Here is a 144179-nt window from a genome sequence, read left to right as displayed (position 1 = left end):
AATGTGATGCAACTAAAGCATTTTTTAACACAATCCCTTCATTTCAGGGGCTCAAAAGTAATTGGACAATTGACTCAAAGGTTATTTCATGGGGAGGTGTGGGCAAGACCGTCGTTATGTCATTATCAATTAAGCACATAAAAGGCCTGGAGTTGATTTGAGGTGTGGTGCTTGCATGTGGAAGATTTTGCTGTGAACAGACAACATGCGGTCAAAGGAGCTCTCCATGCAGGTGAAAGAAGCCATCCTTAAGCTGCAAAAACAGAAAAAACCCATCCGAGAAATTGCTACAATATTACGAGTGGCAAAATCTACAGTTTGGTACATCCTGAGAAAGAAAGCAAGCACTGGTGAACTCAGCAACGCAAAAAGACCAGGACGTCCATGGAAGACAACAGTGGTGGATGATCGCAGAATCATTTCCATGGTGAAGAGAAACCCCTTCACACCAGCCAACCAAGTGAACAACACTCTCCAGGGGTAGGCGTATCGATATCCAAGTCTACCATCAAGAGAAGACTGCATGAAAGTAAATACAGAGGGTGCACTGCAAGGTGCAAGCCACTCAAAAGCCTCAAGAATAGAAAGGCTAGATTGGACTTTGCTAAAGAACATCTAAAAAAGCCAGCACAGTTCTGGAAAAACATTCTTTGGACAGATGAAACCAAGATCAACCTCTACCAGAATGATGGCAAGAAAAAAGTATGGAGAAGGTGTGGAACAGCTCATTATCCAAAGCATACCACGTCATCAGTAAAACACAGTGGAGGCAGTGTGATGGTTTGGGCGTGCATGGCTGCCAGTGGCACTGGGACACTAGTGTTTATTGATGATGTGACACAGGACAGAAGCAGCCGAATTAATTCTGAGGTGTTCAGAGACATACTGTCTGCTCAAATGCAGTAAAATTGATTGGGCGGCATTTCATGATACAAATGGACAATGACCCAAAACATACAGCCAAAGCAACCCAGGAGTTTATTAAAGCAAAGAAGTGAAAAATTCTTGAATGGCCAAGTCAGTCACCTGATCTTAACCCAACTGAGCATGCATTTCACTTGTTGAAGACTAAACTTCGGATAGAAAGGCCCACAAACAAACAGCAACAGAAAGCCGCTGCAGTAAAGGCCTGGCAGAGCATTAAAAAGGAGAAAACCCAGCATCTGGTGATGTCCATGAGTTCAAGACTTCAGGCTGTCATTGCCAGCAAAGGGATTTCAACCAAGTATTAGAACTGAACATTTTATTTCCAGTTATTTAATTTGTCCAATTACTTTTGAGCCCCTGAAATGAAGGGATTGTGTTAAAAAAATGCTTTAGTTGCCTCACATTTTTATGCAATCGTTTTGTTCACCCCACTGAATTAAAGCTGAAAGTCTGCACTTCAACTGCATCTGAGATGTTTCATTTAAAATTCATTGTGGTAATGTACAGAACCAAAATTAGAAAAAAGTTGTCTTTGTCCAAATATTTATGGACCTAACTGTAACTCTTAAGTTGACTGCTTTTATAGTTTGCTTCTCAAGTTGCCTTATGCTTTATTAATGACCTACCACTAACTCATGAATAAAACCAAAACATAAGAAAGTAATAATTTAATCTAAACAATAAAATAAATTTGTTATGAAATAGGAATGATGTATTTATTCAAGCTGAAAATCATTCCAATGTATGTACTCTACATTACTCAACATTACTTCAATTTCCTTAAACATATATTATGACAATTATACTAACTAAAGAAACAAATCGCTTTGATGAAGAATTTTGCAGGAAGGTAAAACAATGTAACTAAAAGATGGGACCCTTCTTAACTGAAATTGGTTCCTCTGAATCTATTAATACTCAGACGTTCTTTGCCTTTGGCAGGCATGACATAGTCCAAAAATGCTAAGAGCACTGAACCTTTTGATCAAAAGATTGTACACGTAATCCTACTTTAGGTTTTCAGAATTTTCAAGTGAACAGTTAAATTATTTTAGCATAAATATTTTGGCTAAAGAAAAAAATACCACATTATTAAGTGTAAGCAAAGACTCTGACTATTCTGATTCATGTCTGTTTGGAACATCTGAAAAATTTGCTCTTATGCAAGGAAAAAAGATTTACAGAAACTTATCTTCTCTTATCTGTAAAATGTTTTGTTTCATTGAGCCAAACTGTTATTGTCCTATTCTGTGGTTAAAATGTAGTAAATTATACGCAAGCCTACCAACGCAGAACTATAACTTTAGTCTGGCAGAATGGAATATTCAACAAAAGTGACTTCAGTGCTTCTCTGTGGTTTGGAACTTTAAATTTTCGAATTCTGGAACAGGACAGACACATTTTATGAATGTTCACAATAAATGATATTTACCTCCATTAATGACTTTGTTCTTCTTTATTTACATGCATCTTTTAAATTAATGGATTGCTTTTAGACATCAGTCTTCAGTGTGTTGAAATTTATTACCTACATAATATTTTAAACTACTTCTTACGTTTGCACATTGAATTAATGAATAAATATTATTTCTATATTGCTTCTAAAATGTTCTTATCTTTTAAAAGAGCTCACCTTAAGCAGTTCTCAATCATTGACGTTTGTTTCCAAACATGTCACCATGATTTATAAATCCCTGATTCTAGCACAAATGCTGAAAAGACGCACTGCTGAGCACATTTTGGCATCATCTGGGATCACTGGTCACTAGTATCTGGTTACACTTAATTCCAAAATTACTACCAAAAAATTTCTTCAGCTTTTGAAACTTATAAAGCATGGATACAGATTATGAACCTTGGCTACAATTTATATCTGCAACAAGCTAATCAAAAGGAAGAATTACAGCTGACAATGGCTCCCTGGTACTACTATATGCCTTGATGATCTGAAAAAAAAACTGACAAGTGTACATAACCTAATATGTCACTAAGATTTATCAAGCTGATAGAGAGGTTCTTGAACAAAGACGTGATGAAGACATGTTTTCTCTAGAAAAAAAAGAGTTTGTCACAGACGGAGTAAAGCAATTTGACACATAATTAGACATTTCACTTTGTTTTATTAATTTTGTTATTCTGAAATTCCATTTTACAGAACCTGTTGATCCCAGTTGTAAAGATTATACTGGTAAGAAGCACATTAGTGGATTCTTCTAAGCCATTGGGGCCCCTTTAACTCAAGAGAATTTCAATTAAAGTGTCTAGTGTGTGAGAGTATGGGAATACTTGAATTTCTTTAAAAATGGGTGTCTGATGTAAAAAGGCTCCAATCCTTAAAGAAGATTTGATTCACTGCACTATAATCACTTGGATTATTGCATCGGAGAACCACATCTACACGATACAGGTCAAACTGAGAAAAGTAATGTGTCAGTCTCTTGATTTGCAGTAAAACCTTTGAAGAAAAGGATCTGTTATCCTTTTCTTCACTGCCTGGTTCACTTCAAATCAAATCAATGACTGGGATTTATGTATACTGTATGTATACATTTGAGAAAATGAGAATGTTTCGGGGTACAGTGCCTATAAAGAATACTCAGTCTCTTGGAAAACTTAATTTTCAACATTCAATCAAAACGGATTGAGTTCAGCTTTTTTGACACTGATCGACAGAAAAAGATTTTAATGTCAAAATGAAATCAAATCTCTATAAAGTGGTCTAAATTAATGACAAATAAAAACCTCAAAACAATTGATTTCATAAGTATTCATACTGTTTAACATGAAACGCCAAAAATCATCACTAGTGCAGCCAGTTGGCTTTAGAAGTCAAATACAATACAAGTCAGAAAAGAGGATTTGGTCAATTACATTTTCAGATTTCCTGGAATCAGGACAGTACTTTTAAAATTCAAATTTAAAGAAGAATATAGAAGAAATGAGCAGGAAAATTTTGTTGATTTATTCATTAGCAAATGAAGAATGTTTCGTTTATCAAAATGAGCATACTTATTCATTCATTTACACAACTTCAGTTGCATCTGCTCCACTGCTTGTCAATGGAACACTGGTTTGACTGTCAGAGGCTTATGTTGTTTTCTTTAAATATGTGTGTATAGCATTTTATTTATGAGTCTGTAATTTCTTTGTGTCTGTGGTGTATCTGATTACTGCTTTGTACAGATCATGAGTATGCATGCAAATCACATACAAAATCCTGGAATTCTCAAAAAGTGCAGATATTATTAGGTGGTCCAGATCTCTAGTCTCTGGATTTGGGGACTTTTGCTGAAATTAGTTAAATGGAGATTACTTTTCTGGAGTCAAAGAATTTCAAAGCACATGTGTCTGGAAGGTCCAACTAGTGCTAAAGCAGTAACATGGCCTAACCTACACAATGAAGACAAAAGAACACTTCAAGCAACTCCATGAAAAGGTGATTAAAAAGCACAAGTCAGGGGATGGAGACAAGCAAATATTCAAGTCACTGAATATCGCTTGGAGTGTAGTTAAATCAATCATTAACAAATGGAAACACTATGAGATAGCTATAAATCTTCTTATGAAACCTGTGTGATTGTGCAAAAAGATAAGTAGCGAGGGAGGTCACCAAGAAATATTTGATTACTTTGAAGGAGTTACAAGCTACAGTAGCTTAGATTAGTGAGATTGTGCATGGAACAACTGTTGTCCAGGTGCTTCAACAGTCACGGCATTATGGATGAGTGAGAAAGAGAAAGCAACTCTTAAGAAAAACACATGACATCTCAGCTAAAGTTGGCCAGAAGGCATATGGAAGACTCTAATGAGACTAAAATATAGCTTTTTGGTCAGACTAAATACCATGTTTGTCATAAGCCAGACACTGCACATCATCTAAAACACACCATCCCCATCATAAAGCATGTTGGTCACAGAATAATGCTGTGAGGATGCTTCTCGGCAGCCTTATCGATTATAATCTATGATTGTAAATTATTTGTTATTACCTCTTTACCTAATACCCTAATGGTATTCAATTATTTTTGCCTCTGTTGTAAGTCACTTTGGATAAAAGCATCTGCCAAGCAAATAAATGTAAATATAAATCACATTATATGCTTAAAAATACCAGATTGGAATGCAAACACCAGTCTTTAAATGGTGCAGAGGAACCTAGACAAGAATACAATCAAACAGAAACGGGAAAATAAAAATAAAGTAAAAGAAAGGTGAGGGTCATTTCATTACATAAAGTTTAAGCTGGGTGAAGAGAAAAAATCTTGCCAATACAAAAAATGTTATGCCAGAGTATCAGAAGAAAAATCCAAGTCATCATTAGGAAGGCAAGTGAATTTCATAGGATGAAGTTAGGAAGTAAGGGTCAGAGCTAGCAGCTTCTGGAAATTACAGGCTTTCTTTTCCTGGAATTTCACTGAGCTACTGTAGTGGGAAAGGCTCCTGAAGTCATGAGGCAGCAATTAACTGCACCACTGCGAAACACGTAAATAAACTAATTCATCCATTTTCTGGACCCAGTTTTTCAATGACTGCCACTAAACCTGTGAGATAGAAGTACTAACAGCTAAATTATTATTAACATATAACGGAAAATAACGTATAATGTGTAAATCAATTATTTTTTGCATATGTTCATTAAAGTAATAGGCCAAGCTAACAGTAACTTTAGCAGCATCAGGAAACTACAAGCGTTGTTTTACAAGATATCCAACTACATTAATTCAAAGCGAACTTTTATTGATGCTTATCAACTATAATCCAGGTTACCATTTTATGAAAGGTTCTCGTTCTCTAAATGGTGCTATACATGGGTAATTATAACGACGGAATTGCGCTAGGTATATTAAAACGCATGCTTTAGTCTTTCCATATAATATATGACAACATTTTAATAAATCAAACTGCAATTTTGAAATTATGTTTTTGTTCTCTTTAGTAGATAATGGCATTGCAATAATCACAAACGGCATGTATTGATTAATACGTGAAAACGGGAGAAACATAAACTGACTCACCTCGCTCGGCTCTGCTACAGATCAACGCGTCCGTTGTTGCTATGGGGATGACGGCATTACAATACGCCAATAATATCACTCCAATACGCGGAAGTAGAACTGATTAGAGTAGGAGGAGACATAAACGGGGTGGGGATAGAAAACACAGCCAGCAAGTAGCAGGTCTTTGCTGAACAATCTGCTTGTTGTCAAAACACATTACCTCAGACAGCAGGGGCGGAGGACTGAGTGAGCTTAACTTTATGTTTTAAGTTATAAAATATAAAAATACAGTAGTTACCCAGCAAACAAATAGGCATTGGGTTAGCGTAGGCCAATTGTGGGCAAACATATTGGCCCGATGTGGGCCGCCAACAATGGCACGGATTGGGATTTGCACATCGTTGCGTAATTGGCCCATAAACACTGGCCCAGTGTGGACAAACAGACAGGGTGCACATATTTGGTCATCAATTAGAAAAGAACCCATTACTTTACAGGTGCGTTCCTTGAAGCTTTTTAAAAATTTCTTTAGTGTTTAGTTGTTTTTATGTCAACGATATCACGTGTAATTACGAAGATTTACAATTTATGAATTAATGAGAAAAACAAAACAATGCTAATGTAACTTAAATTATTTATTCTTATAAAACACAAAATGTGTTTTTTTGTGGAGTTACAACACGTAACACAAAACATTACCAAAAACATTCATAAAATAGAAGTCAGTAAATAGTCAACAAGTATTAAATAAGGTTCATTCAGATTGGAAAAGAAAGTCTTGTGTTATCCTTATTTGCTTAGTGAATTACTTCTCTCCAATGCATGGATGAGCCCGTTTCTTTTGTCTAGATCTTTCACTCTCTGACATTACAGAGCCAGAGTTTAGCCACATTTTCAATAGCAGCATCTAGTGGGGAATGATTTGCTTTTTAAACAGCATCTAAAAACACAGCATAAATATGAAAATCTGTATAGAATAAGTGGGATAAAGATTCTAAAAACACTGATTTCTATCTGTGAAAAGCTGCAAGTCAGAAAATTGATCTTACCTTCAAAAATTATGTATCCTGTATGTGGTACACATCATTGCATGTAATGGAATTGGAATAACATTTAGCTAATGTTTTCCTTAAAATGTTGAATAGAAAACAATATCAAAACATGCAAGAAAAATAAATGTCAATTATCCAGTTATTTGCTCATTATTTCTCAAATAGTTTTATCTTTCCTAAAATATTTTTCAGAAAACATTTACGATAATATCCTGTTGTGTGAAAATATGGTAAATGCAAAGTACATTTTTATTTATTTAAACCACTTCCCCCCATATTACTGAATTCAAACCCACTCCTGTGAATAACCATGGTAGACAAAGACTAAGATAGAGCTGGGTAGCAGGGGTTGGTGCGAAACAACTGTATCAGGAATAATCTCAATCATCTATGAAAATTCTTTCCTTGTCCATCATTAAAAAAACAATATATCGCAATATAAAGTAAACTATTCTGCCATATTATGATTTTTGCTCACATGTCATTATCTTTATCTAATTAAATGATAGTAGTTAATTGTTTTGTCTTTGTTTAGAAAAAGACTGAGAACTTGACAATAATGAAAATAGTATTTTCCCTAGGAGTATAAACACTTTATGAAATATGTTTGCCAGGGTATTTCTTAATTTCAGATGAAGCCAGTATTTTTTCTGTTTGATTTAAATATTTTATATTTTTCCTGTATATCAGCAGACAAATAATTACCCACTCTCCTACAGCTACTGCACAAGAGCATGGCAATGACAATTAAAAGGATCATTCAATGAACAGAAAATGTCATATTGGTCAAAAACTCAAAAAGACAAAAAAAATATTTCAATTATGTACCCTTCATTTAAAACCCAGAGAAAGTCTTGCTTACCCCAGATAATTCGGCAGAGTTTCGGCTTTGAAAGCCATTCTTTTCTCCATAGCCCATTCAGTTAAGCTGCATGGCTAGTTCAGTAGTCATTAGAGTGGATGTGATGTGCCCTATTATCCAATGATTCCCAAGAAGACTGCCAACAATGGATGATACATTAAAAAAGTGAATATTTAGTATTATAAATTTTCTGAACATTGTAACCCAGTTAACAACTGTGCTACCAATACTATCAAAAGCATTAAATCTGTGTTACCACAATCTGTTGTATGTTATCAATGAAATGGGAAATGTAAAAGAAAATGTAATAAGTGGCTTAGAGTATAAGATAAACAACATTATGCAATGCAAAAACTAGCCCAAAAATATTAATTTTATTATATTTGTATTAGTCATAAGATCCTGCATCTTGATATTGTCTTCCAGCTCGTTCTCCATGTTATCAATGTCTTCCATGGATCTCGGGGGATAGGTTAATGCCCTCTGGAACAGTCATTGCAATATGGCTGATTCTGGATAAATTCATGACCATCTTTTTCAGTATGACAATTTCGTCCTTAATACTATCTAAGGTGGAGACAATGTACTGATCCTGAGCTGTCGCAGATGAAAATTCAACATCAATGTCAACTTTTTTAAAAGAGAAAATAAATGAAAAACTTAACGATATTACTCACTGTTTAGGAATAGACCAATATTGAATTTCTTATCTCGTCTTTACTGTAGCTGTAGTAGCTATGGTTATATTGCAATTTCACACACATTGATATGGATATGCACAATTGCAGGATAACATGCTAAAGTCTCCATGTTCTCTTTGATTTGTAAAGGACAAAATAATAGGAAACTGTTATTCTATCAGCTAAATATTATTTCTCTAATATCCTTTATGGGGAAAACTGATATATGGTTTATTTATTTTAGTATCTTTGGTACTTTTACTCTGAGCACAATAAAGCTTTTCTGTTAATTATCAAGCCATACCATCATTTCAAACTTCCAAGTTTGATCATTTAGTGTGATTCTTGGTTCAGATTTGGGCCCATTTCTGTCTAATGAACTAGATTATTTCCTTGAATTATGAGTAAGAGCGATGACCTTTCAGTGTAATATAAATGTTGAAATTAATATTGCACAATAAAAATGTTGAGGAAATACTCTGACTTTAATGCAAATACTACATCTGCCATTCTATTATATAAACAAACCTACTAGGCCATTAGACTGGGTTGAAGGTTCCTGAGACCCTGCTGCTACAGTAGTCATTGGCACTTCAGCAACTGCTAGCTGAGGAGAACTTGAATGTGGAGATGAGGAGGAAGGAAGTGAAGATTCAGAGGGGTATGAAGTTTGTTTGAGGGTTGAGGTCACAACTATGGAAGGAGGTGGTTGGGGGAAAGATGGACAATGTCTTTTAGCAGACACATCACTTCAGCAGTGGTCTAGGTCCTCGGACCTTCATGTTTTAAAATAAGTGATGAAATGGACACTTTGTAATTAATATGATAACCTACATTGTAGAATTTCTTTATGGGTTAAATGACAAACTTCAAACTTGCACTGAATTTAGTGCAATGGATATACTTTTACTGAATATCAAGTTCTACTTTAAAAGTAGTTCCATTAGCTTTAATTTTACAGTGATAAAACTTTTTATTGCACCTTCTTAAATGATCACTCCTTTGAAGAGCCCATTCTAGTTCATGAGGAAAGAAAATATCTTCTTCAATTTCCTTGGCTTTCTGTCATCCTTTCTCATAATTGTCTAATTTAAAAAAAACATGCAAAGAAAAATGGTCATCAAACATCAGAGCAGAAAACACAAAAGTATTCCTAAAATCATAAAAACTCTTCCATAATCTACACACTGGACAGCTTGTTGCATAAAATAAAAAGACACAAACAAAACAAATATTCTGACAATTCACCTAACATCAATGTCTTTGGCACAAGGGGCAAAAATATTGCATCCTGAAATAACAGAGCTAGACACTGAGACAATGTGCAAACTTAAAAAATAATGTACCTGAATGGTCAAGAAGTCAGGAAATAATGTGACCTTGTTTTTACTGCATATTAATAAATCAAACACATTCTCACTTTCACATACATATGATGAAAAAAATCATTCAAATACTTGTTGAATAGACTATTAGGACTGCATAGCTCTGCCAAGAATTGTCTGGTTTTTCATGGCTTACGACTGCTTTTCTGATCTTGTCTGAAGATACAAATGGAAAAAAAATTGTTTTCCCCATCCATCCAGTTTTTGCTCACCACTGGTAATTCGTCCTATTCATTTCCCACATGTAACAGAGACATCTTACATGATTAGAACAGATGAAACCAGACTTCAACTGCTTATCAAATAAATAAAAATATAATAAATACACTTAAAATTTAAATGACGCAGAGGTGTGGCAGCCCATGAAAAACCCATTGGCAGGAGAACATATTTTTTTCAAAATCGCTTAATTTTACAGTCCTGTCTAAAGTGCTTTTGTCTTAGACTCCGTATATTCCAATGTCCCTAGAGTCTATGAATTCTGGGTAGAGTGATTCCTGAACTTTGAATCTGGGGAAGATGATGCACACTTCTTGTTTAGAAAAAAAAAATTTTCTGCACGAGACCTATCTCTCCTTTTACTGAAACACAGTTTTACCCTGCACAATTTGATACAGTGTACTCTTTGAAGTAGACTTTCTTTTACTGATCATATTGAATGGGTGTTGTTTCTTCTGTCTCTCTTCAATTATTCCTCTCACACCTTGCTTTAAGGTGAACTGAGGCTTTTTCATAGGTCAGGTCATTTTGGGGAGTATGCACTGGTATAGATTGTTGCCGCACCCGCCACATGATGAAACAGCTTGGGATCCCAGTTGGCAACCCCTTAGGAAGACATGTGGTCCACTCCCACCCTCCCAGTATCTATCTGCTGCAGCCAGGTGTTATGTGGGCGTCTCCTTGGTCTGGTCCAGCCACTCTGGTCCTCAGCAATGAGGATCCTGCAAGCCCTATCACCCTTGGAGAATTGCGCCACATGCCTATAGTAACTTACACTCCCTCACAATGTAGGTAATGTGCCTTAATCGGGATTCCTTGACCAAGCACTCATTCAACACAAAATCAAACCGGCGGTACCCAAAGATTCTCTGAAGAGACACAGTACTGATGGAGTCCAATTTTCGTCTCAGGTCACTGGATAGTGTCCATGTCTCGCAACCATACAGAAAAACAGGGAGCACCAGGTTTCCAAAGTTTGGACCTTCATCCTTTTGCAGAGATATTGGGAGCGCCACACACCCCTTTCCAGTGACCTCATAACACCCCATGCTCTCCAAAACCATCTGCTGACTTAATAAGAAGAGTGAGTATCCAGAGACATGAATGTTGCTGCCAAGGTAAGTAAACCTCTAAACAAGGTTGACATTCCCTGCGCAGACAGACACACTGCTGATGGCTGTGGTTGGGTCCACGAGGTCATTAAAGGCCTGGATCTTTGTTTTTATCCAGGACACTTGCAAGCCCAGACACTCAGATTCCTTGTTCAGTCTCTGTTGAGCCCCAATCACAGCCTCCATTGACTCTGTGAAGATCACAGCATTGTTGGTAAAGTCAAGATCAGTGAACCTCTCTTCACCAACAGATGCAAAGCAGCTTCCAGACCCGACGACCCTGCCCAACATCTAGTCCATGCAAGCATTGAACAGAGTAGAAGCAAGAACACACCCGTGATGAACCCCAGAGTCAACTGGGAAAAATGCAGAGGTTCTGCCTCCACTATGCACAGCACTCACAGTACCAATACAAAGGCTGGCCATGATATCCAGAAACTTTGGGGGGTTCCTGTGAAGTCTCAGAATGTCCTGCAGGGCAGCTCGATCAACTGAGTCGAATGCTTTATAGAAATCAACAAAGGAGGCAAAGAAAGTGTGCCAATATTCATGTTTGCGCTCAATGAGAACCTTCAGTGCCAGGATGCAGTTGATGGTAGGCCTCTTAGGGGTAAAACCAGACTGCTCTGGTCACTGGTAGGTGATCACGGATCCTATCGAGGATGACCCTAGCAAAGGCCTCACCAGACATCGAGAGCAGGGTTATCCCCTGTAGTTGCCGCAATCCAGGCGTTCACCTTTCCCTTTACAGATAGAGACGACAAGTCAATTGGGATGTTGGCCATATCCCAAATGGAAGCAAAGATTGCTTGTCACGTCCTAGCTGGAGGATCAGCTTTAAACAACTGCTCAAAGTAGCCAGCCCAGCAGGTCACAACTGCAGGGTCATCCGTAAGGACCAATCCATCACCTACCTAGACTGTAACTCTCTGAAGAACAGATTCAGATGTGTGTAACAGACACGGTTCACTAGAGCATCTTCTTCACCATTCTCTAATTTCTTCATATAGTTCTAAAATGGGAATGCAGATATCCTGTCTAATGGTCCGAATTTTCTCTCATCATCAGCTAAGTGAGTAAAGTTGGACATTTTGTAAACAATCTCCTCTCTTCCATATAAAGCTTCATTCTGATTTGGAAATATTTCACACATGTTGGGACTGAGCATCAAGTATATAGTAACAGATAAAACCAAGAAATGATTGTAAAATTCAGCAGGCAAACTTCCTTCAAGAACCACAGGACCAGAATAAAGCAGAAATTGACCAAAGTCTGTGGCCTTCCACCAGTTTATCTCCGACAAAGCCCTTGCTTTTCTTACAAACTCCCTCAGAATGTGTTTTGCTAAGTGTTGCCAAGTGCAACACGATTTGCAGAACGTGAGCCAATCCTGCAAACCAGGGACACTTTTAGCCAGATTAAAAGTAGATTCCTTGTGACGCTTAAGCAGACCAGGTGCATGTAGTCTAGCACAAATTGTGCCATCAAGCCTCATCTGCTCAAGGTTTTGCATGTTTTTCAGGGAAAAGCATGCTATTAATATACGCCCCTTTATGCTCACATCAGTCACATCCATTATATGAATTATGAGTTTTAATATTGTTTACGAAATAAAGAGTAGGATCATCACATACAAAGCAGGAAATGACCAAATGATAATTTCTGCCATCAACAGAAAATCCTTGCTGTAGTTCTTTTACTTCAGTAACAAAGTCCAAAAGAAATTCATCTATACTCTCTTGTTTCTTTTTTTCAAAAAAAGGCCAATAGCAAAAGATTCTTACCCACAATCAATTTTCCCTAGGATTGGCCAAAGCTGGTCTGAATAATTCTTGAAAGAAGAAATACCATTAATATTGACTTGAAAAGAAACATCATCTCTAAATTGTGCAACCACTCATTTTTCGTAAGAAGATATGACACGACTACAAGATGACAATACTCCCCTCCAGCTATTTGCCTAATTCCTTTTACCGTCTGACATTTCATTAGAGTGTGGGCACTTTTAGGCAAATTTGCTTAAATATCTGTTCAGCACTTTTAAAAGAGCAGTTAGAGCAGTCTATGTAATGCACTGTTCACCACCCATTTAATGAGGTCCTTTTCTTTTCTGCTTCATTGAGTCTAAGAGGATGTTCTAATATGTCATCTGCCATAGTAAAATCCTGTGGTTGCTGAGTACATTGAAAATTATCCTAGACGTGCTTTGTGCATGTCACCTTTTTTCCAGTAACTTAATGAGCTGAAGTCTGACATTTTCTTATACTAAAAAATAAATATCATAATAAATTACAAAGTGCTACTAGACTATATGTATTACCATTTAAGAAAACACCTAAAAGAAATATTTCTGACATCAAATAAACACTAAACTGCACATACTTTCAGTTTTCCACCGATCCACTATATGACATCTACATGTGCAATATGTTATGACATATTTTGAACATAATTTAAATAATTTGGTAGAAATCACTTAACAATAGTTCATGACTTTAGGTCACAAGACTTCCACCATCAAATAAGCAAAACTGTTTCATTGATTTAAAGAAGCGATTTCAAAGTCATAATAAATTCAATGCAAGTGTCCAACTTTCATAAGGTTTTTATGATGGCTAATTAACATTAAAAAGATGGGATTTACATTTCACAAAATCTTGCCTAGAATCTGTTAACACTCTTGCAGTGATAATCACTGCTACTGGAAATGGCCAAAAGGTCAAAAACAAAATTAAAAAAAACAGTTACAGTGTCACACCCATGAATATGGGAGGCAGTTTACAGGCTCAAATAATGTTATTTCTGACCCAGACCAGGGGCTGGCACTATCATCTGATCCTTTCTCCTCTGTCTTTTTGCAGACCAGCCAAAGATTGTACCTCTCAGTGACATCACCACTGGTCCACTCACTGATAATGTAACATCCAGTACACAGAACCCATCTACCTGACACTTCAGTTCCTGTTCTGGCCTCCTTGACTCCATCTCTTCATCTAATCCACCATATTTAGTGCCCAGATTCATCCTGTTAGTTAGTTCGGTTTTGAAGTCTGCATTGTAGAGACATGTTTCAACTATCTAAACTTTTAACTGAAGATAAAGATTTAATTGCAGTTTTAGCCAATAATCACATTAATGGAATCTGCCATAACAGCTAAGTGGGGAAAACTAACTAGTAACTAGTATAATCCAAGGATTATTTTAATAATCATGTAGGATATGGGGTATTAACAATCTGTAGCTCAATGAACATTATATTATGGTTCAACTCCTTTTTACTACCACTGTATCTTATTACATGTATCATGGCCTCCAATACAGAATTTCTTAATTTTACTATTTAACAAACACTATTTTGCAACTCGTCATAAACAATTAACTGGGGGATCAAAATGGTGAGGTAAGAAATAGACATTCTTTGTAAATATGAAACAAAACTTATTTGTTTTCCTGTCATAATATCTTAAGAATAATGAGTCAATCAAACAAATAACTGTCAGTGGACAAAACTATTTGATTTAGCCTTTTACCCTGAATAATAAAATCCCTTAAAATAAATGAAAAAGATGATGGGAGTAGCAGTGTAGTTTATCTCAAATCACTTGATAATATGTTGCTTTACTTTTGAATTTAAGCATATATTCATCACCAATTTGTTAACATGTTTTCATTCTACTGAAAAAACACCTTAGTGATAAATAAAGTAAATATTTACTGTTTTAATTAAATAACGTTTGAATTTATAATATCAAATGAGTGTAAGTAATCAATGTGCATGCTTTTTGTATTGAAGTTCATTTAACATACAACTTAACTAAGCCATTTTTTTTTAAATAACATGCATTTATAGTTGATTTTTTTCAATTGGTATCAAATAATTTTATCATCTTGTAGCCTCAGTGGGTAAGGATAAAAGAAGATTGTGTGCCTTAATCTCCACAGAATGAGATTAAGAATGAATTCTTTAAAAAATCAGTAGTGGGATGGGTCTGGTCACTGTCGATAAGTGATAAGTACATGATAAGTACATTTTAAATGTGAATATAAAGAGAAACCAACTCACATAAGGTATAAGTACAGAAATTTACTTTCATGTGATAAATTAGAGCTCATGCCCTTATAAACTGAAGATGTATTTTATTGAGTGCATGAAAGTGTTAATAAATATATTGTACCCAATTTAAAAATTATATTTTTTTGAAGTCACTTAAATTGCAATTTATATTTCTTCAATCAATATCTAAAATCCACCGACAACAATAAGTCGAAGGGTATTTGTAATGATGTTAAAAAATGCAAGAAAATATGCAGCGCTTCTTCAGACTACATTTAGCAATAACACAGCAGCCTTTAAGGTGAGGTTTGCTTTTATAAGTTTGAGGAAAAATAATACCGATTTAGATACTAATACCATTTCATTTTATCTACTGTTACTGTTATAAAATCTGGCTGGTGGTATAACCTCTTAACACTGGAAAAACTTACAGTAACTTGTATTTGTTACTCAATGTGCCTACTATTAGTCATAGTGTAAAACACACTGATTTTGATTGAAATACTCTTGACAATAACCAAGGACACTTCTATACATTAGTAAATAAAGTAAAAAGTAAACTTACCTTTTCCCAAAATTTGTTTCAGAATACAACGTTCTTTCTTTTGAGTATACTAAGAGCTTCAAGAAGAACCGTTACTCTTTCCATGATCGGCTGTCTCAGACATAAGTTTGCTCAATGGTCCTTTCATCATTGTAGTGTATTATCATTCACATGCATTTGAGTTAACTGGAGGTGTATTCAGCCACTCCAGGGCCGGTTTTAGAACCCATAAACTGGAGGAGTGGTTAACAGTGCCATCTAAGAGCAGGTTGGTTGGTTTCCCTCTTGGTGATTCAAGTAGCATGAGCAACAAGCTTTTCTCCTTTGTGAATCCAGAGGCACAATCAATAAGGGGTGGGCTGTGGGAGGGTGGGGGTCGATGAATATCCCTATTTGTATTTCGCACAGGGCAAAAACTAAATTGTAGTATTATTATGGCGGACTTGTAAAGGGTTGTCACTAGAGGGCAATTAAGTGTAGGTGTAGTAATAGATCATTATTTGTATTTGCTCTTCATTAATTGGGTGGAAGTTTTTCAGTTTATGGTTTCTGGGCACACTGAGGGACTTCTGGTGTGGCTGGGTATTATTTTATTTTTATTTATATGAGTGAAGCTGCATTATTACAAAATAAAGTAATCTGCTGGCAACCTGCTGGTGTCCCTTCATTGTCTGACTTTCTGGAGATATCCCATTGGCAATGAAGAAACCAGACTTAATGGGAATTCATTTTGAAAAGATAACAGAAGTAATAGGAAAAAAGGGTGTGTCAGTCATCATCAGGATCTATACTCCTTTTGATAGTCAAAGTCAGACTGGGGAGGAATTTTGTGAAGTATTGCCTTGGTTTTTTTTAAGCAGATGAGATAATGGAGCCAACTAAGAAACATGTGATTCTGCTGAGTTCAGTAGGAAGTCAAACATACAGTCTAATGAGTGTGCCCTGAAAAAGCTAAAACCTATGAGGACTTAGTAGAACTATTAAAATATTATTTTAACCCAAAGCCCAGTGAAATTGTGTAGTGGTTAGATTCAATTCTACATTAATACATGTTTTTGACTTTGCCTTTGGATTCTGTATTGGGATTTTGTTTTTAGTGGATCGCCTTGTCTTCTCTGGCGATTCTTTTTCTGCTCTTAGGAGCTTCTTGGATTACTGAGCCTTTGTTAAAATAAACAGATTTTCAAGGGCCCATTAGTTTCTTTTTGGGATTGGGATGGTAATTCCCCACTAGAGAGCATATTTGAAAGTATTTTTGGAACTTGTGTGCTTTTGGGACTCCCAAATTAAGATAATTATTAAGGAGGACTGTAAAGAGTTCTCACTAGGGGGCAATCAAGTGTACTATCAAGCACTATCAAACCCTGAGCACTGCTCTAACCCATGATGATATTGAGGGCAGAGAACTAGTAATTGAAATGCAAAATTTTCCAAATTTGCCTTTAAAAAACATAGTAAATGTGGAACTTTTGAACTTGTGCAAAAAAAAAAAAAAACAGAAATTTCCTCCATTATGTGGGTTGCTGTAAGTACCTACTCCACTCTTCCAGTTACAGTAGCTCCTCTAAGCTCAAATTCATTAAAACATACTTAAGGTCTGCAGTGGCACAAGACTTTCCATCATTAGTATTAATCATGTTATTCACAACAGCTTTCTTATTAATGATGTTATTGATGACTTTGCTGGAAGAAAGGCAAAATGGGAAAAATGATAGAACAATGCTTAGGCTACCTATTAATATTACTCCGTGGTTTGCATTATATAAGTATGTGCAATGCTCGTATTTATGTTACATTTTTGTTCTATTATGTCTGCACTGGCTTTTTTATTATAGTATTTTGTGAACTACCCTATTTATATTTTATTTTACTTGTTTTATGCTGTTTGGCTCTTTAATACAGCTTTTTTGAGTGTGTTTTGTTGTTGTTGTTTTTAAAATAAAAAAAAAAATCAAAAGACAGACCTATGCAGTTTCTATCTGAATGTATGAGTAGCCTACAGTTATTTACGAAGAAACTGACTGCACCTGTTAAAATCTTGCCTAGGGTACCAAATTGATCAGAGCCGACTCTGGCCCACCATATTTCTTCCCTGGCTCTAGCCCTGTCTTACTGTATATGCATTTTTTTTTAATTCATAGAGCTCGATACCAGACTCACATAATATCACATTACATTATAAAACCTCAATGAATTCTTGCAGCCTCTCTGAGATGTTTCTTATCACATAATGTTATATTCATTCAAAAGCAAACAGGATTTGAACAAAGGGAAGAATGACCTGAATAGTTCAATACTTTTGCAACTACCCCAATGCTTCCAAATCCGTTATGGAAGATTTTATCCAATGTATCTTAAAAAATCAGTTAATCGTTATTTTAAATAATTTACTTGTCTAGTAAGGCACAAAAAAGTATTGTACTGGTGCTACAAATCATTTAATGAAGCCTAGAAACTTATTTCTGTACCACCACTAGATTTATCTCACACAGTGCATTGCACTTGATCCTGGTTTGTGAAACTGCTCTGAATAAAGTTTAAGGCAAAGAGGAAGAAACACATGGTCTGTGCAGTGTAGAAGTAACAAACACTACTTTGTTCACAAGTGAGAATGCCAAGCCTTTTAATTAAAAAAAGGAATATTATTGGTGTCTTCTATAGTTCAACTCAGTTGAGCTTACAACAGGTCCTGTACATATACAACTCAGGAAAAACAGCATCTTGGAACTTTGATCCTTTTTATTAAAAAAAAAACATGACCCACATCTATAAAAGGTGGATTTATTTGCATGCCTGTAGGGTCCTCCAGGAGCAGCAGCAGTGTTAGGTGACCACACCCTGTTATGCTCCATGTAAGGAATCCATAGAAACTTACATTAAAACTAGACAAGACAAAACTAACCTTCTATAAACACAAAATAATTGATAAAGAAATTATTCATCAACGGGCGGCACAGTAGCGCAATGGAAGTGCTGCTGCCTCGCAGTAAGTTCGAGTTTGCATGTTCTCCCTGTGTCTGTGTGGGTTTCCTCTGGGTGCTGCGGTTTCCTCCCACAGTCCAAAGACATGCAGGTTGGGTGCATTGGCGATCGTAAATTGTCCCTAGTGTGTGCTTGGTGTGTGGGGGTGTGGGTGTGTGTGCCCTACGGTGGGCTGGCAACCTGCCCGGGGTTTGTTCCTGCCTTGCGCCCTGTGCTGGCTGGGATTGGCTCCAGCAGACACCTGTGTTAAGATATAGCAGATTGGAAAATGACTGACATATTCATCAACACATAGCACATCCAGTAGACATCTAAAAATAAGTACTGTTTAAAAATAATTCATAGAAATTAACAAGAATTAAACACATTTAAACCAGGAATTAAACACTGGAGTGTCACATAACATAATCCCCTCTTAAATAGTCCAAAACATTGCATTTTGTTTCGAAGTAGAGTTAGCAAGATTAGAAGACCACTGATTGAAGTAGCAAATGGGACAATCTCAGAACACTCAGGTAGTGAGCTCAGCTCAAAGAAAATGCACTGATGCTCACTCTGAGGGGATGACACAATAGTGCCCCCTTCAGGCCACACTTTGGGAGGCACTGTAGTACTCCTTCCTGGGGATATTGCGAAAGGTGCAGAAGGTGGCAGCAGTAATTCTGAAGCTCCCCATTCTTGGGACATGGGCAGCAACAGCAGTTCAGAGGTACCCTTTCCTAGATATGTGGGCAGAAAGAGTAACTCAGAGGAGACTGGATCAGCCTCTCCTGGGGTCTTGACAGGTTCATTCTTTGTGGACAGGGGGTGGAGGCCCAGACTGGGTAAAAACGTCAGGAACTTAAGACCTAGGGTGTGTGGCAAAGGCTTTGGGGAAACAATGGATGGTAGCTGGGTGCGAGAAGAGAGGTATAATTTTGCTGCCAATCACTTGCCCCTTCCCTGCACTAGGGTTGTAATAAACAGGCATAAAGTCATGACATGATAGATTAGTCACAAAAAGTCACATGACAATGATAAATTCCAGCAGTAATTTCCATTGTTGCTTCCCATTTTGTGCTTTCACAACACTGGGAAATGGGTGTGACCAGTCTGAGCAGCATTCAAGAGGAAACTCGTTGGTACAGGTCTGCCTCTTGTATAATCACCTATCAGGGGATAATTCGCATGATCAGGTTGGTGGTTATGTGCAGTCCACCCTACCCTGTAATCCTGGGGTGTGACTGGTTGCAAAGCAGAAGTGGAGAAGCACAAACCACACTAGGAAAAACACTGGGTGTTATTATAGATGGTGAAAATCTGTTTCAAGCTGTCTCCAAACCGTGTTCCCAACCAATTATATAAGGAGACTTGGTTAATATGTATGATGTGGTTAATAAGCAAGGCGTTGACTCATTGTGATGCCTCTATGGAGAAGGAATTCAAGCTGTCATAGTCCGTCACCCTTATCTATTAATGTCACCACTGATCCTCTACCTAATTTACATTTTCAATTTTGGCAAACTCTGGCTTCCTTTAAAAGGGAGCAGTGGAATGATAATTCCCTAAAGTTTACCAATAATTTGGTTGTTCTAGTGGACAGGCAATGCACAGCTAATCTCATGTGACCTGGTCCACACTTTGCATTAAATAATGATTTGTTGTTTCCTATACCTGAAGGAGTGGCGAGGACGCTGCTGCTAGTTTCCCACACCTACCGGCAGCAGTCTGTAAATTAGCTCACACCCATCTCCTAGGCGCCCATTTGGGGGCCCGAGAAAACATTAGAGCAGATCGTTTTGGCCTGGAATAATTGAGGAGGTCTGCAGCTTTTTTGCATTGAATGTCAATTGCGTCAAGATTCCTCAGAAAGATCATGCTCCTCTGATTCCAGTGCATCTTATTGATATTTGCTTTGAGTGTATTGAGTTCAATATTGTAGGACCCCTTGAGCCCTCAGCCCATGGCCATAAATATATACTTGTGCTGGTGAATTATGCTACACAATACATTGAGGTGATCCCCTTGAGAGTTGTGCACCTTTGTGCATCTCATCATTATTAAATTAGTCTTAACAGACTAGGGAATCTCCTTCAACTCTGAGACGTTCAATGAGATTGCCAAATTAACCAACATTAAACACTTAAAGACCTCAGTGTACAATCCTCAAACTGATGGTCTAGTAGTGCAGTTCAACTAAACATTCAGATGCTATGCAAGGTGGTCAGCGAGAATGGGAGGAACTGGGATCAGCTACTCCCCCTCATTCTGTTTCCTTACTGGGAGGTCCCCCAAGCTTCTATGGGGTTTCTTTTCTTTTGAGTTGTTATATAGACAACAACCCAGGGCATTATTGGACGTTCTAAAAGAAGGTTGGGAAGATGAGGCACTCCTTTCTATAAATATTATTGAATATATTGCACAGTTACATGATTTGTTAAAACTTGGCCTATATTAAAGGAAAATTTGGAGCATGCACAATTGGCACAGGCCTGCTGTTATGATCATGGCACAACACTCTATTAGTTCTATCCCATGTCGTGGTACTCATTCTCACTTCCCATTCTAAATTATTGGCCCATTGGCAGGGTCCCTCCAAAATTAAGGAAAGAAAGGGACTGGTGAAAAAGCAAATCTCTGACCTCCAAATCAATTTTACCATATCAATCTGTTGAAACCATAGAAGGATAGTGTTGTGATGTGAAATTTTGCATACAAGTTGATAAATATTTTGTATGTCTTTATTTGTAACTTAGACAAGCAATGGAATATTAGTGTTACATTATTGATAATAACAGCAATGGTTTGATGGTTTAAGAACCCCTTCCCCCCCTTTTAGGACTGAGTCTCTTTGTAATTTTACGACAGGGTTGGGGGAAGTGCCTAACTACCAAGCTTTACCTTAACATCTGGTTTTGGGGGCAGGTGTCAAGATGTTCTATCCCCACATTGGTCTGAAGTATGGCTGCTTGGAACTGGCTTGTATCAAAAGCTTTTAAGTATCATGACACCCTATTGGCTCTAGGGGTTGGACAGAAAACCTATAAATTTGCTTGCTTTACCCCTCTCTCTCTCTCTCTTACCAAACTGATGAAAGAGTATCTCACAGCATGAACTGAAAAGGATAACACAATGAAGAGCACAGCTCAGCAGCCATATTGAGACAGGTACGTGGTCTGTTCTGAAGAAAGCTGACCACAAAATGATGCCTTAACTAGAGACATTTTAAGTAACTAACAAGTCTGTGTGCCACCTGAAACTACACATCACCATTTATCAGGTTGTATGGTTGCCAATATTCAAATGTACTTTGCATATTGTTATTATTTATGAATATTATCAATAATACATTGTTTAAACTTAACTCCTGCTTGTCTTTTACTACACCAAATTGCCTGAGGTTATAGATGTAGAAGGGAAGGTGGGGAGACGTTATATGGTACAATACTTTATAAACAGTGGTGAGTCTGTGAGATTTGAGGCATTCTGACAAAGACTACATATTAATAATACAAAATAATATGTATAATATATTACTCTACCAAGACAAAACAGAAATGAAACTCGATCCCTACCTCTGACAACCTTGTTCTTTCTTTGCGCAAAAAAATATCCTTAATTTAGGAACCAAATTAACACCTAAACGACAACAAGAACTCGAACCAGTCATCTTGTCTATCCCGGAAGTGGTAAATGAGAAACCCAGAAGGACCTCTCTGATTGTTCATGACATCATTACAGAGCTGGCATTAGTCATCCGAGAATGCCCATACTGCCTCCCAGAAGCAAAACATGAATAAGTGGAGCTAGAGATCAAGAGAATGCTAGACCTTGGTGTGACAGAGGAAAGTTTTAGTCCCTGGTCTATTCCCATCGTTCTGGCCCCAAAGCTAAAATGACTTATGGTGACTTACTCAAGTCTCTCAATTTGATGCTTGCCTGATGCCATGCATGGGTGAAATCCTCAAGCTGATTGATAAAGCACAATATTTGACTACACTTGACATGACTAAAGGTTACTGGTAAAATCCTTTAACAGAAACTGCACAGGAAAAACCATGGCCAGCATTCCTAGTAGCCACTGGCAGTATCATTTCCTCCCATTTAGATTATACTGGGCTGTAGGAAAAGCACTATATAAATGTAATGAATTATTATTATTATTAATATCTGGTGGAAACAAGCTTAAATCATCAATTAAAAAATCGAAAGTAAAATAAGGATCATAATGAATCCTATTGAATACCGATTTTTATATTATTTCTATTGTCATTTTTCAAGGGGTGGAGTAGTAGATTGGCCCTGTAGAAAGACACATAATTAACTGAATGCATTTTCTATTATGTACAGCTCACACTTCATATTCAAAGAACAGTGTAGCCAAGAGTGTTGCCTCACAGTGCAGCACAGATAGCAGTTTAGCAAAAGAAGCTGAACAGAACTTGCCTAAATGTTGGTGTGATTCTACCACTTTGTTAGTTTTTTAGGATGAACTGCTTACTCCTCTGTCTACAATCCAATCATTTTGAGTGTTGTGAGTTACCACACCTTCCAAATGTTACAATTTGTTCGCTATTCTTCCTTGACAAGAAGATCAACAGTAAAATAAACAGTCTGAACCAGTGTAAGCTACCCTTATTTGGTGTAGAAATGTAATAATTTACTTGATGAGATACAAGTACATAATAAAATAGTTGCATTAAAAATTTGAAATATTAAAATGTGCTCTTCAATTTAAATGTTTAAAGCCTAAATATTTTCAATTGTAATGGAAAGGTATCATTTTTCACTTTCTGATAGAGGTCCGTAGAGGGCAAGATCTCTAGGAAAGGATCAAAAATCAAAAATAACATCATATTTGTAATTGCTGATTTTGAAATAGTCTCAAATGATATCCCACATGCTTATTTTTGAAATTTCTCATTTTTAACCTTCTGGGAGTGTTTCTTTGAAGGCTAGGACTATTGATAAAGAATCAAATGCCAAAAATATTATCATATTCATGACTGCAAACCTCAAAATAGCATAAAACGACACTCCACATGCCTATATTACTGATCTCAATTTTTTCTAAGTTTTGTGAAAAGTAGTTACCTTGACCCTTTTTATCCGGGGTGGAGTGGGGGGCATGAACACCAGGGGCTGGCTGATGTAGTATGCTTAACATAAAGTCCTTTTGTTATTTTTTGCTGAATAAACCTATTGGTTTATTCTTCATCATAAGGGTGTAATTTCCTTCACAAAACATGGTTCAAAATGGCCTAAAATGAGGGGTTTTCGGGTCTAGATGGCCAAAAATATGGGGGAGCACCAAAAAGCTTGATGTTTTACATAACTAGGAGTCAAGCAATATATCATAAATGGGGGGTTTCTTATACTGGTGACTCATGTGGTGCTTGACAAAGAAACTGAAGTGAATTTAGAATGAAGTGTTCCAATACAACTCGGAGTCCTGCCACGTGCAAAAGTTCGCTGACGACACTGCTATCATGGGCAGCATCAGGAGTGGGCAGGAGGAGGAGTATAGGGACCTAATCAAGGACTTTGTTAAATGGTGTGACTCAAACCACCTACACCTGAACACCAGGAAAACCAAGGAGCTGGTGATGGATTTTAGGAGGCCTAGGCCCCTCATGGACCCCGTGATCATCAGAGGTGACTGTGTGCAGAGGGTGCAGACCTATAAATACCTGGGAGTGCAGCTGGATGATAAATTGGACTGGACTGCCAATACTGATGCTCTGTGTAAGAAAGGACAGAGCCGACTATACTTCCTTAGAAGGCTGGCGTCCTTCAACATCTGCAATAAGATGCTGCAGATGTTCTATCAGACGGTTGTGACAAGCGCCCTCTTCTACGTGGTGGTGTGCTGGGGAGGCAGCATAAAGAAGAGAGACGCCTTACGCCTGGACAAACTGGTGAGGAAGACAGGCTCTATTATAGGCATGGAGCTGAACAGTTTGACATCCGTGGCAGAGCGACGGGCACTGAGCAGGCTCCTGTCAATAATGGAGAATCCACTGCATCCACTAAACAGTATCATCTCCAGGCAGAGGAGTAGCTTCAGCAAAAGACTGCTGTCACTTTCCTGCTCCACTGACAGACTGAGGAGATTGTTCCTCATCCACACTATGCGACTCTTCAGTTCCACCCTAGGGGAGGAAAGTTAACATTATTCAAAGTTATTGACTGTCTGTATACCTGCATTGTTATCACTCTTTAATTTAATATTTTCTTTATCAGTATGCTGCTGCTGGAGTATGTGAATTTCCCCTTGGGATTAATAAAGTATCTATCTATCTATCTATCTATCTATCTATCTATCTATCTATCTATCTATCTATCTATCTATCTATCTATCTATCTATCTATCTATCTATCTATCTATCTATCTATCTATCTATCTATCTATCTATCTATCTTTAAAGCATTCATAAGTAAGTCTTATGATAATAATAAGCAACAACTTCAAATTATATATCACATGGTTGTTTTGGTAGCCATAAAAGTAAATAATTGCAGATAATCTACTGTTACTGGCTCATTTTATTTGAATTTGTTATTTCTTTGGGAGGAGAGAATAAAGACGATAAATTTGAAATGAATGCTCTGGAAAGGAAAACATTTGCCATTTCTCAATAAAGATTAATTCCTTAAAGCAAATATTTATACAACCTGACTCTGCTTTGGAGAAGTCTTTCCACTGCCTATAGTACTTTGGTAAATTGGTAAATATTGGTAAAGATTAGTAAATAAGAAAATATTCCATTTTGTATGGAGTGGAATATGACTGTTGTAGGAGCCACAAAGGAAGGACAGGCAGTCCTGGCCGGGATAAATGAAGGATTCATGCTCAGCCAGGAGGCCACAATGGAAGGAGCAGGCATTCGAGGCCACTGGAAGCAACTCATTCCCCCATACAACATATGGCAGTGTTCCTCAGGGCTGAATCACTTCTAGACACCTGCAGGGTGACATGGGAATTGGAGTCCAGAGATGCAACTTTGTCAGGGTCTTTCAGAACTACCAAAGGGCGCTGTCGAGGAGGACTGCCCTGGTTCATGTACAACCTGGAAATGCTCCAAAGAACTGTGACAGGAAGCTGGAAGCAGTTCCCAGATCGACTTTAAAAGAAAGCTAGCTGCTGCACTTGGACAAGTCAGAGCTGGGAGGCAGCAGGCTACACTAAATTGGAAGAAGAAAGGAATATTTGGGTTGGTTTATTATTATTCTTCATAATCTTTGAGAAGTGTGATTTTGTAGTCTGTGGTATCTGTGGTATGGGCACAGTGATGCCCTCTGGTGGTGGTGTATTAGATGCAGAGCTATGGAGTCAAGGGTAAATGAAGGAGAAGGGGTATCATTAATATCCACATAAAATTGGATTGTATTTATTATGTTGTGACCTGTGGTTATCATGTGTATTATGTGGTATCCCATGAATATGAATATTTTGCATCTTTTTGGGAGATAAGCATTATAAGATTTCTGGCTGTCTAGAATAATGCAATTTTGAGAGCCGCATCCAGACAGATGCATTACCAGTGTGTTGTAGACTTAACACAGAGGTAAATGATTTATCATGATGTATCAGTTTGTACAGATTACTGTCAATTATACAAATTGGTCATTGAAGGCAACTTGATGGGAAATGTTGAAAACAGATGTAGCAAAGGAAGTAAGGGCTATAATTTACTGCAAAGGACTGGGTAATAGAGCAGAGGGTTTGAATTGGATGATGGTATGGGTGAGGTTCTTTGCAAGAGACACAATTCACACAGTCTCAAGAAGATAAAAATGTTCAACAGTGTAAGGAAGTGAACATGTTAAGACATGTTTTTTGGAGTCTGGGCAGGTGCAAGATTTCTAGAAAAACATTGGGGAGTATTTTCATGCAATATGTGACTTGGTACAGTGGTCCTATGATTTCATCCATAAGGACCATTCCATCACCCAACCTGACTACAACTTTCTGAGGAACAGATTCAGAAATGTTTGTGTCAATTCCTCTTGTAAGCAGGTCGTGGGTTCACTAGACCATAGATGGTGTGTCACTTGCTCACAGATTCCTCTAGCAAACGCCTCCTTATCTGCCCTCAGAGGCCTGGCAGCCGTCCTTCTCAAATCTCACTACAAACTTGAATTACCAAGCCATGCACTGTGGCTCCTCTCGATGATATCCAGTTTGCCCTGTGAGATGAAACACCTCCTTCTGGGAACACCAGCAACAACACCACAACCCTCAGCAACTTTCAGGGTTTTGTAACTGAAGGTTTCCCACATCAGCATTAGGATCAGCAGTTGCACCTAAGTCTGCAAGTTCTACACACAAACTGCATGCAAACTGATTAGAAACAGATTGATCTTGGAGTCTGGCCAGGTCCAGCCTCATTTTCCTAGTAGGTGATAGCCTACTGGGCCTAAGCTAGATCTTCAAAGTAGCAACAACAAGTCTGTGGTCGAAATTCACAAACTGGGCACTCTGTAGACCCTGCAGTAAGGTAGGAGCCTCCAGCATCTGCCCACAAGGATGTGATCAATCTCCTTCACCGTACCACTAGTATTGGAGTATCTAGTCCAATGATGCAGCTCAGGGAGTTTGAACCAGGATCCAGCAATCTGCAACCCCTGACCTTTTTCAAAGTCAAGGAACATGGAATCACTTTCACCATGGTCACCAGACCCATGGTGACCAACATAATCCTCATAGCCAGCTCTGTCTGTGCCATTGGTCACATTGAAGTCATCCATGACCAGAGAAGTGTCACCTTGCAGGCATCCATCAACCACGAAGCAAAGTTGCAAATAAAATATCTACCCCACCTAGAAATCACTCACTGGAGTTCACTGAGACAACAGACAAGGCACCCAGATAGTGCCTTAATCTGAGTCTCATAATATGCTTGTTGAAAGGAGTGACATCGGACACCATCAGAAGGAGCCGATTTGCCACAGCAACAGCTACTCCCTGAGAATGACAGCTGTCAGAGCGACCAGACCAATAAAAGGTGGGATAACTACAGGGGATAACACTGCTCTTGGTGCCGAGTAAAATCCTTGATAGGTCATCCTTATTAGGATCCGTGATTACTGCTGACCTACCAGCAACTGAAGAAGTCTGGTTTTACGCCACAGAAGTCTACCATCAATCGCTTCCTGGCACTGAGGGTTCTCATTGAGTGCAAACAAGAACATTGGCAGTTTCTTTACAATTTCTTTGTCAATTTTCGTAAAGCATTCAACTCAATTTATCTAGCTGCCCTGTGGGACATCCTGAGACTTTGTGGGGTCCCCATGAAGTTGTTGGATATCATGGCCACCCTTTACACTGGTATTGTGAGTGCTGTGCAAACTGTAAGCAGAACCTCTGCATTTTTCGCAGTTGATTCTGGAGTTTGTCAGTGATGTGTTCTTAATCCTACTCTGTTCAATGTTTGCATGGACTGGATGTTGGACAAGGTCGTTGGGTCCAGCGACTGTGGGGCATCAGTTGGTGAAGAAAGATTCAATGATCTTGACTTTGCTGTTGATGCTGTGATCTTTTCAGAGTCAATGGAGCCTCTAATGGCTTTAATGACCTCTTGGGCACAGCCATTAGCAGCATGTCTGTTTGCAGAGAGAATGTCAACCTCGTTGAGTTTACTTACCTCGGCAGCAACATTAATTTCTCTTGTGACTCTCCCTACGAAGTCAGTAGATAGATTGGGGATCATGAGGTCGCTAGGAGGGTGTGTGTGGCGCTCCTGATATCTCTGCAAAAGGACAAAGGTCCAAGTCTTTAGAGTCCTGGTGCTCCCCATTTTGCTATATTGTTACGAAACATGGATGCTATCCAGTGACCTGAGATGAATACTTGACCCTTCAGTACTATGACTCTTCAGAGAATCCTTAGGTACAGCTGGTTTGACTTTGTGTCGAATGAGTGGTTGCTCACAGAGTCCTGAATGAAGCACATAATGAGGGAGCGTCAGTTACAGAAATACAGCCATGTGGTGTCATTCTCAGACAGTGATCCAGCTCTCAGGAGCCTTATTGTTTTGAACCCGAGCCGCACAAGCACCCGGAAGCACTCCAGGTGTCCCTGGTATTCCTTCCGCCAGCACCTCCGGGTGTGGCAGAAGTGCTGACGTCCAGGGCATCATAGGCGTCCGGGCGCCCCCTGGAGGCGACCACGGGCCCCTATAGGGTTGAGCTTCCATGCTCCGTTCCCCTGGCCCCCATACAAACCTGGGCAGCTGCCCTCTCGTGGTCTGGAGGAGGCGTAGTCCCTCTCCTGGTCCTTCCAGGCATCCCGGCTGGGTACTGCCCGCAGCCGCCCTTCACAAGCTTTATTTTGCACTGTATTTAGTTTTTTAACTTATTTACTTAATTGACTGTTGCCAACATATAACTAACCTCAAATCATAATTATGTTCAAATTCTTAATTTATTAGTAACAAAAGCAATTGAGGTCATGTTTCTTTAATCATTTCTGATTATATTCATTGCTTATTTGATGGCACTGTTTTGGCAGTTATTAATAATGTGGAACAAATGGTTAAGAAACATTCATTTAATGTCACATGAAACCAGAATTATCTAACATCACCAGTCTGTGTGTCACTTAATAAGATTGGGATTTTAATTGTATGTTCAGAATTGCACTGAATTTAGTGACTCAAGGTAAAGGTAAAATAAATTCTTTACTTTATACTATGCCTTGGGAAGCTGTTACTGACCACCCTTTTAAAAAATAATGTTAAACAGCTGAGGTAGATGTAAAGAAAGTTAAGTTGTTAGTGCACTGTGGTATTTTTAAGCTTTTCACAAAGAGGCAACAAGAACTACATAGAGACCATGTCTTAAGAATTACCACATCTAATGGCCGACAAAAGCTTTTCCTAGACATATGCACCATTCTTATAAAGACACTGTACAGACACCAAACACTTTGCTAGATGTGCCTTTTGTTTCAGGAAGTGTTTGTTTGTGGATCCTAAAGGCAATTATGTATCCTGATTTATTGAAGGACAGAGTTACATGTAATGGATGTTGCTGCCATCAGCTAAGGTGATTTCCATTCTCTTCATCATTGCCCTCTGTTCCATGTACAGGGTGAGTCAAAATTATGTTAACATTTGAACGATGGAAACAATTTATTGACAAAACATACTTCATATGTGCAAGATGATTTACAGGAAAGTCTCAACCACATGTACCATATGTGATGTGGTCTCAACCACATGTACCATATAAAATGTCCACAAAAAGTTTATATAAGTATATACATTGTAGTACCATTAGTGTTAACATAATTTTGACTCACCCTGTATATCAAGTCATTCACACCTACGCTGATAATTTTGGCTGCTGGTTTAGTAAACTGCTGGAGGTTCTTCAAATTTGTCAGACAACTGAGCCAGGCAAAGGAACTGAAAGTGATGACAATCTGAAACATGCAGTAATAGTCTGAGTTAATGTAGGAAAAATAACAGTTGATTGCATCTACTATACAGTGCCCTCCATAACGTTTGGGACAAAGACACATATTTGCTTAATTTACCTCAGTTCTCCACAGTTTAAAATTACAATTCAAACAATTCAGATGTGATTAAAGGGCACATTGAATACTTTAATTTAAGGGTATTTGAATACACTTAGGGTACACTACTGTATGTAGAAGTTACAACACTTTTTATACATAGTCCTTCCCCCTATTTCAGCCTCTAATATGGCCATCTTCAGTTTCTGCTTGTTCCTAGGACTTGTCATGCTCAATTGGATTTAAATTGGGTGACTGGCTTGGCCATTAAAGAAGTTTCAATTTTTGAGCTTTGAAAAATTCCCGTGTTGCCTTAGCAGGATGCTTGGGATCATTATCTTTTTGTAGCATTAAGCTTTGTCCAGTGAGTTTGGAGGTATTTACTGGAAGTTGAACAGATAAAATGTTGTATATGCCTCAGCTTTCATTGTACAGCTGCAGCACTTACATCATAAATTAAGATAAGTGTGCTAGTACCTATGACAACCATACATCCTCAAGCCATAACAACCCCACCACCATGTTTAACAGATGAATTGGTATGCTTTGGATCTTGAGTAGTTTCTTTTTGTCTCCATATTTTGCTCTTGCCATCACTCTCATACAGATTCATCTTTGCTTTCTCTGTCCACATTTTTTTCTAGAATTCTGCAGGTTCCTTTTTCACAAACTGTAATCTGGCCATCCTTTTTTTATGGTTATCTAGTGTCTAACATGCATCTTGCTGTGTGGCCTCTGTATTTTGGTTCTTGAAGACTTCTGTGGATAATTGTCTCTGACACATACATACCTTTCTCCTGAAGACTGTTTCTGATCTGTCAGAAAGGCGTTTGTGTTTCTTTTCCTTTGCCATAGTGAAGATTCTTCTGTCCTCAGCAGTGGAGGTTTTCCTTGGTCTACCAGTCCCTTTGAGATTACTGAGCTCACCAGTGCATTCTTTCAAATGATGTTTCAGACAGTTGATTTAGGTCATTCTAAGGTCTTATTGATTCTTGTTTTTCAGGCTCATACTTGCTTCTTTGACTTTCATTGACACAGCTCTTGTCCTCATGTTGAACTGAAGACAGAACTGAAGACTTCAAAGGTAGTCTGTAGGTAGAAGGAAGCCTGGATATCTTATTACTGCACTAATAAAGCAATGAAACCTGAGATATCACAATCAACTGTGATGCCAATTGCCCTAAACATATGGTGTCCAAAATAGGGGACCGTGTAAGTGTAAAAGTTGTAATTTCTGCTTGCTGTGACCAAAATGTATGCAAATACCCTTAGATTCAAGTCTGCAATGTACCCATTAATCACAGCTAGGTTTTTGATTTGTAATTTTAAACTGTGGAGCAGAGGAGTAAATTAAGGAAAAATATTTCTTTGTCCCAAGCATTATGGAGGACATTGCAGATAATTTTGTATCACCATGGTGTGAGTTCCTAGATATTCAAATTCAGTTAGTCTTTCTAACTTATGTTCTAGGACTATAATTGTTGAATATACAGATTTCTGTTATGAAAACTGAATATTACATCATTAGGTTATTTTATGGTCTGGAAAAGATAGTTATTATTGCACCAACGACACTAAATGATTTACACGATACAAAGTCAGATAAACTATTTTGTTCTCCATGCTATGATCCAAATTCTTTCTATAGAATAATTCACAATGCACTTAATAGTACTGTAATAAACAGAAAACCTAATGTGCCAGTTACAGATCAGTATCAAGTAGATTTTATAATAGTTATAGTTTCTTAAAAAATTAATTTAGACTCCTCTATACTTAGTAACTACAGACCCATTTTGTTTAAAATATTATGATTTTATGAAAGGTTGTTTTTAGATTCCCTATCTGACAATTTTAAAAAATGAAGACTAACAGGCAATGCATTAATTGATTTAAACAATATTTAATTGAGGAAGAAAAGGCTACTTTTCAATTTCAGAAGAATGTGTTTTGAAGAAATAAAAATATTTTTAAGCCATACAGCTCAGAATATATCCAGTAAAGCCTGTGTTAGAAACTTTTTATTTATTTTTTATTTTTATTTATTTTTGCCATTGAAGTCATTCTATTTCACTTATAATACTGCTACCAAAAATGTCTATTTATAGACAATGTGTACAAAATGTCATTTTTAAAATATTGACTTAAGCAGAAAATCAGAACATTCCATTCCTGTTGTAACAACTCTAGGGGGTGTGCCAGCCACCCAACCCAACACAGACAGACGCTAGAGGCAAACTGATAAAAACAAAGACGTTTTTATTTTCTTTTTTCTTCACCTGTGGGCCAAGTCTTCCTCGTTTCCCACAGGCACACAACACAGTCCAGAACACAAGCACAGTCCACACAATACTTTACTTTCTCTTTCTTTTTCCTCCACTCCTCTCCAGCAAGCTTTGTTTCCCTCCTCCCGACTCTGGCTCCCAGAGTGGTGGCTGCTGGCTCCTTTTATAGCCCACCCAGAAGTGCTCCAGGTGTTTGATGACCTATTTCCGGCTGCACTTCTAGGTGTGGCAGAAGAACCGCCCACACGGGCCAGGAACCCCATGGCGGCACCCCCAGATAAGATCTAATAAGATCTTCTCCTTCCTTTTCCTTAAGTCTAATGCTTCCTAGTCAAAGAAGAGACTACTAACAGGGATGTGAGCTATGGATGCCTCATATACTGGCTTCTTCTTATTGCAGGAAGACATGGGAAGTACAAGTACCAAGACATGCCCAAGAAGGGCAGCTGGAAGCAGGTGGTCCATAGTAACACTCAAGATGGTTGGTGGGGGGAACTTTGAGAAGTACCCAATGTGTTTATATCCCAGTGTTGCTAAACTAGCCCAAGTCTGCGTGTGTGTATGTGCGTGTGTGTGTTGGTGTGTGGGTGTGTTTGTGTATACACCCTGGATGGATGGATATAATGTCACTGTGATTTAAGTTTCAATTGATTGTATATACACACACACACACAAATATTTTAGCTTTTATTTGGACTATGAGAAACTATATGGGATGCTTGAAAAGCCCTTAAAATGTAAACATTGTGCCGAGTGGCTGGGGGTGGTACCCAGCCGGGACACCCAGAAGGACCGGAGGAGGGCTTATGCCTCCTCCAGACCATGTGGGGGTGACCACACTGGTGGCTTTGGGGACCATGGGAACAGAGCTTTGAAGCTCAACCCTATAGGGGCCTGTGGTCACCGCCAGGGGGTGCCCCGATGCCTGTGGAGCCCTAGCCCTTAGCACTTCCGCCACACCCGGAAGTGCTGGGGTGAAGAAGAAAAGGGACACCCGGAGTGCTTTCGGGTGTGCAGCCGGTACTTCTGCCACATTGGGGAGTGCCGGCAGAAGCTAATCGGGAGGCACCTGGAGCACGTCCGGGTGGGGATAAAAGGGGCCGCCTCCCTCCATTTGATAGCTTGAGTCGGGAATGGAGAAGATGGAGCTTGGGAGGAGAGGAGTGGAGGCGGACCTAAGAGAAAGAGGCATTGTTCTGATCCCTGGACTTTGGGGGAGTTTTGGGGTTGTGTGTGGCACTTTGTAAATATGGAATTTGTAAATAAACATGTGTTGGGTGAACCATCCGCCTGTCTGTGTCCGGGCTGATTTCCACAACATCAATAGAGACATTAGAAAAGGTGATTACAACTGTAGGTCTAGAAATTGTCCAAATATTATGTGCACTTTGTCAATGGATGGAATGGGGCATATATGGAGTTTTATGGCTTACAGTGTAAATTTAATAAATAATTTTTTGAAAAAGATTAAAATGGGGGTTACTTACTATGTTGTGCTGTTCCTGCTATCTATTGTTTCTTCAGGAACTAACATCAGATTGAAAATCATTAATCCATTCTTTGGACCTGTTCTTGTTAATTATTTTGCTCAAATGAACCAGCTTGAATGGAATTTACAAGACTTTAATTACAGACATTGAAAGCAATCTTGCATATGTACTAGTAATTTATGCATTTCTTCCAATCAGTTTCATTATCAATTGCTAATGATTTGGGCATGGGAAATAAGCACATGCCACAGAACCTGTTTTAATTCATTTATAACCTGCAAACGGATGGATGCCATAGGACTATGAATTACAGAATTAGTTTACAGCCTGAGGAAGGAAGGAGTGCAGTGATAGTTAAAGGATCAGACACTTTGATCAGAGTCATTCATAATCAGGACAAGATAGCTAATGAAATGTGCACAATGTCACATATCCCTAAACCCCATGAGCACATTTTAAAATAAATAAGGCATGTTGTTTTCTTAAGAGGCATTAGCTCTCTGGAAATGTGTTCTTTTCAATTGCGGTTTTTTAATTAACCTGAATTTAAATAATTATAAATTAAAAAGGTATTATCCCCCCCCCCCCCCCCCCCCCCAGCATGCAATATGACGGTTACAAGATTACATGAGAAGTATAAGGATAATTTAGCTCACTTTACTGACGGTTTCACGCAGTATTACAGACGGGAAGCTTATGACAGACTCTATCAAGCATTTGTGGGTCTTGACCTATGCAGTCTGCCATCTTTCGTCGCCACGCTGAAAGGATTTTCCGGACGGATGACATAATCTTCCGTCTATTAGCTTCAAAGTGTATTGGCCGTAGGTCCATCCTTATATTCTGGTTGCTCCACGTGCAGGCTCTTTTTCTGGATCCAAACAAGGACAGGAAAGGACTCAAACCCCACCTTCAAAAATACAGGAATAGCACAATGCCTACATGCAGTTCTCATTCTCCCAACAAGGAAAGAGGATTTTTGTGCTGACAAAAGACAGAAATATACTAGTCTGTCTTTAGACTGACTATTCAATTCTCCAGTTGTCTTTGGCTCTCTAGTCCCGTGCTTGGCTCGGCAATTCTAAATGCTGATGCTGAGCCCCTGCGTACCATACTTGGTCTGCCTGTATGAATGAGTCCATAACAGTGGGCACAGTGAACAGTGACATTAAACTTAATAACAAAACATATTATAACACATGTCTAGTGGACCAAGATTATGAAAAGGAAAGGAAGAAAAACAACAACAGAAGAGCAACATCAGAGATCAAGAAACATGAGATTATCTGATCTGGACATCAGAAAATATGAATTATGAAACTATGAACAACAGTGGTCACTAAACCAAAAACCATCCAGGACAACATCCTCTCCTTGACACTTCTGATTTTCAGTTAGCATAATCCGAATCTAAACAGTCTTGGAAAAGCTATCTACAAGGGGGCTCCGCCCCCTGCTTGCTTCGCTCGCCTACCCCCGGCGTTTTGAACCCGTGCCCGCTGGGCAGCCGTAGTTTCAGATGCGCGTTGTAGGAGCCTGCGTTGTTTTGAACCCGTGCTTGCCCTGCTTCTGCGGTTAGAGACGCGTGTTGTAGGCGTATATCTGTCAGTCGAGCTCGTTCGGTTTGAACCCGTGCACGGTTTGCCGCCGCAGTTTCAGACGCGCGTTGTAGGCGCCTGCGTACATTGATCGTATCCAGGTGGGTCGTGTTCGGTGTTTTGTACGATCCCAAGCAGCACATTATTCCTAACTTCACTCCGCAGTAGTGCCACGCACAATATGGCGGTGACGCCTGCGCCTTCTCTACGCAGTAGTGCCACTCACAATATGGCGGCGACGCCTGCGCCTTCCGTATTATGTCGGGTTTTACCATGCTGTGTAGGCGCCTGCACCTTCCGGGTCTGCCTCCGCTGTGTGGTGTGGACGTTTAACTGTCGTTTTTTTCTGCTTTTATATTCTGTATCTCGCTGTGCATGTGTTTCATGCCTAGGTTTTTTTGAAGTTGTTGCATTCCAGTTTTCATCATCTGTAACCTGCTCTCCATGTGTTTGGCCCCGTTCTTTAACCTCTTTATGACGTTTTACTTTGTTTTCTACTCTGTCTTTTATTTCTGACCTCGCTTTATCCTGCTTTTGTTTCAATGACACCTGGTCCGTGGTGATTATATTCTCCCTTTTTCGAGCACTAATTTCCATTTGTTTGCGATACTGTGATCTTTACTGTACTGTCAATAATGCATCACTGTAATGTGATCCACCTATGCTGTATAGTTTGGACGTGTGAGGATGACGTACGTTTAATACGGAGCGTCTGCCCATGTCACTCTGGGGCCCACCACTGTTAATACGGAGCTCCTTCCGTTCTATCATGCGGTGCATTGTGGACCACTGCGAACTCCGTGGTGTTTCCCGTTTCACTTTGTAGCTCGGTCAGTCGAGCGGTTTCTTTTTGGAGCCGTGCCTGCCTGGTTTGCGGCATGTCAGACGGTTCGTAGTCTCTCCCGTTTCACTCTGGGGAGGGGGACTTTGTGTGGCGCCTGCGCACTATGTCTCCTGCATCCACGGGCATGTCCCTGCGTCCATATCCGGTTTACCATTCTCGGTTAGTAATATGGATTGTGTTTACTATTATATTATCTTCTATTTAATATTGTTATACTTTAATAAATACCATGTTGCTTGTATATTTTCTATATTTTGTCTTTTATCTAGAGTGTTTGAAATAATAAATGGGTACCGATTGTGATTTAGATAGCTTCTGTCCTATTCACAGAGTTTATCAAGGCTATTGAGATCACTCCTCAATAATTTGAACAACTACAGTAAAAGCAAGACATAGTTTTGTTAGTAAGTAGCACATAACCAAAAGGGATGTGCTTTTATGTGTATCACGATGACACCCACATGTTTGTTAGAGTTGGTGATAGTGAATACCTATATAGAGAATCTTATGCAGAATATTGCAGAGTAGCTGGCAATTGGCCCATTCAAGACTTTGCCTGGCTAGGATCTTTATATGCAGGCTTGTGTAGCTATGTCCTATGTGGAATATTGCAGATAGAGTAGCAATTGGCACCACTTGAGACTTTGACTAGTGTCACAAAAACGATCAAAAGACATCAAATAGGTTTGGGGCAGCCACCCGTATAATATGCCCTGGCTGCAAAAGCTAATGGTTGAGAGTTGTTCACAGTTCCGAGTTGAAAACAGAACTGAATTAGGTTGTTAAAGATGGCGGCTTTATATGTTAAGAACAGAAGTGACGTCATCAATGGCACTGGAACTGAAAGTGACAGCATCAGTTCACCAGAACTGGAAGCGACGGAGTCAGTGGTGCCGGAACCCTGCAGGATTTCCCATGGATGGTCTGCAAAGGACTGAGAAAGAAAGTCAGTGCACCTTACTGCCCCCTGATCTGGTGTGGAATTACAATCATTCACGTGTCACGTGTGTAACAAGGCCCCCCTCCCCAAAGCCCAGAACCATCTCGGTTGGGCGGTCCTGACCAAGAGGTTGTGGACTCGAGAGAGAGTATCGGAGTTGGCATGGAGAGAGCCCTTACAATGAACAAGTAAAAATATGGTTGGAGTTCAAGAAACCACCTAGTAACACGTGGATTCAACTCTTTGTGTAGGGCCATTCACTGTAGGAGTGCATGATCGGCCACAAGAGTAAAGTCCAGGCCCAAGAGGTAGTATTTCAACTACATAATCGCCCACTTAATCGCCAAGGGTTTCCCTTTCCACTGCCGCATACCTGGTCTCCCGATCCAACAGCTTCTGCCTCAGGTACATGACTTGGTGTTCAACACCATTGACTTTTTGGCTCAGCACGGCACCCAGGCCTGTGTCCGTAGCATCCGTCTGGAGAATGAAAGGAAGCAAAAAGTTAGGTGCTTTCAATATTGGTGCTGATGTAAGGGCCTGTTTTAGGTCACAAAATGCAGCGTCTGTCTTATCAGTCCATACCATGTTGTTAGGAGACCTCTTCTTTGTTAAATCAGTCAAGGGCGCTGCTCTCTCTGAAAACCAAGGTATAAACCAGCGGTAATACCTGGCTAAACCGAGAAATGCTTGAACTTGCCACTTGGTTTGCGGATGGGGCCACTTCAATATGGCATCTACTTTTGAACAATGTGGCTTTACAGTACCCCACCAGGTAGCCTAAATACTTAGCTTCTTTCAACCCAAAAAATTATTTTTTTGGATTGATCCAAAGCCCAGCTTCATCTAGCATCCGCAATACCACTTGGACCCGCTGTATGTGTTCCTTCCAGGTGCTGGAATAGATGACAGTGTCATCCAAGTAGGTAGCACTATATGTGTCATGAGGGCAGAGCACTTAATCCTCCAGATGCTGGAAAGTCGTAGGAGCCCCATGTAACCCGAATGGAAGGACACGATACTGCCAGTGTCCACTAGTTGTGTTGAATGTGGTCTTAACCTTAGTGGAGTCCGTTAAAGGAACTTGTCAGTATCCCTTTGTCATGTCAAGCGAGGTTGTCCACTCGAGGCATTGGGTAAGCATTGAATTGGGAGACTTGAATAAGGCAACGGAAGTCATTGCAAAACCTCCAACTCCCGTCAGGGGGAGGAGCTGATCCCAGTTCCTTCCGTCCGTGCTGACCACCTTGCGAAGCATTTGCTTGAGAGTCTGATTAAATCTCTCTACTAGACCATCAGTTTGAGAATGATACACTGCAATCTTTAAGTGCTTTATTTTAAGTGACTTGGCAGTCTCCTTGAACGTCTCCGAGGTAAAAGGCGTCCTTTGGTCTGTAAGGACTTCCTTAGGGATGCTGACTTGCACAAAGACCCCTACAAGTTCCTGTGCGATAGCTTTAGACGTGGCTGAGCGCAAGGGAACAGCCTCGGGATATCGAGTAGCATAATCCACAAGGACTAATATATATTTATTTCCTCGGGCTGAGGGTTATAGGGGTCCTACTATATCGACCCCAATTTGTCCAACGGGGACATCAGTTAAGGGAAGGGGAATGAGAGGAGCTTTGTCCTTCCTAGGAATCTGCCGTAATTGGCACTCCGGACAAGAGACACAAAAATGGCGAACCTCCTCATTAATTTTCGGCCAATAAAATCGTAGCTTAATACGCTCTAGAGTTTTTTGGTGCCCAAATGGCCTCCCAGGAGGTGGGAGTGTGCCAGTCCACAGACCTGTAGGTTCGTGGGATTAACAACCGCTTCCACACCTTCCACTCATGCTCCGCTACCCGATATAATTGGTCATTTTCTATCACAAAGTGAAGACCCTGTGGCATGGGCTGATGACTGCGTTGACCATTGACTAGTACCACTGCATTTTTTGCAAATTCCAGGGAGTCATCGTTCCACTGCTCCCTTTTGAAAAAAATTGAAATTTAGAGGGTCCAGACTGACCTCAATGGGCGGGGAATCCTCCCGGCTCGTCAAGTCACGGGGTGATGACCTTTATGCCTGCGACGGTCCAGAAATCTCCCCATCCACCTCTTGGACTTCCATATCTCTCTCCGCCGGCTGATTACCCGGTGTGGAGACAGTTTGAGTCGGGTCATTCCTGTCTATAACTAGGCCTAAATTATGATTGGGAGTAGTCAGTACTACACTGCATTTATTGTTAGACCAGTCCCGCCCTAGAATCACCAGAAAAGGTGGATTGAGGAGGACTGCTACAGGGAGTTTTTTTTGCAAACCTCCATGGCTGATGAAGCATCAGGAGGTTTTATATCTTCAGATTTCTCTGTGTATACATGCTATACTGGTCTTTACTCTAATCCACTGTCACGGTAGTACATATCAGCGATCAACAATGGAAATGTTGCTGCCGGAATCAAGGATTGATTCAACTTTAGATCCATTAACAATCACTACTCCCGTATGTGATATTGTCAGGGGTTTGAAAGTGCATATAACCCTCCCCCCTCTCTCCACCTGCATCACTCCTCATTCCCGAGTAAGTTGTGCACCCATGGGTCCGGGGACTTCAGAACAGGCTCTGGCTCATAAGGAAGAGGCAGATTTTGTGGGACATAATCCCCATAGTGTCCGCTAAAGCACTTCCTCAGAAAAGAAAGCGCTACACAGGGTCGTCAGGATAGCGGAGAGAACAATTGGTTGTACCCTCCCCACTCTGGAACAAATCTACACCTCCCGAAGCCGCAAAAAAGCAATAGACATTTCGCAGGACTCATCACATCCCGGTCATTGCCTCTTCCAGCTTTTGCCATCGGGCAAGAGATACAGAGCTATGAAAACTAGGACAAACCGCCTTAAAAACAGCTTTTATCCGAAAGCAATCATGGCCCTGAACTCAAAATAAAACTGCTCTATATTATTCTTCCAATGTGCAATATATACCTTAGGTCAACAAGTGCAATTTGTATATTTATTACTATTCAGTTTGTTATTATATTCTGTCTTTTTGTCATTTTAACCCTTATTCCTCACACTGAGTTGATTGCACCTTCAATTTCGTTGTTCCTTTGTAAAAGTGACAATGACAATAAAGATCTATCTATCTATCTATCTATCTAAAGGGCCGTTCTGCTCTCTCAGATTGCAAGGCCACCCTAGATGTTTTAACGAGCTGGATTAACTCATCCATGTTTTTAAAGTCTCCCCTGGCTGGCTGGGTGAAATGTTCAGGAGGGGTCTGAATTAGCAGAAAGCAGGCTATCTTCTAAACTATTTGGAAAGTTGTGGATTCACACGACCTTAGCCATAGCGCCACCTGTTCCCAGAGAGGAAAGGCTTGCTCCTGGGTCAGCCTCTCCACCTGCTCATCTGGGGATGCCTCACATTTAGCTAGGGTCTTGACCCTAGTAGAGGGAACAGCTCTCTCCTCTGAGAGTGCATAATAATCCCCCTTCACTTCTCCCATAGGGACCAGCCCACTCCTGTGGGTCTCTCTCACACTTTCTCTTTGTTTTTTTTTCTAGCTCAGTTATGTGTACTGGGAACATAGCCTGCACCGGGTCTTTTCAAACAACAGGACAAGCCCCCCACTCGGAAACTCGGGCCTAGTACTCTTCCACCTGGTTATACTTCAGGTCTGGTCCCAGTTTCTTAAGGGCTTTAAACATCCTGCTATGCACTGTCACAAAAATGACCAAGAGACATCAAAAAGGTTTGGGGCAGCCACCTGTATAATATGCCCTGGCTGCAAAATGTAATGGTTGAGAGCTGTTCACAGGTCAGAGTCCAAAACAAAACTGAATTAGGTTGTTAAAGATTGTTGTTAGGTTGTTATAGTGAGAACGGAAGTGACGTCATGGTCACGTGGTACTGGAACCCTACGGGATTTCCCGTGGATGCTCTGCAAGGGATTGAGAAAGAAAGTCAGTGCACCTCGCCGCCTCCTGGTCCAGTGTGGAATTTCTATCATTCAGGGCTTTTAGTTGTCTCCCAACCGCACATGTGTGACACTGGATAGGCTCGCTATGTTTAAGTATGTGTGCTAATCTTCAACGGTGAGAGTAGATGAACTCAATAAATGTTACTAGTATGTTTCACATATTTCACAATAATAGATAACATCTTGTCTCTGAGTCAGGTTACACAGACACACCTAAAAATCCAAGAAAACTTAGTAACAGGCAAGAAACTTGCCACGCTTTAAGTATGTTTTAAGTTAAAATATTATTAATAGGTAAGTGTGTCATTTTCTGCTTGTTTTGATCTCTGCCTCCTGTAATTTTTTTTTTTTTTGGAATAGCATTAGACTCAAGATAAAATAACTTGTGTGGTCATTAGAAAATGCAGGGAACCTTTTCTGACAGCTGTGAGCACAATGAAACACATAATCCTGGTAAGTAAGGCAATTTATCAGATAGCAAAAGCATGAACACACACATATCCTCTCACACTGGAGTCCATTCTGAGTCACCTTTAACATAACCACCATGTCTTTAAGGTTGTTAGATGAAACCCAGAGTACCAATCATGCCACCTCTGGGTGTGAATTGGTTTAATAGGTTTTGAGAATGTTGCTGATCTAAAATTGCTTTCTGAAAAATGTATTACATCATACAGTGCTGGTTAATTTAATGCTACAGTTACAAAATTTAAAAAAAATTCCTATTCTTTACTTTGACATTCAGAAATAGGAAGTGAAAATTTAGAATGGAGCTGGATGTCACATCTGATATATCTCTCCACTGGTGGGGAAGATGAGAAACAACATTAGGTCAATGGGGGACATGGTCATGGGGACAGAAACACAGCTTTTCTCCAGCAATATGCAGTCTTCTTGTGTTGTTCTCTGGTACAACAGTGAAACAACTCCCTGGGACATGTGCATAGTCATCTGGTCAGAGATGGGTTAAGTCCAGCTATCATTTTCGAAGTGGTAGTCCAAGTAAGATTTAACAGTTCATAACCTTTTCTTCATGAGTCAGATATTGAGGAAGGATGTAGTGGTACAGGTTTATGTGAATTTAGGGCATGTCTTTGAGCAGTAAGGATTTAGGGAATGAGGGAACAGTCATGGAGTTTAGGATAGTTAAGGCTTTAAAGATTAAGTAAGATGAAAGACAGTGACACTGATATAGAAAAAAAAACATAACTTTGAAATTGCCTGCCTACAGGAATAAGCCAACACGTAATATTCTTTTGTAATCAATTCTAATATAATTCTAATACTAATTCTAATAACAATGGCACTTTCTGGAAGTAAATTAGTTAATCCTGGACAGTGTGTTTTATCCTTATTTAGTTAACAGTTTTATTTCATTATTTAATTTAAAATTGGTGTATAGTCAAGATTATACTTTGGGCTTATTTAAGCATTAAGCAATTTTAGTCCAATGAAAACAAAACAAAGACATCCAATGGATAATAGATTTAAAAGGAAAGAATGTATGGCAATGTTCTTTTATAATTATGCTCTTAATGAACAGTTATACTTTTCACCAATGAAGAAGGAATCAGAAATTTTAGAAAGTACATGTTTTGTACAATTTTAGCAACCGCAAAATACGGGATGCGATTACTACACTTCACAACCCAACAGGGGGGTGGACGATGTTTGAAGGCACAATAGCATAACCATATTCGGTCCTCGTCCCCTCTTGCCACTATGCCCTTCTAAATAATTTGCAGAAAATAAAGCGCAACAGGAAATGGGACAGAAAAAATATATTAACAGTTGTTTTTTACATTAACTTGCCCAGTGCCTGTGTGCTCATTAGTGAAACCCTTCCCCAGACGCCCTCCCTAGTGCCCAAATCCTAACCCCCGGTTTGACACAGACAATAAAAAGAAAAAAGTAAATAATAAGAAAACTGTTCTTTGAGAACGCAAAAGAAAGATTTAGCTTAGTCCACCATACAGGAAAACAAGAAACCCTGCAGTTCAGTTCCTCCTGTAAGGCAGGAGGAAGCAAAACAGTCCTTTGGCAAAACGGCTTCTCCGTGGAACTATCACGAAGAATGAAACTCAGGAATCCGACTCACCAGACGGGAGCACCCGGAGAACACCAGTACCTGGCCTCTTCTCGGGGATTCGTCATTTGATTATTTCTTCGGGGTGGCCACCCATGAATAGCACACGTCCCTGGGTGAAGTAAGATCCTGAATAGTTCTTTGAGCGTGGATAGTCAATGCGTTGCCTTCAGCCTTATCCTTCCTTTTTCCTCTCCTCTCCTTGATCCGCCATTCCCCTTAAAAAGAAAAAGTTTCCCGCTGAAAATCCTTGCCCCTCTAGGTTGTCATGGGAACCTCACGCTGGCAACAGGCAGCTGGAAAATTTACTCAGGCGGGATCCTTCCAGACCGGGACGTCACCAAAGGTGTCTGAAGGGCTATTTAAAACACCCTCCCAGCCAACATTATAAAGTGACGGACAATCCAGAAGGCTAACACGACTGTCCGTTATGTAGCCTTGCTACACAATGATGATTTAGATTAAGTCAGAAATGTATGTATTATAAAGTATAGGACAGGAAGATATTTAGTAAAGTGGTGGAGAAGAGAGAGCTTTAACTCCAGAATGTCAGTCAGTCATTGTCCAACCCGCTATATCCTAACACAGGGTCACGGGGGTCTCCTGGAGCCAATCCCAGCCAACACAGGGTGCAAGGCAGGAACAAATCCCAGGGCAGGGAGCCAGCCCACCACAGGGCGCACACACACTAGGGACAATTTAGGATTGCCAACGCACCTAACCTGCATGTCTTTGGACTGTGGGAGGAAACCCACACAGACACAGGAAAAACATGCAAACTCCACGCAAGAAGAACCCGCGAAGCGAACCCAGGTCTCCTTACTGTGAGGCAGCAGTGTTACCACTGTGCCTCCATGCCACCCACACCTCCAGAATATCTATTTTATTTGCTTTTCCAATAAAATAAAAGAATTTGCTGATATCTGTGTCACTTACATGGCCTACAAGTAACACTGAAGCTGGACTACCATATATATATATATATATATATATATATATATATATATATATATATATATATATATATATATATATATGAGCTTTAACTTCAACAGTGTTTTTGAGAAACACCTCCCACCACATACACAGCTACACTTTTGACCACAGCTAAGCTTTAACTTCCTCTTCTGCTTAGATAAAGTTTTGCTAGTTTTTGTCAGCCTCATCTTTCAAACATGGACAACGAATACATAACGCTGCAGAAGCACACTGATTCAATTTACACATCGATAAACATAACCCGTAATTGTCACTCTAAGGATCAGCAAGTAGGTAAGTTCTCAGTATCTGCTTTATGACAATGTTCAGATTAGAGTTAAATTTAAAGTTCATATAAACTAAACTGTAACTACAGTTGGCTTCAAAACATGTTTTGATTTGTATTTTTCTTAAGCAGGAGCACGAAGAAGCGACAATGTCACTATATAATATTCAAAATTTCAAAAACAATATACAGCAAATGAGACAAAAAATGCAAAATGTTGTTTTGAATTGAATGAAATGTTTCAAAGTATTTTGTAAATGGTGAAAACTCTATCTTACACTGTAATGCATTTACTGTACATAATCTCAAAATGCAGTATCTTCTAAGATTATTTGGGTTATTAAGAGTGATAGTTCATTCATTTGTCAGAAGTCAAATTATTAATTTTTAAATATTAAGAAAAATCTTGAAAATGATAATTTATTAATGTTCAGTATTTTAAGCAATTATATATATGTTTCTGTTTTTAATTGTTTTGTAATAAATATCACAAAAAAAAACTATTATATAAAAGGTTTCAGTTTGATACTATTTAATATAGTAAACTCATAATTGTTAAGCTCAGAGTAGTATGTACATTTAAAAGTATATATCTATATGTAAAATGAATACGTGTGTGCATGTATGTTCCAGCATCACTTCCGAACGGCTAGAGCGATTTTCATGAAACTTGGTAGCACGTTTCTCATTGGTCGACTAAAAATACTGTAGGGTGAAATCAACCTTAACCCACCCCCTTCTGGGTAGGGTGGGGGTGATTTTGCGGTCTTGTATGCATGTTATAATCCAGTTGACACTCGGAACGACCACTACAGGGCGAACTGGAAGTGTCTGTCAGCATTCTTTATGTTTGAGCCCCACCGCACCCATGTTGCTTTTGAAATTAGATAGAGTTGGCCGGTTCCGAGCGTTAACTGGATGATAACATATATACAAGACCGCAAGACAAGCACATTAGTGAGTCTTCATTGTTTGTTAATTTATTTTTATTTTTAAAGTTGTGTTTTTCTGATTATATTTTTCTAAAACAATTAAAAAAAAACACTTTATTTTGCACCCAGCAAAAACCAGGTATTTCAGCACACTACTCAATATTTACATACAAATTATGTAAGGTGGTTACAAAATGTGTGGATACATATTAACAATATAAGTAGTAATGTGTAATGTTTTAAGGTAAAACTAGACAGATAGTAGAGAAAATAAAAACAAAACTGAAGTCAATATAGATCTTGGAGAAATTAATCAGTAAATGAAGTCTGTTTGATCTAGACTACCGACTTGTCCATCTCGAATACTCCACATTGTACTATAGTTCAAGGTACTATTGATGATTTTGATGACATACCTTGAACATCTGACACACAGTGTATCAAAGGTTATATTGTCTCCATTTATTGTTCAGTCCAATTGTAAATTGGGAAGAAACAACTGTTTTAAATTAGTGAAAGTTCTCAGTAATGTGGAAATACTTTTTAACAGTTGATATTAATGTTCTAAGAAGTAATTTGATAAACCTCTGCAGCACCTCTTACAGTTGCATACTATGCTAAAAATGAGCCTTCAGTCCTGTTCTAAATGTTGAGGCCTACGGGACAACAGATACAAGTACATTCTCCAGAGTCTGTGTGCTGTGTAATAAAGATGCTGCCTTTCACTGTAGCTCTTTGTATCCTGAGAATTATAAGAAATTTTTATGTTGCAATCATAATGTTCAATCTTTATTTTACTCTGTGTTCTGTATTTTAAAGGAGAGTGGAACTGGGTCTTTAATATCTTTGTATTTTAAAATGGTACTATGATTATGATGACACCTGTAATAACATGTTTTCTAGAACATTTCATCATATGTAAATTTTAAAAGTTTAAATTATTTTATCGCTCTTAAGTACTGGAGAATGCTAAAATGGAGTTTAGTAGTGTTTTGACCTTGAAACCCTTAAAGGGTTAGTTTCCTTCGGTATCCATACTATCTCTGGAGTTTTGCTTTTCATTTTCTCTCTGGCCATCTGATCATTGAATATGTTACCAGTTTAGACATTGATTATTAACCAATAGACTCCTAATCTAAGAATTATTCCATTTTACCTCTTTTTTAATTATAATGCTTACTTTTACTGTTTGAAACAGACTAACAACTAAACATAACATATGAAAATATGCTATTTAAATTAATTGTGTTGTTGAAGTACTAGGGTGTTGTACCATGTTAGCCATTATGAATGTAGTGAAAAGTCAAGCAAAATGACACCTTTAATTGGCTAACTAAAAAGATTACAATATGCAGACTTTCGAGGCAACTCAGGCTCCTTCTTCAGGCAAGATGTAATTGTTGTTGAAGAATATGAAAAACATTTCAGCAGTCAAATCTGCATGATACAAATGAAGAACTGCTATAATTTTGCATTTTTTAAAAAAGAAAATAGCAGACATTAGACAATGTGAAATTTGATGACTATGTGTTAGATAATGTGAAAGATAACAGCTAGGTGTGGGTTCAGCTGAAGTCCAAATGTTTTGAATTAAAAGCTGTTAACATTTCTAGTTGCTTCCTTTTTCTGAAGTTACAGACAAATCATTTTCATGTGTCACTATATTATCTCATGTAAGAAATTAATTAATAATGTAATTGTAGAAATTATTTTCTATGTTTTGATAAATACAGCTGATTCATAGCCAGAAGTTTAAAAACAAACATTGTTTCTGAATTATACTAATGACAGCATTCAGAATAAACAGAAAGCACAACTGGTCTCAGCAGTAAACCGAGACACCATATCTTCCTGCAGACTTGGTAGAGGGCAAATGTATTGTCTATGCCAATTTTCAAGTCAGGGTCTTAGAAAATTGCAGCCTGTCTATCCTGGTTGTAATGGGCAGAAGACAGGAATCAGAACTAGGCAGGGAATTAGTCCGTCATACAGCAAGTCATTCACCCACTGTTCTTCAATTACGCCAAGGAAATTTAGAGTAGCTTACCCGCTCACAGCTAATGTTTACTGGAATTACTTGCAAGGGTGTGACAAGGATGGATAGGATTAGGAACGAGTACATTAGAGGGTCAGCTCAGGTTGGATGGTTTGGAGACAAAGTCAGAGAGGCGAGATTGCGTTGGTTTGGACATGTATAGAGGAGAGATGCTGGATATATTGGGAAAAGGATGTTAACGATAGAGCTGCCAGGCAAGAGGAAAAGAGGAAGGCCTAAGAGAAGGTTTATGGATGTGGCGAGGGAGGACATGCAGGTGATGGTGTAACAGAACAAGATGCAGAGGACAGGAAGATATGGAAGAAGATGATCTGCTGTGGCAACCCCCAGTGGGAGCAGCCGAAAGAAGAAGAAGAAGAAGAAGAAGTCATGAAACAAACAAGAAATGGAGCACCACATTTTAATTTCTTTGTTTAAGGAAATGAAACTGATGAGCAAGCAAAAACATTGTTATCACTAAAATGTTTCAAATGACGCAAACTAATGACCATTAAAATTAACAGTTTAATTTAAACAGAACTGGAAACATCTACATCTGAAATAAAATAACAAGAATGAAATACTGTTTCTCTGACTTCCTAAATATTTACTTCACTTCTATTACTAAACTTTGAGGTAAAAGTTGAATAAGTGATACTTTTGTTAATGCACATGAATTACTGTAGTAAACTTAATTATTGGTAAATGTGGTGTGATTGTTAATTTTAGTTAAACAATAACTATAATTTTACCAGTGGCAAATGCATGCATTCAATTTAAAGTATTTATATTATTTTTTATTGAATTTGAATGTAGGGCTGGATGATATATTGAATTTTTTATTCAATTCAATCTGTAAGAAAAATCAATATATAAAAACCATTACTAATTTACCCAGTACTTGTATGTGATTTTCTATAACTTCTTCTGAATGTTAAATAAAATGTGCAAAATTTCTAGAACTCTTTCTAAGCATGTTTATGTTGGTTCATTCCTTGTTGCCTTGTGGTGGCTCTGAGGCTAGGGATCTGCACTGGTAATCAGAAGGTTGCCAGTTTGAATCCCGTAAATGCCAAAAAGGGACTCTGCTCTGTTGGGCCCTTGAGCATGGCCCTTGACCTGCAATTGCTGAGCGATTTGAGTAGTGCGAAAAGCGCTATATAAATGCAAAGAATTATTATTATGACACAAAAAATGGAGCGAGGGTCAGAAGAGGAAGAGTTTAGAACAGGTAATAGTTTGGTTTACTCAGGATGACAATTCAAGCAGAACAACATCTGAAGATAAAACATATTATTGCATATGTCTGCAACATGGTCTTTCACCATCCCGGCAAAATGGGTTCAGGATAAGCAAAGCTCCATAAGATGTTTACTGGTCCATTACATACTGTATGATAAGTAACTATGGATAAGTAAAGTCAAACTCGAAGTCACAATGCAGCAGGCCTTGTGCATTTGAAGAATGTGTCTTTCAGAGACGGGAGAGCCACCTAAATAATACTTTCTGCTGACCTCATTATTTTCTGCAAACTTTTGGTCAGACACACTGCATTTGCCATATCATGCCATAATGCAGCTGGTCAGAACACTCTCAGTGGTGCCTCTGTAAAACATGGTGAAAATGGAGAGAGGAAGGTACTCACTCACTTCAGTGCACTCATAAAGTGTAGCCTCCCCTAGGCCTTTTAATTTAGGGAATTAATATAGTTAGTCCATGTAAGATCCTTAGTTATTTACACACCAAGGAACTTGGCATTCTTTACAGTCTCCACAGCAGAGCCATTGATGCAGGCTGAGATGTGGTCAGTGCAGGTTTTATCCAGAAGTCAATGTTGAGCATAGTGAGGCATAGATTGTTGTCTGTGCACCAAAAAGGCAGCTGTTCCACCTCCTCTCTATATGCTGACTTGTTATCCTTACTTATCAAACCCAGCACAGCTCTGAATTCAACAAATATGATAATGTAATTAGAGCTGCGTGTGGCTGTGCAGTCACGAGTAAGCAGAGTGAAGATCAGAGAACTGAGCATGCTGCCCTGAGAAGCTTCATTTCTCAGCATGAATTGAAGTGTTGCAGTCAGTTCAAAATGATTGAGGTCTCTATCGAAATGATTGAGGTGTTCAGTCCTAATCCACTTAGTTTCACAATCAGCTTCTGGAGAGCAATTGTGTTAAATGGTTAGCTAAAGAGCATGACCAGCATTCTGATGAATGTATCTCTTTTTCCAAATGTGTAAGGGAGAGGCGGAGAGCAGAAGACATAGCTTTCACAGTGGACCTGTTGGACCAATATACAGATTACAAAGGATCTAAACAACTAGCAAGACTGGACTTTATGTGTGACATGACTAGCCTTTCAAAGCACTTCATGATAGTGGAAGTAAGTGCTATGGGGCGGTAATCAGTCGGACATGTCACTAATTACTTCTTAGGCTTCTTAGGTGGTGGATTTGAAGCACACATATTCAACTAGCTTAAAGATAAATTAAAAATGTGAGGGTACCAGCCTGTTCATCAACATATTTCCTAAGCAAATAACCGGATACATTGTCTGGTCCATGGCCTTGTGTGGTGATGGGATAGAGTCCTCCTCATATCAGCTGTTGTTAGACAAAGTACCTGCTCATTGGAGGGAGGTATGTCATCGTTACTGTAATGTGGTTTGGGCTTGTAGTCTGTAACAGCCTGAATGCCCTGCTATATACACTATGTGTCCCTGGTGTTTTTAAAATTTTCATTTTTATTGCCATTTTCATTTTTATTGCCACTTTACCTTTCTTATAGCACAAGAAAGACTAGTTCTCACCGTCCATGGGGCCATTTTGTTTACTGTTCTGAATGCTACATTCCTGGTTTTTAACATCACCCACACTTCATTAGTCATCCTCAGCTTTTGGTTGGCTTTTGTCCCCTAAGCACTTGTTGATGTTGTAAGTGACGTATTCTGTATGCTCCCTTAGGTTAATGGAGTCACCGTATGTAGCAGCCCCTCTAAAAGTGCCCCAGTCTGTGGATGCAAAGCAGACTTTGAGAGCTGAAGGAGCACAATTCAATCATACTTCCATGTTTTCCTGAACTGGTTTATTAGTTCAGCAGGGACATAAACAGGTATCATAAACACAGAGATGTGGTCTGGGCATCCACGCTGAGGATGGAGTGCAGGCTTGTAAGCCTCACAAATAGTTGTATTCACTTTGTTGAAGTGGTTTACCCCTCATGGGTGCTGGAAAAGTATGGGGAAAAATGAGTGTGATTAATATCTCTCTGCTACAATGAGAAATCTCTTAGGATGTGCTGTTTGAAATTTGTTTATGACTTCATACAGCTCACCTAGCACCTCTTTAGTATTTTTGCTAAGCAGCTTCCACTGGTACAGACTGTAGTGAATGTTTCCTCCTGTAAAAAAGTCAAACAGAGAGAGAGAACTAACAATGATTACTGACTGGAGGACAGAGATACCAGCAAGACATTAAAGGTGTTAAAAGCAATACATACTGTATAATGAAAGCTCAAATATACAGAATACATAAAATGAAAATGTTTGGATAAAACATGTTAATATGAGTTATTTCTTAGAGGCACTGGTATTCGTGAAATTGTAAAATTTTGAAAAACCAAAAAAAAAACACTTTTTAACTAAAACATAATATACAGTATTTTAGTATTCTACCAGAATATGCCAGGTTTTGGACTCTAGTATAGATAAAGTTGATATACTTGTCTATATGGTATGATCTTTAATTTTCAAGGTATTCTGAGCGCATATTGAGAAGAACTGAGTATTGCATTTTAGGTGAAATTAACAACAATATCAATTTAAGTCCTTATTGCCCAGCCCTTTTTTAAAGCCTTCTTATCCTACTCTGACTTACACCAAGTACAGTACAAAGTTGGTTAACCATAACAAAAGTGAGCTTTTTCCAGGTGCCCTGGCTTCCTCCCTGATGTGTGTGTGAGGGTGTGTGTGGACAGGTGTGTGGGGGGGTAAGTGTGTATTCACCCTGAGATGGACTGAATCCCTGTCCAGAGGATTGTTCCTGCCTTGTGCCCAGTGTTTGCCTGGAATAGACACCAGCTTCCCCATGACCCTATTCTGGATAAGAGGTTTTGAAGGTGGATGGATGATTATTCTGTAAATAATAGTGATATTGAAAAAGCATACTTCCAATGTATAATTCTTCTGTGCCAATGAACAGTGTAAACTCCACACATTCCTGTCTTTTTATGTATAATCTCTATATATATAAAATCCAATGTCTGTCTGTATGTCTGTCCACTTTTCACGAGAGAACTACTTTGTTTGAACATTCTGGTTGATTTTGCGACCTCTCTCATCGCTCTAAGTATCATAATTCACTTGAGGTACCGATTTATTTGTGCAAATCCAAGTGAGATGCAGTGGGCCGAGGGGAGGTGGGTGGGGCCCTCCTCACTCATGCGCCTGCCTCGGAGCGCACCTTACATCTGCTTAGCTATTGAATGAGAGAACTACTTAATGGGTTTAGATCTTTTTTTTTCTAGAATTTGCTTGAACATTCCAGTTGATTTTGTGACTTCTCTCATCGTGTTAAGAATCATTGTTCACGTGCAGGAGTGATATATTTATCCGAAACAGTGTCTGCGGGCCAAGGGAAGACTTTGCATTTTGGTGTGTATCTTGTCTCCGCTTAGCTAGCGATACCTTTTTGTTTATTGATTTTTAAAGTTTGTTCCGTTTCACTATTACGCAGGCGTAGCCACAAGGGACGGCTAGTTAATAAATAATTTTACAGAATATTGTTTTCACTTTGGTGTTATAGTTTTTTTTGTGTGTCTTAAACCAGCTACAGTAATCCCTCCTCCATCGCTGGGGTTGCGTTCCAGACCCCCCCCGCGAAAGGTGAAAATCCGCGAAGTAGAAACCATATGTTTATATGGTTATTTTTATATTGTCATGCTTGGGTCACAGATTTGCACAGAAACACAGGAGGTTGTAGAGAGACAGGAACGTTATTCAAACACTGCAAACAAACATTTGTCTCTTTTTCAAAAGTTTAAACTGTGCTCCATGACAAGACAGAGATGACAGTTCCGTCTCACAATTAAAAGAATGCAAACATATCTTCCTCTTCAAAGGAGTGCGCATCAGGAGCACAGAAAGAGAGAGGAAAGCAAACAAATCAATAGGGCTGTTTGGCTTTTAAGTACGCGAAGCACCGCGGCACAAAGCTGTTGAAGGCGGCAGCTCACACCCCCTCCGTCAGGAGCAGAGAAAGAGAGAGAGAGAGAGACAGAGAAAAACAAACAATCAAAAATCAATACGTGCCCTTCGAGCTTTTAAGTATGCGAAGCACCGTGCAGCATGTCGCTTCATGAAGCAGCTGCACAGAGGTATCAATGTGAAGATAATCTTTCAGCATTTTTAGACTAGCGTCCCTATCGTCTAGGTGTGCGAACAGCCCCCCTGCTCAATCCCCCTACGTCAGGATCAGAGAAAGTCAGCGCAAGAGAGAGAGAAAGAAAAGTAAGTTGGGTAGCTTCTCAGCCATGTGCCAATAGCGTCCCTTGTATGAAATCAACTGGGCAAACCAACTGAGGAAGCATGTACCAGAAATTAAAAGACCCATTATCCGCAGAAATCCGCGAACCAGCAAAAAATCTGCGATATATATTTAAATATGCTTACATATAAAATCCGCGATAGAGTGAAGCCACGAAAGGCGAAGCGCGATATAGCGAGGGATTACTGTATATGCATGATTCCACACTCTAGAAAAATAACTTTTAAAAATGTGAAAGCACTGAATAAAATTCTCTCTCTATCTACTGTCAATACAGCATGTCTTCTTAACCTGTGTGGACGCTAGAGGCGCTGTTGCCCTGCTAAACCCACCAGACAGGCATCCAGGACACACGTGTAAAAGCACCAAGAAGATTTCTTTAATATTTTTCTTCAGAACTAGTGCACAAAGCACTGCACACTCCACAATTCACAAATCACAAATCAATAAGCAATAACAATAACTATAATCCTCCTCTCCTCCCAGCAGCTCCGTCACTCTACCACCCAACTCCGGCTCCCTTGCTGGGATTCCCAAAGTTCTTTGAACAGTCCATGATCCAGAAGTGTTCCTTCTCCAGGTCAAACGCCACATCATCCTTTTCAAGTAGCCCGGAAGTACTGCAGGCTTCCATCCTCGTGACTCCAAAGCACTTCTGGGTTGTCGTAAGAGTAATAGTCCCCAGATTCTTTATGAGCTCCCCCTGGCGGCACCCACGGCACCCAACAGGGCTGAGGAAACGGACTCCACTTCCCAGGATGCTTTGAGGGAATCCGGGGAACCGTTGCCGTTCAGGAGAGCTGCCACCTAGCATCCCGGGGGATGCAGTGCCCTAAAAAGGCTGCTTTCCTCCACTCTTTTCTTTCAGGGATGTCCCGGCCGGACTGAACCGCCGGCGGTTCATCACACCTGATATTAATGGAGTTCTATGTATTTACACTAGATATAGTAATTCTGTTAATTTACACTTCCATGAGCTATTCTTCGCCCCCTCTATCAATTCTTCCTGCCTTGCACCCAGTATTTGCTGGCACAGCTTCCAGTTGCCCTGTGACCCCTGATAAGTGGGCTTAGAAAATGAATAAATGGATAAGCTATTCTTGTAAAAACAGAAATCCAATAAAGTGTAACTTAGTGAGCAATGCTTTTCATGAAGTTCCTCAAGCTTAATTATAAAGCAGACAATATAAATATGCTGTGGTGGGCTGGCGCCCTGCCCGGGGTTTGTTTCCTGCCTTGCACCCTGAGTTGGCTGGGATTGACTCCAGCAGACCCCCGTGACCCTGTAGTTAGGATATAGCAGGTTGGACAATGGATGGATGGACAATATAAATATGAGTAAGTCCTCAATTATTTGCTTAGTGGTTTTATATAATACACTGAAAGGATTTTGATTGAAGCAAGCCAGTCTTTAATTTGTTTAAACACATCCTTTAGTGCAGCCTTGCAAAAAGGCAAATGTTTTCTTTGAGATTAGAATATTTATATATTTATAATGCAATGACTCAACTTGTATCTTTATTTATAACTAGGGGGCTTACCCCCAGATGTGGTTGCTCCTCTGAAACCCCCTCTTAAGCGCTGATACAATGGGAAACAAATACAGTTTTTTTTTTACCTCCTCTTTGTTTGATCAGCTGCTGGCTTGCTGCTGTGCCGTGTGATCTGCATCTTGCGTGGCGCTTCAAACATTTGAAAGCCTGTACAGCAGCTGTCTTTGTCATCTACTCTTTGTCTTTTATTTCCAGCCCCGGGTGTGGTTAAATAATAATAATAATAATAATAATAATAATAATAATACATTTTATTTATACAAGGCGCCTTTCAGGGAACTCAAGGACACCGAACAACAATAAATAAATAAATAGATAAATAATTAAATAAAAGACACAATTATAAAAAACTTAAAACATCAGAAAATCTAGAAATTAAAACCAAACAAAACCATTATAATCAGGAGGAAAAAGAAAAAGCCATTTTAAACAGATGCGTTTTAAGTTTACATTTGAAGGATGAATATGATTTGATATTTCGGAGATCCGCAGGCAATGAATTCCAGAGCTTGGGAGCAGAACGGCTGAAAGCTCTGCTCCCCATGGTGATTAGACGGGCGGGAGGAACAGTCAGATGGGTGGAGGAAGAGGATCTAAGGTTACGGGATGGAATGGCAACATGAAGAAGGTCAGACAGATATGGAGGGGCGAGGTTATGGATGGCCTTAAATGTTAATAGTAGAATCTTAAAATCAATACGAAACTTAATCGGGAGCCAATGAAGCTGCTGCAAGACCGGAGTAATATGGTGAATAGATGGGATTTGAGTGATGATACGTGCTGCAGAATTCTGGACTAACTGAAGCTTATGAAGAGATTTATTTGGGAGACCAAAGAGGAGTGAATTGCAGTAGTCCAGCCGAGAAGTGACAAGACTATGAACAAGAATGGCAGTGGTGTGAGGAGTGAGGGAGGGGCGAATACGATTAATATTACGTAGGTGGAAGTAAGCAGACCGGGTGATGTTATTAATGTGAGATTGGAAAGATAGAGTACTGTCGAGGATGACACCCAGACTCTTGACCTGAGATGATGGGGAAACAACAAAGTCATCAATAATAAGAGAAAGATTATTGGTTTTGGATAATGAAGATTTTGAACCAATGAGGAGAACCTCAGTTTTGTCACTGTTTAATTTGAGAAAATTCGAAGAAAACCAGGATTTAATTTAAGCAATGCAGTCAATAAGCGAGGGTTGTGGAAAAGAGGAGGTGGGATTACCAGCAAGGTAGAGCTGGGTGTCATCAGCATAACAGTGAAAATTAATGTTATATTTGCGAAAAATATTGCCAAGGGGAAGAAGGTAAATAATAAAAAGAAGAGGCCCCAGGACAGAGCCCTGGGGCACACCAGAGGTAACAGCGGTGGGTTTGGATGTGAAGGTTTTAAGTTGTATGAACTGAGTGCGGCCTAAGAGGTAGGATCTAAACCAATCAAGTGGAGTGTGAGTAATGCCAATCAGAGATAATCTATTAAGGAGAGTGGTATGACAAATAGTATCAAAGGCCGCACTCAGATCAAGGAGGATGAGAATAGTGATTAGACCGGAGTCAGCAGCCATAAGGAGGTCATTAGTAATTTTAACAAGTGCAGTTTCTGTACTATGAAGGGGGCGAAAACCAGACTGGAACTTTTCATATAGATTATTATGAGATAAATGGGTGTGAAGTTGGATAGCTACTATTTTTTCAAGAATTTTGGAGATAAAGGGCAAGTTAGAAATGGGGCGAAAGTTATTGAAATTAGTAGGATCAGCACCAGGTTTTTTTAATATTGGGGTTATAGCAGCAGTTTTAAAAGATGAGGGAATAATACCAGTAGTGAGAGAAGAGTGAATGATGGCAGAAATGAGAGGGACTAGAGAGGGGAGGCAGGCTTTAACCAGAACTGTAGGCAGGGGGTCCAGCTGACAAGTAGATGACTTGGATTTGCAGATGAGATCTGAAATTTCAGAGGAAGTGGGAAGCTGGAAAGAAGAGAAAAAGTGAATAGACGAGTGTAGTTCAGAAGGAATATAGAGAGGATCTGGACCAAGGTGCTGATGTATCTTTTGGATTTTCTCGTTGAAAAAAGACATAAGAGAATTACAGAAAGCAGTTGAGTAAAGGTGAGATGGTAAAGAGTCTGGAGGTTGTGTAACATTATTAAGTAAAGAAAACAAAGTCTTGGTGTTACCTGTATTACGAGTAATTAACTGAGTGTAATAATTAGACTTGGTTTGAGCTATACAATCCTTATAATAGAGAAGATGATTTTTATACATCTCTTTGTGGACAAACAGTCCGGATTTTTTAAACAACCTTTCAAGTTGCCTGCCCTTAGCTTTCAGAAGCCGAAGTTCAGGCGTAAACCAAGGGGCAGAAAAAGAAAAAGAAACAGAACGGGTTTTTATCGGAGCCAGAGAATTAAGAATATCATTAAGACAGGTGTTATAATATGAGACCAGTTCTATGGGAGTGGATAAATTATAAAAGTCCATTTGGGAATCGATTCTAGAAAACAGCAAATTCAAGTTAATATTCTTAATGTTGCGAAAGGCTATGAGACGTGGAAGCTTAGGAACAGAAAAGGTAAGTTTGGCATTGAATGAAAGAAGAAAATGGTCGGTTATAGTGAGTTCATCTGCTGTGAGATCAAAAGGAACACCAGAGCAGCAGATCAGGTCCAAGATATGTCCTTTACAATGAGTAGGAACATCAGTGTGCTGCTGGTATCCAAAACTCTCCAGGCAAGATAAAAAGTCTCTAGTGAGAGGGATATTGATATTGTCCAGATGTACATTAAAATCCCCCAGCAGAATTATATTTGGGGTAATTACAGATAAATGAGTAAGGAAGGTAACAAGATCGTTCAAAAAATTGTTGTTTGACTTAGGAGGACGGTAGACAGTTGCAATAATGGTAGGAACTGGGCCAGACAGTTGACACACAGTCGATTCAAAAGAGCTAACAGCTCTTGTCTTGGCACAAAGTCTCATTTCGCGGGATGTGAGTTCTTGATATTTTAGTTTATAATTTAAAAACGGAATAAGAATCTGAAAATCTAACAACATCACATTAAAGTTCAATAAATCCTGAAAAGAATGATACCAAACATATATATGTAGGTTTTAAAATAAGCCAGATTTAAAGCGTGACAAAAAAAGTGATGTAAAAACATCTCATAAAATCGTTGCACAAAATCGTTGCACTTTTAGGCTTAGGATTTTATATATATAGAGTAGATTACACCTATGACAAACATTACAGTAAAAATCATAAGGTCAAAAATCATGCAGGATGTAAAAAAACTTTTATAATTTTTATTTTTCTCATTCTAGATCAGATGATTTTTTTAATGGCAGAAGTAAATTATCTGGTAATAGATCAAACTATGGTCAAAACAAAAAATAAAAAAGTAATTCGTATTAAAGGTGAATCTTTTTCTGTAACACAAAACGGAAATGTGCAATTACAACCCTTAGTCAGTGAGAAGATCAAGCAACCATAAGGAGGTAGGGAAATACAGGACATCTAAATTAGGAGACATACTAGGGGCTAAACAAGCAGTTCTTCTATGGACAGTGACAGAGTGTGGATTGACTGGTCACACAAACTGTATCAAAACAAGGCTTCATGTGACCAGTTTAATTTACAGAAGCAGGACATTGATCATTCAAACCAAAACAAAATGTTTTAAACTCTTTCACAAGAGTTTAGTACGTAATCTGGACAGTACAGGTTCCACGCAAAAAAAAAATTGAGATTTCTCCTTGAAACAGAAAAAAAAAATTCAAAATGATACCAAAATGAAACCTTTCTTAATTTGCTACATTCTGAAGGAGCAGCCTCTACTGAAAAAAAACCAGTGCCAGACATCACTCAAAAGATGAAAATTCTGACACCTAAATTTTATTGTACCAAGCATAAAAGCATTATGTACTGTATATAATAAAAGCTTTTGAATTCATTAAGGAATATTCTTTCAACAGATGTTTTTCTTAACTTTACAAGTTACAAAAATATTCCATTTAATGTGTTCATTTAATAGATAGGACCTATTGAAATTTCAGAATAATCCAAAAGTAAATTAACAACAATCGTCCAGTACAGCCTGAGATTAAGGAGAAAGCAAAACATGTAGGGGAGAATGGATACTGCTGGGTGTATCACTTGGATGTTGGAGTTATAAGTAAGTTGTATGATTTTAAGTTATATTAAACCTTGCCTACTACAGATTGAAGGCCAGTTAAGTCATTGCAGATGAGCTTTCCATTTATAGTCGGTGAGTGTAAATGTTGAACTTTTCTCCTAGTATTGCTTTGTTTTATACAATGTAAAGGCAGGTTTCTTAGTATAAACTAATACTATTATGACATAACTTCTGTATCTCTTGAGCGGTTTAATGGCATTTTCTCTATGGCAGACAAAGGAGGTATTCTTCAAACCTAAAGTAAATAACAATAAACAAAAATATTTTTGACAGAGTTATATCCTTTTATACTATGAATATTTCTGAAAATCATTAATGTTTGAAATTTCTTTTGAGGAAATTGCTACTTCACAGACATGATATACAGGAAGTGTTAGTTAAATCTTTGGGCAATGAAAAATTATGCAACACACTCTACTGTGACTCATATAGTATATTTCTCTCAACATATACTGGCATGGAGTAAAAAGGAACAGGGGTGTAGTTCTACATTGTTTTCTCTTTAAAAAAACTTTTAACAAGCCATTTTAGTTTAGTTAATAAAACTCATCGAGAACTTAACAACAGTACAACTGGCATGATTTTGTACACATTGAATTTGAACTAATTCATGTTCTTTCTATATCATTTTTCATTTTGAAAAGTAACATAAATTCCAATAAAAATTCCATTGTATGATATTAACAGTGTAATAAATCCTGATATTACATTTTAGATAACCTTTTTTGACCTGCTTATGCCTTAAACAGTACCTTCTCTTTTGGCAGCAAAAGTCTGTCTTCACCATCTTTAAATATTTTCTTTCATATACTGTAGTTTGGAGTTGTAATGAACAGGTAGTAAATGAGAGAACCAAAACTCTAAAACATGGACTGGCCACAGTCAAAGCCCAATAATCCATCCATTATCCAACCCGCTATATCCTAACTACAGGGTCACGGGAGTCTGCTGGAGCCAATCCCAGCCAACACAGGGCACAAGGCAGGAAACAAACCCCAGACAGGGCACAAACCTACCGCAGGGCACACACACACACGACAATTTAGAATCGCCAATGCACCTAACCTGCATGTCTTTGGACTGTGAGAGGAAACCAGAGTACCCGGAGGAAACCCACACAGACACAGGGAGAACATGTAAACTCCAGGCAGGGAGGACCTGGGAAGTGAAACCGGGTCTCCTAACTGCAAGGCAGCAGCGCTACCCACTGCACCACCCAAGCCCAATAATCATGAATCCTATATAAGTTTTTTATTTAAGCCTACTCAAGCATCACAGAAATAGCATTGCGGGGCCAGATGTGATTCTGGCTCAGCGAGACTACCAGAGAAACGTTTTTTTCCAACTTCATGGCACTCATTGCAAGAAACTTCTTTCTTTCTTATACTTGAAAAACAGGTATTTATTATACCACACTCTATCGCTTTCTCCGTGGAACAAATCTTTCTTTACTTGAGAGGTAAATATTGCGCAGAATAACTTCTACTGTTAACCTCAAAATTCCACACAACCTGTCATCATTGCAGCCTCCTAGCACTCTACCAGGTCTTCCCATCCTAGACATCTCACCTTTGCAAAGAATGTCTTTGCAATTATTAGTTAATGCACATTTAGTTCCATGGATCTTATATTTGAACTAACTGTCTCTCTAGGCTTGTCTATAAACCTGCATCAGGGGTCCATTTCATGTCACCTACTGCAATTTAGATAAGAAAAAAATATGTTTTACAAACAAGAAGATAGCTGGTTTGTCCCAAGATGTCATCCAGACAATTTTTAAAAATTGTCACGAATTCCAGTTTAACAAGAATCTGTAGTATGTTTCATAATCCTATAACTCTTTATATAAAGAAGTACTTCCAGGGTTCAACATTTAACATTTATTTTCCACTACTGACTTTAAGTATGTTATTTACTATAATGTTTAAATAATCCTGCACAGTTCCTTTGAAATTTTTGAAAACCTGAATTAGATCATCCATTCAGCTTTATTTTCTCAAGGTTAAAGGGATTTAATTTACTTAGCTTATAAGAGTAAGGCATGACTTTTTTCCCAGGGTGCACTCGGTTGTTCTTTTTTTTTACAGCTTTCTCTGCTGCTATACCTTTTGCAGTGTAGTGATAAGGATTGCACATAGTAAATCATATGCCATCTCACTAGTATATCATACAGTCTGAGCATAGCATCTCTTAATTTATATTCATTATTTTTTTAAACTGCTGGAGATTAATTTTTTTTTACTTTTGCAATAAATAGAATGGTTTCCACTTTTTCTCTGTTTCAGTATTTTGTCCTTGTGCATCTGAAAGGTGTCTTATATTCTCTTTTACCTTGTTTTTTAATAAATAAAGTATTACTAAATAATGTTTGGTTTTTTTTTGACAATTGATTCAACAGTTTTTCTTTAAAAATTTCTTAAACATTTTTTGATTTCTTGCTGTATAAATATACACACACATGTTTTATATATGTGTATATATTACAATGGACAACATACATGGGCTGGTGACCCTGCCAGGACTGGCACCATTCCTTTAACTGATACCAATACAATGCAGAGATCAAGGGAGGTTCTATATCAAGGTTGTATGTTTCCCTGACCCACTAGATGGCAGCATCCCTGGGCTTCAGTTCTCCATTTGTACACTCTTAGAGAATGCTGGGAACTGTAGTCCAGTGGAGCAGCCCTGTTGAAGTCCATGGGTGCCCCCAGGGATGCTATATATCCTATGTATCCTATACAGTGCATCCGGAAAGTATTCACAGCGCATCACTTTTCCCACATTTTATTATGTTACAGCCTTATTCCAAAATGGATTAAATTATTTTTTTCCTCAGAATTCTACACACAACACCCCATAATGACAACGTGAAAAAAGTTTACTTGAGGTTTTTGCAAATTTATTAAAAATGAAAAAACTGAGAAATCCCATGTACATAAGTATTCACAGCCTTTGCTCAATACTTTGTCGATGCACCTTTGGCAGCAATTACAGCCTCAAGTCTTTTTGAATATGATGCCAAAAGCTTGGCACACCTATCCTTGGCCAGTTTCGCCCATTCCTCTTTGTAGCACCTCTCAAGCTCCATCAGGTTGGATGGGAAGCATCGGTGCACAGCCATTTTAAGATCTCTCCAGAGATGTTCAATCGGATTCAAGTCTGGGCTCTGGCTGGGCCACTCAAGGACATTCACAGAGTTGTCCTGAAGCCACTCCTTTGATATCTTGGCTGTGTGCTTAGGGTCGTTGTCCTGCTGAAAGATGAACCGTCGCCCCAGTCTGAGGTCAAGAGCGCTCTGGAGCAGGTTTACATCCAGGATGTCTCTGTACATTGCTGCAGTCATCTTTCCCTTTATCCTGACTAGTCTCCCAGTTCCTGCCGCTGAAAAACATCCCCACAGCATGATGCTGCCACCACCATGCTTCACTGTAGGGATGGTGCCAGGTTTCCTCCAAACATGAATTTGGGCATTCACACCAAAGAGTTCAATCTTTGTCTCATCAGACCAGAGAATTTTCTTTTTCATGGTCTGAGAGTCCTTCAGGTGCCTTTTGGCAAACTCCAGGCGGGCTGCCATGTGCCTTTTACTAAGGAGTGGCTTCCGTCTGGCAACTCTACCATACAGGCCTGATTGGTGGATTGCTGCAGGGATGGTTGTCCTTCTGGAAGGTTCTCCTCTCTCCACAGAGGACCTCTGGAGCTCTGACAGAGTGACCACCAGGTTCTTGGTCACCTCCCTGACTAAGGCCCTTTTCCCCTGATCGCTCAGTTTAGATGGCCGGCCAGCTCTAGGAAGAGTCCTAGTGGTTTCGAACTTCTTCCACTTACGGATGATGGAGGCCACTGTGCTCATTGGGACCTTCAAAGCAGCAGAAATTTTTCTGTAACCTTCCCCAGATTTGGGCCTCGAGACAATCCTGTCTCGGAGGTCTATAGACAATTCCTTTGACTTCATGCTTGGTTTGTGCTCTGACATGAACTGTCAACTGTGGGACCTTATACAGACAGGTGTGTGCCTTTCCAAATCATGTCCAATCAACTGAATTTACCACAGATGGACTCCAATTAAGCTGCAGAAACATCTCAAGGATGATCAGGGGAAACAGGATGCACCTGAGCTCAATTTTGAGCTTCATGGCAAAGGCTGTGAATACTTATGTACATGTGCTTTCTCATTTTTTTTTATTTTTAATAAACTTGCCAAAATCTCAAGTAAACTTTTTTCACGTTGTCATTATGGGGTGTTGTGTGTAGAATTCTGAGGAAAAAAATGAATTTAATCCATTTTGGAATAAGGCTGTAACATAACAAAATGTGGAAAAAGTGATGCGCTGTGAATACTTTCCGGATGCACTGTATATATAAAGATATATATTCTCAAGCTTGGGTGATAGAGTTGCACAGGAAGCAGGGTTTCCATGGAAGATTAACTTTATTTAACAGGCAGGAATAGACACAACAGTTTATTCAACGGGTTTGGCACAGATAGCAACTGGCAATGGATGTGCTCCTGCTCCACTCTTCAGCTTAAAAGCACACAAAGTATTCTTCATTGAGCAAGTTAACTGTCTCAAAACAGTGGCTGGGGCAGATGTGATCTGGGGAAGAGAGGACAGAAAAGTGAGCAATTAGCTGGCCGGGGCACAGTCTTTTAAATGTGCTAATCATCATAGAGGTCATCACTTATTCCAGACAACACTACATAAATAGCAAGCTTTTCTATCATGTATTCCAAGTTGTCTCCACGTAACCAGCTTTGGATAAGATGCATCAAGTCCTGCAGCTGTTCTTGAATGGGTCAATTAGGATTGATCTGGCAGAGCTGGCACATTCGCCCATTGGCTATGGAGCTCACACCAGTACGAAGAAGCTCCTGCTGCTTCAGGAAAATCATAATCATCAAGTCTCTTATGAGAGGTTTCACATAACCTACAGAGAATCCCCAGTTAAGAAGGGGGTAACGATCACAGCCCATTTACATCTGTCCCAGTGCATCAACGTGGAGGTTCACTCAAAGCAAAAGAGGAAACTCTCAGGATTGCCCGTAGGGACCTTCTTCATGAGGACATCCCTGGGCATATCAGGCACATCCTCGGCGTCAAGTGAAAGGTGTGCAACACCCCACATGGTACCACTTGTCATGCGTGTGTTGTACAGTTGTACTAGAGACAAGGTTTCCAAGGAAGATTAACTTTATTTAACAGACACAAGAGTTTATTCAATAGGAGTTTATTTTTGGCACACAAGCACACAGGTAGCATCTGGCAAAGAATGTACTCTGGCTCCATCTTTTAGCTTAAAGGAACACAAAGTCCTTTTCATCGAGCAGATTCACTGTCTCGAAAGCAGCAGCTGGGGCAGATACTTTCTGGGGAACAGAGGATAGAAAAGTGAGCAATTGGCTGGCCAGGGCTCGGTCTTTTAAATGTTCTAAACATCGTGCAAAAAGCATGTTACACAGTGAGGAAGCAAAGCTGCAGCTGATTTCACAAAAGAGCTGGTTAAGATTGTGTTTGCCTCCCATTGAAACACTATTCAGGTGAGGGTTTTCAAAGGGCTTCTCTGTTTCTTTGGTTTACTGTTTAACAGAAAGCCATCTCACAGCTAAGGGATCATCAGGGCACAGTAGCCAGCATTACATAGTAGGAATAGGGAGCAGAGGAGCTGATGTCTTGAGTGACTGCTATTGAAACCCGTCAAGGACGGTGAATCGGCTTGGGACACCAGTTACAATATATATACAGCAGATGTCCCAGAGGACAGTTGGGTGGCCCACACAGCACAGAGGAAGATTCCTTACCCGGCTGGGATGCCATAATAGAAGGATGGACTAAATGGGGCAATACCTGGCCAAGACACCTTATGATTGCCTGAAGGTTACAGGAACCGGCAAGGGAGGACAGCAAGGACCAGTTCTTCCCCCACTTAATAGGTGTCAGTGTCACTCAAATAGAGTCCCAGTTTGGACAACCACAGGGCTGCATGGAAGTTGGAGTACAGATGTGCAGCCCAGTAGGGGTCCCTGGCAGATGACAGAGGGCACTGCTGGGAGAGGACCTCCCTGGCTTTCTTATGACCCAGAAGTACTTCCAACTGGCCACATTACGACAGCAGAAGTGCTCCCGGGTCCAGCATCAACGGACCCCGTTTCTCTAGCTTGAGGAGTTGGAGCAGGGACCAGAGATAGGCAATACTGGAGAAGTAGGAGTGTGATAGAGAGAGAGAGAGAGAGAGAGAGAGAGAGAGAGAGAGAGAGAGAGAGAGAGAGAGAGAGAGAGAAAAGGAGAAGAGAAGAAACACCCTTATATTTTGTAATAAATACCCCTTTTTTTAAACCTGGGATTGTTTTGTGTGTTTGTGATTTTGGTTTGGGGTACTATGGCTGCCCCTAGCCTTCACAATATACTGTATACACAGTATATATACATAATCTTAGCAAGTCAGAGGGACTTGGTGGCATCCTAAGATGATCTCAGTCGCCTAATAAGATTTCCCTAGTGACACAGTACAACAGTCTCTGAGTCTCTCTGATAAAATCAAGCAGGTTTGGTTTTTTATATATATAAAATATGTGTTTATGTCTTCAAAAACAATTTATCATGTTGTAGTGGATTAAAAAACACAGCAAAGATTCACACCATCAATATGACGGTGATTTATTTATTTTTTTAGGTGGGTATTCCAGGAATGCACCCAGCCTTGGCCCGACTCACACACTCTCCCTCACAGAGACAAAAGAAAAACCTGTAATAAAACAGAAATTAAAGAATGTATTAAACAATAATAAATTAAATATATGCAAACTACAATGATCCCACCCCAGTTCTCCTTACGGCGATATACAATAAACACAAATTTAACAATAACAACCTACTAACAAAAACCACACACTATGAAGTCCATGAAAACTGCAACTGATGAAATTAAATGGTGGAGGTAGATAGTTCAGAGATCAGCATGCTGTATATGAATGTAAAGATAGTCCTACTGGTATTTCCTGATGAGATGGTGACATGTGAATAGGATCAGGAGCACTCCTTTCTTCATGCCGGTCCCAAGCCCGGATAAATGGGGAGGGTTATGTCAGGAAAGGCATCTGGTGTAAAATTTTGCCAAATCAATATGCGGACAACAATACATATTTCTATACTGGATCGGTCGAGCCCTTGGTTAACAACGACCGCCACCAGTACTGTTAGCCAACAGGGTGCTGGCAGAAATTGGGCTACTGTTGGCCGAAGAACAAGAAGGAGAAGAAGAGGGGGGAGACGTATCTGGAAGCAGGAGGAGAGGAGGAAAGTAAAGAGAATGGAACTGAGGGTAGGAATTATGAATGTTGTCAGTATGACTGGTAAGGGGAGAGAGTTAGCAGATATGATGGAGAGAAGGAAGGTTGATAAATTGTGTGTGCAAGAGACTAAATGGAAGGGGAGTAAGGCCAGGTGGATTGGAGGTGGATTCAAATTGTTCTATCATGTGTGGATGGGAGGAGAAATGGGGTAGGAGTTTTTCTGAAGGAACAGTATGTCAAGAGTGTTTTGGAGGTGAAAAGATTGTTAGGCAGAGTAATGATTATGAAGCTGGAAATTGGAGGTGTGATGATGAATGTTGTTAGTGCATATGCACCGCAAGTTGGGTGTGCAATGGGTGAGAAAGAAGATTTTTGGAGTGAGGTGGATGAAGTGATGAACAGTGTACCCAAGGGACAGAAAGTGGTGATTAGAGCAGATTTCAATGGGCATGTTGGTGAAGGGAACAGAGGAGACAAGGAGGCGATGAGTAGGTATGGTGTCAAGGAGAGGAATGAAGAAGGCCAGATGATAGTGGATTTTTCCAAAAGGATGGACATGACTGTGGTGAATACGTATTTTAAGAAGAGGGAGGAACATAGGGTTACGTACAAGAGTGGAGGAAGATGCACACAGTAGATTACATCCTATACAGAAGAGTTGATCTGAAGGAGATTGAAGACTGCAAAGTGGTGGCAGGGGAATGTGTAGTTAAGCAGCATAGGATGGTGGTCCAGGGCCGGATTTTCCTATAGGCTAACTAGGCTTCATCCTAGGGCCTCAAGATCAAGAGGGGCCTACATTCAAATTGTTAGCAAAATTTTATTATCTCTCATGTAATTTACAAACTTAAAAATGGAAGGTGAAAGGGCCTCATAAGTGGAATAGCCTAGGGCGTCTTTTCATATAAATCTGGCCCTGTGGTGGTCTGTAGGATGACGTTGGAGATCAAGAAGAGGAAGAGAGTGAGGGCAGAGCCAAGGATCAAATGGTGGAAGTTGAAAAAGGAAGACTGCAAGGTTGAGTTTAGGGAGGAGGTGAGACAGACACTGGGTGGCAGTGAAGAGTTACCAGACAGCTGGGAAACTACAGCAGATGTAGTAAGGGAGACAGCAAAAAGGGTGCTTGTCGTGACATCTGGAAAGAGGAAGGAGGAAAAGGAAACCTGGTGGTGGAATGAGGAAATACAGGAGAGTATACAGAGGAAGTTTGATAGTCAGAGAGATGCAGAAAGTAGACAAGAGTACAAAAAGATAAGGCGCAAGGTGAAAAGAGAGGTGGCGAAGGCTAAAGAAAAGGCGTATGATGAGTTGTATGAGAGGTTGGACACTAAGGAGGGAGAAAAGGACCTGTACTGATTGGCTAGACAGATGGACCGAGCTGGGAAAGATGTGCAGCAGGTTAGGGTGATAAAGGATAAAGATGGAGACATACTCACAAGCGAGGAGAGTGTGTTGAGCAGATGGAAAGAGTACTTTGAGAGGCTGATGAATGAAGAGAACGAGAGAGAGAAGAGGTTGGATGATGTGGAGATAGTGAATCAGGAAGTGCAACGGATTAACAAGGAGGAAGTAAGGACAGCTATGAAGAGGATGAAAAATGGAAAGGCCGTTGGTCCAGATGACTACGGTGGCCCTGAGGGGCAAAGCGTGAAAAAAACACACACAATAAACATTAACAAAAAACACATAAAACAAATTAATAAAAAAACACATAAAACAAATTACCATGAAACACATAGAACAAATTAACATTAAACACATAGAACAAATTAACATGAAACACATAAAACAAATTCACAAAAAACACATAAAACAAATTAACATGAAACACATAGAACAAATTAGAAAGAAAACGGAAGTGGACTCTCAAAACGGAAATGACGTAATTTTTAATTTACCAGAAAGGAGAAAAAGAAGACGACCTGCACTGGTGGTATTTTTGAAGATACAGAAACAATATCGTTTTTGTCACATCAGTCTCGTTTTTTAGTATAGTTTCAGCGATTGGTTATAAAGCAAGCCTTGCGTTTGTATTTCATAGTTTTAAGGTGTTTTCAGTTCGTTCCAACACTGTTTAAAATAAACATGTTTTGTCCTTTTTGTGGCACAAATCTTCGGTTAAGAACAGCATGTTGCCATAACTGCAGCCGCTCTCTAAGTGTATTGACAAGCGTTTTAGAAAATGATTCAGGTATGTTATGTTTTTAATGGCATACTATATATTAAACTTAAACTGACTGCAAGTAAATGGTAGTGATATATGCATAAGTTAATAACCATTGGGCATATTGTCTAAAGTTGCAAAAATAACATAATATATCGCGCTTATTCAAATTCAGTGACGTAGGGAGCCTCAGTATGTCCCGACAGCACTAGGCTAAAGTACAAAAGTTTTGGACGAGACGCCAGTCCATTTCAGGGCCCATTCAATCAGTTTTAGAAGTACTTCTAACGTTGAAGAGGTAAGCGAGTTATCAGAAATAAATGAAAAACGGGAAACTTTGTAAATTTGTAACTTTGAAACTTTAAAATGAGCAATAATATATGATTATTATATAATGTCGTTTAATTTTTTATGGGTTACTGTGCTCTAAATATCCAGCCACACTAAATAATATACTGTTTTTTAATAGGTGTTGTGAATACCACAGACGTGTCTGATTTAATATATGAATATTTTCGAAAAGGTCACAAGTACGATGTAATTTTAGATTTCCTCAAGACGCATCATGGATTCAGCATAAGTCTCCGGACTCTGAAAACAAAATTAAGACTGCTTGGTCTTTCGAAGCGAGGCAATTTCACTTCTTTACAGGTAGTCCGTTCCACGATTCAAAGGGAACTACGTGGACCTGGACGGCTGTTTGGTTATCGGACAATGTTTCAGATTTTAAAACAAAAGTATCAGTTGCGAGCTAGAAGAAGTGATGTAATGAAGCTTATGTCAGAAATGAATCCCTCTGGAACTCGAGCAAGGAGGATCCGAAGGTTTTTCCGAAGAAGTTATCATTCTTTGGGGCCTAATTATGTTTGGCACGTCGATGGCAATGATAAGTTAAAACCATACGGTTTCGCTATTAGCGGGTGCATTGATGGATTCTCAAGAAAAATATTATGGTTGACATGTGGCCCAACTAATTATAATCCAGCAGTAGTGGCATCTAACTATATGAAGCTCATTTATGACCTTCGAGTTGTTCCGATGCGATTGAGAACTGATTGTGGAACAGAAAATGGAATAATGGCAGCAATGCAATGTGCTCTGAGGTCGCATCACAGTGACCGTTTTTCGGGAGAAGCAAGTCATATTTATGGGACATCTACATCCAATCAAAGAATTTAATCCTGGTGGGCACAGTACAGAAAACAACGGTAAGCGCATTATCTTTATTTTAATTAATGCGCCGCACTTGATATAATTTAAACATTTACGAGTATTTTATTATCATTTTGTTTCGTATGTTTATAACATATGCTTTCTGTTAGTTCACAGTTCTGGATGGACCTTTTCGAAGATCTGAAAGACTTGGGCCATTTCAACGGCAGTCATGAACACAAATGTTTGCTACGCTTCTGTTTCACTGATATCCTGCAGAAAGACCTAGAGGAATGCAAGCAACTATGGAACCAGCATAGAATCAGACCTTCCAGAATGTCTACGTGCCCCCCAGGAATTCCCAACGAATTGTACAGTTTGCCTCACAGTTCTAGTCCCTTTTGAATTATCTTTTATGTAAAGTTATGTAGGTGGCGTAGTGATGATCATCGTTTCCGCATTACAGTTTATGGAGATTTTGCTCCAAATCCATCCTATATGTGCGCGCGAGTGTTGCGTTTGATTGGCTGGCAACAGGTACAGTTGTTATTTGTGCCTTTCCCAGCCTTGACGATCATATTTATTCACAGCAGTCGTCATTTTCAAAAGTTGTGCTTTTTATAGTACAATATTAGTAAAGCCATAACCCAAGCTGTTGCCCATCATATCTAAAATCAAAAACACACTTGTATCATTATAAGAGTCTTAACCAATACGAGATGGTTTTGCCTTAAAAGGAGGCAAGACAAAATCGACTGTTTTGATAACAGTGCAACACAGTTGTTAAAACCGTCACCTTTAGATTCAATGTGAGTGGTTTTAGGTTTCTCAAGCACCAAACACAAGGGTGTACTTGGAACGGTTTCTCGAACACCTTTTATCGGTGAGAAGGCAGTTACACTCGTGAGAATAGCATTTCTAGACTCTCACTGGCTTTCTCGAAATGAGTGACACGCGTGAATGTGTGTGAGAATCGGCCTGTTCGTTTTACAATATTATGAAATTAACTAGGAATGAGACCTTCCTCAGTAAGCCGTTCAGTTACCAGAACTTGCAATGCACTGACAGCCAAATAGACAGCGTATAGAATCATGTAGTGATTACATATTTGCAAGTTTATCGTTTGAATGTCCATCAGGGATGCCGCTTGATTTAACGTTACTTTGGCGCTTTCTGCTGTGGTTAGCTGCTTGAGGGATGTGGGAGAACGGAAGAGAATAAAAATGAAAACTGGAGCTTTTTTTGCGGCTGCAATAATAAACCGCTACAAGCATCTACTCACGCCTGTCTGTTTTCTGTGTCTCTAAAGTGGATCAAACAATGTAGCCTTTCACAGTACTCTATAGCATAGCCCTCGATCAAAGAAGGTCAGTAAAATAGTGGAATACAAACATTTTAGGTTTATTAAGTCTTAAACGGTTACTTAAATAATGTGAGAGTTCATTTGACACTGGCACTTTGCAATATGAGGGGTTTCATATTAAGTCTGATTAGTCTGCTTAACGACACACAGATTTGATTAAACCCCTCACTGACGAACCTCGATTCTGCGTTTGTAGGAAAAGATTTGCTTCCCTGTGATGGTACACGGATTGTTCCTGCCTTATTGTGGTTCTTTAAATTGTATCTATATATTCTGTTTTAAACAAATACACACCTTTTTGGTTTTATATCATAATAATTTATGCTGTTGTTTATACAGACTATGCACATTCAAACTTTGTTTTTTTAACAAGAAAGTTGGCAACATTTGTAGTTATTGCGTCATTTATCAACATTTACCAAACATGTTCTGATCATTTCCATATATTGAGATATTTAGCAACTTTCAGGCTTTCTTGTCCACTGAGCAAATTAAGGTACTGGTCCTAATTTATTATTTTTAGTATCAGTTTAAGTATATATCATATTTTTAAGCAAAGATTTAATTTTGCCTTTGAATGTTTATATTCCTATATTATAGGTTTTGGTAAAGGGATTGTGGTTTTCACATTGCACAGCAGCAGCTTCAGGACCTGAGGGACCAATGTGAAACTGTTGGTCTTTGTGGAGATGAAGATATACAAGATTACCTCACATATATGAAAGAACAATATGACCTACAAACACCACAAGTCTGGGAAGATGCCCTTGATTTATTCTTTAAATTGAAGGAAAAGACAAATGTTTGATAACAGCAATACAGCAGATGCAAGCTTTCAAAAAAAGCAAAACATGTATAAGTTAAAAAAACACTTAGATCAGTTTTGTTAACTTGTGCAAAAAAGTACTATGGCAATCCAAATTAACATTTAGAGATATCTCAAAATGAGTTTCAGATATCTTAAAATGTAATTTACTTTTTAAAATATCTGAAACTCACTTTAAGATATCTTAAAATAATTTCCTTCACATTTTAAGGTATGTGCAATACATTTTCAAATATCTCAAAATAATTGTGTCAGATAATTTTCAGATATCTTAAATTGACCTTTTGTGCATTTTAAGATATTTTAAATGCATTTCAAGATAACTCAAAATCATTTCTTGTAAAACTGCCTATTATTTCAATGGAACTTCTTGTTTATTACAAGATATCTTAAAATGTATTTTCAGATATCTCAACATAACTTCCTGCACATTTTAAGATATCTCAAATACATTTTGAGATATCTTAAAATAGACAGGAAGTCCCATTGAAAGAATAGGCAGTTTTACAAGAAATGATTTTGAGATATCTCGAATTGCATTTAAAATATCTTAAAATGCATTTCACATATTTCAAAATGTACAGCACATCATTTCAAGATATCTTGAAATCTATTTGAAACACCATAAAATGCTTTTTAGATTTCTTAAAATAGATGCATTTTTAGATATCTGTAATTCATTTTGAGATTTCACTAAATGTTAATTTGGCTTGCTATAAAGTACAGAAATTTTGACTGAAGAACTTCAATCTGTAAACCACCAGCAGTAACAATAGCTTTGAAAAATGTATACTTTGTATGTGCAAAATACTTTATTTATATTGTCAACCTTATTAATAAAACAGTCAGCCAACATCAATAAATTGCCTTTCAATTAAACAGCATTTTGCATTTAAAGATAAACAAATTGTTGATCAATAAAGCCCAAAGCCTGGAGAATTCAAAATTTCAAAGCTAATATGAAATTTGAAACTGTCATATGATGAATGTAGTGGCAAGCATAATGTATTGCTGCAAGTGTTGGCAGTTGGAAACGGGGAATTATCATGCAGGAATTTTATTGTTGGCCTTGGCTCAAATCCCAGTGGTGGAATCATCTTCAGTCCTGTTGCAAACATGACAATATCTTCTAAAGTTGGATCTGTAGACAAGATGTTATCTTAGGAGGACAAAGGGAACACAACAGAAATATCTTTTAATGATGTAACATCTGGGTAGGTTAAAGAAATATTCTAACCAAAAATGATAATTTCACAAATAATTTGAGTTTTTATGTTTTGATATTGTTTGCTGTTGGTCAGCATTAATCCATTTGACACCTATTTTAGCAGGAATTTTCTTACCTTTTTTCTCCATAGAAACATAAGATTGAAATTTTTTCTGTGATAACTACATATAACACTGAGTAAAAAGCAGCTTTTTAAAATCACTTTTGATTTAAGTATTTCTTTAAACAGAGAACAAAAACATGCCTAATTATGACTGAACAGTACACTGAACAATACACTAGTTCTGATGTTAAGACAATATATTTACTACTTCTTACACAATTTTTTTGCCAGTTATGATAGTAGTTACTTCTGAAACCATCAAGTACTACAATAATAGATATAATTTTTTTGAAAACATCTAAGAAAAGTTTATTTATGAATTTGTTTGCTCTGTAATCTATAGTGCATAAATTCCTTCAAATTAAAATCTGCACAATTTGAGTTATTAATATTAGATAACTTTAATATGTAGCACAATAAACATATCTTTCTATGCCTTTGTATAAGAATAGAAAATCACTGTTTGGCACCTTCAATATCTAGTAGATAATCTGCCCAATAAGATGCTATCCTTCCTTCTTCGCGTCTCTTGTTGCTACCCGTCACACTAAATTCAACTCTGAAGATGCTTTCAATGAGCTCAGAGCTGAGACTTTGAGTACTGAAGCACAAATAAGGTTCAAACGCTGATGGACTTTCTATAATTTTCTGAAGCACATTGAGGGTTGACAATCCATCTTTGAATCTATTAAAAAAATAGTTGTCACTGTCATGTTTCATACAATATACAGTAAATGTATCTGCCCATTTTAGAGAATCAAAAACTGCTCAGTATATTTGCTTAATTTTATGGTTTATGTACCTTTCAATGCATGCAGCATTTCTTGAAAAGAGGTACCATTTTAAAAAATCTTGCACAACACTTCCTCTCTCTCCGATGTCTTTTATGCTATGAAGACATCCAGCCAAAAGGAGCACTGTGCTGTGCTTTGCCATGATGTCTCTCAGGATTGACAAAGATGTGGATGACACTATCTGTTTTTAAAAAGTACACTCCATTAAACTCCATTTGTAAACAATAGTTTTACAAAATTTCCATTACTGATATAATGACAATTTATTAATCAAATTAAATTAAAACTCTTACCTCCAGAAGCACATTCTGAATGTCTGGATCTGTGACATCTTGAATAGATGGTGAAACATCTGTTTTACCACAGATGTATGCTACAAAATGTCTGGAGAAAAAGTGTGGAGCAGGGCCACCATGGACAAGTGACACAGCAATTATTCTTCCAATGATGTAATACTCATCCTTGGCAAGTCCTAAAAGTAGACAAAATGGTTTTACCATCTATTTTGTAACTACCTTTGAAATTAAACACACACACGCTCAAAGAAAAACCCAATTAATATATAATACAAGAGCAGGTGTCCATCGATTTTTCTTGTGTGGTATATTCCTGCATCCTTCCATTGTCTACTCACGCTCTACTGTATATACAAGGGGTTAGCTGATTTGTGTGTTTTCTGTAAAATGTTGAAGTTATGTAACATTCTTGTTTATCTTAGCACCAGAGAGTGGCAACTTGTTGCATGTTGTGTGGACATGCAAGTAAGAATTTCACTGTACAATTTCACTACAACAATACAGAATTCCTTCATCCTGTCTTTGCCTCATCAGGGCTGACTTAAAAGAATTTATGAGGTTGGAACAATAAGGTGATGAAGAAGTATTTTCATAACCAAGATTGGCCGTGTTAATATGAGGTATACATAAGGTAAATACAAGTTTATATGAGTCTGGTACAACAGGCATGACACTTTCTAGAAAGGGTCAAGAGAAAGATGTAATGCTCCCCTCCATCGCCCTTGTTATTGCATATCATTCTAATATTTGCAGTGCTGTTAAGACCAGAATGTCAGGCATAACTGGGATATTTGTTAATGGAAGACCTAGAAATTGGGGCTTTTGAAAGTCAATAGAATTACTTACATTATTTATGTCTACATTTGTCTCACACTTGCTTGTCAGGCAACTTGCATTGCACCTAAGCCCTATCTGTCATCCCTTACTATCTAGAGGCACTCACCAGCAAACACCACCTCCATATCTTGTTCCTGCAGTGGGTGAAAGTGTCCTCAAGGTTTCAGGGGTATGTTCCATCACATCAAGGTGAGGGTCACCAAGTTGTTTTAAAAGGTCTTGACTCACCTCTGGCTTGCAAATTTTATGGATGGGATTGCACAGTATTGAATTTGGGCACCTGAGTATTGCATCTGCACTGTTTGAAGATCGTGTTGTCTTCTTTACTTTGATCTCTAGCACACGCTACAGTGGTTTATGTCTTAGTGTTACATTGTTGAATTCTAGCATATTGGTGTAGCATCCATTGATGCTATTGTTCTGTATTTTTATTTTTGTTTTGATATTGCCTTTTTTGTTACTTTGTGATGTCAAAATGCTGTCACTTTGTATATTTTTAGATACACAATCTGCCATTTTTAAATTTACCATGTGATTGTGGCTGTATTATCATTTTCACTGTCATACTACCACCATCACAAGTTTGCAGTAGTGCTGATCAGCGAGTGTACAAGTTTCTGCATAGTCAAATGAAAATGTGTGCATGTAAAAAGTTTTTTTTTTGTTATATAAGACTCAGAACCTTTGCTGATTTACTGACTAGTCTTCTGGATTGTGTATTGGGCTTTAGTAATTTGGTTAGTTGCTTTCCTGGCTTTAACCTCAACTCGTTTAAGATTTAGATTATTTAATTTTATATCCTGGTCCTTTTGGAACTCTGTTTCTCAGAATGTGCCCTTCTCTTTTTTGGCATAACATACATAATAACAATTAAGAAATAGAACCTTCTAATCCGAGGCTGTGGTTCATTTTCCTGAATGGAGTGACTTGCTCTCTGCATGACCCAGGTGGAAACGTTTAGACATCCTGGGCTCTGGTTCATATGTAAGGCGAGGTGACTGCATGATTTAGAAATCATTCGTACAAATGATGGTGTTGTAAAAAGGAAGTTAGATCTTTGTGAAATCTTCTAATTGGCCATCTTACCAGTTTACATCTCCATCACTGACCTTTGAGTAGGAGTTATGGGTATTGAATGAAAGTCTAACACTTGACTACGAGGCCTACTGCTTCTCTGGATTGAAAAGGGCCAATTCAGAGTAGTTTGGGAATTAAGTGAAGAGAGAGGGAGTATGTTAGTATGTTACACTTTTTCCTCAGTAAATGGTTATTGCAAGTAATGTATGTAAGTACTGTAGGTGTACAGAGAATCTATATTAAATTAGACATACATTTGAAACAAAACTGTGTTTCACAAAAGTTTCAAACATAGATTGTAGAACTCACTGAATACATTTTAAACAGTAACTGAATAGCCACAAGCAAATGACAAATGATTAATTACATTTTTAAAACTACAATAAATGACTATGACAAATCCTCAAACTGAGTACAGCAGTTTATATTTGGAGTATCATGCTTCATATTTACCCAGTAAATAAATTGTACCTGCCTGTACTGTCACATCGCAAAAATTTCTCATTCTCTTTCCCTTCAACTAAACTGTGTCCTTTTATGTGACACATCAACAACTGTAGAAATTCCCTTTTTGGGCCACCTGCATCAATTCCATCTTCATTTACACCGTAATCATCTGTAAATTTCACCAGCATTGTGTAAGTCGGATCATAGGACTGTCTCTTAAATTCACGCAGGGCTCCTTCCCAAAGATCTCCTCTGTTTATATTGAATCTTGAAACTTTATTAGGTAGTATTTGCATGGCCAGATCAGACAAAATTGCTTTCACATCAACTGATGGATCTTTAATACTTTAATAAAAAAAAAAAAGTACAATTATGGGTTGCATTTACTAATACATTCATCAGCCTAGAACAATCATGCACGTGTGGACAACCGCTTGTGATTAATATTGAAAAATACTATCCAACAAGATGGCGGCACGGTGGCGCAGTGGGTAGCGCTGCTGCCTCACAGTAAGGAGACCTGGGTTTGCTTCCCGGGTCCTCACTACGTGGAGTTTGCATGTTCTTCCCATGTCTGCGTGGGTTTCCTCCCACAGTCCAAAGACATGCAGTTTAGGTGCATTGGTGATCCTAAATTGTCCCTAGTGTGTGCTTGGTGTGTGAGTGTGTTTGTGTGCCCTGCAGTGGGCTGGCACCCCGCCCAAGGTTTGTTTCCTGCCTTGCGCCCTGTGTTGGCTGGGATTGGCTCCAGCAGACCCCCGTGACCCTGTAGTTAGGATCTAGCGGGTTGGATAATGGATGGATGGATGGATATCCAACAAGAAAGAATTTTCATTGTGGTGTCAAATTGCCATTCCCAAATGAAAACCTGTGACGGCTGATTTACACATACTGTACGTCAGTTTACAACAGTTTCATGAAACAAGAAAGGGTGATGGCTTATGGCATTTATAAAGTATCACTGGAAAAAAGAAACAGAAAATAATTTGTGTCCTACCTTACTATGTTTTCAGACTCTTCTTCAGAGGAGCTTTCCTTGTCCTCAATGACAATGGGTGAATAAAAGTCTACGTAGTTGCTGTGTTATGGTAATAATTATGCATTACAAATATTTCAGTTAACACGGAGAAAAATCAATAATGAAACACAAAATTATGAAAGTTTAATTTTTATGGTCTAACCTGTAGCACTGTGACCCAGTCAGGGATGATGAACTTGTGGATGTTTGTGTGGTGCATTTGTCTAATTGCTTTTCACTAATTGGGACTGAAATCTAAAGAGGAAAAATTAATATTTGATTCTCAGAACATAACCATATTTATTTGTAGAATTCAGTGTTTTTGCTGTATTTTGGTAACACATTTACTACTACTGAAATCTGAGGTACAAATACAGTCAAGCTTCAAGAAACATAAGTTTAAAACATTTACTCAAAGTGTTTTACACCTTACCATTGTCTACTGCAACTTAAAAAAAAATTACAAAATATGTGTTTTGGGGGATTTATTAACTGAATGTATGAGAGTGTCATTGGGACCTTTTTCAAGGATGAGCAAAGGCCATACCATTTGTACTTCAGAACAGGTCATCCACTGGAAGCTCAGCATGTTCAGGCCCTGACAGTACTTGGATAGGAGACCACCAGCAAAAAGTTGGAGTTGCTGCTGGAAGAGGTGTTAGTGAGGCCAGCATGGGGCACTTACCCTGTGGTCTGTGTGTGGATCCCAATTCTCCATTGCAATGACAGGGACACTGTGCTGTAAAAATGGCATTGTCCTTTGGATGAGACATAAAACCGAAGTCCTGACTCTGTGCTCAGTCAAGATCTCTGGGCATCTTTCAAAAAAGAGCAGGATGTTCCCTGATGTTCTGGTTAAATTGTCCACCACAGCCCGGCCATTCTGCTCCCCTAATTATCTCTCATCTCTAATTGTCTATCTCTTTCACCCTTTCACTATCTAACAGCTAATGTGTGGTGAGCATGCTGGTGTAAAAATGGCTGCTGTTGCATCATCCAGTGGTTTATGTTAAATGTTTATGTTAAATGCTATATAAATATACAAAATTGATATTATTATTATTATTATTATTATTATTATTATTACTGTGAAGAGGTGTACAAACAATGACAAACAAGTTAAAACACAAGATTCCTATATTACCTTTTGTTGGTCAGGCTTAGATTCCTCTCTTGGTGAACTATGACATAATGGCTACAACAGATAGAAAAAATGCTCTCCATTATTTCTATTTAATGATTTGTACAGACTAAGAATGTGCAGCTTTATGTTTTAGCACCTCATTACCACCTTGCTTCAAATGCTACCCACAACCCTGAAATAGATGAACATGTTGTGTAATGAAGGGAAGGATGGATGAACACACAAGATTAATAAACACGTAGAGAATATTATTACAAAATGTACCAAGGTGTCTTCTAAGTTGTCTCTATTCATGCTCCATCTTGGATGAACAATAACTTCATTGTCAGTCTCATCCCCTTGACCTTCAAAATTAAATAGTTCATAGTCAATGACTAATCAGCAATGTATTAATTACATAAATTGTACTTAATTTGTACAAAGTTAAATTAAATCATCTTTTCTGATATTTCAACTTGATTTTCTGAAATTATGCACATGTATAAAGCCATTAATATTATTTATTTGACTCTTTTATTGGCATTGCACTATTTTTTACTTACGGAGTGTTTTGTAGTCTTTCTCTGCACAGATAAAAAATGTTAACCTGTCGAAGGGCTTTCCAATTGCATCTTTGAATGATTGAATAGTAAAACTCTCTTCAGATCCAGGAACTTTATCCACTTCTAATCCATCAGAATGGAGAATAACATATGAAATATGGGGAAGATGATGAAATGTCTTAAGCTTTGCTTCTGCTGCCTCAAGCAGCTGTTGTGCAGAACTTTCTTATGAAATCACTAATGGCAATGTTTTTCCTCTTTCCTTTTTAAGTATTTTATCATGGACATTCATAATACCCACATTGACCTGAAACAGAATTTTTTTACATATTTATAAAAATATAAGTAAAATATTTAAGCTAAACTTTAATACTTAATTTGTATTAGAATAATGTACATGTGAGAACCAATCTCAGAAAGTTAATATTAAAATTCACACAAATGTTTGCTTAATTTGAATTGAATACAAATTTCACAGTTACTTACAGGATGGTATAATCTTTCACCACCCATAAGCTAAAATGTAATAGACCTTTCTTAGCTATTTCTGTGATTGTTAATTAGGCAGTTAGGAAATAGCTTCTCTGACAGAGGCATGGACTCTCACATTAGCTTACAAAAAACAGGATATGCAAGTCTTAAATGAACTTTATACAAGGGAAGTTCAAAAAGTTTCTGCACTTTTATATTTTCGTTGGTAACGGTGAAGGTGGGAGGAGGAGGAATTGAGCATTAAAAAGTTGGTATGATGCTGGGAAAAGGTGACTGTGTAGAAAAGTGATGTCATTTGTTTTGGAAATTCATAATAAATGGAGATAAAAAAAAAGTGTGGAAACATTTTGTATGTCCCTCATATATATATATATATACACACACACATATATACAGTGGTGTGAAAAACTATTTGCCCCCTTCCTGATTTCTTATTCTTTTGCATGTTTGTCACACAAAATGTTTCTGATCATCAAACACATTTAACCATTAGTCAAATATAACACAAGTAAACACAAAATGCAGTTTGTAAATGGTGGTTTTTATTATTTAGGGAGAAAAAAAAATCCAAACCTACATGGCCCTGTGTGAAAAAGTAATTGCCCCCTGAACCTAATAACTGGTTGGGCCACCCTTAGCAGCAATAACTGCAATCAAGCGTTTGCGATAACTTGCAATGAGTCTTTTACAGCGCTCTGGAGGAATTTTGGCCCACTCATCTTTGCAAAATTGTTGTAATTCAGCTTTATTTGAGGGTTTTCTAGCATGAACCGCCTTTTTAAGGTCATGCCATAGCATCTCAATTGGATTCAGGTCAGGACTTTGACTAGGCCACTCCAAAGTCTTCATTTTGTTTTTCTTCAGCCATTCAGAGGTGGATTTGCTGGTGTGTTGTGGGTCATTGTCCTGTTGCAGCACCCAAGATCGCTTCAGCTTGAGTTGACGAACAGATGGCCGGACATTCTCCTTCAGGATTTTTTGGTAGACAGTAGAATTCATGGTTCCATCTATCACAGCAAGCCTTCCAGGTCCTGAAGCAGCAAAACAACCCCAGACCATCACACTACCACCACCATATTTTACTGTTGGTATGATGTTCTTTTTCTGAAATGCTGTGTTCCTTTTACGCCAGATGTAACGGGACATTTGCCTTCCAAAAAGTTCAACTTTTGTCTCATCAGTCCACAAGGTATTTTCCCAAAAGTCTTGGCAATCATTGAGATGTTTCTTAGCAAAATTGAGACGAGCCCTAATGTTCTTTTTGCTTAACAGTGGTTTGCGTCTTGGAAATCTGCCATGCAGGCCGTTTTTGCCCAGTCTCTTTCTTATGGTGGAGTCGTGAACACTGACCTTAATTGAGGCAAGTGAGGCCTGCAGTTCTTTAGACATTGTCCTGGGGTCTTTTGTGACCTCTCGGATGAGTCGTCTCTGCGCTCTTGGGGTAATTTTGGTCGGCCGGCCACTCCTGGGAAGGTTCACCACTGTTCCATGTTTTTGCCATTTGTGGATAATGGCTCTCACTGTGGTTCGCTGGAGTCCCAAAGCTTTAGAAATGGCTTTATAACCTTTACCAGACTGATAGATCTCAATTACTTCTGTTCTCATTTGTTCCTGAATTTCTTTGGATCTTGGCATGATGTCTAGCTTTTGAGGTGCTTTTGGTCTACTTCTCTGTGTCAGGCAGCTCCTATTTAAGTGATTTCTTGATTGAAACAGGTGTGGCAGTAATCAGGCCTGGGGGTGGCTACGGAAATTGAACTCAGGTGTGATACACCACAGTTAGGTTATTTTTTAACAAGGGGGCAATTACTTTTTCACACAGGGCCATGTAGGTTTGGATTTTTTTTCTCCCTAAATAATAAACACCATCATTTAAAAACTGCATTTTGTGTTTACTTGTGTTATATTTGACTAATGGTTAAATGTGTTTGATGATCAGAAACATTTTGTGTGACAAACATGCAAAAGAATAAGAAATCAGGAAGGGGGCAAATAGTTTTTCACACCACTGTATATATACACATATATATAGTCCTGAACCGGAAGTGTTTCGTCCTCTCTGTCCACGTGACTAGGAACACTTCCGGGTCATATAAAAAACTCTTCTTCACCCCGGAGGCACGTCGTTTCTTCCTGTCATGTGATCTTGACGCACCTCCGGGTTATAGGGCACATAAGAGTCCGACAACCTCCCTACAGCGACTCCTGGAGGCCCCCATGGTATCCAGCAGGGCTGTGCATATAAACTACAGAGTCCATGATGCCCTGCTGGAATTCGGGGCACGTTCATGCTGTCGGGAGAGCTCCTCCTGGCGACCTGGGGGTGAGGGCCAGAGTAGAAAGCCGGCAATCCCTCACAATATATATATATATATATATATATATAAAGTATGTATATATGTGTGTGTGTGTGTGTGTATATAAGTTATATACAACTTTCCCTTTCCTTGTAATCATTTTTAACTTTATTTTTGTGTGAACTGTTTAGCTTTGAATTTTATTAAAACTTTTAAAACTAAGTACTGCGGAATTATTTGATTATGTGTCACACTTAAGCAAAACCTGTAGAACCTTGTAAGTTTTGGACAAGCCCCAGAAAGTACTTCACATATTACAAAATCCTAAATCAGGCTTTATATGCTCCATTATTACAAGACATCACTCACAACTCCACACATTATTTATGGATAAAAATGCAGTTTTATTGTACACATCTTATTCAACTATCACACTGTTAATATAAAAAGATAAACTTTTTGGGAATGGATATACTTTATTTCATCCATCCATTTTCTAACCCGCTGAATCCGAACACAGGGTCACGGGGGTCTGCTGGAGCCAATCCCAGCCAACACAGGGCACAAGGCAGGAACCCATCCCGGGCAGGGTGCCAACCCACCGCAGGACACACACAAACACACCCACACACCAAACACACACTAGGGACAATTTAGAATCGCCAATCCACCTAACCTGCATGTCTTTGGACTGTGGGAGGAAACCGGAGCGCCCGGAGGAAACCCACGCAGACATGGGGAGAACATGCAAACTCCACGCAGGGAGGACCTGGGAAGCGAACCCAGGTCCCCAGGTCTCCCAGCTGCGAGGCAACAGCGCTACCCACTGCGCCACCGTGCCGCCCCTACACATAGGTGTAAATACAGAGCACACATTTGTTAAATTAATACTGTTGATCAGGTATATAGGCTTTTTGAAGTTTCTTTTTGTAAAGATAAACTGTATTCAACTAAGACCTCCCATCAGAGATAATAAACAGGTCTCAAGTGTAACTCTGAGTAGACAGCTTGAATATTCATTTCATTTTAATGGTCACGGAGACCTGAGATTTCAAGGTCAGGTCAATGTTAGCCTGGTAAAACTTTCTGATCAGGATCCTGGGGAGTGCTGACATTTTTACTATTGTAGCATTTGTCCTGGTCAAACAGTAAAGTAAGAACTGCACTATATGAAAAAGAACTTTCAGTGTTTTTTTTTTTTTGACACGTATAAGAATTATCCGTGTAACACAGAAATGTCGCTTACATCACTGTTATAAAAGTACTTTTTCATCAAAGCAGCGAGCAGCTGCTCTGCAAGGCCAGTCGAGTAAGTAGCTTCGAATGAGCGGCTAACTTCAGTCACGTAATAAAAAATAAAGCCGTGTGCTGTAACGCTGCTATTACAGATTTGAATTCCAAAATATGTAAAATGTTACGATTCGAAATTTCAATTACTATCTCGACTGAAATGGAGAGGCTGACATGTCGCTCCTAGCTCCAAGTGTGTGTCTGGAAGTTTAACTGGACCTGCAGCGTAAAACCGTGGAAGCATTAAAGCAGTGGTTCTCAACCTTTATGGCCTTATAACCCAGTTTTACTTAGATGTTCATTGATGACCCACACGTATAAATCAAATTAGTCAAATTCGCGCGAATATAAACAGGAAAAATAATCGCGCAGTGCTGTTGGTACCTCCAGTTAAAATGGGGTGGAATTGGGAATACATTATAGTGTGAATCAAGTCAGTCGGTGAAATGACCAATGGGTCAGAAACACTGGCTTAGAGTGCCGTTAAAATAATCTCGATAAGAAGTCACAATTTCCACCTGCCTGAGTCCCACCGCCATCATTTTATAAATACGTTTTTGTCTCCTTAACAAACACTCACTTCACGGTGTCCACGAAAATCTGACTAACAAAGAAACATTGTGATAATTTCTCCTAATTGTATAAAAAATACAAAATTCTCCATAAATTAATTTGTGACGATCACTGCTGCTGAATAGTCACACCACAATGTCAACAGCAGAACTACAAACGTACCTGAACATTTTTAGTAATTCTTCACTTGACTGATGTCTGAAGTCGCTCACTTTGTTTTAAGCTTCGAAATCTCAGGAACTCCTGTAGGGTTGTCCCTGTCTCTGCATTTAATCAGAGTCAAAGAGAATGTTGATTAAGAAACCGCGATATAGTTTATGCAAACGACACTCCCTGGCTTGATACTTGCCTCTTTGGGTTGTTTCTAATTTTTCCACTGAAGACCCAACAGCGTCTTTTAATTCTTGGGGCAGAAAAGTTACAGATTTTCCACAGCTCTGGCAAAATAATGCCTGCTGAACTATGGAAACGCCACAAAACGGACAAAACATATTACATAACACAGTACAGTAGTGTAAAATAGCGAAATAACAAAATGGATTGAATGGGTGTGTAAAGTTCTAGCTCCCTTCTCCTTTTCTCTTCATTAAAATTATGTCATTTCCGTTTTGAGAGTCCACTTCCGTTTTCTTTTTAATTTGTTCTATGTGTTTCATGTTAATTTGTTTTATGTGTTTTTTATTAATTTGTTGTGTGTGTTTTTGTTCATTTGTTCTATGTGTTTCATGTTAATTTGTTCTATGTGTTTCATGTTAATTTGTTTTATGTGTTTTTTATTAATTTGTTGTGTGTGTTTTTGTTAATTTGTTTTATGTGTTTTTTGTTAATTTGTTCTATGTGTTTCATGTTAATTTGTAGTTTGTGTTTCATGTAAAATTGATGAGTCATAGCATGAAGTTATGGGAAAGAGTAGTGGAAGCTAGGTTAAGAAGTGAGGTGATGATCAGTGAGCAGCAGTATGGTTTCATGCCATGAAAGAGCACCACAGATGCAATGTTTGCTCTGAGGATGTTGATAGAGAAGTTTAGAGAAGGCCAGAAGGAGTTGCATTGCATCTTTGTGGACCTGGAGAAAGCATATGACAGGGTGCCTCGAGAGGAGCTGTAGTATTGTATGAGGAAGTCGAGAGTGGCAGAGAAGTACGTAAGAGTTGTACAGGATATGTACGAGGGAAGTGTGACAGTGGTGAGGTCTGCGGTAGGAGTGACGGATGCATTCAAGTTGGAGGTGGGATTACATCAAGGATCGGCTCTGAGCCCTTTCTTATTTGCAATGTTGAAAGACAGGTTGACAGAGGAGATTAGACAGGAGTCCCCATGGACTATGATGTTTACTGATGACATTGTGATCTGTAGCAATAGTAGGGAGCAGGCTGAGGAGGCCCTGGAGAGGTGGAGGTATGCTCTAGGGAGGAGAGGAATGAAGGTCAGTAGGAACAAGACAGAATACATGTGTGTAAATGAGAAGGATGAGATGTCAGTGGAATGGTGAGGATGCAGGGAGTAGAGTTGGCGAAGTTGGATGAATTTAAATACTTGGGATCAACAGTACAGAGTAATGGGGATTGTGGAAGAGAGGTAAATAAAGAGAGTGCAGGCAGGGTGGATTGGGTGGAGAAGAGTGTCAGGAGTAATTTGTGACAGGCGGGTATCAGCAAGAGTGAAAGGGAAGGTCTACAGGATGGTAGTGAGACCAGCTATGTCATATGGGTTGGAGACGGTGACACTGACCAGAAAGCAGGAGACAGAGCTGGAGGTAGCAAAGTTAAAGATGCTAAGATTTGTTTGATAGGATTAGAAATGAGTAAATTAGAGGGTCAGCTCAAGTTGGATGGTTGGGAGACAAAGTCAGAGAGGAGAGATTGCATTGGTTTGGACATGTGCAGAGGAGAGATGCTGAGATATATTGGGAGAAGGATGCTAAGGATAGAGCTGCCATGGAAGACGAAAAGAGGAAGGCCTAAGCAAAGTTTTATGGATGTGGTGAGAGAGGACATGCCAGAGGACAGAAAGATATGGAAGAAGATGATCCACTGTGGCAACCCCTAACGGGAGCACCCAAAAGAAGAAGAAGAGATGGCCTTTAGCAAACTCCAGTCAGTAAAGTCTGTTTCACATTGCAGGGCTTTTCTAGCGATTTTCAGTCATAGCAGTCAGTTGCCTAATGTGACATACCTATCAACTCACTCCAACTAGTCTGCAACTTCCTCCAATAAAATCAGACAGGTTTGATTTTGTTTATGGGTATTGGGGCAGGTTCGTTATGCACAAGAGCTGTCAAACAATGAATACTAATCCAGAAGTGCAATGCATAGAATAGGAATAAGGAATGTAGATGTTTTGAATGTGTGCTCACACAGCTGTGGGAGGTTGGTGGAGTAGTTGAGGTAAGACACACCTGCACTTGAGGATATGTTCTGTCCCAATTGCTTTATCAGCTTCCGGCAGTGCATGATTGAGATGCTGAGCTCATGGAGGCCTACAAGAATGAGCTGGCACAAGAAAAGAGGGGAAATAAAAGACCGATTGGAAACAAAGAGAAAAATCGGAGAAACAAGAAAAGAAAGGAAAACAAGGAAAAGAACAAGAAGGGAGATTGGAGAAAGGAGGTTAAAGCAGACAGGAGGTGAGCAAGCAAGAGCCAGTGCAGGAGCAAGCGGTTGAGAGAGAGCGAGCTCAAGTGTAAGAGAATGCAGACAGCCATGAGGAGGAGAGCCCTGGAGAAAGTGTGTGGCCGACACTCGGGGCTATGGTGGTGGATCACTCTAGCTGAGCGATTCAGAGAGCTAGGGTGACCAGGAGGTGTGTTGCTCACCGCATAAGTCCAGGAAGGCAATAGGAGTGGGCGACAGAGGTTCAGATAGGGAGCCTTTCTGTGTCCATGGACGAGAAGGACCCAAGCCTGGGTCCAGATTGGGAGCCCTGCTGTTGAGCCATGGAAATGGCAAAGACCCAGACCTGTTGACCATCGTTTGATGGATGGCTGTCTGTCAGGTAGGCGTCTCCTTAGCTGCAAGGTCTGGTCAGGATAAGCTGAGGAGACGTCAGTTTGAACAGACTGAAACAGGGCTAATGTTTTAATAGACAGTGCCCTGTACAGTTTTTAACCTTGTTTTAATGGAATTATTTATTGGGATTCTGACCTTCACTAGCATCTGTATTTTATTGGATTATTTATTTATTGAACCTTTTCCACTGCACTTATTGAGCACTTAGTTTTTGTTGGATTGTTTTTAATAAAAGCACTTTATGCACCTACCCCTTGCTTTGTGTTGTGTCCTCATCTGCCAGCTCATCCTGTTATCCTGTTATGTTATCTTCAGGTTGAAGAGGTTAACCAAAACAGGAGTGGGAGAGTGGAGCTGACCCACACCATCACAGACTACAGCTGAACTTACCATACCTGTTAAACTTTTGTACTGGCTCCATTAGGCAGCACATAATTGGCCACAATCATGGATGAACATGGCTGTACTGGAAAGTCAGCAATTTGTTAGTAAACTAGACATGGGTAGTGAACGTCAGTCATTTATATTGACATGGTTTGGTAATGAGATCAGTGACTGTTGTTGGCAAATCTAACACACCCAGTGACTAGAAGTCATGTTATGTGACATTGGCTTATATCTGAATAATATTGTATTTTACCGTGTTACTTTTGAGTTATACTGTTGTTTTACTTTATAAAGTAGCTAATCATGGTACCCTCTGAAAAAAAAGTTGTATAAATTAATTAATTTTAATTTAAGTTGTTTAATTAATTAGAATGATCTGTACCAAGCTTTAAAATATAAGGCTCTGCTTGATTAATTTAATATCCTTGCTGGGAAAAACATAAAAAAAAAGGTTTCTGTGTGTGATCATGACTGGACTTATGCTTATCCATTTATTAATATGGAAGTGCATTGTGAAAACAGACCTTAACTAAGCAGCCTCCCAGGCATTACCCTGACAGAAACTAACAAATTTCACTAAGATTGCACAAGTTAGCTAATTTCTCACGCTTATGTGTATATGCATTTTGCTAAGATTTTATGAAAGATGCTTCAGTATTTCAGATTCAACATGACATATTTATGTAAGTTGTGGAAGGATGATGCTTGGCAACTGAAAAGTATTGGGACATTCCTCAGGTCACCTCATTAATTTCCTTTTTAAAGTTAAAGACAAGGGTTAATTATGCATGTACAGACCCAGCATAAGTTGGTAATGACTTATGGCTTTCTTTTCTCTCTCTGGTATGTATTATGGCCTCATTTCCTTCCTGGTTGGCAGTGTTTTTGTGTCTAGGATTCTATTTGTAACTGTGTATATGTGGAGGCAGAAAGGACATACTGACCAGATTACTTCTTGTGGGTTGCAGCAGAACAGAAAACAGACATGTGTGAATGAATATATCATAATTAATTGTGGACATTATGCAAATTGCCTATGCAGAGGATAAAAGTATTTTACATTGAGTAACTTTCTCCTTCGTTTTGCTACCTTAGGCAGATTTTGATGTTATTAAGTTTTATTTATTATGTTCCAATTACTCAGGTCCAGGTTTTCTTCCTTATTTTTCTATCTTCAGTAAGGTCAGTCCTTAAGACAAAAGTGGTTCCAATATCCTCTGAACTGCATTCCAACCTTCGTTACAAATTTTCCTGCAAGTTTTCTCCAAGCTTTAATCCATTCGGTTTGTTATTATTTTCTCTCTTCTTGTCTTTTTGTCTTTTTAACTCTTATTCCTCACACTGAGTCGATTGCACCTTCAATTTCGTTGTTCCTTTGTAAAAGTGACAATGACAATAAAGATCTATCTATCTATCTATCTATCTATCTATTATTACTCCTATATGCCAGTTTGCCTGTAGAAGTATGTATGTATCAGTGGGCTCATGCTTTGCATCTAGTGCAGCTAATTAAGGCTATGAACCTCCAGTGAATTGGTTAAGTTGATTGAAGAATTTTACATTATTAAAAAATCCTTTCAAATAGACCAAAACCTCAGAAATAAATAGAATTGTCATTGTAGTGTTTTCTGCCTCAGGGTGACATTCTTTGTTGGTTATTTTTCAGATAAACCATTGAAGGAGACTCCTATAACCAAACAGTGGCCTAAGATTCTGCTTACAATATTACTAATTTTGTCCCTGGCGGCCAATGTAGTTCTAGCAGTGTTCTGTAAGTATGAAGTTGATATATTAAGTTGTTAATACTATTAATGATTGCTGTATCACTCAGTTGTCGGTGCTTCTATGTCACAAGACAACTTAGACCGTAACTGAATTTCCAGCACGTCTGCATTTTGTCCGGTGTGTGCATTTTCTTACTGAGTTTATAAACCTTTCCTCCTTCAACTTTACCAAAAATGTGTGTGTGCATGTAGGTGTAAGCATGCACTGACTTACCATACATAGATTTTTTCTGCATTTTGGCCATTGCTTTTTGGAGATTCCAGTTACTTATGGTCATGAAGAAGAAAAGCTGGGTTTGAAAGATGGATTAGTGAAATTTATCTTAAATTAAGCTTTTACATGAGATAATATTACTAAACTTTGAGCATTTGGAGCATAATTAAGCAAAATCATTTTGTGTGCTCACTATCTTCATCTATGAATTTTGTTAGCCTGTAAATTCTTGGTGTAAATTAAATTTTTAGCAATAACTTTAACTGGGAATACTACAAGGCATGCATTTGTGGTTCAGCAGGTTTTTTTTCAAGTAAACCTATTATATAAATTAACCAGTAAGTGGATGTTCTTCATAATTAAGGTCTTTTAGTATCAGAAGGAAACTTCTCTTATTTATGATCATTGACTTTCATCACAAAGCATTTGTTCTTTCATGCTAATTCCTGTGTCAATGAAAAAATGAAAATCCAAAAAAAATTTTGAACCTAGTCTCAACCATCAGTTTCCCATTTCAGTGCAGTTAGCAGCTTTAACATGTTTCTTTTTTTCTGAAAACATGAAAATATTCCATGTTATATTAGCCCCTGTTGAACTGTACACAACTTGCCCCTTAAACTTATATCTCCTTTAAAGCTGTAAATATCATAATCCCCGGGATTTGCATATGCATTTGAAATACACTCACCACTCTTCAGCAAGCACTTTGAGTTTACATGCTCATTAACTTCAAGTAATGCAATGTTTACATCTGTAATGCTTTACAGAGAAAACAATAATGGTCATTGGAAATTTACAATTTACCTTTAAAGTGTCAAACAGCTGGATAATGAAACTACAATCTCATGGTGACAGTGGCAATCTGTCACATGTAAGTATGCATATGTGTGCGGTGTGCTAGAAATGATATTTGCCAGATCAGAAGTGGGATCTGAAGGTGAATTCATTTTTTACAATAACTTGATACTACCCCTAGTAACACTGGATTTAAGTGGACGATTAGTGTTTGATATTTTCTTTATTACTTTTTGTTAGGTAGATGCTTTTGAAATATAATCTTCTGCAGTAGACAAGGCATTCTAACTCATTTATCAGAAAATGATACATTTACTTTGGATGAGATTTAGTAGCTGTGAGTTGGTAGCTTTTTTTTTTTTTTTGTTCTTTATTTCGCCTTATACAATTTCTTGTATTAGGAATTTGGTAGTTTTCGCATACCCCTTGGGGTCAGAGTGCAGGGTCAGCCATTGTACAGCGCCCCTGGAGCAATTACAGGTTAAGGGCCTTGCTCAAGGGCCCAGCAAAGCAGTGGCCTTATTGGCAGTGACAGGGATTTGAACCGGCAACCTTGGGGATACCAGCGCAGATCCTTAGCCTCAGAGCCACCACTCCGCCCGTTTTTGGGCCGTATCACTGGTACACTCTTAGAGCACACCTGGCTGATTAAATACATTTTTCTCAATAATCTAAACAAATTTTTCTGAGGGTAAGAGTTTATACCTTTTCAATCTGAAATTGGCCAACTCAGTACTAATTTTTTATACAAATAATTCTAATGAATATAACAAAACTTTTGATTGGCAGTCCTCAATTAGAAATGTTTTCTAAAAACATTGTGTTTTGTCTGGGTAGAGTAATATTTTACTCTACTTAAATACTACTCTAATATTTTACTCTACTTTTGTATTATTGATATGCAGCCTTTGTCAGAATGCCTCAAATCTCACAGACTTACCACTGTTTATAAAGTATTGTACCATATAACTTCTCTCCACCTTCTCTTCTACATTTATAAACTCAGCCAATTAGGTGTATAATTTTGTATAATTATTTTGTATAATGACTTTTGATAGTAAAAATTATTACAAATAGAAAATACATTATAGAACAAATGTTTACATTTGGACACTGTTGGGCTATTATGGCTGACACGCCTTTTCTTTGTTATGTGGTCATCGGAAGCTGTGCCTCTAGAGTAGCAGACCAAGGTGGTCTCCGTTTGTAAAAAATGGTTTCCAGATTTTGTGCTCTAACTATCGATGTATGCATTCCTCTGTCTCCCTGGAAATGCTTCTGCTAGGGTACTGGAAAGGAGACTCCACCCAGTCATGGAACATCAGATCCAGGATAGAATCCAGCAATGTGGATTCTATCCAGGCTGTGGAATGGTTGTCCATCTCTTACCTTCATGAAGATTCTGGACTTGGTATGGGAGTATGCCCAGTTGGACTTAGAGAATGCATATGCCCGTGTTCCCTGAGAGATTCTATGGAGTGGTGCTGGGAGAGTATACTTTTCCGGAGCCCCTAATAAAGTCTGTTCAGTCCCTATATAATCACAGTGAGAGCTGTGTTCACATACTCTGAAAAGCATGAGCACCATTCCCAGTGGGTGTGGGACTCCGCAAGGGCTGTGCTTTGTCTCATATACTGTTTTTCCTTTTCATGGATAGGATATCAAGGTGCAGTTGGAAGAGTAGAGTGTCCACTTCGGTGTCCCCAGAACTGTGTCACTGCCTTTTGCAGAAGACATGGTTCTATTGGCTTCATTGGGCTGTGAAATCCAGCACGCATTGGAACGGTTTGTAACTGAATGTAAAGCGTCAGGGATGAGGATCAGGACCTCCAAATCTGAGACTACCAGGGGGCTCCGCCCCCTGCTCGCTTTGCTCGCCAACCCCTGGCGTTGGGGCATGACAAAGAGTGAGATGTATGAATTAGATATAGAATAGTGTGCAGGTTTGGATGATGCATATAGAAATAAAAAATAGAGTGTTTGGCATAGAGTAATGTTTTATTGGAATATTTCTTTGTATACAACATTAGTAGTAAAGATGGTGTCTTGTTCTTGAATGAGTCTTCCTTGGCATGGATCATTTATAATTTTAACTTTAGCGTCAGATGAACGTCGAACACGTGAGAAGGCAACCTAAAGTTGTCCATGTCCAAAAACGGGTTCAGAGAGGTAGATGCCAACCTTGTCCATGGTTTGTCCTTGTGATTTGTTGATGGTCATGGCAAATGCAGGTTTAATGGGGAACTGTCGGCGTTTCAATGTAAAAGGTAATTCTAGGTCAGAACTCGTAAGGTCAATTCTAGGAATGAGAACAGTATTGTTAGCATGTGATCCTGTAAGAACTGTTGCTTGAATAACATTGTGTGTCATGGTGTTGACGACTAACCTTGTGCCATTGCATAAACCCTGTTTAGTGTTAAGGTTTCTTAATAGCATGATTATTGTTCCGTTTTTAAGGGTAAGGTTGTGTTGTGGTAATCCGGCCGGGTTAGTCTTGGATCTTGTTCTTTGTCCTTTATCAAGACCAAAGCAATTGTAGTTGCCGCTATACCTTCTGCATTTGCTTTTGTATTGGCCTCCTTTTCAACTTCATGTAGCATTTTTATAGACTTAGCTAATGGGTGATTGTTTATGACATGAGTGACGTTTCTCATTATAAGCTCTGTGCATTGTTTGTTTTCAGGAAGGTTCATTCGTTGATAGATTGCCTCATCTGGATCTAGGATGTAGATTTGTGCATATTTGCGTTGTTGATTTGTTTCAGGGTGCACTGTTCCAATGTGATGCAATATTTGTCCACATATGCGAAAGAAGTATGGGCCATTGCCTTTTGGTGGCCTGATATGTACTCCGGTAGATGCAAAAGCAAATGAACTATTGTAGGATCTAATGCAGTTCATAAAGTTTTTACTTTCAGGCACATCGTTAGTTAGAAGCTTCTGTAGATATTCCAGATATGAATGTAAAGGAGTCAGTCTAATCTGCCCCTTTTGACAACAACGTGTAAATTCATTATTTGTATTGCCAGTTGTTTCTTCTGGGAAGTTAAGTGAATGACAATGATTGCAAATGACATTCATTAATCCCAATGAATTTTCCTCAATAGTGGATTCATTATTGAAGGCGTTTTCAGCCATTTGGCGTAAGCGTTTAGCATGTGTCTGGCGTTGATGTCCGCGACGTGCATGTTTTGCTTTTGGCGTTTGAGTGCCGCGTTGTTGCATGTCCAGTATTTGGGACGCGCTATTTTTTTCTTTTAATTTATTCGCCTCCACTTTGCGCAAAGTCCGTTTCAGTCTACGTCGTGCATTGTTTGTATCGAGCCTTGTCCGTTTTTGCATGTCGGTCATTTGAGCTTTCTGCTTTTGGAGTCTTGCTTTCTTTTTTTCTGGCAGTTCATTTGCGCGTTGTAGACGTCTGCGTTCATTTTTTTTTTCTCTTCGCTCTCTTTTTTGTATGTCTGAGACGCGAGCTCTTTCATTTCATTGAAATCGTGCTTGTTTCGATGCAGCACTTTGAGACGCGCGCTGTATGCGTCTAAGTTCATTGTGTCTGTCCATTTTGGCACGTCTCTGTAACGGTGTTACTTGTGCTTTGCGTTTTTTGATCCGAGACATTTTTTCTCCCGGAGTTTCCGAAGCGCGTTTTATGCTCCGCCGTCTATTTTGTTGTTTCTTTCGTGTTCGTGTGTTTGTTCCTGTTATCCTTTCCGAATCGTTTTGTACCCGTGACCGTGTATTCATGACTTGTTTCTTTCTCAGCATGCGAAATATGGATAAGTAATAAGGAGGATCGCACTCACTGTTAATATGTTTCCTTTTCTGCAGTTGAACGGTTAATAGTGCCTTATTGTAATGAGATCCACCTATGCTGCATAGCCGTCTATTTTGTTGTTTCTTTCGTTTTCGTGTGTTTGTTCCTGTTATCATTTCCTTTTCGTTTTGTACCCGTGACCGTGTATTCATGACTTGTTTCTTTCTCAGCATGCGAAATATGGATAAACGTCGCAGTCACTGTTAATATGTTTCCTTTTCTGCAGTTGAACGGTTAATAGTGCTTTATTGTAAGGAGATCCACCTATGCTGACACCTATGCTGCCTAGTATGAAGGTGTTGACGTTCACTTTAGAATATGTGGCTTTGGGTGTCACTTCTTATGGATGTGTGTGTGGGGGGGGGGGGGGGGGGGGGTGAGGATTGTTGTTGCGTGAGCGTCTTCTTTCTTTTTGTGTTCCTGTGTCTTGTTGAATTCCCCCTCTTTGTGTGTGTCCCGTCCCTCGCTTGTAGGGTCTGTGGGGTGTTTTTGTGTTCTTTTTTTTTGTGTTCCATGGGCTTGTTGAATCCCCCTCTTGGTGTGTGTCCCGTCCGGTGCCTGTAGGGGGGGGGGGGTGCCTTGCTGTTGTGCGCGAGCCTCTTTTTTTTTTTTTTTTTTTTTGGGTCTAGTTTCGTGTGCAATGTGTTTCGTGCTTTGCCTGCGTTTGACTACTTTTTTATGTGCCTTTTCCTTTTTTCGGTGCTCGTTGCGCCTCATTTCTTTGACTCCTTTTTTCTCTTTTTTCTGTGCTCACTCCTTTTTTCTGTGGTCTTGTCCGCCTCTCGCGGCCCCTCATCCGCCTCTCGCGGCCTCTTTTGTCCCCCTCTCGCAGCTCCTCATCCGCCTCTCACGGACTCTTTTTGCGCCTGCACAGTACGTCTTTTTGTGGCTACGGCCCATGGCCGGATGTCCCTGCGTCCATCCGGTTTAGCATTCTCGGTTAGTAATATGGATAGTCATCATTAGGGAAAAGCTGGTCTGTCTGAGTGGGAGGTGAGTTACTGCCTCAGGTGGAGGAATTTAAGTACTTTGGGGTCTTCTTAACGAGTGAGGGGCAAAGGGATGGTGAGATTAACAGACGGATAGAGGTGACAAGTGTAGTTATGTGGTCACCATGGTAAAGAAAGAGTCGGAAGGAGAAACTCTCAATTTACTGTCAATCTGAATCCCTTTTCTCACCTATGGTCGTGACCAAATGGTTAAGCCCAAAAAGATGAGATTGTGGGTACAAGTGTCCAAAATGAGCTTTCAGTGCAGGGTGGCTGGACTCTTCCTTAGACAGGGTGAAAAACTTAATCATATGGAAGAGGATTGAAGTAGAGCCAAGTGGAGCCAATTGATGTGTGTCGGGCATCAGCTATGGATGCCTTACGAACGTATCCCTGTGGAGGTTTTACAGGCACAACCAGCTGGAAGGAGACCCTGGGGAAGAGCCAGGGCACCCTGGAAGGATTATATCTCCCAGATGGCCTGATTATGCCTTGTATTTCCACAGTATGAGTTGGCAAATGTGGCTGGGGAAGGGGACATGTGGGCCTCAATTCTAGACTGTTACCCCTGTGACCCAGCTTTGGATAAGCAGTGGAAAATGATTGAATGTTTACATATTTATTTTATTACTGCATTGTGTAACAATGGTGACATTCATGACTTGGTCCACACCTAGAATGAACTCCAAAAAGGCCAGAAATTTTAAAAAGGTTATTTTCGCAATTAAAATCAATGAAACTATTGTCCTTCTCTACTCCTGACTCCTCTACTCTAATTTCCTGGTTACTAGAAAGGACTTTCTATCTCCAGTCTGGAATTGCTTCGGGAATATCTCAGAGATCGTTTCAGTGGTCAGAAGTGACTCTTAGAAATCCTGGAAGTGTTCCTTTAGAACTTTTTCTAGTGGCCCCAGGAGTTTCTGCAGCCTTGAACTCCACATTTCCTCTGAATGTGTCTGGCAACCAGATGAAGTTAAGGCCTCCTCTTGGTCCTGCTTTACAACTGGCAAGATCTTATTCAAGGTCAGACATATGAACATGTCACTTTGTGATAGATGAAAATATATGAATTCATTTTACTGATCTAAAAGTCAAGCAACTTGGAAAGGTTTTTCTAGTACAACTTCAAGGTCTTAACACAATATATCTTTGTACTCCTTCCTGCTAATAAAAAGCATCCTTAAAACATAATCCTGACACCTCCATGCTTTATGGTGTGGATGGTATAAGCACAGCATTGTACTCCATTGGGTTCATGTTAACCATGTTTCCATCCATTCATCTATTAATTTACCTGAACCCATTCTACAAGAAGATTTTGAGGAGCTAAAGCCTAACTTGCCATTAGGAACAAAGCAGAAATAAACTATATTAAAACTATTGCACACACATCAAATGCTAATTTGGAGTAGCCAATTAATGAAATCTGTGTATCTTTAGGAAAGTAAATGCATCCAAAATCTGCACAAACAAGTGACTATAATGATAACTAAACCAAGGTCTCTGGAGCACTGAAGCAAGAGAATATTAAATTAGATTTAGATTAGATAAACTTTATTAATGACATAGGGAATTCAAATGCATACAGAAACATAAGAAACAAGGATACAGACTCGCAGGACAGATAAAAATAAGCTTAACAAGTACATTGGGGGGAAGCAGTGAATTGCCTGATAGCAGTGGGCAGAAAAGACCCCGAGAGGCATTTCTTAGCACACTGTGGTGGAATGAGCCTGTGACTAAAAATGCTTCAAGAGAGTGCCTCCTGGAGGTGATCTTTCACCTGCCCTGTGATGAAGCAGGCTTTCCTGATAAGTATGTTCAGGCATTGTGCTTTTTTTGAGCTCAGGCTACTTCCCCAGGAGACTGCAGTGTACAGTAGAACAACAAACTGGCTACTAAGGACTGGTTGAATATTTCCAGCAGCTTCCTACAGTCATGAAAAGTCTCGAGTCTCCTTGGCAAGTATATTCTGTTGTGGCCTTTCTTGTACAGTACCACTGTGTTGTCAGACTAGTCCAGTTTGTTGTTCATGTGAACCCCCAGGTACTTGTAGCTCTGTACCACTTCTATGTCTGTCCCTTGAGTGGTGTGGTCTCAGGGTCGTATTGGTGTACCAAAAGTCCACCCCTAGCTCTTTTGCCTTGCTAATGGTGAGTTACAGGTTGTTGTCACTGCACCAGAAGACAAAGTCCTCCACAACCTTCCTGTACTCAGACTTGTCTCCATATGTAAATCACAGACATTCTATATTAAATAAATGACAGCAAAGAGTTTAACTTTATTCTCTTAAAAGATACATCTAAATAACCCTAAAATAAAACAAACAAGTTAAATATTATAAGTCTTATTTAATAAGCTGAAATAATTTAGATTTCTTTATCACTACATGGTGCAAAACAATTGATAATGGTTGAACTGACTGCGTCTGAAAGAATGTTAAAACAAAATGAAAAATTTGCAATACCCCCAATTAGTATCTTTCAAAACTTTAGCACCATGTTTATCTATAATCTTCTTGATTAGTATAGTTTGATGTGTTATTATATTAATCGTACTGCATTCCTATTTTGCCATCATTTGTTAGTATTTGGGTAGTTTTTTTTTTTTGTTCTTTATTTCACCTTATACAATTTCTTGTATTAGGAATTTGTTATTTTTCGCATGCCCCTTGGGGTCAGAGCGCAGGGTCAGCCATTGTACAGCGCCCCTGGAGCAATTACAGGTTAAGGGGCTTGCTCATGGGCCCAGCAGAGTAGGATCTCTTTTGGCAGTGACGGGGATTCGAACCGGCAACCTTCTGGATGCCAGCACAGATCCTTAGCTTCAGAGCCACCTTCACATTACTATCACCCTCCACCATTTTTTGATCTGTTTATACAGTGAAAACTAATTTAAGTTGCTTTTTTGCTTTCCTTAAAACTTAGCCAATATAAGGTGCAGTTTTGCTTGACATGACACATTTATGAATTTGTTGTAGCAATATGAAATAGTCATATATGTTTTGTGTATAGATGATAAATTGTATTCTTAAGGCAACAGTATCTGAAAATGCACAAGAATATTAAAAAAGAAAAAAGTAGCATATTCCATTTCAGCATTATTAATGTACAGCAAACCAAAACATCAAAGCAACAGTTAGGTCAATGGTTCCAATCTTGAACAATGTCTAAAATTAAAAAATCATTAAAAATTGAAGAGCATTTAGAAAATGCTAAGCAAAATACCTTGACCATTATTTTAAATCGAGAATCAAATGTTAGATTATTCACTGTCTAACATAATTATAAATAAATTACAAAAACAAAACTCAAAAACTCAAGCTAGATTAAGTCTGCTTCTGGGAACATATACAGTATGTTGCCTACTGTGCAGAATTTAATAAAATGAATTTTATCATTGATGCTACACCATTGCAGAGCTTGTACTACTTTATAGAATTCTCTTGGCCACTTTTGAAAAATTATTGAGGTACTATTCACCACTTATTTATTGCTGCTGACTCAGAATATTATTTCCAGAGAGATTCCAAATTCAGTTAAAATCTAGAAGTAAAAATTAATCTGGAGAAAAATGTAAGCATACTAGTGCCATAACTCTGAAATGAATATTAAGTGTAAAAATTAACTTTATTATTAATCAGAGATAGATGTGCGTTATTTAAGGTAACAAAAGATTTTAAAGGTTGGTATTTGTTTTATAGATAATGACATATTGCTGAGTGGCATGGAGTTGTAGAAGGCAGCATTGTTTAATAATCGTTTGCTAATTGTTTGTCATTTTTCTACACAGTGATAGGTCCATGTTTCAGCTATTTCTTCAACAGAAAGCTTTGGTATCCTGAAGACCCGAGCAATATGGATAATAAATATTGATTGCTGAAAGGAATAATATTTAAACATTTGGGTTTCTATTTATGGCACATTATCCAAAACTGTTTTAGAAGATTATGAGAAAGTAATTTAGAGGTGTGACTTAATTACAAAGCTAAGTCATTAATCAAGTGCAGGATTATGGACTGTCCTTCAAAGGCTCCAGTAAATTACATACTAAAATAACAAATGTGACAGAAGAGCAAAGTAAAACTCAAAAGGAAAATTACATCTAAATATTCACCTATCTATTCATTTTAAGCTAAGCCATGTTCTACAGAATCACTCATGCTAAAAGATGTGCACTAACGTTTTCTCAGATAATTGTTTTCTGGTTGTAAACCTTTTTCTATCTGTTATTTTGGCATTTTCAGGTGCTTCTAGAAACCAAGAGCATGTTAACTACAGATCCTTCACTTCCTAAATGGCTGTGAGCGTATGCTGCAGTGCATACACTATATTCAGTGCAAGAGAATATGAATTGCATTGTAATGTACTTTGATCCTGGTAAAAACATACAGTACACTCTTTCCTACAGGCTTGTACAGTTGGAAAGTTTCTGCTGTCATATAGTTGAAACTATACTTTATCTCTGTATATCACATTGTAGTCACTAGATGGCAACAAACGACAGGAATACATGGAAAAAAGAAGGAAAAGCAAGCAAGGAAAATAAATTTATTTATGTGGGATATAAGAGTTTGTGTATCATCTGACATTACTATATTTGAACTTCACTACTGTATATGATTAATTTACAATCAAGTATGACCATTTAATCTTTACAGTCAGTGCTGATTTATATAAAATGGCTTCCATTTTTTCAGATTGTTTTAATTTTTTTATTATTCTTAATAAATCTCATGGTTTTATACAGTTCACTAAGCAATCTGTAGGTTTTTCAAAACCAATTATGATGTTTTCTCAGATTTGTGTTGTGTTGGAATTCAAGCAAATCACTAACAACTTCTGACCATGAATCATGCACAAATATTGCATGTAAAATTTAAACATGTTTCCAATCAGATGCACAAAGGTAGAAAAATCAATGGACAATTGACATAATGTATCTAATGTGGAGGCAGAGACTAAACAATATGCAGCTAAAGATGCTTTAAAGGTTATTTTAAATATTCTTGAATAAAATAAATAGTACTTAACTTGTATTATTTAATAACATTAATGCAATTCTTGTTGCATAACCATGAAAACATTAGAACAATTGTAACAAGAACAGGTCATTCAACAAAGAAATTCTTCTTATGTTTGAGCCAGTTTTGTACCTACCATCTGCACCATGAATTCTGACTGGTTTGATCACTAGCCTTTCATGTGGTACTATCAAAAGCCTTTTAAAAAAAATGCTAAATGATGCACCTCTCTTACTTTATGCTTTTGTTGCTTTGTCATAGGATTCTAGTATATTAGTGGAACATGACTTCCTATCTGAAATCCATGCTATTTGCTAATACACTTCTTTTAGACACGTGCTGCTCAATATTTTACTTAATAATTACTTCAATTAATTTATTTGAGATGCATATTAAGCTTAATGGCATATAATAATTTGGCTCAACCTGGTCACACTTTTTATATAACATGATAATACTTAATACCTTGTAGTGTTTAGAATGTCCCCAGTGTTCTTAGATTTTGGAAAATTATGTGTCACGGGCTTATACACTGTAAGTGCTTATTAACTCCCTTAAGCACTCAAGGATAATGTTATCTGTCCCTGATGATTTTTTTAGGTTTCAGCTAATTTTACCTAAACAGTGCTTGTCCATCTACAATTTCCAAATAAATATGTGTAGCCCCTTTTACTTTTGAGAGATTATCAATTTCTATAAACCTCTGCAACATGCATGTTCAAAGTATTTTCTAGCTCTCCTTTACCAACCTTAATACTCTTCGCCTCCTTCTTGACTATTCTTATGCTACTAAATTATTAATATATATCTAGAGCAAATCTGTGCCTCAGTCCTCCTAATTACCGTTTCCTCCACTATTACTACTTTGTCTTTCTTGCTATTGGTTTTGAGATGACCCGTTGGGGTTCCTCATCCCTACCTATCACCTCAGAGTTATCACATCCACCATCAAGCAAGGTCCTGAAAAACGTTGAACACCTCAAACTTTGGGATTGATACCCCTGGACAGTGTGCACCTCTCGTCTTGAATTTACATCCAACTGTCACCCACCTGTTTTCACCTCTCATACCTGAGGTCTCCTCCCACACAAACAAACCATGGCACCTGTTTAATACTTACTATCTCTAAGCTCCTGTATTAACTGTCAAACATGCTGACACCAATAGATGCTTCTTCACTCTGCTTCTGATGTATGTTAAGCTGCCAGTTGAATATGTTTTTATCTGTTACTAGTCTTTACCCTTAAGGCTATCTGTTTCCCTCTGAAACTCTGTCTTCAAAATATCCATATTACTAACCGAGAATGGTAAACTGGAAGGCACGGATGCAGGTACACGGTGATGAACCCAGAAGACATAGTGCGCAGGCGTCTACAGCGCGCGTCTCATAAACCGCAAGCGAAGTCTGATCCACCGCGGACGAAGGAGTCACGGCTCAAAAACGAAAGAGCTCAACTAACGTAAATAAGACATGAAGCAACAACGCGACCATAGCTAACGACTAACGACACAGCCACACAGAAAAGAGGATTCTGCACTGCACCCCAGAGTCAAACGGAAGACACAACGGAGTCTGCAAAGGTACGAAGTACGAAAGGCGCAGGCGCCTACAACGTGCTTCTGAACTAAACGTCCACACTACACAGCATGGTCCGGGTAATAAGAATAAACAAACTCTCCGTATTAAACGTACGGCATCCTCACACGTCCAAACCATATAGCATATGTGAATCACATTACAGTGACGCATTATTAACAGTACAACCACAGAAAACGCTCCGTATTAACAGTAAGTGCAATTATCCATATTACTAACGGTAGACAACGGATAACTAATGGAGTCACGGTCACGGCTCCAAAACGATCCAGCTGAACTAACGGAGCTACAAAAACGAGCCCGCATGGATAAAAAAAATAAACGTAGGCGCCTACAACGCGCGTCAATACAAACAAACGAGGAATGATAGAGGACATATGCCACAAGCTACATGGAAACGATGATTCCTGCATCAACTGTGAAGCCTATGCACTTAAAGACATTCAGTTGGCTCTAATGCTCCTTGGATATACGTTAGATAACTTCAATTTACCAAATGTTCCAGATTCATTACCAACTCTACATTCAACACCAATAAATCTGCAAGAAGAACAACATATTGCGCAAACTATGATTTCCAGTTTAAATACCATACAATCTGCTGCTTTTAATAAGATTGTTCTTGCCACAGAAGACGACAGCCGGATACTCAAATGGTACTTCTTGACGGCCCTGGGGGAAGCGGAAAGACATACCTTTATGAAATACTTATACATTTCTTTACTGCAAAACAACAGTTAATTATCGCATCAGCTACAACCGGAGTAGCAGCTAATTTGTTGATAAATGGTCGCACATGTCACTCCTTATTCAAACTTTCAGTCCCAATTACGGAAACATCGGTATCAACTATGAAAATGAACAGTAACAATGCACAAGAAATCCGTCTTGCAAAACTGTTGATTTTAGACGAATGTACAATGGCATCCAGTCATTTACTCAACACCATTGATAAACTTCTCCAAACGTTAATGAATAATAATATTCCATTTGGAGGAAAAGTACTGTTATTAGGAGGAGATTTTCGACAATGCTTAGCTATTGTTCCACATGCCATGCGTTCAGCTATTGTTCAGTCCAGTTTGAAATACGCAGACAATTGGCATTACTTTGAGACAATACATTTGGTACAAAACATGCGATGTCCAGATCCAGAATATACCAATTGGTTATTGCAACTAGGAGATGGAAACCTTACCAATACATATGGACTTCACCCAGATATTATTCAGATCCCTCAAGCCTTTATCTGCGACGACTTAGTGATGGAGGTGTTTGGAACAGCAATCACATTAGACCAGATACCACTATGAACACAACGGGCTATATTATGTCCAAAGAATATTGACGTTGATCGCATAAATAACCAGGTCATTGCGTTACTTCCTGGAGAAAGCCGCCTCTTTCTAAGTACTGACAATGTTGATTCTGAAGACGAGAATGAGTATCTTAATTTCCCCTTAGAATATTTAAACACTATTAACCCAGCCGGATTACCACAACATAATCTTAACCTTAAAATTGGGACAATAGTCATGCTATTAAGAAACCTTAATACTAAACAAGGTTTATGCAACGGTACACGTTTAGTCATCAACACCATGACAGACAATGTTATTGAAGCAAAAGTACTTACAGGATCACATTCTAACAATACTGTTTTGATTCCTAGAGTTGACCTTACAATTTCTGACCTGGAATTACCTTTTACACTTAAACGACACCAATTTCCCATTAAACCTGCATTTGCCATGACAATCAACAAATCCCAAGGACAAACCATGGACAGAGTTGGCATATACCTCTCTGAGCCTGTATTTGGACATGGACAACTTTATGTAGCCTTCTCAAGAGTTCGCCGTTCATCTGACATTAAAGTTAAATTTATAGATACTCCATACAAAGGAAAACTCATTCAAGTACAACACACTTTCTTTACTACAAATGTTGTGTATAAAGAAATATTCTAATAAATCTTTCTAATGTGCCATGCTATGGGTTCTTTACTTCCTTTGTTCGTCATCTACACCTTTACACTCCAATATATCTCATACATATATCAATGTATTTCGGGTTACCCAACACCAGGGGTTGGCGAGCAAAGCAAGCAGGGGGCAGAGCCCCCTAGTTGTTTATTCTAACGCACTGCATTTATCAATACCATAACTGCTTAAATGCTCTCTTTTTTAAATAAATGACTCCAGTGCTCGTTGGCTTGTGTGTAATGCATCCGAAGTAACCAGTAGTCGTTCACTTGCCTCCTTAGAGGGCCACTCGCTCATTTTCTGTTAACAGATACTAAGCCTGCTAATTTTCACTTACTATCCTATTGCTAAGCTGCATCAAGCCTGCCGCCCACACATCTTCCTGCCTGCACATACCCTTCACACACAACTTGCCCTTGCTTCTGTTTAGTAGTGTGGCAGACAGCTGGGAGTGGCACCCAGCCGGGACGCCCAGGAAGACAGGAGGAGGGCTCATGCCTCCTCCAGACCACGAGAGGGCGACCGCCCTGGTTCCTTTAGGGGCCACGGGTGCAGGGCTTGGAAGCCCAACCCTGTAGGAGCCCGTGGTCTCCGCCAGGGGGTGCCCCTATGCCTGAAGGACCCGGAACCCCAACACTTCCGCCACACCAGGAAGTGTTGGGGGAAGAAGATTGGGAGCACCCGGAGGGCTTCCGGGAATACAGCCGGCACTTCTGCCACACAGGGGAGTGTCTAGGGAGTGTCGGGGATCACCTGGAGCCCATCTGGGCACTTATAAAAGGGGCCGCCTCCCTGCCAAGGAGGACTGGAGTCGGGTGAGGAGTGGACAAGGTTTGTGTGCAGGAGAGTGGAGGCGGCTGAAGAGCAGGCAGAGACTGAGAGAGGCCTAGACTTTGGGGGAGTTTGGTGCTTGAGGCACTGGGTTGTGCACTTTATTGGACTGTGATGATGTACAATAAACGTATGGTGGACTTGAGAATGGTGTCCGTCTGTCTGTGTCCGGGCAGCTTATCCATATTACTAACCGAGAATGCTAAACCGGATGATGGACGCAGGCACATCCGGCAATGGGCCGTAGCTGCAAAAAGACGTACTGCGCAGGCGCAAAAAGAGTCCGCGAGGGTCGGCTGAGGAGCCGAGAAAGGCGGATAAAAGAGGGCGAGAGAGGCGGATGAGGGGCCGCGAGAGGCGGACAAGACCACAGAAAAAAGGAGTGAGCACAGGAAAAATTGAGAAATGAGGCGCAAAGAGCACCGAAAAAAGGAAACGGCACATAAAAAAGTATTCAAACGCAAGCAAAGCACGAAACACATTGCACACGAAACTAGACCCAAAAAAAAAAAAAAAAAAAAAGAGGCCCGCGCACAACAGCAAGGCACCCCCAACCCCCCCCCCCCCCCCCCCCCCACAGGCACCGGACGGGACACACACCAAGAGGGGGATTCAACAAGCCCATGGAACACAAAAAAAAGAACACAAAACCTCCCCACAGACCCTACAAGCAAGGGACGGGACACACACAAAGAGGGGGATTCAACAAGACACAGGAACACAAAAAGAAAGAAGACGCTCGCGCGACAACAATCCTCAACCCCTCCGCACACACACACACACACACACATCCATAAGAAGTGACACCCAAAGCCACATATTCTAAAGTGAACATCAACACCTTCACACTAGACAGCATAGGTGTCAGCATTGGTGGATCTCCTTACAATAAAGCACTATTAACCGTTCAACTGCAGAAAAAGAAACATATTAACAGTGACTGCGATCCTCCTTATTACTTATCCATATTTCGCATGCTGAGAAAGAAACAAGTCATGAATACACGGTCACGGGTACAAAACGAAAAGGAAATGATAACAGGAACAAACACACGAAAACGAAAGAAACAACAAAATAGACGGCTATGCAGCATAGGTGGATCTCATTACAATAAGGCACTATTAACCGTTCAACCGCAGAAAAGGCTCCATATTAACAGTGAGTGAAATACTCCTTATTACTTATCCATATTTCTAAAAGAAAAAATGTCTCGACTCCAAAAACGCAAAGCTCAACTAAAGCTTCTAACTAACGATGTACCTAAAAGTAAAAACTTTATGAACTGCATTAGATCCTACAATGGTTCATTTGCTTTTGCATATACCGGAGTAAATATCAGGCCACCAAAAGGCAATGGCCCATACTACTTTCGCATATGTGCACAAATACTGCATCGCATTGGAACAGTGCACCCTGAAACAAATCAACAACGCAAATATGCACAAATCTACATCCTACATCCACATTACGCAAACTATCAATCAAAGTGCTGCATCGCAACAGGCACGGATTCAAAACGAAACACCTCCCGTCTCAGACATACGTTAATGGCAGCGAAGGCTACAACGGGCTTCTCACACAGCACAGGCAAATCGATTACAGATCCAAAACAACACGTCCCAAATACTACACATGCAACAACGCGCCTCTCAAACGGCACAAGAAAAACATACACCAGTAAAATTCATTCGGATTAATGAATGTCATTTGCAATCATTGTCATTCAGTTCACTTCCCTGAAGAAACAACTGGCAATACAAGTTATACATTTACACGTTGTTGTCAAAAGGGTCAAATTAGACTGCCTTCTTTACATTCATATACTGAATATCTACAGAGGCTTATAACTGACGATGTACCTGAAAGTGAAATCTTTATCAACTACATTAGATCCTACAAATCGGTATCCACTATGAACATTAACGGTGGCACTGCACGTGACATCCGTCTTGAAAAAATGTTGTTTATTGATAAATGTTCAATGGCATGAAGTCACTTACTCAACACCATTCATAAACTTCTACAAACGTTTATGAATAATAATATTCGATTTGGAGGAAAGGTACTTTTATGAGGAGGAGATTTTAGACAGTGATTAGCTATTCTTCCAGATGCCATGCACTCAGCTATTGTTCAGTGCACCTTAAAATACGCAGACAATTGGCATTGCTTTCAAAAGATACAGTTAGTAAAAAAGATACGATGTCCAGAACCAGATCATAACAATTGCTTATTACAACTGAGAGATGGTACACTCACCAATACAGCTGGACTTCAGGCACATATTATTACAATTCCTCAAGCCTTTATCTGCGACAACTTAGTTACAGAGACATTTGGAACAGCAATCTCATTAGACCAAATGCCCCTTTTAACACAACGCACTATATTATGTCCAAAAAATATTAATATGGAAAACATTAATACCAAAGTCATTCCATTACTTCCTGGAGAGACACAACTCTTTCTAAGCTCTGACAAACTTGACTCTGATCACAACAATAACCATCTTAAATGACCTTACAAGTTCTGAGCTGGAATTACCTTTTACACTTAAACGGCGTGTACAAAGAAATTTTCAAATAAACCTTTACACTGTGCCACACACTTTATTGTTTGCTTTCTATTTGCATCATCTACACCGTCACACTATTCTATATCTCATTCATACATCACGCTCTTTGTCATTCCCAACACCAGGGGTTGGCGAGCGAAGCGAGCAGGGGGCGGAGCCCCCTAGTCACAGTAGAAAAAACAAGAACAACAACAAGAAGAAACCTTCTAAAATGAAAAAAAAGATGTAAAAAGTACTAACATTAAGTTTTAGGAGCAAGCGCTGTAATTTGATCAATTTTCACACACAGGCAACTTGCAGCACCAAACTCTCACTACAGTCCACCAGCAAGAATCATGTCAGGATGCAGTACATGTTCTGCAAATCAGCATATTGTGAGCATTTCTCTTGCTTTAATAATTTCATTTTTTGGTATTATTAACCTTTTATGCATGGCTGTTTTTTCAGAAATTAGTACCCATGGATGTTTCCCTTGCAAAGATTTAACTGTTAAAGTTATGTATAAGCAGGCTACTGCCAAATTCTAGGATGATTTTAGTTTTCATGTTGTGTTACATAGTTTGATGGCAGGGTGTCACAAAAAGCATTTGCCAGATGTATGTGAGTATGTAAGTATGTTCAGACACTGAACATGGAGAAATGATGGCAATAACCAAGCCTGTGAAATGAAGTAAGGTCATGTTCAGCAGAGGATCATTACCTGAGAAGACAAACAGATCTAAATCACCAAAGCCCAAACCACATGGACTCTTGGTCATGAGAGAAAAGCAATCATTTTGACAATGAAAGAAGCAAAAATAAAAATAATAATAATAATAAAGTATAAACACACAGTTTGTTTTTTTATAGAGTCATGCTGGTATTTAGCGTGTTATGCTAATGACATCAGATATTGCAGCACCTGTGACCACATCTCTGGCAACCAGGACGCATTCTAGAAACCGACTTCATGAAATAATAGCACAGAACGAACAGAACAGAATGAAACTAAAATATAAATAAACATTTTTTTTCTAATGAAGGAAAATAGTCAATCCTATCCATAAATGTACTACAAGAATACTAAGGTTTCACTAAGGTTTCTTCACTAGACCTTGGAATAAAAATAAATTTATTTTGTAAGGACAGAATTGACTACAGTATTAGAGTACATTTATGACTTGTATTGTGTGCATTATAATGGATCCTTATTGTATTCCTCATTCCTCATCATTATAACTAGTAAATGTTGACAGATAACGTTGGTGTAGCAAATGGCCCAGCTCTAGATACAAGGTTTTGGCTAAAGAATTTACAACTGTTTTTGGAAAAGTGCTGCTTTTTTATTTCAAAGGACAAGGCTAGGTTTATCAAAGCTAAACATTCATTGTATAGTTTTTGACTGATTTAATGTAATATATACTTAATCTGTAGTGGAGAACCCAGAGTATTATTGTCTCTGGATTTAGAAAACACTTTTGATAAAAATTGTATGGAACATGTTATTTGTCATACTGTATAGGCTTAGAGTTAGCCTTTTGAGAATAGAGTGATTTTTTTTAACATAAATCCTCATGCATCCATTACTACAAATTACACAAACTGACTATTTTGCTTTTAAATGTAGTAATAATAATAATAATACATTTTATTTATATAGCACCTTTCCCATGCTCGGGGTGCTTCACAGAGCCACAGAAAGAACAGCAGGGCATATGTTAACATTGGATACAAATATTTTCTGCATAGAACACTAGAACAGATAAATACAGGCTATACAAAGCAATAAATGGAATAAAGAGAAAAAATAAATAAACCGGAGTAAAATACTAAATTCAATACTATAACACACACACAAATTACTGTATCCTGAGCATCTGGACAGAGAGGTAAACTAAAAGAAGCGTCAGAATGTTAGGTTAAGTTAAAGGCCTTTCTGAGCAGATGTGTTTTTAAGTTGTTTTCTAAAAAACAAATTGAGTTGGATGATCTAATTAAATTAGTGAGGTCATTCCAAAGTCAGGGCATTATATAGCTGAAAGCCTTGTCAGTGAAGATTAGTGTGGTGCACGACAAGATTACCAGAATCAGAGGACCTTAGTGGGCAAACAGGAACACTGCAATGAAGAAAGTCACTGATGTACAGTATATATGTAAAAGGCCATTTAAAGCTTTGTAGGTTATTTATAGAATTTTATATTTGATCCTGTAAGATACAGGGAGCCAGTGAAGGCAAAGTAGGATGGGTGTCATGTGCTCAATGTTGCTGGTCCATGTAATGACTCTTGCAGCAGAGATTTGGATTAACTGTAGCTGTGATATAAGACTTGAAGAGGCACCTGCCAGTAGGGAGTTACAATAATTGATGCAGGATGTGATAAAAGCATGGACAAGTTTCTCAAGATTAGAAAAGGAGAGGAATGAGCAAACACAGGATATGTTATAGAGGTGGAAGTAAGAAAGTTTTTTAATGTTGTTTTTGTGGATAGAATAAGAAAGGGAGGAACCAAAAATGACACCAATGTTCCTTGCGTTAGAAGAAGGTCTGATGAGATCACTGTAAAGAGTGACTGAAAATGAGCTCATTTTGTTAAGTTGTGCTTTAGTGCCAATTTGCAGGAGGTCAGCTTTGTGCAATTTAATTTTAAAGAGTTCTGCTCCATCCAAGTTTTAATTTTACTGAGGCAAGTTGTGAGAGCTGAGAAAAGCTCTGATGAAGTTTGCTTTTAACATTGAAATAGAGTCGAGTATCATCTGCATAAAAATGACAACCCAATACAAAGCTACAAATAATATGGCTAAGGGGAAGCATATACTGTATATACAGAAGAGCAGGGTGCCATGAACAATGCCCTGGGGTATTCCTTGTATGACTGATGCTCATCTCCAGGCTGGAGCAGTGGACGGACATCACAGGTTCAGCTTTCCAATAGTTTAGGTCCTATGTCACAGAAAGAAGTTTTTGTGACAGCATTGATGATTTTACCTCCACCTCTGTTGCCCTCCCTTGGGGGGGGGTACCACAGGGATCCATCCTGGGACGTCGTCTGTTCTCCTGTAACTGCTGCCACTCGGCACTATTTTCCAGAAACACGGTATTTCCTTTCATCTTTATGCGGACGACCGTCAGGTTTATTTCCCTCTGAAGCACCCTGGGCCATGCTCTGTCCAGCCCCTGCTTGATTGTCCTATTGACATCAGGAGTTGGATGGCATTACATTTTTTTTAAGTTTAATGAGAACAAGACAGAAGTCATGATGTTTTGACCCAATGGCACCAGCGTGATCCCCTGTATTGACCTTTCCACTGTGGTTCAATATGAGAAATCCATGATCACAAATTTCAGTGTGAAAATGGATTCTACTTTAAAACTTGATAGCCATGTGAACAAAGTGGTAAAATTTTGCTTTTTCCGGTTGAGGTGGCTGTCAAAAATCAAGCCTGTTTTGTCTAAATGCAACCTTAAAACAGTGATACATGCTTTTATAACCTCTCGTCTAGATTACTGCAATGCACTTCTTTTTGGAATTAGCTAGGCCTCCATTACTCGCCTACAGCTGGTGCAAAATGCAGCTGCTCGATTTTTAACTGGCACAAGCAAGCATGAGCACGTTACCCCGATTTTGGCTTCCCTTCACTGGCTTCCAGTTCATTTTCAAATCCATTTTAAGATTCTTGTATTTGTTTTTAAATCCTTTAATGGTTGTGCCCCATTTTATTTGTCGGAATTGCTGCACCCATATGTACCATCTCGCTCTCTCAGGTCAGCAGACCAGATGCTTTTACTTGTTCCTAAGACACAATATAAACTTAGAGGTGAGAGGGTTTTTTCAGTTGCAGCTCCAAAACTCTGGAACAATTTTCTTTTTTCATGTTAGGCAGGCTCCTTCACTTCTTCTTCTTCTTTTGGCTGCTTCTGTTAGGGGTTGCCACAGTGGATCATCTTCTTCCATATCTTTCTGTCCTCTGCATCTTGTTCTGTTACACTCATCACCTGAATGTCCTCTTTCACCACATCCATAAACCTTCACTTAGTCCTTCCTCTTTTCCTCTTCCCTGGCAGCTATATCCTTAGCATCCTTCTCCCAATATACCCAGCATCTCTCCTCTGCACATGCCCAAACCAATGCTATCATCGCCTCTCTGACTTTGTCTCCCAACCATCCAAGTTGAGCTGACCCTCTGATTTACTCATTTCTAATCCTATCCATCCTCGTCACACCCAGTGCAAATCTTAGCATCTTTAACTCTGCTACCTCCAGCTCTGTCTCCTGCTTTCTGGTCAGTACCACTGTCTCCGACCCATATAACATAGCTGGTCTCACTACCATCCTGTAGACCTTCCCTTTCACTCTTGCTGATACCTGTCTGTCACAAATTACTCCCGACACTCTTCTCCACCCATTCCACCCTGCCTGCACTCTCTTTTTCACCTCTCTTCCACAATCCCCATTACTCTGTACTGTTGATCCCAAGTATTTAAACTCATCCACCTTTGCCAACTCTACTCCCTGCATCCTCCATTCCACCATTCCACTAACCTCCCTCTCATTTACACACATGTATTCTGTCTTGTTCCTACTGACCTTCATTCCTCTCCTCTCTAGAGCATATCTCCACATCTTTTGGGTCTCCTCAACCTGCTCCCTACTCTTGCTACAGATCACAATGCCATCAGCAAACATCATAGTCCACAGGGACTCCTGTCTAATCTTGTCTATCAGCCTGTTCATCACTATTGCAAATAAGAAAGGGCTCAGAGCCGATCCCTGATGTAATCCCACCTCCAGCTTGAATGCATCCATCACTCCTACCACAGACCTCACCACTGTCACACTTCCCTTGTACATATCCTGTACAACTCATTCGTACTTCTCTGACACTCCCGACTTCCTCATACAATACCACAACTCCTCTTGAGGCACCCTGTCATATGCTTTCTCCAGGTCCACAAAGACGCAATGCAACTCCTTCTGGCCTTCTCTAAACTTCTCCATCAACATCCTCAGAGCAAACATTGCATCTGTGGTGCTCTTTCTTGGCATGAAACCATACTGCTGCTCACTAATCATCACCTCACTTCTTAACCTAGCTTCCACTGCTCTTTCCCATAACTTCATGCTGTGGCTCATCAATTTTATTCCCCTGTAGTTACTGCAGTCCTGCTCATCCCCCTTATTCTTAAATTTCGGCACCAGTACACTTCTCCATTCCTCAGGCATCCTCTCACTTTCCAAGATTCCATTAAACAATCTGGTTAAAAACTCCACTACCATTTCTCCTAAACACCTCCATGCTTCCATAGGTATGTCATCTGGACCAACGGCCAGGCTCCTTCACTTGCTGTCTTCAAATCTTACTTAAAAACACACTTTGACTCCCTGGCCTTTGAGCCAGTGTGAGATGCTGACTGGGACCTTAGTTGACTATCTGTGTACATATTTATTATAAATTTCTTCAGCTCTTATGTGTTTGTTTTTTTTACATTTGGTTATTGTGTGTCTTATATGTTGGGTTTTATTGTACAGCACTTTGGTCAGCCTTGATGTTGGTTTTAAAGTGCTTTATAAATAAATAAATAAAAAAAAAATGGAGGAGCAGCACCAACATGTTTGCACCAGCATCTCCTTCATTGTCATAAGGATGTCTTTCTTCTTTTTGCCATTCCCAGTGAATTTCTCATTACCTTGTACAAATTGTGAAATGGTTTTCCTATATGCTGACCATATGCTACTGTATATTTCTAACCAAGATCATTAATTTCCACCTATGTAACATTTCACAACACAGCTGTAACAAAATAATAAAAATCCTTTTTAGTGAATAACCTGGATTTATGCAATAATAAGATGGTCATAAATAAAACAGATGATTGTGTTAAGGACAGATAGATAGAGATACTTTATTAATCCCAAGGGTAAATTCACATACTCCAGCAGCAGCATACTGATACAAAAAACAATATTAAATTAGAGATTGATAATAAAGCAGGTAAAAACAGATATAGCTAGCCTCAGTGGCGTGGCTAGGGGCAAGTGGAGGGGGCGGCAGCACATTTTTGGGGGCAGCATTATTGGCCAAAAGGCTCACTAGAATTTGTGTTTAAGCAGCACGTCTCTGTAAACGTCTCCGATTTTTATCCAGAAATGCTTCAAAAATAATTTTCAGACTGTCCTTCTATGACGGCATCAGACACAGCAGTTGCAATTTATGAGACAATAACAATGCGTTGTTCTTCTGTGCAGAAAACATCCTCACCTATCACTTGTACACTACACTAGTTCTGGTTTTCGCAACGTAATTATATTACCGTATATGCTCGAGTATAAGCCGACCCGAATATAAGCAGAGGTACCTAATTTTATCTACAAAAACTGGAAAAACTTATTGACTCGAGTATAAGCCTAGGGTGGGAAATGCAGCAGCTACTTGTAAGTTTCAATAATCAAAATAAATACCAATAAAATTACCATACATTAATTGAGGCATTAGTAGGTTAAATGTTTGAGTATTTATTTCAAAGAAAAACAGTAAACTAGCTCTGTAAGTGGAGAAGAGGGTCAACAAAAACAATATAGTATCTCTCTCGCTCGCTCTCTCTCTCGCGCACGCGCGTGTGTGTGTGTGTGTGTGTGTCTCTCTCTCTCACCTGCACGTGTGTGTGTACTGTACACTCCAGCATTCTGTCGGGTTGGCGGGGGCAGCGGGACCTGTCTCGAATATAAGCCAAGGGTGACGTTTTTCAGCACATTTAGGGTGCTGAAAAACTTGGCTTATATTCGAGTATATACGGTAAACTAATAATTAGAACATGGCTTATCAGTTTGTCTATACTATATTTTTGTCTAGATGATGCTTATAAATACTTATATGTGAAAAATTATTGCTGTTTCTCTATATATGAATAAATCTATGCAAAATGTATCTAAATTTTTCTCTATACGTCATTTTAATTTTCTATTTAAATAGGTTAACATATTCAGATATGTTGGAGAGCGGCAAATTGAAGCACCGCCCGGCCCCGAGCGGCACGAACTCTAGCTACGCTGCTTGCTAATCTTACAAAAGGAGTTAAAAACTGAAGGCCTTACAGACACACCTCCATATTCTTACTTCACACTTCATGGCTGAGTATAGTAACTACCTTAATATAGAAGCAAACAAACACCACAGTTCAGAACAAATACAAATATTAACTACAAAGAAGAATACTCTTTGTTGCTAAGACACCACATGCAAAAGCACAAAATAATTTAGTGATCAACATAAAATGATGACCAAATTGAAGTGTCAAAAACAGAGCCTTATTTGGCAAACAAAATGAATAATAGTTGATAACCTTATTGTTATTCCAGTTTTCCATAACAGGGGGCTAAATTTCATTCCTATCCTGGAAAGCATCAAGCAGAACTTCTCCAGTTTATACAATATGTGCTGTATCTGAATAATTTCCAAGCTTTTAAGTATGCAGACTACAGTATATAACTAACCTCAGATGATAGATATCATGTTACAAGTTTTACGTCAATATGCAAATGTCATGGGTGAACAGGTAAGTTCACACTTTGTTTCAGTACCATACACAACCATATTTAGCTGCAATTATTTGACATAATCATTTTCTTCCTCTTACATTGTGCTGTAAGTACATTTATCCAAATAATCCATACAAAACTGCTTCATTCATGTTTGAGAATATGAATTTATGCACAGGTCTCGTATACTCCATAATCAGCTTCTCAAGCTGTTTGAGATCTGGATGTTGACTTTGTCATTCTAAACCTATGGTTCCTTTTTATTTAGTTGCAGATCTGTTGGTGTACTTAGAATTATTGTGCCGTTGCGCAGAAATTAATAAACAATATAAAGTTTCATAAGTTTATTAATTCTATAGTGATACATTCCATTTTCAAAAATAAAAAGGCTTTTTAGAGAAAAGTAATTTTTTTACGTTTATTGGAGAATTGCAACATATCCATTACGAGTTAGATCTGTTACTGTTAATATGTCTCTGTTCTTTAAAGGCAGAAAGTATATCATTGATCCATACTCATAACACCCATATGTGTTAAATGCAGTAGTGAAATGCAACATATTCTCATCATTGAACATTCATTTCAATATGGGCATATGAAGTCTTCACAGAGTGCTATAAATCCATTTTAGCCAAAACAAAAAATGACTAAAATTACTTTTGTTGTGATCAAATGTAATGGAAAATACTGATAATATAAAGTTTAACAAGTTTATTAAATCTGCACTAAAATACTCAGTTTTCAAAAATAAATCTAATCAGATCTAATCTTTCAGAGGAAAGTTATTTTTAAGCATAATGGCAAAATGCAACATATTCTTTGTACTTTTTTTTTTTTTTTTTTTTTTTTACAAATCTCTACATATTTGCATATGCAATGAACACAAAGAATACATTTAAAAATAAAATCAAACAGAAGTAAAATAAATTTAATAACAAAAGACTAATAAGTATGTACTTAAGAAAACACAGGCTAATCATAAAGAAAAAACATACAGGAGGAACAAGTAAGAATAAAAATACTTTCAAAAGCACACAGCAAGGAATGTCATAGAGGCGTGGAGACAAGCAATTCTGTAGAAAGATCAGGGGAAAGCTTACAGCCATCTACAGTGACTTGGCCCTTCAAAGCCTCAACCACTGCTTAGTTTTACTGACAGCATTAATCTTACCCTGTGTGTACATGCTAACAAACATACACACAAGTTTAGATTTATTGATAAGTCTTTTCACTGAGTAGCTATTCTGTGCCGATTGTTGGATATTACTTCTCTAAGATATGTCTGATACTGCAGTTTGATAGTTAAGCAATTACATCGACACTGTTAGCAAGATAAACAAGGTAAGATAGCTGGGGCTATCTTCTTTGTATAATGTATATATATTTAAAAAGACATTAGGTTATTACAAGAGATCAGATATCAAATAAAGATATCTCAAGTGCATTCCAGGTATCTCATGAAAAGTTAACAAAGTACTGACAATTATAACACAAGATACAAGGTGCTGACAATTATAACACAAGATACAAGGAATCCATAATAAATGTCATAAGCCAGATTAATTCACTCTTATTCTTCTACTTTGAGAGACCTTTCACATACACTTAAATTGTGACAGATCTGTGATATTTACTGTAAGAACAACAAGAGAACAAGAGTAAGATTTAGGGATCCATCCCATATACTTGACAAAGGCATAGTTGCAGTGCAACAGAGTAGTATCTCAAGACTGAGTCTAGCATATGTTGACTAACTAATGACAGGAATATGGTGGTTTTAATAGCGGATTGTTCAGAAGAGGCATTTCTCTGAAGACAGAAGTGATAAGAGGCTTGGGAGTGGATGGGAGTTCTCTGGAGGTGGGACAAGATGTGCACTCTATGGAGGGACTGTAAGTGTCATTAGGTGGGGTTTACTTCTGAGGATCTGCAGAAGAAGGAAAAGAGGCATTAGTATACCCTGTCAACCCTTGGTCCAGCGTTACCTCAAATTTAGTCGAGCCAATTGACTGCTTCCAAAGCGCACATGTAATAGATAGATAGATATGCAGAGATCCTTGATATGAAAACATAGTTTGATGTAATCAAGGTGACAACTCACAAAAGAACAGACATAATCATTAAAACAAATTTTTAAAATAAAGCCTGTCATTTTTTTAAATAACACAAAATACATTTAATGTGCTGAAGATCCTGAAACATACATTTTTTTCAGTATAATCATTCCTGAAGGTGACATATTAATTGGAAAAAGAATAGATTTGAGCATAGAACACTGAGACATATATCTGAGCTCAGACAAGAATAAATACTATCATCATACTTCCACACAAAATTATAAAAATGTAGAAAAGGTAACATTACATTTGAAATAAGCCATTTAAAATTAGTGCCTGACAGTTCAATCTAATTCTGAGGTCTGTGTAATAGACTATAAGCTTATACTGTATATTGTAAAGGTCTGTGAGCTATTTGCCAAAATGTAAATCCTAAATTCTGGTACCTAAATATGAGTATATACCATGTCTTCTTGAAAAACGAATAGTTTCCAGACAAATATGTTTTATTTACATATGCATTTATTTGTTTGTTTTTTTTTTTCAGTGATATTTAAAAGCACAGAGCTGCATATTCCTGCACATTTCCAGAGCTCTAATAAGTTTTTGAACAAACCAACTTTGGACCACTGCAGTCATTTAAATAACTCATCATTAGGTGAGCATATAACTATTTGTTTATTTTTTGTTTTTGGGAGAATTTTGAAGAAATAGAGTGAGAAGGTGTTCATTGTAAATTATTCTGCACTTACTTTTTGCATGATTTTGTTAATATATTTTTTATTGTGTGAGGTTGCTGCTATAATGGAAGCCTTAGAAATGGTCCCCAGTGAGTTTCCATTATAAGCATCTAGGTAGATAGAATTTCTAGCAATGACAAAATCTGTCCAAAGACAAAGGTGCTTTCTTCTTGGTAAACAGATGTGCAATATGGAATTTGGAGAAAAAGGGTCTTTTTTGAGTTATTGACGCTTGAAAAAGTGGGAGTGTGCTTTCTTGAAGAAACCAATTCTGACACTGAATTACTTTAAGCCGTGGGAACAGTGAGACAGTGAAATGGCATTTAATTATGGTTCTAGCTCCAGTGCATTTGCAGTTCTATTTAGTAAGGACTGTGTTCCATACACTCTTACTGTAGTAATAGGTTTTAGTGTTTATGCTCCAATTATTGGAGGAGAAAGGGAAGAATTATTTACAAGGTTCAGGACAGCGCTTCTTGATTGCAGGATAATAAAGCACTTTATTGAAGGTGGGAGATAGATTCCAAGTGTGGTCTAAGCAATTCTATAATGTAGCTTGTACCAAATTTGATTGCTTTTATGGTTATAGGCACAACTTGAATTTTTGTGTTATTCTCTAACTACTCCAAGCTATTTTGCTGACTGAATCTTGGTCAATGCTGGTTACAGTTACGGGCTTTATAGTGCTGTGGTTGTTGCTTATGCACAGTCTTGGGAGTTGTTTTTTATGGAGTTCATAAACTGTTATTGCACCCAATGCTATAAATTGGGAATTGCCTTTCAGTTTTGATGAACTGTCAGAATGCTTTATAGATTTTTAAATGGAAAGTCACCTGGTCTAAATGAGCAACAGAGAAAGATACTTCTGAAGCAAACTAAACTTCTTACGGCTTTGTCCAATAATTTTTCTGTTATTTGTATATTAATTCTGTTTTAATTTGCATGCTGGCATAGGAATTAGGACAACCTGTGAGACCAATCCTCACATCAGTTGCTCTGTGTACTAAAAATTCTAAATTTCTAAGTTCTACTTTCATTTTAAGTTTCCGTTGACTTTTATTTCATTTTTAAGTCCATTGTTGCAAATCATATTTGGTTTAGAACATTTAAAATATTATGTATGTTTCATTTGTTACATGTCTCAGTTTTCCATTTTCCCTACGTTGTCAACAGCAGCACATTATTACTTCCATCCATTTTTCATTTGCACTGAAATGTGCATTTGAGCCACTTTCTCATTTACTTGTCACATTTGTGATTGTCAGTTACTCTAAATACTGCTGTACACCTAGGTATTGTAAACAATTATATTGTTAAGTTATATAATTTGTTTATTACAGAAGTCTATCATGAACCCTATTAAACAGAAAGGATAGGCTCTTCTTACTCCATCAAATATATATTACAATTGCTCACTCTCTTACAAAACAGACATTTATCCCTCTTCAAATGAAGAACAAACTATATTTCTACCCAAGAAATGCTGAGAATCTTTTTTAACTATAGTTCGTTAAGTCCCGGTGGGATCAGCTGGTAAGTATCTAGTTCTCTTGTAACGGCCGACCCCTTTTACCCAGCCGGCAGCTATACTCCCAAGACCTGTGGCTTGGATAATTGACTGAGAAATAATCTTACTATCAAGCCGTACTTCTTACCAATTAAACTTTTCCCCCACAATCGACGGTGAAAAATATAAGCACACAAAAACAGGATGTAAAATTTAAACGGATTAAATGTATTAAGTAAAATAAGACATGCAAAAAATAGAAACATATAAATATAAATATCCCTCCACCCCAGCAATAACAAGACACCACCAAATTTATATATATATATATATATACACACACACACACACAACAAAAACCCTCCCTTGTCCCTGTAACAAATAAACACACAACACGAATAACAACAATGAATGATAAACTTAAAATGAATGAGAACGTGAGTCCGGTAATAAAGAAACTGTCCTGAAAGCGGATGACTGAATTAGTGAAATTGCGTTGTTTGATTCTCCCCGGAAAAAATGGAACAGCCTCACCGTGAATCCTCGTGTGTGTGGTGGATGATTAAGTCCTACCCCGGGGTCTCTCGTGGTGAGGTCCTTGAAGTAAATCCGGCTGATGGAAAAACAAACTGGATGGATAAGCGCGATATGGAAAACAACAGGTACAGTGTGATTGTGATTGTGGGGCGGGGTTGGGAAATCTCCTTCTCTCCTCTCTCTTCCTTCTCCTCCTGCTGGCTTAACTAGTCCTGTGACGGCTGGGATTGATTAATTGTAAACAGGTGTTTTCCAGGTTTGTGGCTGTGGTCTCCTTCCATCATCCGTCCCCCTTTACGGGGACGGCATTAACTGGTACACAAACAGTAAACGGGACAATGAAACGAGACGCACTCAGAACTGACATTTAACACTAACTATGTGGCCCCGCTACACTCTAGCATCTTCTATTTTTGTCCATCCCAATTTAAATACCATTTCTGTTTATACATATCATGTAGTTTGATATGACACCTTTCTCTGGTTTTGTAACCAACCAATCAATTAATCAATCCTTATTTTATACATTGCCATTCACTAAGTACAAAATCACAAGGTCATTTACAAAGCACCCAAGCATGCATTTCAAGGAAACAAGGTGAAATACAAGAACATGCACTGTATGATAAATTACAACAAAACAAAATCAGGTATCTAAATACTAAGGATAAACTGAGATGTTTGACAGTATTTTATTAGTATGAATTGATAAGTAGTACTAGGGTGTTGTACCGTGTTAGCCATTATGAATGTAGAGAAAAGCCAAGCAAAATGACACCTTTTATTGGCTAACTAGAAAGATTACAATATGCAAGCTTTCGAGGCAACTCAGGCCCCTTCTTCAGGCAAGATGTAATGTAATTGATTACATCTTGCCTGAAGAAGGGGCCTGAGTTGCCTCGAAAGCTTGCATATTGTAATCTTTCTAGTTAGCCAATAAAAGGTGTCATTTTGCTTGGCTTTTCTATGAATTGATAATAAAGTCAAGTTCTGAACATCCCTAAACTCATGATCTCTTCCACACTACCTGGTATTTTATTCTATGCATCTATAGTTGTTCTTATGAAGAAAAACGTTCCAATATTTGTGCAAAATCTGTTCTTAAAAAGTCTTCAGATCTGTTCCCCATGTTCTTATTGAAGAGTTTATCCAAAAGTATCAGCAGGGATCCACTGTATTAATTCATTTCATAATTTTAAACACTTCATTCATATCACTGCTTAGTCTCTGCTGTTTAAACTGAGAAGGTCTAACTCAATCAATCTTTCCTAATAGCTTATAATTCTTAGGCCACATTCAGTTTACTCACTCTCCTCAAGACTTTTTCTAACATTTTTTACGTCTTTTCTAATATAGGCCACAATTGTCCACTGTATTCTGGGTGTGGCCTCACTAGTGCTTTATATAGCTTAAGCATAACGTCTCTTGCCTTGTACTCTACACATTATGCTATATAACCTTACATCCTAATAGACTTCTTTATTGCTTCTGTAAACTGTCTAGATGTAGATAGTGATGACTCAACTGTGACTCCTATGTCCTTCACACAAGGTGCATTCAAGTCAAACATTTTTACTTCCCGATCCTATGTGTAATACTTTACATTTTCTTAAATTACATTTCATCTAACATTTTGCCAAAGTCTGTATGCTTTCCAGGTGCTTATGTAATGATTCAGCTGATTCTATATTATTTGACCAATTTGTTGTTTATATTCTTATCCAGATCATTTATGTATATTGAAAAGAATGGCAACCCCAGCACTAATACCTGGGGGGAGCACCACTTTTAATATCACCTACCGTAATCCTGAAAAGGTTGACCTGTTTATTATTGGTATTTAAAACAATTTTGTACCCACCTACACGTAACACCCTGAATTGTCATTTCTTTTAATACTATTATTATCCTCTCATGTGTTACCTTATCAAAAGCCTTCTGAAAATCAAAATAAATAAAGTCAGTCAGTTATTTTCCAACCCACTATATCCTAACACAGGGTCACAGGGGTCTGTTGGAGCCAATCCCAGCCAGCACAGGGCACGGCGCCAGCCCACCACAGGGAACACACACCAAACACAATTTAGGATCACCAATGCACCTAACCTGCATGTCTTTGGACTGTGGGGGGAAACGGGAGCACCCGGAGGAAACCCACGCAGACATGGGGAGAACGTGCAAACTCCACACACGGAGGACCCGGGAAGCAAACCCAGGTCTCCTTACTGAGAGGCAGCAGCACTACCCACTGCGCCACCATGCCGCCCAGTAAATAAAGTGTATTGTCTAAAACAATGTGTTCATTTATTTGTCCTGGATAGAAAATGAGATGAAATGGATTTGCATAAGAAACTGTAGAAAGTCTGGTTAAGTATATTAAGGCAGAATATGCAAAGGTATCATACAGAGAGCAGTGAGTTTGTGTTCATGGAGATACAGTTATCTTCAGTTACAATATCTTTCAAACACTTTAATTTAGGTTCTAAAAAATGCACCTAATAGTCACTTACTATTATGTATCAAAACCTTATCAAAGGCTTCTTTTGGTCTTATTCAGGCTTATAATTACATGCTTACTTTACACAGATGAACAAACACTTTACTAATGCTTTGTGAGTATGACTAAGATTAAAAGAAGACTTTGTTAAGGTTTTGATACATATGAGTAAATATGTAATAGATGTATTTTTGTAGTGCCTAAATTAAAGTGTTACTATTGAAATGTACTGATTATCAGCAAAAACTTTATCTGAAATGCCTGACGGCCAGTAGGTCACAAGTGAAAAAGTGTCACCATACTTATCAGGTGTTTGCATTTTGTTGACAATAACCAACCTGTAACTTTATGCAGTTGTGAAAAATCCTTTTTGAAAATAAAATCCTTCCCTACACTTTACATATTCCATAAGCAGAATATTGTTGTTGACCAATCATATGATTTGAAAAGGCCATTTAACAATCAAGCAATGCAAACTGGACCTCACAGTTACTCAGTTGGCCATGTGTCTACTGAGCAACAGGTAACGTTGGTAGCTTGGCAAAAGTACCTGGTGTCTTCAAATTGATGAACAACTAAACCTGCCAATGTGTTTTTATTTTATTTTGAAATGTATTTTTATTTTTGTTTTCATTTTGTCTTAAAATATTATTTTATTATTCTGAAAATGTTAAACACAATTCAGCAGGGGCAGACTTATGAGGATGGGGAACCCTGAACTATTGTTTGGGCCTCACCTACAGATGTTCTGAATGAACCATGGAGAAGAAAGCATTTAATGTCAAAACCTTAGGAGTTGGCTAAACTTGAAAAGGCAATGCACAAGAACAGCAAGTAGTGAGAGAGTATGTAATAGGTGTGTGGATAGCCAGAAAAAAACACAGAAATGACAACTGAGATTACGAGGTGCCAGAATAAGGTTTTTAAATCTTTGTTTTCTTCCTCCTCCTTCTCTTTCTAAAAATAAACAGTTGAAATAGATCACATTCACATTGTTTTTAATATTTGACATGGCATACTGTGTTCTGATGCCTAACCAGGATATTTCTAAGCTTTGTCATACTCTCTCTGTATATCACTCGTAATCTCAGTTATCATTTCTATGTTTTTTTCCAGCTATCCACACACCATTACATGCTCTCTCACTACTTGCTGAAAATTAATGTAAAATTGTGTGTTAGAGGATCAAAGTCTGATACTAAATGGAGTTCCAATTCTGTTTTGTCTATAGAATGTACAGCCTGCCCAGAGGGCTGGCTGCAACACAACAAGAAGTGTTACTTCTTCTCAACTGATTCAATGAACTGGACTGCCAGCCGGGATTTTTGTATTACACTAGGAGGACATCTGGTTATAATAGAAAGCAAAGCAGAGCAGGTATGGCTGCAACACATACACAGAGAAAATGTGACAGGTGAAAAGGGTGCTTATTTAAAATTAATCATAATTGAGGAATTAGAAACAATAGAAGGGGTTCAGGTCTAATTAGACTGTCATGATGCTAGTGCAAAATAGAAAGTCTTAAAACAAAGTCATTTTAACCAAAAAAAAAAAATAATAAACCTTCTAAAACTGTCTAAGTCTTGTTATGTATTGTATATGCAGCTAATTAATAAGATGAAGTCAGAATGGCAGCAGAGCATATAAAAAGGTTGCAGAGTGGTATGAGAGAATAGGTACAAAAAAGGCTTTTAGGGGTAGGATATGCTGCAAAAAAAGCAAGTTTAACAATAATGACATCTACTCATAAATGAAAAAATGTGTCTGCTGATGTATATATTTAGGCATTCATTTAAATAAAACCAAAGATTCATATGCTGCATGGACATTATCTTTAGTATAATTAATTTCCTACTCTGCACAGGGCTGTTGTGCTTGGGTTAGACTTTATTCTTAAATTAATAAACACTGCTGTGGGCTGACTGCGCATAGTGGGCATACTGGATGTACATATAAGGAGGCCTTTTCTTCAAACCTTAGGGTTAGCATACTTCCCATGTTGTTGTTTTTTGCCTCTATTTTCTTCCTCTTTTCACTGCTGATTTCATAAAGACCAAGATTTAAAATTGCTCAGCCTAGTCCAAGAAATTTAATAAAATTAAATTAATAAAAAAGCAGAATACAAAGTTGCATGCATCTTAAGGAATTATAAATAAATCTATGATTATTCTAGCACAGAATTGTAGAATTGCAATAATTCATCCTTATAGTAATTTATTTTCTATATACTGTATGTATGTATTTATGTAGAATGTGCCATGCAGCAGTTTGAGGAACTAAACTGCACTAAACATATACCATATTTTATTGACAGATAAGCACAGGTCAATGCTTTCTTGTTTTTTGGAAAGAGTACAACAAACAATTAGAAAATTATTGTCCTAACGGTGATCTGCAGTGGCGAAACTTAATATATATACTAGGTAAATGTCATATAGAAATTCATGACCAAAGAGAATGCTTGAAAAAATTCAGGTGGATGATAACAGGACAAAGCTTTGAGAAATTAAAAAAAAATGCAAGTATGTGACAGTGTTAGAGAATTAACACAGAGATGACATTTAAAAAGAAACCCTTGATCTTTCTGAAAATTGTCTCAGCTATTGTATTGTATCTGGCCATTTTGACGACAATAAAGGTAGCTGATACAGAATATGTAAATACTGAGGCATTAATTATTTCAGGTACACAGCATAAATATATTATTATATATAGTATTATTATATTATTATATGGTGCATAATATTTGATCTAGTTGGCAGCAGAGGCTTGATGAAGCAATAGTTGATTTCCACAAACATTATTTTTATCAAATGAGGCCAGACACTGAAACAATAAAATGTGTGAGAAGCATTTCTTGATGGTGATGTCAAACACATTTATCAGAACTCTTTGAACTAAATTGCAACTTCTCACATCTACACTGACCATAATATTTTGTAGTTTAGTATTTTCTGTAAATGTAATGGCCTATTCAAATCTCATACTAATATCCATCCATTATCCAACCCGCTATATCCTAACTACAGGGTCATGGGGTCTGCTGGAGCCAATCCCAGCCAACACAGGGCGCAAGGCAGGAAACAAACCCCGGGCAGGGTGCCAGCCCACTGCAGGACACACAAACACACACACACCAAGCACACACTAGGGACAATTTAGGATCGCCAATGCACCTAACCTGCATGTCTTTGGACTGTGGGAGGAAACCAGAGTACCCGGAGGAAACCCACGCAGACACGGGGAGAACATGCAAACTCCATGCAGGGAGGACCCGGGAAGCAAACCCAGGTCTCCTTACTGCAAGGCAGCAGCAATACCCACTGCGCCACTGTGCCGCTCATACTAATATGCAAATATGAAGTGCATTGCATTTTAGAGGCCTTGGGTGAAGTTAACAAATATGCAAAAGAAAGTAAAAGAATAAATAAGAAAAACATACAAAAATAATAAGTATTTCAAAGAAAGCTCTAAATATTCCTTATTGTGCTCCTGAAGTGAGGTTCCCAAGATGAGTTTATAGGGTACTAGGTCTAAAAGTGTGGGAAAAGCAGAAATATTAAAGAAAGAATTCAGCAAGAAAACTGAAGGCCATTCATTTTGCCATGTCTGCTGACACTCTAGGTTTCCCTCTTGTGTTGCTGATGTGCTGTTTGTTTGATGTACAATTTTTAAAAGTCTTGATTAAAAGAAGTAGGTAGTATAAAGTTCTGTACACTCAAAGTAGTCAGTTGTCGGCAGCAGTGAAAGTTTTCACTCCAGCCAGCTCCTGATTTTGATTGTACTGCACAGTATCTTTATTTAACTGACTGTATTTACCAGTTTTAACTTTACTGTGTGCATACTGAAAAGCCAAAAAAGTAATTATTGTTTCATTATTAGACTATAATAATGTAAAATTTTACTAATTCTGCCTATTAAGATTTAGTTCTCCTTTACATTTCTCACAATTTGTTGTCATAAAAACACTATGATGCTACAACATGTTTGATTTTCTTTTATTTTAATTATAGAAGCAAATGGCTGTTTTACTTTATACTTTTTATTTTTATGTAGGTATTCTCCTTTAATTGTATCCAAATAATGACACAATTACATACACCGCATTTTTCACCTAAACTATTTTTTTTAGAAATTTTTAGAGACTGTATTGAGAAGCAAAGAAGGTAGGCGATTATCATATTGGATTGGGCTGAATGATATTATTACAGAAGGTGCCTGGTACTGGGTGAACAACGTACCACTTGACGGAAGCATAACGTAAGTATTATTTTCAGATATTTAGAGCGTTTTTAGTGTAAGAAAAAAAACTTCAATTCAAGTATAATTCATATATGAATCCTTATCAGTAAGGTTTACTTAAAAATGATCTATAAGAATAATAATAATTTATTTTATTTATATTGTGCCTTATCTCAAACTCAGGTTCACTTTCTGCACTTTTCTGTCTAGATACAGTATATGTTCTTGAGCAGATTGTCCGGTGTTTTGTCACAGAACGATTTGAAGAAAATAATATTGTATTTTTCTTCTATTCCACATTTAGAATAATATTTGATTTTAGTGTACTGAATATAAACTGGTGGCATGGTGGCGCAGTGGGTAGCGCTGCTGCTTCGCTGTTAGGAGACCTGGGTTCGCCTCCCAGGTCCTCCCTGCATGGAGTTTGCATGTTCTCCCCATGTCTGCGTGGGTTTCCTCTGGGTGCTCCTGTTTCCTCCCACAGTCCAAAGACTTGCAGGTTAGGTGCATTGGTGAATCTAAATTGTCCCTAGTGTGTGTTTGGTGTTTGTGTGTGCGTGCCCTGCGGTGGCTGGGATTCTCTAACACTGTCATATAGTTTGTTTCCTGCCTTGCGCCCTGTGGTGGCTGGGATTGGCTCCAGCAGACCCCCATGACCCTGTAGTTAGGATATAGAGGGCTGGATAATGGATGGATGAATAATGGATGGATGGTTGGATGAATATAAACTCCTCAAAAAAATTAAAGGAACACATTGAAAACACATCAGATCTTAAAGGGAAAAAGTCATACTATATATCTATACTGATATGGACTGGGTAATATGTTAGGAATAAAATGATGCCACATCGTTTGATGGAAATGAAAATTATGAACCTACAGAGGGCTGAATTCAAAGACACCCCGAAAATCAAAGTGAAAAAATGATGCAGCAGGCTAGTCCATTTTGCAAAAATTTCATTGCAGTAACTCAAAATTGTACTCAGTAGTTTGAATGGCCCCCATGTGCTTGTACACAAGCCTGAGGCATGCTTCTAATGAGATAACAGATGGTGTCCTGGGGGATCTCCTCCCAGATCTGGACCAGGGCATCACTGAGCTCCTGGACAGTCTGAAGTGCAACCTGGCGGTGTCGGATGGACCGAAACATAATATCCAAGAGGTGTTCTGTTGGATTTAGGTCAGGCGAGCAAGTGGGCCAGTCAGTGGTATCAATTCCTTCATCCTCCAGGAACTGCCTGCATACTCTCACCACATGAGGCCAGGCATTTTCGTGCACCAGGAGGAACCCAGAACCCACTGCACCACCACAGGGTCTGACAGTGGGTCCAAGGATTTCTTCCCAATACCTAATGGCAGTCAAGGTGCCATTGTCTAGCCTGTAGAGGTCTGTGCGTCCCTCCATGGATATGCCTTCCCAGACCATCACTGACCCCCCACCAAACCAGTCATGCTGAACAATGTTACAGGCAGCATAACATTCTTCACGGCTTCTCCAAATCCTTTCACATCTGTGAAAAGCACAGGGTGCCAGTGGTGGATCTGCCAATTCTGGTATTCTATGGCAAATGCCAGTCAAGCTCCACTGTGCCGGGCAGTGAGCATAGGGCCCACTAGAGGACGTCGGGCCCTCGGGCCACCCTCATGAAGTCTGTTTCTGATTGTTTGGTGTTAGACATTCACACTAGTGTCCTGCTGGAGGTCATTTTGTAGGGCTCTGGCAGTGCTCATCCTGTTCCTCCTTGCCCAAAGGAGCAGATACCGGTCCCTGCTGATGGGTTAAGGACGTTTTACGGCCTTGTCCAGCTCTCCTAGTGTAACTACCTGTCTCCTGGAATCTCCTGCATGCTCTTGAGACTGTCTTGGGAGACAGAGCAAACCTTCTGGTAATGGCACATATTGATGTGCCATCCAGGAGAAGCTGACCTACCTGTGTAACCTCTGTAGGGTCCAGGTATCGCCTCATGCTACCAGTAGTGACAATGACCGTAGCCAAATGCAAAACTAGTGAAAAAACAGTCAGAAAGGATGAGTGGGAAAAAATATCTGCGGCCTCCACCAGTTAAACCATTCCTGTTTCGGAGGTCATCTCATTGTTGCCCCTCTAGCGCACCTGTTGTTAATTTCATTAACACCAAAGCAGCTGAAACTGATTAACAACCCCATCTGCTACTTAACTGTCCAGGTCAATATCCTAGAAGTTTCATTGACTTGATGCTATACTCTGATTAAAAAGTGTTCCTTTAATTTTTCATACTTGATTATATTAATTGCATTCACCATTGTTTGCTGTATTAGACCAAACCCTTCAATCTCTGTATAGACTGCTTATTTGAAATCATTTCACTGTATTCTTTTGAGTTTAATTCTACATAATACTTTACTCTTTCAAAACAATTACTTTTTTCTTCTGCAGCAGAGTTGCTTATATGTTTGTGATCTTAAGTTTGATTCATGACCTATATGTGTTTCAGCATGGACAAGCAAGAAAAGATTGCAAAACAAGAATATGAAACACTAACAAAAGCCAAGCATAGATTCTTTAACTAAAAGTCCATCTACTGTTTTGCCAAAACCAAGAGTTGTAAACTAAAATCAAAGTCAAGGGAACAAAGCAAGCATTCTATTAAAAGAGAGAATCAAAGAAAGTTAGAAAAGGGAAATGAAGGGTATGTCACTCATGGCAGTCCTATAGTAATTCCTAATGACAGCATCCATGAGAACACAAAATGACATTGCAGGAAGAATCAGAATATTTTTAGGATCATTAAAACAACAGAATCCAGAAAAATTAATAGCAAAATGAGCTCAGTGCATAACAAAACCTTTTAACAGAAAAAATTATTAAAAAGAAATTAAAATAAAGTCTAAAAAACTTAATTATGAAAGCAGATCTTGACATATCCCTACTCCTAGGACAAGATCTCTGAATACACCTGTCAGTCTTGCCAAGAAAACTGGCATGAAAGAAGGTCAACAGTCAGGCAACATGAACATCATCAGAACAAACCCAGGTTTGATCCTGAGTGCCATAGCCCTTTCAGTGGACTACATATCCACACCAGATCATTGATGAAACTTTAGAATGGACCGTTTTTCAAATTACTCCAAACTGTTCATCTAAACAAAGGCAGAAGGAGATACCCAACTAAATTATGAACTGTGATGGACAAGTTTCAATATGGATACATGAAAGGTAGAATTAATTGTAAAATGAGCTGGAAGGGCCAGACTATGAGATACTGGACCTACTCTTCTGCCCATGACATAGGGATCAATGAAATGCAGTGTCAGTTTACGAGACAGAACTCTTAGGCAGATGTCTTGAATTGGTGAGCCATACCCTCTAACTTTTGGAGCCAGTTTAAGTCTACATAGCTAAACAGGTATTTACAAAAACTATTAACCAAAAATAAAATCCACCTGCCTAAGGATGAAACCATGTTCATCAAGAAGCATAGTAGTGAAATCGTTCCAGTTCATTTTCTCTCCTTCGTGTAGATTTAAACAAAATTTTCTACATCCCTCTTCAGCCGCCATCGTTCCCTTAACTTTTGTGAGATGGGAGGGAGGTGGAATGGAGTGGATCATCAGTTGATCATCAGTTTTTCTGTTCTCACATTTTGTTTACAGTGCTTGTGGAATTTAACCCACCACACAGAAAATACCATTTATGTCAAACTAAGAAAATAAAAAATAATTATGAAATAAATAATTACAAGAAATAATTCTGGGAAAATGGATTAGTTAATTAAAAATGTAGTAATTAACTTGTGAAAAAAAATAAAAATTAACTGTTAACTAATTAACTGTAACCTAACTGATATGAAATCTAATGAATACATTTTATTTTGTTCCAATAATTTAGTTATGTTAAATTTAATAATTACAGGTTTTATTTTAAAAATGACTTAATATGTTCTATTTAACAGTGTGACTTTCCCGAATGGCTAATTTCTGCATGACTGTTTCAATACCAAGGTTAGATACTTCAGAATCTCTCTTTTCATTTTAATTTTTCAGATATTGGGGAAAGGCAATTATCCAACAGCCTGAAGACTGGAAAGGTGAAAACACATCTGGAGAGGACTGTGCAAAACTGTTTAAATATTCTTCTTCAATTGAGTGGCATGACGACTCCTGCCAAAAAGAGCATGCAAATGTGTGTGAAACAGTGTCAGGAATGCTAAAGGTATACATGTAAAATTAGAACTTACTGCATAATAGCAGTATTTACAGGCAGATATATTGTACACTTTGCTTCTACCTGAACAAGTAATAGAGCATGAACGAGGAATTCTCTTTTATGTTTTAGAGGTAAAGTTTTTCAGAGCAAAATATAGCTATTCCTTTTTCCACCCATGTTAATGTTGCAGTGAGTGAGAACCGATTGTGTACCTTATCAATAGAAACAAAAGGAATCAATTTAGTTAGGTAATCTACACATAGACTTTAACTAAAACAAGCATTCACTTAAGCACACAAAATAACAAAACTGATGAATACACAAGAAAGTAGTTACACCTAAAGGAAATTAATAAATTTAAATGAAAATTAGCATGAGTAATCATCATGACCTGGCATGGAAATAATTATGTTGGCACGTTAGTTATGCCCTCAGCAGCTTGCCATAAAAAATGTATATTGTAATAAGAGTTGATTTATGGTGGCCTCAGTGACACATACTACCACTGTAGTACAGTCAAGACTGCCTCAATGCAGAATGCTGGCCACAATAAGGGCCATAAGGCTTTCATAGCTATATAGGGATTGATCTATTAGATCACAGGACCAATACCATGGGATGATTGATAGATGAAGTTTTAGACTAGCATAACAAACAGATCAGCATTTTCTAGGATATAAAAAGTTAATTTTCCTCCATGGAACACTATGTGATATCTGAATCATAAGCCACTAACTTGCCGTAAAGGATACTTTATGGCACCTGCTAATCACCATTTACCATTGCTAAATTAATCTAGACTGCCACTCAGCCTGTGCAGTCTGGAGTGTCCTATAATTGCTTAGATTAGCAGCAGGTTATCCTCAGTGAAGAGACCGCTCACTTATGGCCGATGACTGATGAATTTAAACATAGTGACATACTGTAGAATTCCTTTGATGAAAACAGAACATATTTAATCATTTCTTATTTATTTAATGTTTCCAAAATTATCACAAACAATCCCAAGAGCTTGATTTAAGCTACACTACTTGGTAAATTCCTATATTCATTGTATCTGCATTTCATTCTGAGGAAAGAATTTCTTAATACTTATGAGAAATTTAACTAGTCATCTTTCAGTAACCAGTAATTGATAACCTTGTGTTCTTATTAAACAACCAATTTTGCAGTAACAGTTGATATCCACTCCTCATAGTTCTTTCTGTAATAACGTCTCTTAATATTACTTAAAAGTGATAAGCTCCTTCAAGAGCTCATACACCACAATCCTAGTATTACTCTAGAAGCAGTTGTATGGATTTGCCAGAGTATTGTTATTGTTCATCTTGCAATAATTAATTACATTCATTTTTATATTCCACACTTCCCATTTGCCATCAGAGGGCTGTACACATGTATGAATACAGAATGTTTGAAATAAACAACAAAGAAAGAATAAAAAATAAAATAAATGATTGCTGAGGGAGCAGATATAGAATATTATTGCATTCTGTTCCAAATAGTCAATCCCCTGCATGCAACATCTTATTTGATTCATAAGCAAAGTGTTCAGAAGTATATTTTTCCATATTATTAAATAAGAAAGGGGTAATGACATTGTTATGATGAGTTCCATTTATACTTATAGGCTCAGCTGAGCATTTTTTATCTTTTTAAAATACTGGACCCTAATGAAGTGATTATTAATGCAAAATGTACAACTTGTAATCAATAGTGTAGATGATTACACTAGTGGTGTACAAATTATTCTTATTTGTATATTTCTCATGAGCAACATCCCCAAAATATTGCAATTATTATTTCCTAGTTAGGTTAACTAAACTAACACTTACAAAACCAATTTCCATGGACCTGAGCATAGTTTGCACTTTGTATATTTCCTGTGGAGTTTAAATGACCACAACCCCCCCACCCCCCCACTCCCCCCCCCCCCCCCCCCCCACCACCATCGAGCATTTAATAAGTGTCAAAGTATTTTGTTTTTTATGATCAATGGTTTGACCAAATTATTATTTTAGTCAATCATGTAACAAGAAAACATCCCACTATCTCACATTTTAACATATAGTATATCTGATGTGCTGCATGTTGCTATATCCACAAAAATGAATACAAAATTGGAATGTTGTAAATGCTAAGTTTAATCTTGGAAAAGAAAAAAATGTGTCATTTGCTTTCTGTCAAAACTTGTTAACATATCTTTAATTCCAAATACTGTGTGTCATATGCTGTTTGACAACAGAAAAATAAAAGTAGGCCATAGTTGTGCCACTGTCTTTGTCCTTGAATCCTTTTGAGAAGAGAAAGTTACCGTTATATTCCTTTGGGTTCTTTCTAGTTTAATAATGATCTTTTATGGTGAAAATGCCTCACAGCCAATATCTCAATCAGAAAAAAGTAAGTATAGAAATTAAATTATGGATAGTTACTTCTTCCAATTTCTGTATGACTAACACCATAGTGGACTTGGGAAAAGTTTATTTTTAATTTCTAGTTTTTCTGTTATAATAAAATATATTTTGATAAGGAGACAGGCACCAGGGATTTTATTCAGTAAGCATACACTTGCAGATGGGTAAGGGAAAGAATAAAGGCACTGCTTGCAATATAACAAACAAATAAATGTCTAATATAGAAGAATATCACACGTGAACAAATATACATGTATGCATGCATATTGTTTTTATTCATGTCCATGCCACTGTCACTCCAGACCTATAGTGGTGATATTAGCTTGTTGGTTTTTCCTATTAATTAGTTCTTTCCTATTAAGTTTAAGAAAACTTGAAGGGTGTGCTTGCAGTCCTTTTAGACTGGATTTTGTGAAAGGTGTATTAGAATTGAGAGATAGGTAGAATCAAAACAAGGTTAATGAGTAGTCAGATACGTGACTCCCTTGTTTCTAAGACCCCTGTCTTAATGTGTTAAACATTTAACTGACGACAAAAACATTTTACCCTATAGAAAAATCCATCCATTTTCCAACCCGTTGAATCCGAACACAGGGTCACGGGGGTCTGCTGGAGCCAATCCCAGCCAACACAGGGCACAAGGCAGGAACCAATCCCGGGCAAGGTGCCAACCCACCGCAGCCCTATAGAAAAATAAGGCTTATAATGATTAATGTTTCCGTAATTTAAAAACAAGATACTACATGAAATGGAGCTTAAACTCTAGCCATGCTCAATGGTAACTTGATAAGCTCCACTGTCAAAAGCCAAAAAAATGCAATATTAGTATTGAAACACTTTTAAAAATGATAGAATCAATGTGATATTTGGATATTTTTTAACAGCCTTGCAAGGAACCACTTGGTGACCATTTGTTTGGATTGATTACGCATGACCATGACCAAATAATAGCTAAATTAAGTGATGTTCCACTTCATGGCAAAGTCTTCTCTTTCCGTGGTAGCATACCTTCTTTCCCAATCCTACTTCTGAGCTTAACAGGTTGCTTTTTGTCATTCAAATTCTGACTCAGTACAGCTTTTGGAGTGCTCATCTGGAAAATAAATAGAACAAAGTTTGTAGAAAGAGCCCGCTTTAGGTCAAGAAATAGCATTTTCAGGAATTCATTTCATACCACTCCATTGGTGGCATTTTTTTAGTCAATAAGAGGACTGACTCTACAAGAAAATGGGTAAACCTCCAGTAGTCTCCTGTTAATACACAATGAAACCTGAATTTGCTTCTTGTTTGTGGGTCATGACAACAGGTAAGGATCTCTTTTTTGGACATTTCTGGCTTAACTTTGCTCTAATGCAAGTAAAACATTACATTTATTGGGATTAATATGTAGACCAGCTTCTCTTAAAATTGCAACTACAGCCACTAGCATATGTTTTCTTCCCAGATTCTGGAATAATTCAGGTAGGTACCACTATATGCACTGTGAGGACTAAGCTGTCTGTTCACTGGATGTTTTAATGTGGCCAGAGTCCCATATTGCTCAAAGGAAAGGACACGGTATTTCCACCTGGCAGCTGTTTTCTCCTTGGTGATCTCCAAGAAATTAATTTGCCAACAATTTAGCCTCATTGAATTAATAAATAAACTAATTTCTACTAAGTACAAGGATTACACCAAATAGACACATCTTGTTGTGTTTAAGAAGTTGCATAAAAATATTCAAATCCTATCCAGTTTTTGACCCAGAACAATCTGGATGAGCCAAGAACTGCGACTCTTCTCTATAACCCCTAAGATCAAGTTCCACTTCTGTCCTCTTCACCTCAGGAATATGATTAGGTCTCTTTCTGTTTCTTTGTGGCCACAACTCCAGTGTCGGTTTCGAATAACAGGCAACATTAAATTTGTTAACCCAACCTTGATAGCCATGGAATACTTAACCTCTTCTAATACTTGCAGTTGATTAATTTGATCTGCACTTAATTGTGAACTCAGAGTTTAATCTGAAGGATTTTGAAAGTAGATTCAGTATTGACATGCTTACAAGCAGAGAAAAAAAAGAGTGGCCAAGATAAAAACAGATGGGAATGATCCCTGATTTCTTGTTAAATAATACATTTTGGCAAAACACCAGAGAGATTTCAAATGTCACAAAAACCAGACATAAGAGTTGTGAAAAGGTTTGGGGAAGCCACCCGTGTAATTAATTTCCTGGCTGCAAAGTCGAACAAATTAATTCAGCACTGATGTGCACAAAACCGAGTCCAAAAGAGAACTGAGGGAACAGGGAAAAGGTGGAGGCTTTTAAAGGGGAAGACAGGAAGTGAAGTCAAAGGCGTCGGGCTCATGAAGGCCTTCTGTCATTGGTGCGAGCCTGGACGTGACATCACAGGGGCCGGAGCCGGCAAGGTCTACTTCCATTGGCTCGGTCCCGGAAGTGACGTCAAGAGGACCAGGTGGGATCTCCCGTGAATGGTCTGCAGGCAAGGGAGAAAAAGAGTCAGTGCACTCTGCCACATCCCGGTATGTCTCGGAACTGCCCTTACTCAAGCCCTTTAGCTGCCTCCCATGTGCATGTGTGTGACAAGGCCCCCACCTCAGCCCAGACCTGTCAGGTCGGGTGACCCTGACCGGGAGGTCGTGAACCAGAGAATGGGCATCAGAATTGGCGTGAAGAGTGCCCTGACGATGAACGAGCAAAAACTTGTACGGCTGGAGGTCAAGAAACCACCTGGTAACCGCGGATTTGACTCCTTGTGCAGGGCCATCCACTGTAAAGGGGTATGGTCCGTGACAAGGGTGAATTCCCGGCCCAGCAGGTAGTACCTCAGCTGAGTAATCGCCCATTTAATTGCCAAAGCCTCTCTCTCCACCGCCGTGTACCTGGTCTCCCAGTCCAACAGTTTCCGGCTCAGGAACAGAATGGGGTGTTCCGCACCATTGACGTTTTGGCTCAGCACGGCCCTCAGGCCTGTGTCCGAAACGTACGTCTGGAGGATGAAAGGTAAGGAAAAGTCATAAGCTTTCAAAATAGGTGCGGACGTAAGGGCCTGTTTCAAGTCACTAAATGCAGCCCCCGTCTTTTCAGTCCATACCACAATGTTTGGGGCACTCTTCTTTGTCAAATCAGTCAAGGGCGCCGCTCTCTCTGAGAACCGGGGCACAAACCGGCGGTAGTACCCCGTTAACCCGAGAAAGGCTTGGACCTGCCGCTTGGTTCGTGGACGGGGCCATTTCAAAATGACATCTACTTTGGAGCTCTGTGGCTTCACGGTACCCCGACCCACCAGGTAGCCTAAATACTTAGCTTTACTCAATCCAAAGAAACATTTCTTGAGATTAATCTGAAGCCCGGCCTCAAAAAGTGTCTGCAATACCGCTTTTACCTGCTGTAGGTGTTCCAACCACGTGCTGGAATAGATGACCACGTCATCCAGGTAGGCAGCACTGTATGAGTTATGAGTCCTGAGCACGTTGTCCACCAGACGCTGGAAGGTAGCTGGAGCCCTGTGTAACCCAAATGGAAGGACACAATACTGCCAGTGTCCGCTAGGGATGCCAAACGCGGTCTTAAACTTCGCGGAGTCCGTTAAAGGAACCTGCCAGTACCTCTTTGTCATATCCTGTGTGGTCAAATACTGAGCCTGTCCAAGACTTGATTAAGCCGACAGAAGTCATTGCAAAACCTCCAACTCCCATCAGGCTTAGCGACTAACACAATTGGGCTGGACCAGGGACTATGACTTTCATCAATTACACCAAGTTCCAGCATTTGTTTGATCTCAAGCTCCACTTCACCCCTTTTTGCCTCGGGAAGACGATACGGACGTTCTCGGACTATAATTCCGGGATCTGTCAGAATGTCGTGCTCAACCAGAGAGGTCCGGGGGTTTTCACTCACTACCTCCTGGACAGACAGGATAACAGTTTCCAGCTCCCGTTGTTGTCTGGGGCTTAAATTCTGCACCAAAGTTAAGGCTAGCCGTGTGAGCAAAGAGTGAGCGGGGCTGACCGGAGGAGGGATCGGGATCCCTGTCCTTCCATAGTTTCAGCAGGTTTACATGATAAACCCACTCCCTCGGCCGACAATTGGGTTGACTCACCAAATAGTCGACAAGTCCTTTCCTCTCCTTAACTTCGTATGGGCCTTGCCAATGGGCAAGCAACTTAGAGTGGGAGGTAGGTACTAGGACCATGACACGATCTCCTGGGCAGAACTCTCAGAGAGCGGTGCCACAGTTGTAATAATGGACCTGTGCTGCTTGAGCCTCTTCCATGTGACTTTTAAGGAAGGGCCGAATCTTACCAAATCTATTGTGTAATTGCGCGATATATTCCAATATATTTATAGAGGGAAGAGCCTCTTGTTCACACCCTTCTTTTAAGATATCTAATATGCCCTGGGGTTGTCACCCATACAGTAATTCAAAAGGGGAGAACCCCGTGGAGGCTTGTGGGACTTTCTGATAGGCAAAAAGGATGAGGGGGAGGAGCTGATCCCAGTTCCTTCCATCCTCGCTGAACTCCTTACACAGCATTTGTTTGAGAGTCTGATTGAACCTCTCTACCACACCGTTGGTTTGAGGGTGATACACTGCGGTCTTTAAATGCTTTATTTTCAGCAACTTGGCAGTCTCCTTGAACGTCTCCGAGGAAAAAGGCATCCCCTGGTTCGTTAAGACTTCCTTGGGGATGCTCACATGCACAAAGACCCCTAATAATTCCCGTGCGATGGCTTTGGAAGTGGCTGAGCGCAACGGAATAGCTTCGGGGTATTTGGTAGCATAATCCACAAGGACCAAAATGTACTTGTGTCCTCGGGCTGAGGGCTCTAGAGGGCCAACTAAATCGACCCCAACTCTGTGGAAGGGAACATCAATCAGGGGAATAAGAACGAGAGGAGCACGGTCCTTGCTAGAAATCTGTCGCAATTGACACTCCGGGCAGGAAGTGCAAAAGCGATGAACCTCCTCATTGATTCCCGGCCAGTAGAAACAGAGCTTGATCCGCTCCAGGGTTTTCTCGGTGTTCAAATGGCCACCTAGGAGGTGGGCGTGTGCTAACTCACAGACCTGCCGCCGGAATGTCCGCGGGATTAGCAGTAGCCTTCTCTCCTGCCCGTCATGCTCAGCTACGTGATAGAGAAGGTCATTTTCTAGCACAAAGTGAGGACCCTGTGGCATCGACTGGTTAGTGCGCTGGCCGTTGACCAGGGCTACTGCATTTTTAGCAAACTTAAGGGAGTCGTCATTCCACTGCTCCCTTTTAAAAGAAGCTGGCATCTCTCTAAATTGAAACCGCAAAAGGGAGAGAGGGTCTCGGATGACCTCAAGGGGTGTGGTTTCCTTCCGTTCTGTCTTGGCGATGGTGGATGATGTATCGTCACGCGACGGTCCGGGAGTTGCCACGTCACTCAAGGCGGCCACTTCGTCTCTCTCTGTCGGCTGGTTACACGGCGTGGAGGCAGCTTGAGACGGTTCGTTCCCGTCTGTAACTAGGCCCAAGTTAACCCCAGGAGTGGTATGTGTCTCACCACTTTTAATTTTAGACCAGTCCCGCCCTAGTATCACCAGGTGTGGAGGATCTGGAAGGACCGCCACGGTTAATTTCTGAATCGATCCTCCGTAACTGATGACACAATAGGCGGACCTGTACCAGCGGATTTCTCCGTGGACACAGGTTATACTGGTCTCAAATGATAACCATTGTCACGGTAACACAAATTGGCGGGCAACAATGGAAATGTTGCTGCCGGAATCGAACAAAGCATTAGTTTTGCGCCCGTTTACGATCACCACGCCTGTGTGTGGGACCACCAACGGGTTAGTCAGAGCACACCAACCCCTCCTCCCCCTCCACCTGCATTCCTCCTTGCTCCCAAGCGGTTTACACGCCCACGACTCCGGGAATGTCGGCACTCTCAATCTCTGAATTGTACAGGGGGGGCTAGGTTTTGGGACGTACTCTGGTCAAGTTTGACTAAGGGATGGTTCAGCTCCCCCAGATTGCGAGGCCGTCCTTTGTGTCTCTACGACCTCTATGAGCTCTGCCATATTATGGAATTGTTTACCCCAGACCGGCTGGGTGAAGCCACGGGATAGTGTTTTCAGGAGCAGGTATCAGGCCACCTGCTCTATTATGTGGGAGGGCCTGTTTTCCTGTGGCCATAGCCACTTTCCTACCTTTGCCCAGACCTCCAGATTTTCACTCTATTCACCTGCCAAACTGGGGCGCCCCCTAGGTGGAAATCGGGGCTCTGGCTTCACAGGGAGGCGGGCACTCTCCTCCAAGAGAGCATAACAAGCCCCTTTTGCCTCCCCTGTCCGGAGCAGCCCAAGTCTGTGAGCCCCTCCTGCACACTCCCTGGCCTGCCTAGGTTGCCTAGTGAAGCATACCGGGTCACTCTGAACCACGGGACACCCTCCCCGCCTGAAAACTCGGCCCTGGTATGCTCCCACCTGGGTGTATTGCAGGTCCTGTCCCCCGTCTCTTCTGGGACTTCTCCATCCTGCCGACTATGCCAATGTCACAAAAACCAGACATAAGAGTCGTGAAAAGGTTTGGGGCAGCCACCCGTGTAATTAATTTCCTGGCTGCAAAGTCGAACAAATTAATTCAGCACTGATGTGCACAAAACCGAGTCCAAAACAGAACTGAGGGAACAGGGAAAAGGTGGAGGCTTTTAAAGGGAAAGACAGGAAGTGAAGTCAAAGGGGTCGGGCTCATGAAGGTCTTCTGTCATTGGTACAAGCCCGGACGTGACATCACAGGGGCCGGAGCCGGCAAGGTCTCCTTCCATTGGCTCGGTCCTGGAAGTGACATCAAGAGGACCAGGTGGGATCTCCCGTGAATGGTCTGCAGGCAAGGGAGAAAAAGAGTCAGTGCACTCTGCCACATCCTGGTATGTCTCGGATCTGCCCTTACTCAAGCCCTTTAGCTGCCTCCCATGTGCACGTGTGTGACACAGAACATAGTTCATTTACATTTGTCTCATATAATACAATTATACATCCCATAAACTCAGCTCAAAAAGTGAGAAACCAATGGACCCTTGCCCTTCAGGGCCACCATACTTTAGACTCTGGGAGGAAACCCATGCAGACAAAAGGAGAACATGCAGACTCCATGCAGGGGGGACCTGGGGTATGAATCCTGGTCTTCTTACTGCAAGGCAACAACGCTACAATTGTGCCACCCTGAAAAATATGTATGTATATTAAATATAAGTATGATAAAAGAAATCCAGACTTACAGATCACTGTGTTGCATTGATCAGTGCTTTTCAATTCTGGATACAGTGATTTTTGTGAGCATTGCTGGTTATACTCCACCATCATGTCTTTTGTCAGCCTGATGCATTGTGTTATCTATCAAAAGCAATGTAGAATCTCACACTAAAAATTATCCTATAAAATTCTGAATGAAATAGAAAGACCTAGATAACATGCCACAGAAGAAGGAAATATTTTTTGTTTGTAAATAAAATTAAGAAGATTATTGGCAAAAACAGGAGGATAAAAAAGGTAACTTAGAGAAATATACAGACAAAGGTGACAACAGAATGTGGAGGCACTGTAAAAATATAGTGGATTATAAAATAAGAGCCAAAGTACAAAGGAACAATGAAAACCTGGTGAAGGATTGAGAATGATCATTTAGAATAAATAGCTCAACTGAGAAGAGAATTATAAAGATTTGGAAAAGTCTCTGACACAAGTGGAAAAGAAAGAATGCAACAACACAAAAGTGAAAAACATGGGGCATCAGCTTGTGCTGGAAAAAGAGCAAAGACAATCAGTTATAGATGAAGACAAGCTGACAGTGAATTAATTTGTGATGCCAAGTCATTATTAGTAGACTATATAGCAATACATAGGGAGCATTTACTTGGGTAATTGCCCAAATACTATAATTTTCACAATGAGGTATATTCCTTCAGCTCTATTGATTACATTTTGTATCATAATAATAGGTTTTAGGAGTTGTAAAACCCAATTTTGTCAGCAGTTTGCTAATTTGAAATAATTTTGTAGTAGTTACAGTATATAATTGTTAAATCTTTCTCTGGTGCCATCTTTGTTTTTTTCGGATGCCACTATTTTGAGTGCCAGTTGCTATAACATTGCTGTTCAACAACCCTCAGAAATGCGTGGTGTCGTCATATTGATGCAATAGCATAAAAGGTTGGCACCGTTCATTGCTCAGTCATCCAAATCTGTTGATAAACCTAGAAAATTTTCTAGGTGATTGTTGCTATTATTCATTCTTAGTGCTCTGGATATTTTCTCTGGCTTCTATTTGATTTCTGGTTTAGCATTTAGCATCAAGAAAAATAGGACAGATTCTTGTTTATTACCTTTAGGCTTGTATTTTTTGACAGTTCTTCTCCTGCTCACCTCCATTTTCCAGAAAATGTGCACTTTCCTTTGGCAAACATAATGCCTGTTACTGTATAGTAATACACTGTACACTATATTGTACAGTGAAGTGGATATTCATAAGGCAGACATAACACTTATTACTCTATATACAGTACATGTGAAATTAACTTACTGCTTATGGTGCTGTTGTCTATATGAATTATATTAGGCCTATCTGAATCAAAATACTGGTAGTATACATTAAAATCATATATTTGTTTTTTAAGTATAAAAGTCACTACCACTTCCATTCTAATACAGAGTCAAAGGTCAGCTTCATTTTCATAAACACCTTTCCTCCATCATGGAAACACATGTGGACTAATATCTAACTTCAAAGTGTGTGTTGCTGTGCACCTTATGTTGTTTATGGTAATCTCGTACTATACAGTGAACTGCATATTCATAACTGGCTATCCTTAGCAATTTGTACTCGGTCTTAATAATTGCCCCACCTAGACAGAACCTGGAGGCAGTAGGAATGTATGAAACAATAGAAGATGAAATGTAGTCAAAAAATTAAGCCAACATTTTAAACCAGAGATCTGTCCTATCCCTGACATAAGAACAAACAGAAACCAGCAGTCGAAGATCAGAACACTAAAGTCAAACAGCATAATGCACTTGCTAACTCTTAGGTTCTAAGTGTAATCTCAGATGGCACAGAAGTTTATTGTGTTCATCTTTACAATTTACACTGTTGCATTAATGAATCACAGGTTATGACCTCTGAGACATACAGTAGCTGCAAAATGGAGGGATCAGTGATAAATAAAATAGTGTCGGATAAAACACAAAATTATTTCACAACCTTAAACTAATGTGAAACAAAAAAACAAATATTGGTTTTGAATTTGTTAATATACTTTTTTTCTTTATTTAATAATTTAAATTCAAGAAAGTAACATAGTACACAATCAAGCAAATAAAACTTTCAGAACTTATATAACAAATAACTAAAAAGAGAATAAGAGAAAGAGAGAAGAGCCAAGAACACAGCAAAAAAAAAAAAATAGAAAAAAGGGAAAATGAATGCTTATTCTGTTTTTAATGAGGTCTTGTCATATTTTTAAAAAATTTTGAACAGATCTTCTAAGTGAGAATTTGATTTTTTCCAATTTCAAATAGTAAAGAACATCAGTTACCTTACTTACAAAAGGTGTGTTGAGATTCTTCCAGCTAAGCAAGATAAGCCTTCTTAGCGTTATGTTTCCCCCTGGTAAAATGAGCCAAAAATGTTACATTACGTAAAATAGAAACATGTAAATACCAAAACATCAACATAAATACAGTAGGAAAGGTATGTCCAGTGCTCACTGATGTATGATGCAGATTTAGTATACGTCCTGTGTGTGATATGTTTTGCGACAGTCACTAACGGACAGCCCAGTGTTGCAATTGAGGCAGTAGAAGCATGTTTCTTTGCATACTTCCTTATATTTTTATTCTGTTGCTTGCACATGAGAGGATAGAATATCAGTGCCTCACCTGCACAATCGATGTACCCCTTGTTGTCATTGCAGGCTACCACAGGCAATGAACATTGACAGTTGCTGCATTGTGAACACATCTCAGGGGACTAACATCTTGCTTGTCCTTGCACTTGATCACAGTTATTTTGTCGTTTTGTCATGCAGCTAATATCACACCACAGTGATCCTCCACACTGGGCATATCACAGCAGTTCGATCATACAGTGCTGTGTCAGGCATCAGTTTCCCTTTCTGTGCCAACATTTTATAAGCAGATCACATCGTGATCACTAACACTCGATTCCAGCAATGGCTCTATTTTAATTTGTTCTAAAACTACCTTTATGGCTTTTCATTTGCCATTGTGTTTTTCATCGAAGGTTCTACACCAATCATGAATATGGATGAGTTGCAATAGATAGACCATAAAGGGGCAGAAAGCATTGAAATATTCTTTTTTTCTTGGCAGAATAATGTTATTTTATTCAGTACAAGGCAGTAGAATATTGTCCTAAGAGTTACAGTTAGGTCCATAAATATTTGGACAAAGACAACTTTTTTCTAATTTTGGTTCTGTACATTACCACAATGAATTTTAAATGAAACAACTCTGATGCAGTTGAAGTGCAGACTTTCAGCTTTAATTCAGTGGGGTGAACAAAATGATTGCATAAAAATGTGAGGCAACTAAAGCATTTTTTTAACACAATTCCTTCATTTCAGGGACTCAAAAGCAATTGGACAATTGACTCAAGGTTATTTCATGGGCAGGTGTGGGCGAGTCTGTCGTTATGTCATTACTGTATCAATTAAGCAGATAAAAGGCCTGGACTTGATTTGAGGTGTGGTGCTTGCATGTGGAAGATTTTACTGTCGACAGACAACATGCGGTCAAAGGAGCTCTCCATGCAGGTGAAAGAAGCCATCCTTAAGCTGCGAAAACAGGAAAAACCCATCCGAGAAATCGCTACAATATTACGAGTGGCAAAATCTACAGTTTGGTACATCCTGAGAAAGCAAGCAAGCACTGGTGAACTCGGCAACGCAAAAAGACCTGGACGTCCATGGAAGACAACAGTGGTGGATGATCGCAGAATCATTTCCATGGTGAAGAGAAACCCCTTCACAACAGCAACCAAGTGAACAACACTCTCCAGGTGGTAGGCGTATCGATATCCAAGTCTACCATAAAGAGAAGACTGCATGAAAGTAAATACAGAGGGTGCACTACAAGGTGCAAGCCACTCATAAGCTTCAAGAATAGAAAGGCTAGATTGGACTTTGCTAAAGAACATCTAAAAAAAGCCAGCACGGTTCTGGAAAAACATTCTTTGGACAGATGAAACTAAGATCAACCTCTACCAGAATGATGGCAAGAAAAAAGTATGGAGAAGGCATGGAATAGCTCATTATCCAAAGCATACCACATCATCTGTAAAACACGGTGGAGGCAGTGTGATGGCTTGGGCATGCATGGCTGCCAGTGGCACTGGGACACTAGTGTTTATTGATGATGTGACACAGGACAGAAGCAGCCAAATGAATTCTGAGGTGTTCGGAGATATACTGTCTGCTCAAATCCAGCTAAATGCAGTCAAATTGATTGGGCGGTATTT

General features: G+C 38.9%; 2 protein-coding genes and 1 long non-coding RNA gene across 3 annotated transcripts in view; 1 reads left to right on the top strand and 2 right to left on the bottom strand.

Moving 5' to 3' along the window:
• The window catches only part of lrrc23 (leucine rich repeat containing 23), a 15503-nt gene extending 9501 nt beyond the window's left edge, over positions 1-6002 (bottom strand). Inside the window, exon 1 of the mRNA XM_028809950.2 lies at positions 5943-6002. The gene's annotated coding sequence lies outside the window, so the exon portion shown is untranslated. The remainder of the gene's footprint in view (positions 1-5942) is intronic.
• Positions 6003-44684: 38682 nt separating this feature from the next.
• Positions 44685-132524, top strand: LOC114657958 (perlucin-like protein). The gene is made up of 6 exons (XM_028809949.2): positions 44685-44796; positions 89038-89142; positions 117096-117206; positions 123061-123206; positions 125962-126089; positions 130095-132524. Exons 1-6 carry the CDS (start codon positions 44700-44702, stop codon positions 130273-130275), a joined length of 768 nt encoding a protein of 255 aa, XP_028665782.1. The 5' UTR covers positions 44685-44699; the 3' UTR covers positions 130276-132524.
• Positions 76832-78879, bottom strand: LOC114657960 (uncharacterized). Its single transcript, XR_003717279.2, has 4 exons — positions 78784-78879; positions 77803-77894; positions 77619-77699; positions 76832-76966 (listed from the first exon to the last, which is right to left on the bottom strand). It is a non-coding gene; the product is annotated as an uncharacterized LOC114657960 (long non-coding RNA).
• Positions 132525-144179: the final 11655 nt, after the last annotated feature.

Source organism: Erpetoichthys calabaricus, chromosome 9, assembly GCF_900747795.2.
Source record: "Erpetoichthys calabaricus chromosome 9, fErpCal1.3, whole genome shotgun sequence".
NCBI classification, from domain to species: Eukaryota; Metazoa; Chordata; class Cladistia; order Polypteriformes; family Polypteridae; genus Erpetoichthys; species Erpetoichthys calabaricus.
Note: the sequence above shows the minus strand (reverse complement) of the source record. Positions and strands in the feature narration are given on the sequence as shown.

Excerpts from the sequence above, each read along its gene's own strand:
- LOC114657958 (XM_028809949.2), top strand. The coding sequence starts at position 44,700 with ATGGACAACGAATACATAACGCTGCAGAAGCACACTGATTCAATTTAC. Across the intron at positions 123,207-125,961 it reads TAGAAAGCAAAGCAGAGCAG|AAATTTTTAGAGACTGTATT; the intron begins GTATGGCTGCAA and ends TATTTTTTTTAG. Across the intron at positions 126,090-130,094 it reads CCACTTGACGGAAGCATAAC|ATATTGGGGAAAGGCAATTA; the intron begins GTAAGTATTATT and ends TTAATTTTTCAG.